The 144179-nt window shown below is 47.0% G+C and overlaps 1 protein-coding gene and 1 non-coding gene across 2 annotated transcripts; both read left to right on the top strand.

Moving 5' to 3' along the window:
- Window positions 1-28038: 28038 nt before the first annotated feature.
- Window positions 28039-90916, top strand: ST8SIA2 (ST8 alpha-N-acetyl-neuraminide alpha-2,8-sialyltransferase 2). Its single transcript, XM_058542387.1, has 6 exons — window positions 28039-28250; window positions 60422-60484; window positions 64289-64417; window positions 68273-68530; window positions 74499-74792; window positions 90472-90916. The coding sequence occupies exons 1-6, from the start codon at window positions 28153-28155 to the stop codon at window positions 90755-90757; spliced, it is 1128 nt and encodes a 375-aa protein (XP_058398370.1). The 5' UTR covers window positions 28039-28152; the 3' UTR covers window positions 90758-90916.
- LOC131406679 (small nucleolar RNA U109) lies at window positions 48745-48883 on the top strand. Its single transcript, XR_009220305.1, has one exon. It is a non-coding gene; the product is annotated as a small nucleolar RNA U109 (small nucleolar RNA).
- Window positions 90917-144179: the final 53263 nt, after the last annotated feature.

The following is a 144179-nucleotide window of genomic DNA, read 5'->3' as shown; positions in this document are numbered from 1 at the left end:
GTTTTAGCATAGAAAGTCCCGCTTTCCAGGAAACGCCTCAGTCTTGGGTAAATGGGAGGGTCTGCCACTCTACTGTCCTAAATATTCACATAGCTGGCTCTTTCATTTCCTTCAGTCTCTGCTCCAGTGTTATATCCTTAGAGAGGCCTTCCCTGACCACCTTTGTAAAATGGCCCACCCCAACTTCTTTTCACTTTTCATCCCTTACCATGTGCTGAACTTGACTGAAATTATTTATTTCCTGTCTCTTCCCTCTATATAGAGGTCAGAGATCTAGCCTTGTTCCCCATTTAGAGGAAAGTCTGGCCCATTGAAGGTATTCTGTAAATATTTTCTGTTGGACTGATTTTACGTAAACTGAATTTGTGTCTTTTGTTCTCTCATCACAGATTGGAGTCCAGAGGCATTGGTTTCAACATCACACTCTCCTGGAATATTTTAGGAGGCCAGCTGGTCCTTGAGTCCCAATAGCTTGGACTTTGCTCACATCATTACTTGTTTAACAACAGCACAAGCTGCCCAGAGATACAACGGCCAAGGCAGCAAACAGAATTCCATTAGCTCTTTAAGCCTGCAGCAAAGTTTCATGGAGAAACATGGGACCTGCTAAACACAGATTTAAAGAGAAGAGGTATAATGTGCCCGAGATTCGGAGAATAGCTCAGGATCACACATCCACTCTTTAATCATAATGAAAACGGCAACCAGATATAGAGTGCCGGCCCTTACGGTACTTTTCCTCATTTAATTCTCATTCCTCTACAAAAGGTAGATAATATTACTTCCCTTTAGAAATGAGGAAACCAAGGCACAGAGAGAGCAAATAAATCACATCAACTGGTAAGTGGGAATAGACATTTGAAGACAAGTCTGTCTGGCTCTAAAGCCTTTAGTCTTCTTGCAATACCAAATTGCCTCCTTATTTCACTAGCTGTGCAGGAATTTAAAAATATAGTAGGACGTTTCCATAATAACATGGAAAATGCTATGTTGTAATGTTTCATAAAAATTAGGATGCAAACATGTGTATACTTTCTTAATATTTACATTTAAAAATTTTTACATAGGAAAAAGTATTAATCTAAACCAAAATGATTTAGTGGTTGCACTGAGTGATAGAATTTTAAATAATTTTTAAAATAATTTCCAAATATGTGGTACTTTTGAACTTTAAAAAAAAATTAATGTGTTTATTCAAAGGGAAAGTTACAACACCTTGTTTACCTTTGCTGAGGTGGGAGGAGAGGTCCCAAGATGTTAGATCTGCAACTTCATTTGGTTCTTCAGTGGCTGGAGGGTGAGAGTGAGGGGGGAGAAGGAAAGAGTCTTTCAAGCAAGAAGTTGGAGATGCAGTGGGGGAAGGTTGATGGGGCTGGACGATGTCTTGGCTGCTATCAAAAACAAGGTGGGGTTTTACTTACAAGGGCCAAAGACCCCTGTGGTCAGACTACCCTGAATTAGCACCCAAGGACAAGACCACTGGCAAGAAGGGCCTCAAGCCAAGATCATTCCAGAGGGAAGGTGGAGAATGCACTTGGTGCTCAGCCCCCTTTCAATTACAGGGAAAAAATCAGGAGCAATTTTCTTTTTTCATAGGTGTTTTGGATCTGATGAGTTCCCTGAGAAGCTCTCAATACGGCTCAGCCTTTAGATGTTTTGACAAAGGTATGATCAACCCTGAATAAGTCTTGTGTGTACTTTCAATCAAGTCTAGTTTTCAAAGGCAAAAATGGGGAATAGTTAAAGATGGACTTCTCTGTAAGAGAAAATTCTGTTGTTTAGGATTTTAAAATCATTTCCATGAAATAGAGTTTTATAGAACCCAGGACCATGAGTGATAAGTGGACTTCTGTGGATGATGGAATTATTGATTATGGACTCCTTTCTTTCAAAGGGAGGGGATTAAATGTCTCTCTTTGAACAGCATCCTTATGACAAGTTTAAACACCAATAACTATCACAAAAAATATTACAGATTTCTCAAGGCAATTTGCATGTGCTTTGTCATGAGTTATTCTACCATTATTGTGTGATATTTTAAGAGAACAGCATAATGGAGTCATAGATCATCCTGGAGAGGTGGCAGGGTATGCTGGAATGAACATGTGTGTTGCAGTCAGATAGACATGCATGAAACCCATAACAAAATACCACGGACTGGGTGGCTTAAGGAATAGAAGTTTATTTTCTCAAAGTTCTGGAGTCTAGAAGTCCAAGATCAAGGTACCAGCACGGTTGGGTTCTGGTGAGAGCTCTCTTTCTGGCTTGCAAAAGGCTGCCTTCTCGCTGTGTCCTCACGTGGAGAAGAGAAAGAGCAAACTCTCTGGTATCTCTTCTGATAAAGGTACTAAGCCCATTATGAGAGCTCTACCCTCATGGCCTCATCTAAACCTAATTACCTCCCAGAGGCCTCATCTCCAAAAACCATTAGATTGGAGGTTGGGATTTCAACATAGGAATTTGGGAGGGACACAAACATTCAGTCCGTAACATCCAGCCTCATCACTCACTAGCTAGGGAGCCTTTGGCAGGCCACATAACCTTTCTGAGTCTCAATTTTGTCATCTGCAAAACTGGGAGACTTGTTGGGCAGCTGTCAAAGTTAAGTAAGCTAAAGTACATGAAAACCTCAACATAGTTCATGGCACATAAGAGGGGCCTTAGAGGCATCCCAGATATGTTATTGGCAGCAGAAGACTTTTCTTCATAGACAAAGCGGGATCTAAAGATAATAAGGGCAGAACTACCTCTGTTAAGGCAGCCCTCCCATTGGGGTCATACTTACCTCTGGAATCACGCACTAGGACCCAGGATTTCACAGAACATCATTTAAAAACCCTTCATCTGGCACAACTCCACCACACCTGCTAGGTGGTGATCCCACCCTCACTTGTAGGGGTCCTAAGTGTAAAATACACATTCATGTGAAGACGCTGCCATAGCTCAGGCAAGCCTGGACTCCTAGGGCCACCTCTACACCCTCAGGACTGGTCTCTACTCTGCACTAGCATCTTATCCCAATACCCCATGTTTTTTCTTCGATGTCAGTACCATGCTGGCATCTCTAAGCAGGGACTTAGAGCAGTTATCAGTCCCCTTTCAAAAGAACCTGTGTATAACCCTCCCCCCACAATAAAAGGAAAAGGAATCCAAAAGATTTATTTCTTTCACGCTCCACATTAAAACTCTGGATCAGCACAGCATATGTATGCACCATGGGTCTCAGTTTAGACAAACTTACCAGATTTAAGAGTCTTATTTTCTCTTAAAGAGTTATACAGCAGGTTAAAAAGTAGATGGTTCATAAGTCTGCATCCACTAGTATCATTTCTATGCTGCCAAATGCATAATTTTGACTCATAGTTCCCACCGAACCTATCAGTAAGAGGATTTATTTTACCATTTCATTTTATGCTTTGCTTTTCCTTCCCTTTCATTGTTTCCCTAAGACTGTGTCATGGGTGAAATTTCCTCTGTAATTAGATATGGGATTACAGTGGTGGGAGTTGGGAATCTGGGTACCAGTCTCTGGTTGGCTGGTACCTACACCTGGATGGGATGAGGATGTTTTTGAAGAAGGTTGTGACCCCAGACAAAATGTTTCTAGCCAGGACAGAGGAAGCCTTACTTTCCAGAAAAAGTCACAAAACTGATGCCAGTGTTTAAACCTTAGCCCCAGAGTATTGAGACCTCCATCTTAATATTCTGTATTTTCACTCAGTAGATTGGACAATGTATTTTCCCTTTAATCTGACTATCCTAAAATTCATAAGCAGTCCCCATAACAAATAGGCAATTCACAGAAAAAGCTAAAACATGTTCACTCTCATATATAATGAAATAATTTGCATTTAAAACAACAAAGTACCAATTTTTTTCCACCTGGCAGATGGCAAAGATCAACAAGTTTTATACAACGCTATATTAGCAGGTGTGGAGAAACATTTTGATGGAAGAGTACACTTGCATTGCTCTTTGGCAATGGCCACCAAAATGTAAACTGTATGTGATCCCTGATCCAGCAATTCCATTCCTGGGACTCTATCCCGAAGCTACAGTGGCCCATGTGAATATTGCTGGAGAAAATCTCATGCCTGTAAAGACTAGGCTCACTTTAAATTTAACTTCAAATCTCAAACTGGCACCCCGACTCTGCTCAGCAATTCCACCGTTCTTCCCTAGTCAAATGACTTCCTGTTCTTGTAGATGACCGTGTCCTATGTGTCCCTTACTTCTTAAACCTCCAACTTCTCTCAGCTGGAGACCCTTCCTCAGTCTTCATGGAGAAAGAGATGCAGATACAAAATTGTTTTCCCAATTAAAAAATTGTGGTAGGTCTGTCATAGAGATGGAACATAGCATAGGATTTGGCAACAGTCAGCCTCAGAGGTAAATGGATTTAAATACCACATATTAGCGTGAGACTGGTCAAGTCTCTGAAATTCAGTTTCCTCTAAATAACCAAGATCCTGGCCATGGCCATGAAGGAAACAGAAGAATCAGGAATGACTCCTACGTTTTTGGCCTAAGCAACTGTACAGATGGTGGTACCGTTAACTGAGATGGCAAAGGTTTATGTCAGTGGTTCTCAAAGTGTGGTCCCTGGGCTGGCAGCACGAGCATCACTTTGCCTCCACCCCAGACCTACCGAATCAAAAACTCTGCGGTAGACCAGTCCGTTTTAACAAGGCTTCCAGGTATTTCTGATACATGTTAACATGTGAGGACCAGTGATTAAGAGGATATATAAGAAATGAAACAATTTGAGATATTTTAAGCAGGAAAGGATTTAAGGTAGTAGGTGCTTACAAAACTCTTGAAACGGAGAAGGAACACAGGTCAGGGAAGAGTGTCTCTGCTAGCTTGGTTTACTTCCAGCTTACAGAGAGTGAGGAAGTTGAAGAAGTTTAGGAAACCTCTTGCAATAATTTCAGCTTCAGGGGTAGTGATTCACAGAAAAATGCTGGGGGCCACTGCAATATCTTTTATTTGCTGAAGTTCAGGTAGAGTAATTATTTGGTTTCTGCTTCTCTTCTTACCTCCAGATCTCATACAAATGCTTCTTATTGGTGGAATCTAAACTGGAAACCCATAGGCAGAAATCTGGGAAAATGGAATTGTCAGATTCTTAGCCCCAGTGATAGGGGTCAGAGTAAAAAGGAGGGAATGATGTTGAGTTCCCCACTGGCATAGTGGGGAAAAACAGGAGTCCATTTGAGGTGCTGATGAGCCATCCAAGTGGAGATGTGAAGTAAGCAGCTGGATATGTAGACTGGAATGCAGGGGTGAGTCAGGGATGGAGATCTAAGTGTGAAAGTCTTCAGCATGTGGATGGTATTTAAAGTCTTGGATCCCCAAGATAACATCATCAGAGACAATGTGTTGCTACAGAAGATATTAAGAGACTCAGAACTGGGCCCTGGTTGGCCAGTGGAGGAAGAAATAGTCAAACACAAGAAAGGGCCACCCAAGAGAGTGCTCTGTCTAGAAGGCTAGAGGTGGAAGTCTTTGAAGAGGAAGGAGGAGCTGACCAAGTCAGATGCTGCTGGGAGGTCAGGTAAAATGGAGACAGAAAACGGACTGTGTGGTTGGCAAAATGGAAGCCATTGGTGAGGCAGATAAGAGCCACTTCAGAGGAATGGTGGGTCAACACACTGTCCGGAATTGGTTGAGGAGGGAACGAGTATTAAGGAAATGGAGCTAGAGAACTGACAGCCCATTCAAGGACATTTTGCTGTGAAAGTGGACAAAATAATGGGTCACTGCCAGAATCTTGGTTATTTACAGGAAAAAACTGAATTTCAGAGAGTTTATATGGCTTGACCAAAGTCTTATACAAATAGGTGGCATTTAAACCCATTTACCTCTGAGGCTGACTGTCACCAAATCCCTTCCCTCCCCCAGACAGACCCTCTACAATTTTTCAGGTTGTTTTTTTCTCTAGGTTTGTTTTCCCATAGATGCTGGAAAGAAACTAAGTTCCCTAGTTACTCCTCAAAGCCTCTTGTTTATTAGAAAAGAGATCTTACTAGACAGAAGCCGGGGTGGGGGGAGGCTTCTGTGATGCCCCAGGCAGGTCTTTGGATCTTCAAAAGCAAAGACCTTCTACCACTTCTCTCCCATAAGCACTCTCAAAGATGGAGAACATGCAGAGAAATCACCAGGACAAGGAAGAGCAACACTCCCCCCCTTTGATCGTTTCAGGTTAATAAACCAGTATTTGCGCAAATGGATTGACTCTGATGGCTAAATAAATCTGAGCCAGCCAAAAAAGATAACTCTAAAAACAAGCACAATGTGGACAAGTCAACGTGACACTGGGATGAGGTCATGATCTGCCTGTCAAGCACTGTCTTCCTAAGGACATCAGATGGCATTACTTCCCAGGGCCTGGGCCATCTGATGTCCATTAAATATGAATTCATTCTGTGTGGATGCAAAATGCACTTGATTTAGTCAACCTAAGAGAGGCTGAGAGCCAGCAGTGGGTTCCACAAGGGTGCTAAAATTATCTACTGATCAACTGGATTGACTGGTTTTACCCCTTTATTACCAGATGTTTAGCATCTTAATCTTACATGCTACTTTACACCCTAGAAATTATAACCAAATTAGCTGAAACAAATAATCAAACTAATGAAACGTAATCAAATAATCACAAAACAAACTAGCAATATGTGATCTGATTAGAATTTCACCCTGAAATAAAAAAGAAACGTTGTCATATTTTCTGTATTAATTCTTAGAAAAATAATACATGAACAGTGTAAGGAAAAATGAGGAATTAGATTTCAGCAGTGTGGTGGACGTGAAGATGCCCCACCCTGATTCCCATTAAAGGAAAGCCTTGTTGCTCCAGCTGCTGGGGGTGTGGTCAGCAGATGGCTCCAGATGTCAGATCCTTCAGCATTTGCCTTGGCTTCTAAGAGCTACCTTGCCCAGGAACATGCCCTTCCCAGGGGTGTCCATGTCCAGTGACTCATCACTGATGCCTGGCCATTTTGGCCCAATAGGGGACAACTTTGATGGGCCATGCATGCTTCAGAGCTCTCCAGCGTGTTGGCTAGGCCTTCATCAAGCCTACATCCTGGTTTTACTCCTTCTTTTGCCCAATCATGCAACCTCTCACAGGTGTTGGACCCCGTAAAAACTTCCATCTCAACTTCTGCTTCCAGAAAGCCCAAACTGAGATAATTGGTACTGGGAGTGGCCCAAGAAAGCAGGCAATAGGATGGAGTTTTGGAGGAGGATCACTTGGTGCCTAGTTGACAATGAGGACCCTATCACTGGTGGCAGGTAGAGTGCAGGCAGTTCAGTTGTTAAAATTCTCACCTTTGATGAAGTGGGATGATGAACCAGCTGAAGGGACTGCATTAGCTGGTGCAATTAATCAGAAGTGTGTACTGGGGTGGAAGTAGGGGGACAGTAACTATAAAGACAATGGATTGGATGACTCTTGTTAAGCACCATTGAAAAAAGTTAATGAAAAGCTAACAATTGGAAGTCAAGTGTGAAATCCAGAGGTCTTTCCTGGTAGTTAATAAAGAGGCCTTCGTCTCCTGCAGTGCCAGGACAAAGAAAACTGTGGCTCAGACTCAGGACTTCATATAACAGCAGACAAGCCCCATAGAAGCAAAACCCCAACCAAGGCAGCTCTGTAACGTCAAGGTTAGAGTCCTGGAGGGGAAAAATGAGACCTTGTTTTTGAGATGAGGAAATCTAGGCAGATGCCTCTGGAATTTTGAATTCTCAGATTCTCCTGGACCCTCTGAACCTGCAGGAAAATCCTAACTCTCTCTATTAAGATCTAGCTCTCCCCAACACAGAAATCGCTTCCCCACAAAGCAACATATACCCCCTTCAGGATATGTCCCTCTCTTTTTTTCTGGCCCTTAGGCCCACAAGTAGGATTAAGTTACAACATAACCCATCCGTGGACCTTCTGGGCCTGATAAAGGAGGAAAAGAACTATATCCCAAAGGAGATGTAAGCCCTAATGAGCAGATACCAGCAGGAGCTGGGGGAGTATTCATGGGTGCTTGATCAAGGAGGTAGAACATAAGATCAGATTGAGCAGAGTTTACTGATTTGAGAGCTCTCTCCCAAGATGCACCCTGGCGAGGACCCCAGGAGACGGTGCAAACTTGCTACTAGGATGGCACCTAGAAGCATGGAACAAATGACGGCTCATGCTAAGTGAAGTTGAAATGCCAGAGCTGCCATGGCAGACACTGGAGAAAGGGATTAAATGGCTCAGAGAAGTGGGCATGCTGGAGTGGATATACCATGTAAAGCCAGAAAATTCAACCGATGTTCTAAGGAAGTCTCGAAGAAGATACCATTTTCTAAAGCCAGTGCTTAGGGGGTGCCAACATCACTAAAAAGTCCAGTGGTGGCTCTCCTCTGTAAGCCAGGCTGGTGGTAGGAGAGGCTGTCACAGAGCTAGGCACACTGAGAGCAAGGGGGATGATAGGACACCTGAACAACAAAGGCCAGGTGGACACAATTATCTTGATGAGTACCAGGGTAGGAGTGGCATCCAAGGAGGCTTGACCCACAGAAAATTCAGAAAGTTATGGAAACAATGTTACCAGAGGTAAATAGATGGGCATCCAAAAAGGGTACTACTAAGCATGCACGACCAGAAGAAATAAAGGATGGATGAAAAGAAGGCTGAAGGTAATCACCCTAATAAAAAATCATACCCCCTTACCCATATTCTTGGTTTGAGCCAGTTTTCAGACTCAGACATATTGACTGAAGAGGTGGCTAAGTCCCAGGTGGAAGGACATACAACACCATGGCAAGTATACACAGTAATGACTCCCACCGTCCTTTCTCTAAAGGACCTACAGCCATTTACTTGGGTAGCTGTATACAGGGGAAAAGGGAATACTCAGACATTTGGAGGACTATTGGACACAGGTCTGAGTTAACACTGATACTCAGAAACCTAAGTATCACTATTTTCCCTCCCTTGCTGTTAGAGTGGGGAGGCACGTGGAGGACAGATAATAAGTGGAGTCCTGGCCAAGTTCTGGCTTACAGCGGATCCACTGAGTCCATGGACCCACCTAGTAGTCACTTCTGGGGGCCCCAAATTTACATTTGGCATTAACATACTTGGTAGTTGGGGCAACCCCCATATTGGGATCTTGATCTGTGGGGTGAGAACTATCATAGTGGGAAAGAGTAAGTGGAAGCCTCTGGAACTGTATCCTTCTTTGGAGGTAATTCTCCGTAATTCTAGCATTTCCGTCCCTCTCCTGAGCCAAGGGCCCTGCAAGGATGTTTCTACAACAGACAGCCTTAGAAGCTAGAAATAGCATCTCCCTAAAGATAGATACCCTCAGAGACGTTCCAGGATAATAAAATCCCCTTCCTTCCAGGAGAAGATTCTCTTATCTTCCAGGGTAATAAGCCTAATCTTTCTTTGGAAAGGAGGATGGGCACATTTGCCAGCAGCCCCTTATAAGATTTAGCGTTTCCTAAGCTCAATGTTTCTTGACTGTGAGACAGACCTGTGTGTGCAGCATCCACTAGGCTCACTCCACATCACTCCGTGGAAATTAGGGGGCAATGGGAATCCATCACCAACAGATTGTCTAAATGCATTTTGCCTCGTTGTTCTCTTACCAAATTTATGGAAATGTGGAAAGCAAATGTTAGGAACTGGTTGATTGCTTGAACTGACACACCCTCCCCTTCCAAGTCAAGATAGTAAATCATCCTGGGGAGGATGGTAGGAATTAGTGACACTCTTAAAGACCTAAAGCAGTGGTTGGCAAATTACAGCCCACAGGCCAAACCCACCCCACTACCTGTTTCTCTAAATAAAGTTTTATTGGAACACAGCTATGCTCATTTGTTTATATATTGTTTATGGCTGTTTTTGCACTACAGCAGAAGCATTAAACAGTCATAACAGAGACTGTATGGCCACAAAGCCCAAAATATTTATTATCTTGCACTTTAAAAGTTTACTAACCTCTGATCTAAAGATTGCAGGTTATGAAATCTCCATCATATCTCAAATTAATTCTTCAGTCTGTCCCCTGGCAGAACCAGACGGATCCTAAAAGATGACAATAAACTATCACAAGCTCAACCACGGTGTCATCCTAACTGCAGTTGTCATGCCTGATGTGTTGACTTGGTTAGCTCAAATTAACATAGCCACAGATACATGGTATGTGGCCGTTGATTTGTTAAATAAAATTTTTTATACCCTATCAGAAAAGAGGATCTGAAACAGTTTGCATTCACATGGAATGGGTAACAATATACATTCATAGTTTGTCCCAGGGAAATATGATCTCTCCTGATAAAAGAGATATGAATAATTTGGACATCCCCAAGAATATTACATCTATCCTCTACATTGATTATATTGTGATCATTGGGCCAGATAAGAAAGAATTGGCTAGCACACTGGATGCTTTGGTATGACACATATGCTCTTGATATTGGAAGGTAGGGCCTGCTACATCAATACAATTTTTCGGAGTACGGTGGTCAGGGGCTTGCCAGGACATCTCCTCCCAGGTAAAAGATAAAATATTGCATCTTGTACCTCCCACCATGAAGAAAGAAGGAAGCACTGTGCCTGGTAGGCTTCATCAAATTCTGAAGGTATCATATTCCATACCTTGCAGTACTGCTCCAGCCCATTGATGAGTGAATTGAAACACTGCATACTTGGAGTGGAGCCCAGAGCCAGAAAGGACTTTGCAGCTAGTCTAGGCTGTAGTGCAAGCAGCTTTGCTACTTTAACCATATGACCCAGCAGAACCTATGATACTGAGTTATTGGTGGTGGAAAAAGATGCTGTGTGATGCAAATGGTAAGTTCCAATGAAACAACCACAATGCAGGCCCCTAGGGTTTGCTATAGGGAAAGCTATAGCATTTGCACTGGAGAATTATATGCCTTTTGAAAACAGCTCCTGGTAGAGATGGAGCACCTGACCACAGAACACCAGGTGACCATGAGTCCAGAACTTTCCATCATGATCTAAGTCTGTCAGACACACCATGTCCTAAAGTTGGGTTGGCCCAGCAGCAGTCCATCACAAAATGGAGTGGGATGAGACTGCACAACAATAGGCCCAGAGGGCACAAGCAAGCTGCATGAACAGATAGCCCAGATCCCCGTGACTTCTCCTTTAGCTCATGCCTATGGCTGTATGACCAGCGGAAGGAGGAAAAAGCCCAAGCTTGCTTTATAGACAGGTCAGTGTTATGGGCTGAATGTTTACATGCCCCCAAAATTCATATGTTGAAGCCTTAATCCCCAATGTGATGGTATTAGGAGGTGGGGCCTTTGGGAGATGATGAGGTTTAGATGAGGTCATGAGAGTAGGGTCCTCATGATAGGATTAGTGCCCTTATAAGAAGAGGAAGAAACACCAAAGCTTCCTCTCTCGGCCTTGTGTGAATACAGAGAGAAGGCAGCCATCTGCAAGCCAGGAAGAGTCCTCACCAAGAACTGAATCTGCCAGCACCTTGATCTTAGACTTCCCTGCCTCCAGAGCTGTGAAAAATAAATGTCTGTTATTTAAGCCACACAGTCACTGGTATTTTGTTACAGTAGCATGAGCTAACTAAGACAGTCAGCTTGGTACGTGAGTGCGAGCCAAAATGGAGGATGGTTGCACTAGAGTCTCATTCAGGGGTGGCCTTGAAAGACAGTGATGAGGAAAACCCTTCCAATGGGCAGTTTTTCAGGCAATGCACCTCATCATTAAATTTATATGGAAAAAGAAGTGGCCCAAAGTAAGAATGTATATGGCTTGTGGGTAATGTGAATAGCCTGGCTGGGTGGTCAGGAATCTGAACACAGAAGGATTTGGAGATTGAGAACAAAGAGCTCTTGGGGAGTGGCATGTGGATGGACATATGGCAGTGCCCACAGATGTGAAGATCTTTGTGTCACATGCTAACATCTACCAGACAGCATCCACCATGGAAGAGACACTAAACAACCAACAGGACAAAATGACTCAGCCAGTTGAATCAGCCACCCTAGGTCACTGGCCACCCCAGTGCTGGTGCAATGGGCACATGAATGAGCTGGCCACAGAGGGAGGGGTAGAGGCTATGCATGGGATCCCACTTACCAAAGCTTACTTAGCTACTGCTGCTACTGAATGTCCACCTCCCAACCACAGAGAAAACCCTGAGTACCTGATATGGCAACATACCTCAAGTAATACAACTTGCCACTTCAATCCTTCCATCCTGGAAGGACTAGAGATTCCCTGTAAGAGAAATAGACATACATTCCAAGTATGGATTTGCCTTTCTTGCCTACATGGCTTTGGCCAGCACCATTATCCAAGAGCTTAAAATATTTTCTCCACCAATGTGGGATCTTATATAACATTGCATCATAGAGGACACACTTTGTAGCAAAGGAGATGTGGAAGTTGGCCCACACGGACCCCACTGGTCATAGCACATAATGCACCACCCAGAAGCTGCCAGCCTCATAGAGCAATAGAATGGCTTGCGGAAGGCTCAGGATGAGGATGGGGTGTCATCCTCCAGGATGCAGAATACACATTGAATTAAAGACCTTTATAGGGCCTTGTGTGCCCAATAGGAGGAATGCATGGGTCTGGGAACCAAGAAGTGGACGCCGGAATGGCCCTACTTAACATATCTCCCAGTGACCCCCTGGAGAACTTTGTGCTTCCCATCCCTATAACTCTGGGTTCTTCAGAGTTAGAGGTCCTGTTTCCCAAAGGAGGAACACTTTTTCCAGGGGCAGAACAATCGTCCCATTGAATTATAAGCTATGGCTGCCAATTGGGCGCTTCAAACTCCTTAGGTCCAGGGACAAACAGGCAAAGCAAGGAATCATTAATTTGACTCCTCCTGAATATGAAAAGAAGCTAGAGCTCCAGGCAATCTACAGGGTCCCTCTGGGTCCTCACTGTCAATTGTGAAGATAGATAGACAAGTGCAGCAACTCTGGCCTGAGAAAGACATGGTGATCAGGGACTTAGATCTCTGGGTCATTTTAGCAGGTGAGCCACTGAGACCAGCAGAGGTGCTGGCTGTGGGTGAGGAGAATCTAGATTGGATGGTGCAGGAGAGAACAAGTTCGAGGTGGGGCCCCAAAACCAGCTGCTGTAGTTCCTTCTACTGGTCTTCTCTTCTAAGTTTCCCACAGGAAGGGAGGAGCTCACTGGGATCTTGGAGAAGCTGCTCAGAAACATAGATGAAGAAGTGGGTCTGAGTAATGCACATAGCGGACTGTGGAGACAGAAATGTCCACCGAGATCTCTACGGAAGAAGAGACTTGTTGCCACGGCTGCAGGGAGTTGTCAGTAGACAACTTCCAGCTGTCAGCTCCTTCAGGGTTTGCCTCGGCTGCAGAGAAGGACCTCACCCAGGGCATGCCTTTCCTAGGGTAACACATCCGTGACTCATTGTGGGAGGTGGGTATAAAAATCTGGCCTTTTCCACCCAGTGAGGGAAAACTCTGGCGGGTCAAATATGGTCAAGAATTCCCTTTGATGTTGACCAAAATTTGTTAGGTCTGCATAGCAGTTCAACTCTTCCCTCAGTCCAGGCTTGCTTCCTTTCCCTCTTCCCACTGTGGTCAATACAGAAATGAGCTGCCCAGAACTCCATTCAAGGAAGGACATGCTCCAGTGCAGGAGGTGCAGTCAACAGATAGCCTCTAGCTGTCAGCTCTTTCCAAGTCTGTCTCAGGGGTAGAGAGCTGCCTAGTCAGAAGTCTCCCTCCCTGGGGGCAGCCTGCATCCAGTGGCTGAGCAAGGACAGCTATAGAGGCCCGGCCATTTTGGCCCCATTTAAGAACCTCTGATGGACAATATTTGCCAGAGTTCCCCTCTGCAGGTCCCCTCTGCACTGAGTTCAACTTCTCCTTCTGACCAAGCCTGCTCCCTCCTCCTGCTTTCACAGATGTTGATCCCTAACAAGTATCTGTAACCTGAACTCTGTTTCAGTGTCTGCTTCCAGAGAACACAAACTGCAACAAAGAGAAGGAAAAAATGTAAAGTAAAGTCACCCCAAATCACAACCACCACCATAAATATAGAGCATGTCTCAGAGATGTGATCGCTCTGTCATAAGTATATGAAATCAGCCAAATAAATTGTAAACTGTTAAGTCACCCTTCTGTTTATTTGGTGTTTATTCAGTGTGTCAAAATCTCAATTTTTTTGTCAGAATAAAATGTAAAAGCTTGCCAGTACTGCATCTAAGTGATCTGTAGCCCCCAAACTTTTTAAAGAATGCTAGATTTATGCCATTCAGACATAGTGATGTCCAATATTTTCCAGTATATACCTCTAGACCTCCTACCCTGGGTATTAGTTATCTATTACTACATAACGAATACTACAAACTTAGCAGCTTAAAACAACACACATATATCATCTCACAGTTTCTGTGGGTCAGGAATCTGGGCACAGCTTGGTTGGATCCTCTTTTTTGGAGTCTCCCAAAGGCTGCAATCAAGATCTTGACTAGGGCTTGGGTCTCATCTGAAGGTTCAACTGGGGAGCTCACTCAATGGTTGTTGACACGGACTATTGGACTGAGGGCCTCAGTTCCCCAGTGGCTGTTGGCTGGAGGCCACCCTCAGTTCCTTGCCACCTGGGCCTTTCCAACTTGGTGGTTGCCTTCATCAAAGCGAGCAAGGCAAAAAGGCAATAGAGTCTGATAGCAAGGTAGAAGTCACAATCTTTTGTAACCTAATCACAGAATTGACATCCCCACAATATTGCTGTATTCTATCAGTTAGAAAAAAGTTACTCACAGGAAGAGGATTACACAAGGCCATGAATACCAAAAGACAGACATCATTGGGCCCCATCTTGGAGGATGCCCACCACACCATGCAAATATGTACATGTTTATGTTTGCAAAAGTGAGATCATATTGTTTTATAATCTTCAACTTACTAAAATGCAAACCAACATCTATGTACATAAATGTCACCTATATATGATTGTTAATGACTGCATAGTATTCCACTGAATAGCTGTCACATGATTTATTCATGAAGCCCTAATGCCAGACATTAGGTTGTTTTTGATTTTTCATTCCTATAAACAACGTTGTTATGAACATCCTTGTATCTAAACATTTCCACTCATTTATATACTTCCTTAGCAAAAGATTTCTGGAGGTGCGTGGAATTGTTAGGTTGAGGGCATGCTCTTTTTTTTTCCCTCCCCGAAGCCCCAGTGCATGGTTGCATATCCTAGTTGTAAGTCCTAGTTCTTCTATGTGGGCCGCCACCACAGCATGGCAACTGACAGTAGGGTGTGTGGTTCTACAACTGGGAAATGAACCCGCGGCCACCGAAGGTGTGAGAGCTCTGACCTTTAACCGCTAGGCCATCAGGCCTGGTGTGAGGGCATGCTCTTTTTAAAGACTTTTGTTGTGTTACGAGATGTTTTTAATTGATCTCCATTTAATGGACTTGTTAGGTTAATGAGAGGCCTCCACCCCTCTTTGTAAATCACACTACTGCTACCAGGGCACGCTGGCTGTGCAGAAGGAGCAGGCTTCCTTCTGGTGGGTCTGCACACTTCTGTTCTCACTGACCATCAATTCGCCCTGTAGAACAGGTGCCCCATATAACAGGGCTTCCATTATATCGCTAAATTGCCCTCCAGAGAAGTTGTTCCAATTTACCCTCCTGTGAACATATATGGGCTTTATCCCCATTTATTGCAAACCTGTTATATGGGAAGGTGCTGACCCACCCTCAATGAAGTACACACATCCTGAGTTCTTTTTCCTAATACTGATGTGGGTTTTGTGTTGATCTGTTTCTTAGACACCCCTGAAGCCAGGCAGAGATCACGAGTGTGTGAATCAGACTAGATGTGAAACAATAGGGAGTGTGGACCCTGTTGAGAGCTGGAAAGTCTGTGGCCCACTAGAGGCCTTCAGACTCAAAAACATTTTTAAACACTTTGCTGGCCCAAGAAAATATTTTGGGGGCTTAGATTAAACGTGGGCTATGAGTTTATGATCTATACTTGAGAGACAGTTGGTGAAAAATGGTTATTGCCTCTGAACATGAGAAAAAAGCATTCCCTAAGCAAAGCCAGCTGCCACACACAGGTGACCCGAAAGCAGTAAGTCTTCACCTCACAAGAAGTCATGTGAAATGGGCCAGCAGGAACTCCAGGATGGACAAAGTCACAAAAATTGATAAGCTTTCTCTTCTTGGGAAGCAAAACTAGGTGTCATAAAAAGCATAAATGAGTGAACGAATGATGACAGCTTCTGGGTACAGTGTTCACTTCTCCTTACCTGCTACAGGAGCAGCGCGCTCTCCCTTTCAGAACCTGGGAGTAACGGGGCATGCTTTTATAAATACACCCACACTTGCCGTGAATCTCAGTAGCTTCAGCTCCACATCCCTGGAGGACTCACTATAGGAATCCGTTCAGTTAATGAGGGGTTGGGTGCAGCTATATCCGTGCAACATGTGACGAGCGTCATCCCATAATTGCATCAGGGATCTTTTGCAAAGACTCTGGGGGAGAAGCTCGGGCTTCTATTTCCTAACTGTCAGAGTGCCGGGCACACAAGGGGAAGCTATTTAATAAGGACCTCACAGCCGGTGCGTGAGCCGTGAGGACACAAATGCTGCATGAGTATCATCCTCTTCTTCCTTCCCCGAGGAAGCGGATGTGCTGTTTTATATACTTTCCTTGGAGGAGGAGAGAGGCGTCAAGAGAAAGACTCTGATTCTTGGTCTAATTATACATAGGATAACTGAGGAAAGTGAGGACATTTAGTATTTTTTTAACTTTTCAATTTAAACAGCTAGAATTGCACATCTACTCTGGTGGGGGCCAGATCAGGGATTTGGGTACAAGGTGTTGATCTATTATTGATTTTCATTGATAGTGCAAGGCGTCAATCTATTATTGACTTTCATTATTGATTATTTGAAGAACTGCTCAAATTTAATTTATTCCCCAAGGCTAGAAGAGGCGTTAAGAAAAGGACCCTTCTGCAGAGATAACTTGGATTTTCCAACCAGTTTTTGGTGATCTGTGTCCATCTCCCCTGTATTTGTTTGCCTTGAATACTGATTCACAGAGACACTGTCTACTTTTGATCTCAATTCCAGTTATGTGGTGGTTGAAACTGGCTTCTGCGAGCCTCACACAGGTCAGTAAGCAAAATGCAAGATTCTTGCCCTCTGGGGGCATTGTGTCCTCTCTCCGGCCTCATTCTCTGGATTTCTCTTTCGACCCTTCCTGCCCAAGACTCACCTGGTACTGGCTCAGCCGAGCAATTCCACTTCATTTCCGGGCCCCTCGTCTCACACAGTGCCACCTGGTGGTTCCTCTTAGCTATTACAGCAGGGCAACAAAAGCAGCAGGGAAAAGCTTATCCAAATGAGTGGAAATGAAAACATCCAAACTGACCGCATAAAAGAAATCAAATGACTGACAGAGAGAGAAAAAAATTCCTCCTTTTGTGGAATGGTCCATAAATTCACAAGTTGTATACGAGCAGAGTAAGGATTGATTCTGCTGCGACTATTTTACAAACATCAAAACTATATTCCCATCCACAACTCCTCTGAAAATATCTTTTATATTGTATTTTGTCAGTGGATGAGGACGACTTTTGAGTGATTAACCACTCCCTACGGAACCCCGTCTTTACTGGCTTTTGAAAGCAAAACTAAAATGGTTTTCTATTATCTAGCGAATTATGATGAATCATCAATAATATTGATACTTAAGAGTTTATTCTTTCCAATGGCTGCAGCAACCTCGGAACGATCATTCCTGCTTCAGACAAAGCGTCTCGCTCTCACTACAGTAGCTGCCGACTGAACCCCCGGGGTCCCAGCTGGTAGTTTGCCATGTGAAGAAAGAAAAGAACAAAGTGGCAGTTACCTTTTCTAGCAATTATCCTTTTTTAAACTATGCTTTGGAAATGACAACAAAAATGTTTGCTGGATGTGATTTTTAAATTTCTCTATTTTTTAAAACGGGTGCTGCTTAGTGATTTCCGCCCCATCGTTATTTGCCGTCAATTCCATCCTAGAAACAGAGAAAAAGAAGTTCTTTTCCTGCCAGCTTCATCTTTCCCATTGATTCCTCGCCCCACGCATGCCCCTAATGGAGCTTGAAATGCGCGCAGCCTGGCTTTTGTTTCTTCCCTTTGTGGGCACTCCTCTGCCAGAGGCCAGCTGTGGTCTGAGCCGCGGGGCACTCATCCTGCAGGAAGGGCATCTACCCTCCCAGCAGCTGGTGAACAGAAATAAGGAAGGGAGGGGAAAACACTTGCCCCTTTGCTAGGCCTGGAACCACGAGAGAATACTATCCTTTGAAATGAGCTGCACTACAGAAAATAAAAGCTTATAAAACACATGAGAACCAGGAAGTTAGCGATCCAGGTGGACTGACAATGCTGGAAATGTGGGAGGCCCTTATAAAAGGCACGATGAAGTCCCTTAGACCTTAAAAATTACAAAGTGAGTATTACAAGACTTGTCCCAAATGGTCCAAATGGGGAGTATTCCCACAGAGGAAGAGTGGAAAGGAAGGACGAGGTAAAGAAAGTCTTCTGAGTCCTGCTGTTCCCGTTCCTTCTGCCTTTCTGACCCTCCCTGCGACTCAAGAACCACCATCCACACAAACAGCTGAATCAGTGGATTTGCGCCAGTGGGTCCCTCTGGAAAAATTGAGAGAGTTTGGCCGAGGATCTCAGGGGCACTTTGAGAGGTATAATAGCCCGTGATGGGGCCTTTCTGGATCTGAGACCCCAGCTTTTCCTTTTGGAAGAAAACCAAAAGATCAAGCCGGCCTTCCTGATCTCTCTGGGACCCATGCATTGCTATACTGGGAAAATCACGTGGCCTTCCTCTGACTCAGTATGAGTAACTCAGATGCTCCCCAGGGGTGCTGTGATGTGCCCAATCTCCCTCCCCGTGATCTCAGATGGCTGGAGGCCTCGACTGCTCCCAGGGCCACTCGGGAAAATTTACTAAACTGCTTTCAGACCAAAAGAGTGACTCAGCACTCATTTGTCATCTCAATGAATTTCCAGAAACCTGCAAAACGGACTGATTTTCTCCATTGGATCAAGGCTATAATTGGTGTTCTGTTACTGACCAAGGACTTGGAAGCAAATAAATCATAGCTATTACCAATAATATGTTGACATAAAGGCAGGTACACAGCTGCAAATCTCTATAATCATTTAGAATTGTCAAAATTATCTCCCTGTTGGTAAACATTTACTCTAAGCTTCAGTTATATGTGGGATTCCAATGTACTATAAAGAATATTTGTAACACAAAACTAGGTCATAAAGATAGTCTTTCAAAAAAAGTTAACTATAATAAATGGTTGCAACACTACTAGGTCATAGAGATAGTCTTTCCAGGAAACGTTAACTATAATAAATGTTAAGTAGTAGTAATATCCTCTTGGAATTTGGAAGAGTTTGAGACAATTTGCATTTTACAAATCTCTGAAAAAAAGCTGTCAAGGGTAACTTAAATTACTGTCTTCTTTCTCATCTCAATAAATTTCCTCCTAGCAAACAAAGAGGATATTCCAAAATACATAGTGATTGCACAGCTGCATTCAAGGTGAGGATTATTCTTCTCAACAAGAGCTGTGCACGGTGGGATGACCTGAAGCCCCAGCCAAGGACTTTATTTGTGAAGGTTTGAAAAGGAAGGATGTCTTGATTACGCTTCTCATGTTCATCTTTCCCCCTCTGCCCCTCACGTTAACATATCCTTGGTATTATTGCTTGCACAAAACCATCAGCAGCAGAGTTTGAGCAGTGGTGAGGCAGTGAGGGGAAGCAGGCCCCCCGCCCCTGGGAGCCGGCAGGATTTGGGGCGCCATGTGTGCGTGAAGCCGCTGCCTCCTCTCCCTGCACACAGCTCCCCGAATCACCCTTTTGCTCCAGAAGCTGGGACTTGGCTGTGATGCAGAGCAATCAACAAAGAAGTCCACATTAGATGATGATCACGCAGCATCAGGTGAGAAGGATGTGAAAGAGAAGCATCTCCAGGGCTTCCAGTGCCAGCGGGGCAAAGTTTTGTAGACTGTGTTTTCCTTTATCAGAAATTGCAGTGTGAGTATTAGGTAGATGCTTGCAAAACATCAAAGAAAGGTTGGAAATTGTTTGCAAAATCAATTTTCTTTACTAAATATGTGTGTTTATATATATACTAAATATGTGTGTTTATATTGGGTTATTGACAAAGAATATCAAACTAGCAGAAAAAAATTCAGTGCAGAGAAAATAGGCACAACAAATTTTAATGACTTTTTTCCTGATAACAGAGTAATTTATGATCATTGTGGAAAATATATAAAATGAAGAAAAGTATGGAGAAAAATAAAGACTAATCCAATTTTCACCATCCAGAGATAACCATTGTTCGTATTTTATATATATCCTTTCTATTTTTGCATTATCCTAAATAATAAATAAAAATCCATATGTAATGAACACTTACTTTATGCTAGGACTCTACTAAGTAGTTGAGATACATTATCTTAGTTCGTTTTTACTGAAACTCATGAGTTAAGTATTACCTTTTCTATTTAATATCAAGAAAACTGAAACTTAGAGAGATCAACATCACAGGAAAGCTAAGTTCTGCAGTGATCTGTATGATCTCAAAATTAACTCTAAACCAGAACTACTCAAAGTGTGGTCCATGGACCAGTTCTGTTGTGTGAACTGTGTGTTACTGGTCCATGCCGAGATAAGTACAGTCATGCACCGCATAATGATGTTTAGGTCAAAGACAGACCACACGTATGAAGATTGTCCCACAAGTTCAGTACCATAGAGCCTAGGTGTGTACTAGGCTATACCATCTAGGTTTGTGTAAGTACACTCTATGATGTTCACACAATGACTAACATGCCTAATGACTCATTTCTCAGAACATACCCCTGTCATTAAGCTATGCATGACTGTACAGAAATTGAAGACAGCATTTAGAAACTTTTATAGCAATTTCACATTTTGCGACATCTATGTGATCAGTGGCTCCCCTTGATGAAGAGTTTAGGGGTGCTCGACACTGGCAGTGAGTGATACATGGTGTGAACTGGACGCTAGTCATGCAGTAGGACACATATTGGTCTGCAATCAATGAGAAATTTAAAAACAAATAACAACCCTTATCCCACACGATGAATAGTTTGAGACGCACTGCTCTAAACCATGTTTTTAAATGTAAGTATTGTTATTATTCAGCTATGGTGAGGCCAACGGATCAGGAGAAAACTGCCATTGATAAGATAGTTTGTTACTCACAGTTCCCAAGAGGGGCACACCATGCCATGCAGGGCCACATGGAGAAGCACCAGGGTGGGTCAGGAGGCAGAGGGAGTGGGAAGAAAATGTGGACAAAAGCCTTTATTATGGCTTCCCTGAAAAGGAACAGGCAAGGCAGGGTAAGCAGCCTTAGGGTAATTTCAGTGGGCTCCGGGGCGTACCGGCTGTCTCTAGTTGTCTGGTACCTAGTCTTAGGGTGATTAAGGCAAAGGGATAGTGACCCAGAGTGTGAGACCCCATAAAGGAGGTGGTGGGGGTGTGGGCTCTGGATTGGTTGGCTTGCATATGAAAAGCACACTCCCAGGCAAATCTTTTACTATCCCCAGGAATTGACTAGCCCTGGGAGGGGTTCTTTCCAGGGTCAGCAAAGTCCCAGATGTCAAAGCATTAGAATAAAAATACCTGCTTAATACAAACCACTAGGCTGCCTCCTCAGAGTGATAACAATGAAATAAATGCAGCAGAGTAGGCTCCTAAGAAACAGAAAGACGCAAGAATCTGGAACTCAGCTACAGAAACAGCTCTGCTGCCCATAGACTCAGTCATTTCTGGTCAGTGACTTTTGGCAAGTCCTCATGTTAATGCAGGGCTAACGAAGATGTGTGCAGAGCTGGAGATGGGAGAGAAAAAACCTGAGATGGTCTTCTCCATTCTCATTGTGGCAGAGCCTGCCAGCTGACTCTCTGTCTGCCCTTCCCTTATTCCATAAAAGACTTCTTGGCTGTGCACACAGAAGGCCACAATAAAGGTTTGGCTCATGCTTCCCTTGCAGCTGGGTGTGTCACATGACTGGACAAAGGGGTGTAAGTGGAAGCATTGTGTGGCAGGTTTCAGGAGCTTTCCTTTCTTCTTCATCTCTTCCTCCATTCTATTGCTTGCAACCTGGATGTGATGGGCCACAAGGAAAGGGCCTCACCGTAAGGATGGTGGAGAGGTAAGCTGGAAGGACCTGAATCCCCAAGGACTTTAGGAAGAACAATGGCCAGACCAGCCCTGGCTGCCTGCTTGGGGACTTGCACATGAGAGAGAAATAAACTTCTGTTTTAAATAAGCCATTGGCGTTTTGGGGTCACTGTTGCTTGTAGCTAAACCCAATCCAAACGAATACACTCATGCAGCCAAAACCAGTGTCTCTTGATCCTCCCGCAGTTTTCCCAGTCTCCTTTGTCAAGTGTGACTGGAGGAACTGGGAAGAGAGGATGCATAACCACGAAGAATTCACTGAGGCAGGGGAGAGGCAGAAGAGGATTCCCAAAGGGACATTTTATAAGAAACCACCTGGGGCCAAGGGCACTCTCCTTTGACCAGTATTTTGTGCTAAGATCCCAGCAGGTCGACATTCTGGTGAATATCGCCATGCCTTTGGGGACCACCACATCTGGAGTTTACTTTATAAATGGTGTTTCACCAAGTATGTTCACCAACTTGATCATGACTGTGGCAACTTCCAGGGCCATTACTAAAAACTAAAGTATAAAAAACTTACAATTCAATAAATTATATTAAAACAAAGGCAATACATACTCAGAATTCATCACTTCCTAATTTTATTTTCTGTCTTTTACTATGATCTACGCTCTTGAGATAATTTCATTTATTGCATATACATGGTGGAAATACTATATCACGGTGTGCCAGTGCAACCTCTTCCCAATGTTGTCTTCAGCAATGTGATGGTGGTGCTTGAAATTGGCCATGGTGGGGACAGGTTTGACTGGATTTCTACCATGCTAGATAACATAGGACCAGAAGGGAATAAAGGTCCCCACCCCTTAGGAGTCTTCAATCTCGAAATAGCGTATGTGTGGGAGAACCAGCACTGAACTCAACTAGGAGACAGGAGAGCTAGAATCTGTTCTCAGCTCTGAAACTAGCCGCGGACCTGTGGGAAGTCTCTTGGTCTCTGGGTCCAGGATTTTCCATCAGTAAAATCCACTGGACTCCAAGCTCCACAAGGGCAGAAACTGTGCCTACAGTTCACCACCACATCCCAGCCCTCTGGCATAATTCCAGACACATGATAGGTTATGTAGCAACCCTGGTTAAGTGAATGAAAGGACAGGAGCACACTATCTCTACCCATCCTTCCAGCTCTGAGAATGCGGAGGTCCGTGGTGCAACAGAGGCTAAGGAAAGTGAGACGACTGAGAGTCAGGGATGATTGACATGGGCCAGCTTCCTCAGATGCCTCATGGGGAGGTGGGTGATGCTGGACTCTGGGCAAAGTTGGGTGAGCTGATTCAGAGAAATCTGATTCAGAGATCACAGTGATAATTTTGCTGAAGCACTGGTAAGAATCGTGAGAGGACACTCCTTTCCATTTATCTCTGTCATCTGGTACCTGACTTTATGCTTTGGCTCAAAACCACCTTTAATCCCAACTGAAGAGTTTGGAAAAATCCCAGCAATATATTGAACCATTGCCCCCCTCCTCTGCTATCACTTCCAACTCACTGGGGAGCTCATGCCCACGTCCCTCCCAAGATCTCTTGCTGATAATCCCAGAAACATTTATAGCAATTTCCTGGGTGTATTTCTTTTCTAACTTTGGCTAATATACAATTTTGCTATTTGCAAAAGCTACAAATGGAATGCAAATGTGCCCGTATACTTTTCCATGTTGTTACTGCTTGGATTCTGATTTTGAAGGGGGAAACGTTGCATTTGTGAGAACATTCCAATTTTAGCGTAAATTTCAAAAAAGAAGGCAGGTTCTCTCAGTTATCAGAGGTGCAGAAACACAATAGCCTATTAGTCTATTCTGACTATGATATCCCACCTCTTTACTCCCCCCCCCATATAGCTGTTCACAGCTCCTCCTTCAGAGATGATGAAAAAGCAAGGCCATTGACACTTTGTAGTTTTATACCATTCTAAACTGCTTTCTGAGCAAGTTCAAGGGTGTTTGGTACTAGGTCAGAACTTTGGATAAGAAAATTATTATTTATTATTGATTTTTTTAAAAAAAGATTGGATTGATTGAAAGGACTAGTCTCTTCCATGTGGAAAGATGAAAATTGAGATTTATGATTACAGTCTCACCAGTGATGAAGGGTGTGCAGTGAGTGAAGATAAATTTGTTCCCTGAATCCTGATATACCAGAACTAAGGGGTTACGTAAGTCTCAGAGGCAGTGCCTGCTCAGAGATCCATTTAGCACTGCACGGAGTGCTAGAGGGACCTTGGCAATCCCACAATCCCAGAAATTGCTGAGGCCCAGGGGAGGCGAGTGAATTAAAATTCCCTCACTGCCAAGTGAGCCATCTTGGGCAATTTAGTCTCTTTTGAGCGTCAGTTTCCTCAATTGTAAAATGAAGATGATGGTACCTATATGAAATCCTATATGAAAGGATTGCCAGGACGATCCTTTATTACTCCCAAGAAGTGGTTCAGGAAAAAACTCTCCACATCTGGGGGTGAGAGGGGGGCATGGGGGAGTTTAGTTAGACGAGTAAATGGTAGATAGTCTTGGAGTTCCCATGAATTTCGGCTCTGAGTAGGGGTTGGCAGCTGGAAGGAGAAGCACGCTCTTAGCCAGCATCAGAGATAAGGAAGGGCTGCCAACTGCTGGGTGTGACTCCACTGGGCCCCTTCAGGGCTCTGCAGAGTGTCCTGCTCCTGTATCCCTCATTACTATGCACTTCCCCAGGCCTATTAGGTGCCAGAATAGCTAATATATTCTATTAATTTGAGTTGAAATGTTAATAACTGGTAATGACTTTTAATTTGCTGTCACTCCCATATAACTCCCGTATTTTAACCCGAACAGTCAATGACTTAGCCTAAACCAAGGCAGGAAAAGGGACTTGCTTAAACAGAGGGATCACAAGGAGGGGAGGCGTCAGAGTGGCTGAGCCAAGCGTGTGCCATGTGGCAGTTTACCAGCATCAGCAGGCATGACACTTGCTGCCGGCCCGATCATTCTTCCTCTTTCCAGATCCCAGGGACAAACTCAGTTTTCGTAGACAGCTGCAAGGGGCAGTGAATGTGCTCAGATCACTGTAAAATAAGCCAGCCCACGCAGATTCAAACCCAAGCGTGTGCAGACAGCATTCCATCGTCAACCATCAGGAGGGTTCCCCATCTCAATGACTCTCAGTGCAAAGACATCCTCTGCATTACAAAGCTAGCTCTATTTCCAGCAGATGTACTTGAGGGATGTTGCTCTGTGGGTCTGGTTACAAGGATTTCTCTGTAACGGATAGAATTGTTCAACAAGTTTCCACTTTTCCTGGCCACTCATCATGACTCTTCTCAAGTGGATCCAAAGAAGGAAGAATCTGAGCCTGGGATGATAACATGGGTCACCTAATAGAAAATGGAAATAGACTCTGTTGTAATAGTGCTTGTAGCAAGGAGGTTTACCTGACCTGGGATGAATTTAGGATCATGGCAATCTCTCTATGATGTTCTGCACAGTAAAAGTGAGTTGGTAGAGATCTTATTGTGTGATCTCATTCATCAATTATAAGCTACGCAGGAGACCATAGCTATATTGCAGCTCACATCCCATACCATAATTACGGAGTTGTATGTCTGTCTTCCACCTGAACCCTGAGCCACTAGAGGGCAGGAAACACGTGTCACTCTCTCGGGTTCTCTAGCCCCTGGCACAGAGTCTGGCACAGTGTAGGTGTTCAATAAATATTGCTGTGTCCTGGAGCGAATGAATGAGTGATTGAAACATTGAGCAGCATAACAGGTGCACCCTGTTCTTACCTCTCCCTATTCAGATATCCCAACCATTCATCTCAAAAAAAACAAGACAAAACATAACAAACACAACTCTATAACTCCTAAACCACCCATCAAGCCAGATGTAGGGAAAGATCTAGGGACTCAGAAAAGTTGGAGCCAGGATGCTTAGACCAAGAGGCCAGCTGAGCTGATGGGAAACACTCTTTTGATGTCTGTTGCCACTGCTAAGAGACAGGGAGAGTGACATCCAATATTGTGCTCAACATTAGAAAGTCTCACCCCGTCCCCCCAAAAATGTGGTATTCTGGTGGAGGTCGCTGTAAAAGGAGCGGAGGTACACACATTTTGCAAAGGGTTGGTAAAGAAATGAAGCTCTGTCATGGGAATTAGTACATTCCTTCTCTGGGGAAGAGGCATCTGCTCCCACACGCAGAGCTTTCCGCATTTCTCTGCTCTGCTTCTCCCTCCTGCTCTCCAGGCAGGGTGACAGGGACTCCTCCTGCAGGGGAGAGCTTATGCTGGCTTCCAGGGTCAACAACCGCTGTCCAGCAGCCCCCTAGCTGGAAGCCTCCTCCCGCCCATCCTTCCTACACACACAGAGACAGAGGACAGTGGGCACAGGCAGTGCTTTGTTGGGGAACCCAAAAAGCCTTCTTACCTCTCCAGGGTCCCCCTGAAAGGACTTAGCCACTGCCAGTCCCTCCCCAAGCTCCTCTGAGGCCTGGCTCTGCATGGGTGGCCCTGGGGGCACAGCCAATCTGCCCCTCCTATTCATTTGCTTTCCAGGAATTTAGGACATTCCATACAGCTTCTCCAACAGGACTCTTTTCCCCAAACTCAAACCCCAAGGACCCCTTCATAAACTAGATGATCATTTCTGGGAATTTACATTTCGTGATTTCAAGATTGTTACAATTAGTGCAAGAAAAAGAAAGTTAAGTAATTATCTAATTCCAGTAAAGCTTAATGGGGCCCTTCCCACCCCAGGCTAATGGTTGGTGCAAGACGTAATTTGAGTTAAACTGTCTAAGGCTGGAGATGCGTGAAATATTCTGCATGGGGGGCATTGCCCCTTGTGGGAGCCACATTTTCTAGCAGGCCTTTAGATCAAAATAGGACTCCCCAGGGTACTGATTTTGCCAGGAAAGGGCAAGAGCTGAGGAGACGATGCCCAGCCTGTAGTTAGCACCGCAGGGGCCAAGGCAGGGCAGGTGCTGAGTCTGCCATTCTGGGCAGCCGAGGGTTCCAGCCACGACTGCGTGACCTCAGGCAACTCTAGGAACCTCTCCGGACCCAGTCTCGGGTCTATCAATGGAGACCCGGGTGACTGCTTGGAGCGGGTGGTTTCTCGCGGGCCGAGCGAGCACCTCGCCCACAAATTGCAATCAGCATCTCCGGCGAAGTTGGCCTATCTTGGATATTTCTTCTCCCCTCCCCTTCTCCCATATCCCCTCCTATTCATCAACTGCTGAAACATCTGCCTGGCTGAAACCGCCTCCTCGCCGCGCGCTGGGGGCTGTCCCCAGATGTTGGTCTTTGTGTCGGGCAAACTTTGCGAGAAAGCGAGGGCGCTGGACAAAGAGCGGGCGAGGGAGGGCGTTTGCCAGCCGGCGGGGTAGCCGGGCAGGGTGCGCTCTTCCCTGGGCTCAGCTCGATATCCGGAAGCACGCGGTGCCCCGAGTTCAGCCCCCCAGGGAGGGAGTGGCAGGCTCTGGCCACATCCCAGCGCCCACCGGAGCTAAAAGAAGCCAGGCGGGAGACGCAAAGGCGGGCGGCTGGACAGTGGAGTTGGTTCGGGTGGGAGGAGGCGAGCAGAGGCGCGCAGCAAAGCTGTCAAACTGCGCGAGGAGCCCCGCGCGGGGCGGGGGAGGAAAGGGGAGGGGAGAGGGGAGGAGGGGAGAGGAGGGGCGGGCGGGAGCCGAGAGGGAGCGAACGGGCTCGCCGCGCCTGAGCAACCCCTGTCTGCCGCTGTCGCCGCCGCCGCCGCTGGCCCGGACTCGCCCGGAGCGCAGGGTGTCTGCCCCGCTGCGCGCCGCGCGCGGAGGCTCCCTGCCGCTGCGTCCTTCAGCCCCCGCTCTTCGCGCCGGCCCGCGCGGGTCCCGGCGGGCGCGAACCCACCATGCAGCTGCAGTTCCGGAGCTGGATGCTGGCTGCGCTCACGCTGCTCGTGGTCTTCCTCATCTTCGCAGACATCTCGGAGATCGAAGAAGAAATCGGGTAAATAGCAGCGCCCGGGCCAGCGCCGAGCCCTCGCAGGATCTCTCCCTCCCCAGTACTCTCCCCCCGCACCCCACACTCGCTTTGTGTGCGCCGCGCCCCCCTATCGCTCCACTGGAGAGACGGGGGACGGTTTTGGCCGGGGGTGGCAGTGCCGGGGACCCCGGACGGTTTGGGAAGCGGAGGGTGGGGACGCGGCTGCCGTAGGGTGTCCCCGGGCGGGGAGCATGGGCACCCTCCAGCTGGCCGGCGTCAGGGACCAGTCTCGCCCACCTTGCCCCCCTTCCCCGGCTTGTCCACGCGCGATGTCGCCGGGGTCGAGGGAGGGCGCCGGGGAGTGTCTAGGGCGGGTGGAGAGGCTGAGAGTGGAGGAGGCAGGAGTTTCTTTGTCTCCGGCTCGGCCGCTTTCTCGCCTTGGCAAAGTGGGCAGGGGGCGCGCGGGGATCTCTGAGCTGGGGGAGGGGATCCCCGGGCCTGAGCGGAGGGCAGAGGCTCTGCACGAGCTCCCAGGAAGGGGAGTGTCCCCAGTATATACAGACACGCATACGCGCCTCCCGCCGGCCCGGGAGCCCGGCGTTGGGGCGCGGGCTGGCACCGCTAGAGGCAGAGCGCGCGGGGCTGGGCTGAGACCCCCGCCCTCGCCTGGCTTTGGACCCTCAGCTAACCCCGCGGCGCCCCCTGCCCCCCCCGGGTTCCCGCGCGCTCTCAACGCGGAGACGCAGACCTTTCGGGAAAGTCTGTACCGCCGCCCGGTGGTCTTCGGGGCCCCCAGGAGCACGGTCTCGCCCTCTCTTTTCTCTCTGATCTCCTGAGGTGGGGCAGGACCGCGAGTCCCTGCCCTGGCGCGGGACTTCAGGAGCGCGCACTTGCCCCGCAGGACGCATCAGCCATAGGTCCCGGAGCCTGAGTCTCGTGCCCCTCCCGGCGGTCTCCAGCACGCCGGGCCCGGCCCTTTTCAGCTTCGGCGCCACAAAGAGCTTCCAACCCGCGGTGGGCAGGTGGGGTGGCAGCCAGGGTTCTAAAGGGCCCCGGGAGAGCTTCCTGGCCCTGGGCAGGGAGAAGGTGAGGACGCAGAGCGAGCAGAAAGTCCTTTCCTCCGCGAGGCTAGTGCCAAGCCAGGCGCCCTTCGCGAGTCCGCGCCGCGTGCGCCCCTCCTTTGTCCCATTTGTTATCCCATTCGTTATCAGCGCCAGTTGAGGGCCCGCTATGCTGGCAAATCCCTTAAAAGGGAAATGCCAGTCCTGGGTCCAGGATGCCAAGGGCCTATGGACCCAAACCTGGGGCAGGCGCCACTTCCTGCTCTCTCCTTTTCTCCCTGCCCCTTCCCATCTCGGCAACCTCAGAAGACCTTCTGTGAACTCCACCGTACTTTAAGAATCCTTCTGTCTGCCTTTTCCTCCTCCTCCTCCCCGGTTTCCTCAAGAGCTCCGAAAACTTTCACAAATACTGTTCAGTTAATACGAGATATGACACCAGCTCCCACGCGGAGATAGAGAAACACGCTACTTTCCGTAGCTGTTCGCCTCAAAAACATGGATCGGAACGGAAATCGGGCAAGCCAAGTCTTGGGGTGATGGAGGACATAGTGGGTAGGGCCTTCCTCTCGGCTCTCTCTCTCTTCTCCCAGAGGTGGGTTCTGCTTGGCCTAGACCACTTGCTGACCTTGACATGTGAGAGGGAAGGACCAGCAGCTGCCCATTGTTCGGCTATAAAAATAGAAGTGCTGCGTTCATTCAGGCATCCCTCGCTTCTCCATCCGCTGAACTTTTACCGAATACCTTCTACAAGCCAGGGACTTTTAGTTTTTAAAATGTAATCAGGAAATTACTTTGCACATAATGCTACACTTTCCAGCCAAACGCATTGTGAAGCCCCCGCTCCCCACATCAGGTTGTTCCAACAGGGATCCAGGCATAAGCTCCAAGGCCTGAACTTAGAAGGAAATGTTCATATATATATATTTAAAATCCAGGGCTCTTCTGCTCTGGGTGTGCCTCCTGGGCCCTATTTCATTGGGGGTCTCTGCCTGCGCTGACCCTGGGAAAAATTGTCAAACAGGTCAAATGTGTTCTCTTTCGTGGCATTGTCCTTCCCTCTGGTGCCCCTGTCCTCTGGCTGACCCCTGGCTTGACCAGTCCTGATCTGAGACACCTGCTGCCCTCAGTACCCATGTTTAACTCATGGGAGTGGAGGCGTATCTGGGATTTGCCATGGCTGGGGGAGGAAGGGGGTGGGGCAGAGGATGGGAATCCAGCAACCCCTGTATCTGTTTACAAGCAAGGTTTCACCGTGGCTTATTTAATGCTTGGAAGCCCCCCAACTTTGAGCAGCCGGCGGGGGCGCAGTGTGATAAGTGCCCTGGCACAGTGAGCAGTGAGGAGCGCCAGGTGTGGGGCTCTGTCTTCCTCACCGTAGGCTCTTCCAGGAGAACTGGAATCAAACTCAAGACCACGATGCCTTTGCCCCAGCCCTGCCCAGACTTCCCTGACTTGATCTCCACCTGTGCTGGGGAAGATGGCAGATTACCTGCGGTGGCAGTCCCTGGGAGAAAACAATAGTTCTGTAAAAGGATGGCCGTTTCTGGAAGGCAATGAACAATGGGACCCTGTGATATGTTAGGAAGGAAGGAAGGAACCTCTTTCTGGAGTAAATTTTCTAAGGATTAAGGAATGAGAAGTGAAAGAGGAAAGAGAATTACACCTGTATTGTCTGGAGGAACAAAACTGAGATACACTTTTCTTAAGCTCCTGATTCCCTTTCTTATAAAATGAGGCTTTTTTATGTGGTAGTCTCAGAGGTCCTGTCCTTCCCAAGGAATCATGTAACGGGTGGTGAGGGGCAGGGCTTTCTTCCAGAGGCTTTTTCTGAGACACGTGTCTCTTTTCCTAAGTGATGATTTTCAAAGTTCTGTTTCTAACTTGCTTGCTTGTGGAGCCTCCCTGGGACTGAATGAGAAAAAGAAATGTAGAAAGGTGAGTTCTCTGCAAACCACCCAAACAGGGGGTGAGTTGAAATTCTAAAGCAGAGGTTGGGTGGGGCTTTGGTAAAACAGCCCCTGATCAGCTCATGCAACCCCCAGGTTATAGAGTCAATTGGACCAAGTTATACGCTAAAATCTTTTTCTGATTTTCCCCTGGGCTTTAGTCTTCAGTGTCACCTCCAAGAAGGGGAGTGTGGGACATGGCGGTCTTGCCCACCATGGTGTCCCAGAACCTGGCATTCAGAAGGCATTCAACAAGCATCTGTTGAATCTGGTCCAGTGACGGGCTCACACAACATCCTTCGGCAGGGCTGACACTCACAGAGCCTTAGGAGAGGAAGGAAGCGTAGGGATCCCCCTAAGAAACCTCTTCTCCTTTTACAGTCAGGGTGAATTTGACCCTGAGAAGCAACATCACTTATCCAAGATCACACCCTGGCTGGTTAAGGACAGGGAAGGCCTGCACAGGTCGCCTCATTTGTAACCTATGCACTGGTCCCCAGATAAGCTCCTCTAATCAGGAAAGAGTTACAGAACTCTGGTCAAAGAGGAGTTAACTAGTCACAATAATAGTAATCATGACGGTGGGGAAGATTTATTGAGCCCTTGCTATGAGCCCAGATCTATTATAGACAGTGCTTTATAGACATTAACACATGGTGTCCCAGTCGTCACCTCCCAGTGGCATCAAGAGCTACTGTGTGTGGGGCAATGTGTGCCAGACCCTGCGCTTACTGCTTTAAAGCACTGGTCCACTCAGTCCTTGAACCTCTCTCAGCTAGGTACTGTGGTAATCTCCAGTTTATCAGTGAGGAAACTGAGGCTCAGAGAGGTTGTGTAACTTGCTAGTGATAAAGCAAATGACACTAGTTCTACGGGAAGCTAAAGTCTGTGCTCTTGACCGCCATGCTCGACTGCCTTGTCATCTGAATTCTTTTCCCCTGCGGTAATATTATGGAGTAAGCCTCAGAACTAGCCTTCCTCACTCATTCTCCAGAGTTCTTTCAAAAGCCCAGCATTTTCCTAAGAGCGTGGGCTGGGCTTAGTTTTTCCCTCGGTAGTTTAGAAAGAGGGAAGATGACTGATGAGGACTGGAGAAAGACTCAAGGATTGTCTCCCTGAAATGTCCCTCTGGTCCAGTCAAGTTCAGGGTAACACTAGAGGACAGAACTGTCTCCTGTCTCTGCACTGTCCCCTGGCTTGCCAGACAAGCTCACCTGCCATGGGCATGGGCATCCCAGACTCACAGGTGGGGCCTTGGGCTAAAGCTTCTTGAAGAAGGAAGACTCCCATTCCATTGTAAGCCCGATTCTGATGGCAACTGAATGGACATTCCTCGCTTCTACGTGCCATGTGATTGGGCATCCGGGGGTCTGGGAGGGGGGTGATAGTAAAGATATTTAACAACTGGTCTCTCTTGGCACTGACTTGTTAAAATGGACGTCCAACTGGTCAGAACTGATGCCATCTAGTGCACCATGGCCAGGGGTCCTGGTTCATCCCAGCCAAACATCAGGCCTGTCTGGGAAAGGAACAGACAACGAGGAGCTAGCTCTGATCATCAGCAGTGACCAGACCCCTGAGCAGGCAGCACTGCTGCCATCAGCTGAGAGTGGGGTGAGGTGCACATTTTAGTGGGTGAGTCCAGGTGATGTGAAAGAAAATGACCTCGAGCAGTTGCAGTCCAGGCACTCTGTAAGGAGCATACATGTTTGCTCAAGATGATGCAACTTTCTTTTTTTGGAAAAAGCTCATTCTTCTCCCCAGTCCTGGTATACCTCACTCAAGTATAAACATAATTGGAGGATAAAACAGGACAGAAAGAAGGTCTGGTTGTTAACTCACTTGCTCCAAGTTCTGGTTGCCAACTGTTCCTAGCATCAAATTTAAATTGTAAATAGATATCCATCTTAGAAACCAATTCACCACTCAGGGCCTCTTTCCCCTTGTAGAGCAGGGTTGCTAGGTTTTAAAATTGTTTAGGTTTTACAAATTGGAGATGTTGTAAGTTGCAAATTATAAATACTTCTTAGAGAGAGTGAAATTCCATAAAAGCTCCCATTGCTTTTAGCACGGCATAGAAGGGAATACATAATCTGGCCCCTGCCTCCCGCTTCAGCCTCCCTGGGCTCCATTCTGTATTGCTCACAGTTCCCTGGAATGTACCATGACTTCATGCCTCCGTGCCTTTGCACATGTTCTTCCTCCTTCCTATAAGAACCTCCTTGCACACACTATCCCTCCTGATTCCCACCCCACCGCATTCTTCCTTCCCCTGACTCCTCCTTCAAGGCTAAGGGCTAGTATCCTTTGCAAAGCATTCTTGGACCCCAGACCCTCTTCAGACAGTCTGGAACGGCTGCCCCTCCTGTGTGTACCCTTAGCATCCTGTCATGCCAGTATCCTATGGAGATGGACTCGACTGTTATGTTTTATTTTTCCCCTTATCCCCAGCTCCAGTGATAAGTATATGGTTTAGTACATGAAGCCTATAAAATATTGTTTGAGGGAATAAACTCAGGCCTAGGATGTGGCAAAAATAAGCATTCAACCTTTCTGCCCTCAAAGGTCTGTACTATTCTAATATCGGTGAAACATCCTACACTTGTTCGGAAAGCCCACAGCTTTTCCCAACATGTGTATCCAACATGGAGGGCACAGCCCAGTTAAGGGCATTGTTCATCATCTTAGAATGTTGTGGGGGCAGGCGAACGGGAATGACAGGCCCTTTCTAGTTTGTAAAAGACGAGGATCCAGTGGCATGTTTCCCACTGCCAGTTCAGATAAAAGACAAAGACGTAGACCCCCACCTCCCAGCCTCTGCCCAGGTCTTTATTCCCCAGAGAGCCCTTTCTGGCCCTGCCACTGCCAATAATGCCACTGCCCCAGCCACCGTCCTTCTGCCTGGAGAAGATGTGCCAGCGCTGTCCATCTTTATCACCTTAACGGCTTCCATACTGACATTAAGAGCAGACAACTTGGGGCCTACTGTTTCCTTCCAAGTTCTGGTCCCTAGAAAGAACGCTGGAAGTTGTGTATTTAAAGCATTTAGGGAGTAAGAAATGTGAGGTCAGATCAATGCGTGTCGTCTCCAAGATTTTCTTTATTAAGCACTTTTAAGTGGTGTTTTGATTTTCAAACACTGGTCAAACCAGGGAATTGTGACGGATCGGTCAAGACTTGTGGCAGCTGCGTGGACCCTAGATAAGCTCTGGAGACTCATATCTCTTGGTTGTCTCTAGCAAAAGCGAGTTAGAGACAGATGGAAAGATACAGTGAAAAGGACTGAGGGAGGGGCAGGAACCGGAACACCACCAGCCAGGTGCGTCAGGCGGCTGTCTGCTGCCAGGGGATGGAGACAGGCTCATCTCCCCAAGAGAAGCCCCGGGGTGAGAGCTTAGGTGCCATCTGTGCCCAGGGAGCCGTCCCCTATGTCTGAATGACTCCCCGTCTGGGACTTGTCTTTAAGTGTTAAGATTAGTCACTCTCCTGGGTGGCAGCTGGGCTGGTTTTAAATTCTCCCCAGTCGCCTGCAATTCGTCACTCGGCTAGGAAGCCGCCCGGTGTCCTGACAGGACCTGTTTGTCCCAGCGTGTTCTCAGCTTCAGCTGTCACAGATTTCGCGATGTCGAAGGGAACAGCTTCAGCTGGGGAGAGAGCAAGCGTAGACAAGTATCCGTATAGATGATAACCCGTACCCAACGTGGGCAGGCAGCGGCTTCTCGGCCCTTCCAGCACTTGGGATCCCGATTCGCTGCTCTTGGAAATCCTGCGTCCGCCTTGCTGTGTGGGTGTGTTTGAGTTCCGAAATCACTCTCCAGAGTGGAGCTCTCGGCTCTGTCAGAGAGTTCCCTGAGCACGTTTTTGTTACTGTTGGAGGGACACAAGGGCACTCGGCTCTGCTCACTGGCCCCTTATAAGGCTCAGGGCGACCATCTCTCCTCTAGACTCTTAGTCGATGACTGGAGGTCGAAATGACCCCCGGGTCAGTGGTTCCCAAATGCTGATCTGCAGATGGGTAGTGATCCAAAAAGAAAAAGCACAACGTAGTCATCGCAATTTTGTTAGTTTCAAGTTGCCAACTGTCATTCCCTGAGAAGAACTCTTCTGTATTCTGAGGTGATGTTCGTTTCTTTTCCTATGGGCCCTCTCTTTCCTGAAAGAGGGTGATGGTGGATAGTGGTTGTGATGGTCTTCCTCAGTCGAGGAGGTTGGTAACCCTATGACTCTCTGACCCCAATTTTCTGGAAACGTTACTGATCCCTGAAATCTAGTAGTCTGTGGTCTGAGTTTACCCTGAAGAGTCAACGGAGGGGATCGCTTCTGGAAACATAGCCTCACTCCTCACACATCTCTTCCCCGTGGAGGCTGATGCCAGCAGAGAATAACAACAGTCATTTTTGCATGTCTGCTGTATGCCATACGACATCCTAAGCACTTTAGCTATATTCACACCTGTAATCTTGCCAACAATCCTATGAGGTCTATGTTATTGTTACGTCCATTTTGCAGATGAGGAAACTGAGGCACAGAGCAGTTAAATAACTCAGCCAAAGTCACACAGCTAGTGAGTTGCAAAGCTGGGATTTGAACCCAGGCTCCAGAGAATGAGGAGAACTATTCAAAAGTGATGTACTCAGTGACATCCAATGGGGAAAATATGCATGCTCATATTTCCAAAGGATGAAGTTGGAAACATGAAGGTCTGTGGAAGAGAGAAACCTGGGAAGCAACAAGGCTGAAAGAGACCTCGGGGACAGCACGCTAGAGCCGAGGCCTCAGTGGACGACCGCAGCCAAAAAGGTCGATAGGATTTAGAGTTGCCAGCTCGGAATCACCTTGTTGTGGATGGCACCCCCCCACTCTGCCCTTTCTCCCTCTCCTCCAGCCACCCCCTTGTTCCACCAAGTCTCATCCGAGTGATTCTGGAGCGGGTCATTTATTTGACCACCTCATTACCAGAGAGAGAGGTACACACTGAAGGAAGAGAAAACAATACAAATTATTCAGGCCTGGAGGATTTTCTTTTGGGGAAAGACAGAGGGCTAGTGCAGTGAGCTTCCTCAGGCTGGCTAGAAAAGAAGCAGGCAGGAGGGGATGGGCTTCTGCAGGGAGACTGTACATGCCCAGGGAGCCCCATTTCCCAGGGGCTGACGCTGTGCCCACCGTTCTGCTGAGAGCCCCACGGGTCACTCACTTAACCCTCACAACCACCCTGATTGCCCATTTGCAGATGAGGAAACAGAGGCTCAGAGAAGTTTCAGGATTCGCTAAGGTCACACAGCTAGGAAACGAGGAACTGGGATCCCAACCCAGGTTTGCCTGACTCTACAGCACACGCTGTTCTTAGCTACTTTCATGTATTAAAATAACCGGGCTGCCTGCTCCTACTCCTTCTGCCTCCCACCTCCTGCCCTGGACCTCCTAAGCTCTGGGTCCCATTTTATGTACCACACAGATAATTTGCAAAGGGAAGCTGAAAACATTTGAGACACTGGAAAGGCTCGTGGCAGGTCGGATGAGCCTCCCAGACACAGTGGCGGCCATCACCCTTGGGTGTGACATTTCAGGGGATGCTGAGGAGGTCCAGCCGCACTGGGACTCTGCCCAGTGATGGGTGGGAGCTTGTTAGCCTTCCCATCTCCAATTTCAAGAACAAGAATATTGGCTGCGCTCGGAGAAGCGATACCCAGGATTAATTCACACCTTCTTTCTCGGTAAATGCCAGCGTAGCTTACATGATGCAGGGAGGAGGCATAAGATACTCTGAGAAAATGAGCTGGTAAATTGATAGGGCGGGTGACTTTCATTTGCTGTTCTCCTATAAGCAGCAAAGCCCCTCCCACTGCACCGCTGAGGTCCCCGAAACTTGGGAATTGGCTTTAAGTGGACTCTGTGGGATGTCTGAACTGTACCCTAATCAATATGCTTAGTTCCCAGGAAACACAAAGAGAAGGGCAAGAGAGAAACCCCCAATGGTATATCCGTCCTGACCTGGGCAGCAGAGCGCTGACATAAGGGAGGTACAGCCTTGGGGGTGGAGCTAGCCAAGGCTCCACAACTCCTTCCCCAGCCTGTCTGGTGCCACCCACCAAAGCTCTAACCCCCAGCAGAGTGTCAGGCCAAGTCACTTAGGTCTTCATTGTACACCCCTCCAACCAGAGGCCTTCCTTTTCTCCTATATGTAAGGACTGAGTAGTCCTCCCTAAGGGCCAGACTCACTGCTTATACCTCCAGACACTGGGCCACACCTTTCTGAGGATTAAATAAAACGCAAATGATGGGAATGTAAAATGATGTAGCCACTGAGGAAAACAGTATGGTTGTTCCTCAAAAAATTAAAAATAGAATTACCATCTGATCAAGCAATTCCACTTCTGCCTAGATACCCCAAAGAATTGAAAGCAGGGACTTGAACAAATATTTGTACACCTATGTTTATAGCAGCATTATTTGCAATAGCCAAAAGATGTCCATCAATGGAGGAGTGGATAAGCAAAATGTGGTATATCCGTGTAATGGAATGTTAGCCTTAAAAAGGAAGGAAATTCTGACACGGGCTACAACATGGATGAACCTTGAGGACATTATGCTAAGTGAAATAAGCCACTCACAAAGGACAAATACTGTACGATTCCACTTATATGAGGGACCTAGAGTATAGTGTTTCAGTTTTGCAAGATGAGAATAATTCTGGAGATTGATTGCACAACAATGTGAATGTATGCAACTACTGAACTGTACAGTTAAAAATGACAAAGATGGTAAATTTTATGTTATGTGTATTTTACCACAATTACACACACACACACACACACACACACACACACACACAAATGAAAGCAGCCAGAAGAGTGCCTGGCAGGTGCTCAAGACACGTTGACTCATTTTAAGAGTGTAGTTGTGGTCTTAACAAAGCAACATCAATGTGAGTATTATTTAATTCAAAAAATAATATGGTACCAAAAAGCATGGTGGGGAGGGAGCAGAGGGAGAAAAAGAGGAAAGGGCATAGACCTAGAACGAGAGAAATACACACCGTTTCCTTGTTATGAGTATATTTGGACACACTGCTGGCGGTGGCCCCAATACCAACCCCTGGGAGTTAGGATTGTGGAAAGTGCAAGCACATACTTTGCTTGTGGGCACTCTGTAAATACTTGTTGGCCTGTCTGCCTGTCTAAATTCGGTAGAGGGGCCCATCAGGTCTCATAAAAGCCTGAACCACAGGGAAGGCATGGAGCAGTGAGGAGGCATTGGGGAGGGAGGAGGGAAGCCAAGGGTGCAGACAGCCCAGACCACCCCCCTCCCAGATCCAGGTTCCTAGCTGCCCTTTCCTTGCCACCTGCATCAGAGTAGCGTCGTTTGGTGTTTTTGGCTCAAGGGTGAACCTGAAAAGAGAAGAGAGTCCCAAATGCTGGTCCCCAGAGATCTGGCTCCTGCCGGGCTGGGAGCTGCTGAGATACAGCCGTGTCTCTTCCCTTTGAGGCTTACACCACACAGTTCCCGCAAGACACCAGGAATGAGCAGGTGCTGTGGATTCCAGGGGCAGGGAGTTAGGATTGTGGCTGTAAAGTAAAGCTGTGGCTCGGTGTGACCTGAGGGTTGTTAAAACAGTGCCGGCCCCACCCGAGTTTCTGACTCAGCAGGTCTGGGATGGGGCCTCAGGATGTGCATCATTTACCAAGTTCCAGGTGTCACCAATGCCTTTGGTTCTTCCAAAGATCGCATTTGGAGAACCACTGGGCTACAGCCTTGTCACCCAAAGTGTGGTCCTTGGACCAGCAACATGGGCATCATCTGAAGTTTTGGGAGAAATGCAAAATCTCAGGCCTCACCCCAGGCTCAGACCTAAAGAAATTGAATCTGCATCGCAGCAAGACCCCAGGTGATTTGCATGCACCCTCCCTCCAGTGGTGGGAATAATTGGCTTCCAGCCTTCTGCAGAGCCCCAGCCCAAGGCAGTGACCTTGGCCTATGAAACCAGGGGAAACTTGTCCCAGGATCGCTGTTGCCCATCACAGAGTTGGCCTAGAGTGGCCTTCAAATGGATGTCGGAAAAATTAGTAATAATTACTATTACGGCCACTTGCTGGATGCTCGTGTGTGCACCAGGAGTTCTTCATATATTTCACACATTTATTATAAAACCCCTGCAAAACCCATTTTATGGACAAGTAAACTGAGACTCAGGTAAAGTAACTGCTTAATAAACACAGAAAAAAGAACTGAGTTTTATCAAGATCTAGCTGGCTGTTTCCCAGGTGCCAGGGGCTTAACCCTGTGGATTAACCTGCTTCTCTCTCTTTGTCCTTTTCCCAGTTGAGACCTAAGGCATGAGGCAAGGCAAGGAGAAGTCTTAACCAAGGGTTGAATTGATTTTTCAAATGTGTGTAAGGAGGCTGCAGTGTGTCTGTACCAGAAACGACCTTGACCCAGGGCTGGAGCACGTGATAGAAATTTCCAGAGAAGCTGGTCAGCAAAGTACTCCTTGGCTGTGTCATTAAGCTCCCTCAAGAGCTTGGCTAGGATACAACCATTCACACAGCCAATGGCACCACTTCACAGTTGGCACACGCAGTAATGGTTCCCTAGAGTTCTTGGGGTTCCTGAGTGGTTTTGGTGGCCTGCCCAGCCTGCAGGCTAATTCCAGACTCCACTCTCAGTTATAGAAAGTGGAGGAATTGAGGGGGGAGGCCTCTAGGGGCAATCAAAGGCAAGTATAGGGGAGCCTTTTAGAACCAATCTGCTCCTCAGATAAGGACAGCCTCCAGGCAAGCTGGAAGCTGAGAATTGAATTGTTTTTATTTTTGCCATTACTTTCTATTTAGGGCAAGGGATATTGGTATTCTATTTATGGTAGTGACATAAAAATTCCTGTTATGATAAATTCATTCAGGTTTTTAAGTGGGTCAATTTAAAGAAACGTATTAAGTCAATAAAATGAAGTTAGCAAAGTACATGAAGGCAGACCTGGAAGATGATTGAAGGCTATGCAGTGATGATGTGCCAGCCTTCTTCTTCCCCTGGCCATCATCTGCACCCGTGGTAGCAAAGCTGTTGCAACTCCTTGCAAAACTTCTCTAGAGAGTGAGGTGATCTTCCAAAAAAGTACCTGGTTACAGATATGATTTCTCCCTGCATCTGGGAAATTGCCCAGTGCACAAAAAATAATCCTCCAATGAGAAAAGCTTGTGGGTGACTCAAAAGGCAAGGATGATTTAGGCCCAAGAGCTCCCGCGACCCTAGCAACACCACTAGATTAGACTCCATCTTACAGTCTCCCGGCACTCCCTACTTCTCTTTTGCACCACTCCTCACACTTGGTGTTTCTTGCATGCTGCCTTTCCTGCCTGCTAGATTGTAGCCCTAGGAGGGCTGGGACCCAGATCTGTGCTCCGGGCACAGTGCCTGACAGAGTGTAAGTGCTGGTTTGGAAAATGAAGGAAGGAAAGGAGGGAGGGAAGGAAGGAGGGAGTTAGTTTCTTGAGGAGGCTCAGAAAGGTCTCTGCTGCCTACATTCTGCAGTCATTTATGTATTTCTTTCTGTGGCCAAAGGAGAGAAAACGTGGTGGGTTATATGAGCTCCCTGCATAATTGTCTGATTTGGAATACATTGAGTTCCATCTTATTTATAGATGAAGCCCACTTTCCTTTTTCCCGATGCCATGAAGAAAGACCAGCCCACTGTTACAGTAAGTATTCCTAGCAGGGTAATTCACAGTTCTTTACAGGCTCCGTGGCCTGGTACACAGAAGCCAGGGGAATGGAGAGATGCGGGCAGAATTGGGAATCAGGCGAGCTGGCTCCTGGCAGGCTGAGATCAACCTGATAAAGAAATTAATAAGGGTCTGCAACCTCCTCCATCCTAAAGCATCAAGAAGGGTTTTTAAAATCAATGCTGGTCTGGCTGGCTTAATGGTACCTAATCTTACCTTTTGAAGCTGGAACATTTGGGAGTTGAGATCAATTGAGATAAAATAAAGTAAAGTGTGTTGACTTTTGGATTTTTAGTCTTCATCAGAGTCCCATTGTGTAGTGTTGTTTTTATTTTCTGTCTTGGAAATAGGCTGAGATTAGCCACTGGAGAGGGTTGTTCTGCCTGGAGTAGGTGGTGGTATATTTACTTTTGTTCTTTTTTTTTTTTGTCTTCCACATGAAGGGAGGATCCATTTCTGTCCTGCTCATCTCTGTATACCCAGTGCATGGCACCTGGTAAATACTCAATAACTATTTCTCAAATGCAGCATTTCAGTGTAACCAGCACATGCTATCTGCCATGGGCCAGTCTGCTGGAAGAGTCAATCTGTTCCCGATTAGGTGCAGAAACAGCAGCCTTACGAGGCACTCACAATGCCCCTGGAGAAAAGCCTCAGGACGGCTCCCTGGGCCCTGGTTTCTGTGACAGTTACCGTGAGCTTGTACGGACATCACAAAGCCATGTGAGCACAATGCATCTGATTCACTGGACACAGCTGCCTGCAAGCCTGTGTGACTTGCAAAGATGAACCCAGCACAGAAAAAGTGCTCATGTGGTCTGCTGGCAGAGAGAATTCTTGTGTGATGATGAGAAATGTGTCTGGAGAGAGTGAGAGTTTGGAGATCTGGGCTTTGGTTGTGGAGCTGACACCAGCAGGCCATTACATTAAGGGCAGGCCCTAAGTTCTCTGGGCCTCAGTTTCCCCCTCTGTGAAATGAGAGTCAGATGAACCCACAGGTCTTCTCTGGCTCCAAAGTGTCACAACTGGACACCTCCCTCCATGAGTTTCCCTGTTGAATGGAGTCCAGACTCACTGGAAATAGCTAATCCTTTTGCTATGCCTCTAAATTCCCTGCCCTGAAATTTTAGAGCAGGGCAATAAATAGGTGCTGATCTATTTTCGCCGACCACCTGTTCTACATTCAAAAGAAAAAAAGGCAAGAGGAAGGCAAACAAACATGCTGAGCATCTGCTCCATCTAGGCATTGCAGGAGACACTTTCCCATCTCAGTGAAACCCCTTGATAAACTTGCACGATAGCTTCAATAGCATCGTTCTTCCCCACCTCTCAGCACCACTTGGAAAACCATCGTATTACAGCAGGATTGGTGTTCCAGATAAATTATGCTCAATATAGAATGTTGTAGAAAAGCCCGTGAGTGTGTATAATAAAATATAGAAAAGCTATTATCAGACACAGCTAAATTGGGGGATTTGGGAAGCCTTCTTCCTTCGGTTATCAGGAACATTTATTATCACCATTTATTATCACATTTATTATTTATTTATTATCACCAACAAATGTCTTGTGTGTGCAGTGTGTCAGCCTAGTGGCAGTCCCTGTCCTCAGTGGTGAGCCCTGCCATGTAATCAAAACAAAAATGACAATATCATGCTAATGGTACTGATGATTCATACTATCGGAGCTCCAAAGAGGGAGTCCCCCCAAAGAGCTAGGGACAAGAGAGACATTTTCTGGAGGAGGCAGGATGAGGGTGGGACTTGAAGGAAGGGTCCAAGGACTTAGCTGGACGAAGAATGAAGTTGGTGATCCAGATGAGGAGAATGGCCGGAGCCAAAGAAGGTCCGCATGCTCAACACGGATCTGTTCCTACCTTTGTGACTTGGCCGGAGTGAGGCTTCCAGAGAACCTGAAAGTCGAGTAAAATAAGGTAGGACAGAGGGCTCAGAGCCAGGCTGTCAGGGGTGAGGAACTCACACTTGACTCCTTGGGGGTTGCTTTGGTTTAACCTGGGGTCCAAAGACCTCTAAAGAGTCTGTGATGGGTTTCAGGAGATCCATGAACCTCTTGAAATGTTAGGCATTTTTCTGGGCAAAGGATCCACACATTTTAAAAGATTCTCAAAGGGACCCACAAAGCTGAAGAGGAGCTGCTATGGACAGGTGGGACCTTGAAGTGTTTTGAACGGGAATGTGTAGATAATTTGTAAGTTGCTCAGAGGGGCCTGGGGCTGGGGAGACCACCCTGGTCATCTACAGGAGCAGCAGAGAGGATCCAGGCTGAAGTGGTATAAATGGAAAGGAAGAGAGAGTTAGAGTCTTGGTTACAAAGAAGAAATGACAACACCCTGGGGACTGTCAGTGATGCCAGGGACAATGGCTGAGCCCACTGTGGGTGTAGGAATCCAGAGGGGAAGCTGTGTCTTATGGTCCAATGGTGAGGTTGGTTTTAAACATGATGATTAAGAGGATGGAGTTCATCTATGTGGGAATTACAACATTTAAAAATCATTGAATCACCAATTTTTAGAGCGTAGGGATATAGGAGGCCAGCCTGTCCATTCCCCTTTATTTTCTAGGTACGGCAGTGAGGGCCCTGAGATGGGAAGGGACTTGTCCGTGGTCACCTACATGGTGTGCAGCCAGGGACCAATTCATACAAGAATGATATTTAGGAGGGAGGTCAGGGCTGGAGATGGAGATTGATGCCATTTGCAGGGAGACAGTAGTAGAAGCCATGAGTGTAGATGAAACCCCTAAAGTAGCAGAGACCTCAGGAGCAAGCCTTGGTTTTTCCCCTCATTTAGAGAGTTGGAAGGAGAAACCAAGGTAGCAAAGGCCATGGAGAAGGAGAGTCGAGGAGGCAAGAGGAGAACAGAGGGACCAAAGCCGTGAGCAAGAGGGGCAAGTGCTCCTGCCGGAGGGACCATAGGGAGGAGGATGCTCAAGGGCTCCTGGGCTTGGGCATCAGCGGGTTCTTGGTGGCACGTTAGAGACCTCTTCCCTTAGAACGGTGAGGTGATGTGAGATCTCAGAGAGATTACTGATAAAAGGGCCCACGATTACAGCCTGGTCTTGCTAGATGTTTGAGAAGGAGGGAAAAGCAGGTCAGGGGTGGAGACCAGGCAGGAGGAGAACATTTTACCAATAAAAAGAATGTATTTGTAAAAATAAGGTAAAGAAAAAATGAGAGGAGAGAAGGAAAGGGGGAGAGGTTATATGAGAAAGCCACAATGCTAAGGTGAAAATGGGACCAATAAACAGAGGTGGGGAGGGGAAGAGGAGCGATGAAGATTCAGGGACCATCTTCTGGGGTGAGGAGGGCCCAGAAACATGAATTTTAAAGGAGGGAAGTTGGGCTCCACTAACCCATCTTCCTGCCTTCAGGGCCTGGCCTGAGCAGACCTCCCTTCCTGAAACTCTCCCCACAGGCCTTTGTGAGGCTGGCCCCACCTATTTTAGGTTCTGGCAGAATGCCATCCCCTAAAACAGCGCCTCCCTGTCCGCCCGCGAGTGTACCCTCAGTCTGTAATCCTCTATCACCGCTTCTCCTCTGCTATCTTCTCGGCGCCTTCCAAGCATGGGTAGGTGTTTATGACCCTGTTCTTTTGCTGGGGCGTTTGTCCGTCTTGTATGCGTATGTGTGTGAGTGTTTCCTGTCTCCAAATTTAGATTTTAAGCACCTTCAGACTGGGGACTGCCTGTCTCCATCCCCACTGTGGCCTCAGAACCCCACTCAAGAGGCGCTCAATAAGTGCATGCTAATTGGAGCAAAATGACGGGAAGGCAGAGGAATGCAGCCATGACCTACTCTCTCTTCTCAGAAGAGTTTTATAACAATAATAAAAATAAAATAAAAATGGCATCTGCCGGCTGTTTCTATGTATGCACGATCCCTTTTGCTCGTCACAGTTCACTCAGTCTAAGGAGTGAGCAAGCTCAGTTTTAGATACTCCGCTCGTGAAGGTGGAACTAGGGATCCCGCCAAAGCCCGTGTTCTTTTTCGCGATCTCATTTTTTGACAGTGTTGGATCAAAGAGGCATTTCTGGCAACAAAACAGGCTAGATCCGTTTCTCCCACCCCCTCGGCCAGGTGGTGGGTGGGTTCCGCGCATCCTCTCCCCACTCCCGGCTGAATTTCCCCGTACTGAACGTGCCTGTCAGAGCCCTTCAGATGCCAGGGTGTTTTACAAGAGCATATGTCTAGATAAAAAGCGATTAAATCTCCCATCCACGTGTCAGTCCACTCTGGTCACATGGAGAAGTCGGCAGGTAAAGAATTCTCTTTGCCTCTGGATTATTCTAAAAGGAGGGGCAGGCTCTCCCCACTTAACCCTAGCCTTCTTTCCTGGCATCTTCTACAGGAACATAATGGCAGGAGAAGTGGGGAGAGTTGAGGCTCTGAGGCGGCCCCTGATACAAAGCCCTCAGTGACACCTTGAGCCATTGTCCCCAGAGCCATCAGCCCAGACCCTGGAGGCAAACAGGCCTGTGACTATGGTGCCCCCTCAGGCCCCAGCCCACCCTGGGGGCCTGGACTGAGGCTCAGAGCAGGAGGAAAAGCAAAGGAGGGGCTGCCTGTTAAGTCCATCTTTACACCTCTCACTGTGCGTGTTTACAGCAGACACCAGGCTCCCAGACTTCTGCAGAGCCAGAACTTCCTGAAAAGCTTTTGGAAACATTCAAAGCGTTCAGGCCAAACCCTCCTGAAATGAGGGAGTAGGAATCAAGTCAGATGGGACAAGACCAGTCCCCTGCGCACATTCCCCTTGCCCTGACTTGGCTTCGTACCTCCTCCTCTTGGCTCTGCCGGGTGACATTTCGGGCATCTGTCTGGAGTCAGGTGTAGTGTGCCAGGTACGATGACCATCTGGCCCTGCTCTTGGCTTCTCTTCTGGGTTTGCTCCTGTTACACAAAGCCCCGGTTTCAGCTCAGCTCAGACTCTGACCCCCACCCCCACCTCGTGCACCAAGTTCCCGATTTGGAGACAATCTGTCAGACAGAGCCTGGGTCAGATCCTGCCTCCAGCCCACTCCTCACCGTAAATTCTTGGATACGATGCTTTATGTCTCTGAGTGAAATGGGAACAATAAAAATGCCCACCTCATAGGGTTGTGATGGAGATGAAAGAGGAAAATACACAGCAAGGGCTTGCCCCGTGACTGCCACGTGGTGAGTAGCCAGGCAGTACTACTCTGGTGACAAGCGCTCCTCTCGGCTCTGTCCATCCCAGCAGAGTCCTTCTCAAGGCCCCATTCAGACGCCTGATTCTAGTATCAACCTGGACACAGCTTTGGAAGCCACCGTCCTCCCTATGCCCATGCCCAGCCTACCCTCCACCTGCTACAAGCTGCAGTGATGTTTGTTGAGTGAAGTCATTTTCCATGCCCTAAATCAACAGGGCTGGAGTTTGTTATTTCCATCCTGAGCACCATGTCTGGACTTTTCTCCAAGGCAATCAGGAATCGGCTCACAGGAGGACCCAAGCCCCTTCCCCACCCCAATTCCTCCCCAGAGCTTTGGACTCCTACAGAACACGGAGTGAGGGGTGGGAATGGAGGCCATGGCTGACACCTGAAGACACTGGGGCTGAGTATCCTTCCAGAGCCAGGGCTGGCTTCCTCCTACTACTCTATCAGTTGGTGATTCAATCAGCAAGCCCCAAAAAGCAGCCCCGCACCATATCACAGGGAGAGCAGAGCTCCCAAATTTCCTTCTCTGGCACTGTCATCTTCTGAACATTGCAGGGGGAAAGGAGTGTGCTCCTGCGTGTTCCCCTTCTCTTATGGTTGGCTTTATCCATAAGCATCTTGTCAGTTGTCACTGAGAAGGAACAAGAAACTAACGCCCCCTGCCACTCCCTGCATACCCTCAGGTCCCACAGGCTTGCTGTACCTGGCATAAGAGGGGCTTCTGAGTCAGGGAAGTTCATGGAGAAGGTGACATGAGCTGAGCTTTGCTACTTGAGTAGGAGTGAGTCTAGTGATCTCAGACTCAAGTACCTTCAGGGTCTGAGCAGGTCACATAAATAAATGAAACAGCTCAGTGTAAGACAATAGGGAGTGGTGTGGACTGTGGGAAAATGTAGTGTATACCACCTCAACCCGAGGCACAGCCACTTCTCAACTCCACCAATTACTATGGTTCAGTGTTTCCAGATCTTCCGACTATTCAAAAGAAGCCAGAAATTAGGATATTTTATAGTGACTCATCCCTTAATTTTTAAAAATTGATCTCTGATTTTAAAAAAGTTTAGCATATGCAAGCCCCCCAAATACATATTTAGGCCAGATATGACCTGGGGCTGGCCGTTCATAAACTCTGAATTAAGTAAATGAAAAATAGAATAAGGGATTCCTGAGAGAGAGCATAATGTTCAAAAACCCAGTCTTGTGATCTGACTCACACATTCCAGAAACCAGCCTTTGCTTGGTGGAGTTAGCAGGTGGATGTGTAGGGAAGTGGAAGAGGACAGAGAGGGTCAGCTCAGAAACGGTCTTCTGTGCTGTGCTGAGGCATCCGAACTTTATTTTGAAAGCTATGGGGATCTGTGAGGGAACCCTGGAGAGTCTCAAAGAGGCAGTGCCACGTTGCACTTGGCATTTCAGAAAGCTGGGTCCCATGTGGGAGGGGTTGGCAGACGGGGAGATAAGGCAGAGGCCACAGCAGGGCTCCAGGGTGAAGGCAGCTGCTCTCCTCGGGTGGTAAAATCTGAAGGCTGGGTGGTCTTGGAAGGGGGAGCCTGCTGGGGAACCAGTGTCCACACTGCCCTATTCTGAATGATGTGGTGGGGCACCATTCCCTGAGAGAACACAGTGAAAGAGCGGGGTGAGGGTGTGAGATCCGGTCAGGTTTGAGGTCTGCGTGGAGGGATCCAGGATGTTCTGTGACTCTGGAGCCAGCAGTGAACTGTGCCTGTCCGTGCATCAGGGAGTGATCGGCAGAGGTGGACAGCGGAAGTTGAGGCATCACAAGGGCTCAGGGTGGGCTCTGAGAAACCCCAACACCTGTAGGGAGGACAGATGAGCAAGGGCTGGGAGGGGGTAGGGGAAAGCTTCCTAGAAAACCTGGAGAAGTGTTGCCACTCAGTGGAAGAGGAGGGAGTCCACGGCCTAAGGGATATTTCGAGGTCTCACTCAGTTCATCAAATCACGGTTCTGCCGCAGTAACATACACCGTTTTCTTCTGTCCACTGCTCCTTACCTCTCCCTAATGGACTGCGCTGTTGAAAGGCAACTTCCCTGAGGACAGCTGTCCCACGGGGGCTCGGCAGTGTCCACTGCAGCAGTGGTTTGTTCTGATCCGGAGGGCGGTAGCCGTCACCCTCACTAACAATGCCGCAGCTGACAGCACGTCTGTCCATGCTTCTCAGTGTAATCCCGCAGCAGGACCCGCTTTACAGAGAAGGACATCGGGACCTGGAGAGGCCTTGGGCTGCACAGCTGGAACCATCAGGAGCCAGAACGCCAGTCCCCTAACTGATGGTCCCGGCCGTCCTCCTTCCAGATGACACTAATGCTCCCCGAGCTGTGACCCCTGGGCAGGGGAGCAGGCGTTCATCCAGGACCAGGCAGGGTGGGGAAGGGAACACATCAACACCCAGAAGAAAAGCAACTTCAAAGTCCTCCTCCACCTGGGTGCCCTCCAGGGGTTTTCTCAGGAAAAGGCTGCAGCTGACGCTAATGGGCGCTGTGTCTGAATGTGGTCCGTCAAGAAGCGAATAAAAGAGAGGGAAGAAAGGCTGGCTTAAGGCAGAGGCCTTTCAAGTCAAGGCGAGGCGGGTTCAAGAGTGGAGCGCGGCCAGTGGATGGGCGTCCCGCTTCTCTTTCAAGAGCACGGATTTATCCAAACCGTGTGACATGAATGAATGAGTTTTCAGGGCTGCCAACCTCTCAGTTAAGGTTTTGCAGTAGTATATTTCTAATACAATAAAAAAGGGAAAAATGACAGCCAAGGTTAACACTGTGTCTGCAGCAGGAGGTCCAGGGACTGTCAAAAATGGACACTAAATAACTGGCCAATGGAGGTGCTATAGTTTGAATGCTTGTGTCCCCCAAATTCACATGTCAGAATCCTAATGCCCAATGTGATGGTATTTGGTGGTGGGGCCTTTGGGAGTTGATCAGGTCTTGAGGGTGGGGCCCTCATGAATGGGATTAGTGCCCTTATAAAAGAGACCCCACAGAAATCCCTAGCCCCCTTGCCCCATGTGAGGACACAATGAAAAGCCTGCAACTCCAAAGAGGGCCCTCACCCAACCGTGCTGACTCCCTTATCTCAGACTTCCAGCCTCCAGAACTGTGAGCAATAGCCACCCAGGCTGTGGTATTGTGTTCCAGCAGCCCGAACAGACTAAGACAGGAGGATCGAATGAATTTTCATATAAAACTGTTCCTAAGTGTAGCTTTTAATGGCTGGATCACATTTATCCTTATTGGTGTGGTGCAAGTGGAGGGTCTAATTTGAATATTTTCCCATTCAGCTCACCAACTATCTCACAACTGCTTGTTGAGTAACCATTGCTTCTTCTTAATTCTATGGTGCCCCCTTGACTGTATATTAAATCCTTACATGCAGCAGGTGAAGGGCGGGGTGCAAGAGGTCAGCTTTCTGCAGGCACACAGGGCTTGGCTACATGCAGACCACGATCCGAATCCCTGCTCTGCCAGTTTACTCTCTGGGCGACCTGGAGCAAATCACTTAACCTTTTTGAGCCTGTGTGTCCTATTTCTAAAACCGAGTAAGAAATACAGAAATTAACACGCCACTGGTGTGGTGCCTGGCACAAGGTGGGGCTCAAGCAAATGAAGTGATGAATATTTTTCATTGGTCTTGCAATCTGCATCCCCTTCCTAGGGATGCATTTTGTTAACATGTCCGCCAGGGACAGGGATTGTCACCTGGGATAGTGAAGGCATCACTCTTAAGGAGTAATTTTTGGTGGGGGGAGGGAGGCTGTTTCATTTGGAAGAAAAAGGTATTCAACAATATTTTGTATTTGGAAATTTTGTAAAACTAATATTTGTAAGAGAAGCTATAGGAAGTATTGCTGGACAAACTCTTTTTGGGTGTAAAATAGAGAAAAATTGAGATTTTTTTAATTGGGGGTACCCTCTGCCAGAAGAACAGTAAGAATGAAGGAGGGATTTGATGTCATTGTAAATGGAACCTTAAAGTGTTGAGAGAAGATGATTTAAAATAATGGATTTTCTGAGCCAGAAGGAATCTTAAAGGTGCCCTGAGGATTCTAACCCATCTCTGCACTTGGAATCATTCATCTTGTCTCTTTCCAGCAGGATATTCCCTCCAGAGGGAGGAAGTCTGTCCAGGGCCAACCTGTGGGCAGACCCAGGAAGCCCAGCTTTACCTATCCAGGAAGGAGGAAGTGGTGCCATCGTCAGACTTTGATGGGGTTGGAATAAGATGGGGACTGAGAAAGGTCCATTGCAAGGTGTTCACACAAGAGCTCTTTTGATAGAATGATGGGGACATAAACAAGAAAGTGGTGCCAGGAGAGGATGCAGTGAAGACACAGAGGCAGTTAGTATAGATGAGACTTCAAAAATGTTTGCCAAGTGCTGGTGAGAGATAGAGAAGTAGCTGAGGGGAATACGGAATTAAGGTTGGGTTGTTTATTTAAGATGAGAAAAGCAAACTTTTTAAATGCTAGTGGATATGAGCTGGCGACGTGGTGGAGTAATCAGGAGCTGGGCTCCTGAGCCAGTCTGCTGGGTTAAAATCCTGGTGTCTCTACTTAGTAGCTGTGCCTCCCCAGGCAAGTTTTTTACCTTCTCTGTGCCTCATTTTCTTATGTAGAAATAGATAACCATTTCTGCCTCAGAGAGCTATTGTCAGACTTAAATGAACTCATATAAAATTTGTAGAACAGAGCTTTGCATACATTAGGTCCAAGATAAGTATGAGAATTATTACACAGCCGAAAGGAAGCTGCTGAATATAGGGAAAAGAGAAGAAATAGTTGATAGAACAAGAGTCTCAAAAGGCAGGAAGGGGTGCAATTCAGAGCACAGGTGGGGGGACTGGGTTTGGGTAAGAGGACAACTGGCTCCTCTGTTGTGACAAAGGACAGGGGGAGGCGGATTCCTTCTATTTACAGATGTTCATTGACCCCTTAGGAGGTTCAGGCGCTGCGCTCAACACTGGGGGTGGAGACGTCAACAAGGCAGACACAACTCTCCCTCAGGGAGCTCACTTCCAGGGCAGAGTCAGGCAGTGCACTTAATGCATGAATATGGTAATAAGAAGATGAAAGGAGATGGGAGTCGGGAGGGTGGGCCGTGGGGAGGGCCACAGCTGGGGGAGTAGGAGAGCAGATGCTGTTTTAAATGGGATGGTCAGGGAAGGCCACTCTGAGAAGATGACATTTGAGCCAAGGAGAGGGGAGTGATCTATGGGGATATCTGCAGGAAAAACATTGCATGGAGAGGGAACAGCCAGTGCAAACGCCCTGGGCCTGGAGGACGCCTGGTGGTTATAGGTAGTAGTGGTGGGAGTGAGGCTGGGGTTTCCCTCTTTCCTCCCCAAGCCATGCTTCCAGGAGGCTGAATCCTCATCTCTGCAGCAGACCAAGGCCTTCAGCTGTTTTGACTCCTCTATTCACTCAGCAATCCTCTCTAGAGCACGTTGATGTGCAGGAGATATGTGCCCCACGGCAATACAGAGATGAGCAGGACCCCCGTCCTGTGCTTGGCTGGTGGTGAAGCTGCAGTGGTAGCTGAGTGAGGGAGCATCTTGCTGCAGGTGTGACCAGGACACCGAGGCAGGACAGGGAGCACTGGCTCACTGTAAAGCAGGGCCTTCAGAATGGGGTGGGGGGACTCAGAAAAGGCTCTATCGCCATAAACACCTTACAGAAGAAGTCTTCTCTACCGACAGCTTTCACCATCTCCAGCTCAGCCAACAGCATAAATATCTATCACCTCTGAGTTTTAACTGCTTTGGTTTCTGGGTTTTTGAGTGGTCGGGATTTTGGAATGCAGCATTCTCTTAGAAGTCTCTGTATTATAAAGTTTGCCTCCTTTAGGAGATGGGTGTGGATTGGAGGACGATTCCTGCACAAATTGGTAAGTGCAGTTCATGGATCCTCTCCGGTCGGTGCCTCGGTTTACTCGGAAGGTGTCTGGTTCGGATGATAAATTGTATGGTCATCCCTGGTTATGGGTGACGGTATCATGGTGAGAAAGGATCAGGAATAAGCATGCTCAGAAATGCTTGGCATCTGAGTGACTTGTTTACTTGCATCGTGATGTGCAGACGCCTAGAAGTCCTTTTCTATAAAGACTGGGGATGTTGGCTGGAACACAATCAAAGCCCTAAGTCCTCACGGATGTTTTCTGAAGTTGAGCAAAGGGAAGAGCCAAGAGTGAGCGAGTTCCTTTTCGTACACGGATGGAATGTGATTAACAAGCAGATGTTTGCTGGAATCAAAGCAAAGGGATAAACCAAATCAAGCTAATACTTAACATGAAGGAAGAGAGAATGGCAGAGAAAGGAGCTGAGCAGTCGTTGAGGAGAGCTCAGGGGCAGAAGAGAGACACCCACGAGCTTGCTGACTTAACCTTCCCCGTTGGCATCCACAGCACCCATGGAAGCCCAATGCTGGAGATCACAATTGTTATGGAAACACCATTGTCAAAGCTGAAACCTGCACTGGTCTCTTCAGAGCTCTGTGCCCAGCAGGGTTTCAGTATCTATGAGGTTCAAGAGCTTTGGTACAATGATAAGACTTGCCGTATAGGAAAAGGTGTCTCAGAGACTATTGAGCACATCAGTAAAGCTATTAGGCCTGAGCTGATGGGCAAGAAGCTAAGTGGGTGGAACAGGAGGAGAGTAATGAACTGGTGACAGGCCTGGGTGGCACTGAGAATAAATCTAAATGTGGTGCAAACACCATACTAGAAGTGCCACTTGGGGCCGGCCCCGTGGCTTAGCGGTTAAGTGCGCACACTCCGCTACTGGTGGCCCGGGTTCGGATCCCGGGCGCGCACTGACCCACTGCTTGTCGGGCCATGCTGAGGCAGCGTCCCACATACAGCAACTAGCAGGATGTGCAACTATAACATACAGCTATCTACTGGTGCTTTGGGGAGAAAAGGGGAAAAAAAAGGAGGAGGATTGGCAATAGATGTTAGCTGAGGGCCGGTCTTCCTCAGCAAAAAAAAAAAAAAGGAGGGAGATTGGCATGGATGTTAGCTCAGGGCTGATCTTCCTCACAAAAAAAATTAAAAAAAAGAAGTGCCACTTGCTGCCTGTAAAGCTGAAGCTGCTGAAAGGGGGCCTTCTGTGCAGTCACGCTGAGTCCTGGCTGCAGTCCAGAGGCCACCAGCCAGTTCTAGTTTTCAGTGTGATCTGCGGAAGTTCTCATACTGGTAGCGAGCTGGCAGTGCAGGAGTTCTTGGTCCTCGCTGTTGGACCTGTGACTTAGGAAAGCTGTGTTCATGGGAGCAGAAGCCTACCTCAACCAGAAGGATGCCCTTGAGAAGAAATATGGCAAATATACCTCCCATGTGGAGGATGAGGGGTGCTTTGCTCCTAACATCCTAGAGTAGGGGTCAGCAGAGTGTGGCTTACAGGTCAAATCCAGCCAGCTATCTGTGCTCATGTAGCCCACAAGCCAAGATGATTTTGCATTTTTAAATGGTTGGGGAGAAAAATCAAAAGAAGTATAACATTAATATCAAGTGCTTTACCATATGTCGTGCGCTGTTCTCAATCTTTGTATTCGTTAGCTCTTGGAATATTTACAACAACCCCATGAAGTAGATACTATTATTCATTTTATAGATGAGGAAACAAATGGAAGCTTCTAGAAAGGTTAAGTAGTAGTCAAAGATCACACAGCTAATGATTAGTTCAGCTAGAATTCAGACCCAGGGAGTGTTATCTCAGAGCTTGTGCTGTTAACTTGCTTCCCCGTATGAAAGTTCTCCAACACTGTTAGGGGGGATGGAGTGTGAATTCAAAAGAGATATTCAGGGAACATATCCCCGTGAGTTCACCAGAGGGAAGATAACAGTGTTTCCGAGAGGGAAGGGAAGGTTTGTAGAAGAATGAGGCCACCTTTCTATCATGATGACAGGAACACTAACTTTGAACCTCAATTAAGTAAAATCTTATCCCCCAAAAGGACTTACACTCTTCTCGTTAATAGATCTATTACCAAAAAATATTCAATCATTATTATTATATTTTTAATTTCATCAATAAGAAATTTGTGGAAATTTGTTTTCTCTCTTCCTTAAGTACCTGCATCTGCATAAGATCTTCATTTTTTCCTCTTGGCCAGAAAAGCCTAAAATATTTGCTGTCTGGTCCTTTAAAGGAACAGTTTGCCCACTCATAGAGAATAGAGAACCTTGGAGTTGCTGTGGAATGTGGTTGGAAAGGCTGGCCACATTATGAGGTGGCGAATGGCATGGATGCAATAGCCTCTAGTACTTAGAGTTTGGAAAGTATGACCTTGAACTTTGGGTCTCCTGATAACCCCAGCCATTATATCACACCTAAGCATCTGGTGAATGGATAGAAGTCATTCATCAAGGATTACCCAGTGGTGTCTACTGAAGATGCCTTAGACCAGGATGACTGGGAAGCTCGGAAGAAGTTCTCCACTAGCGTAGGTGGAATCCAGGTGGTAGGGGATGGTCTCATGGTGGCCAGCCTGAAATGAATTACCAAGCCTATGGACAGTGACTCATGCAACTACCTCCTGCTCAGAGTAAATCAGAAAGACCCTGTGACAGAGTCTCTTGAGGAGTTCAAACTGGCCCAGTTCAAAGGATGGGGCACCATATTTCCCACTGTGCTAGGGTGACTGAAGATACTTTTGTTGCCAGCCTCGTGGGGAGGATCTATCTGCACTGGATCAACCAAGTCTGGAGGCCCCCTTGCCCATCTGAACACTTGGCCATGTACAGCCAGCTCCTCAGATGGAGGAGGAGATGGGTGGCAAATCTCAATTGCCAGCAACAAGTTTGGGAAGTTCCTAGCTAGGTAAGTTCTGGGCAGGATAGCCCCTGAGCCATTCAAGCACGGGTCAGCTGGTGCGGCCTCTGCTCCTGTTCTGATCACAGGTGCTCAAGGCTCCAGACACAAACACCTTGAAGGCTTCTTTCCTTCCCCTGTCTCTGTGATGTTCTGCCTGCTTAGAACTGCCACATCCGAAATCAGTCTTCTTATACACACCTGGATTAACCTTGAAAACATTATACTAAGTGAAAGAAGCCAGACACAAAAGGACAAATATTGTATGATTCCCCTTATATAAAATATCTAGAACAGGCAAATTCATAGACATAGAAAGTAGAATAAATGTTACCAGGGGCTGGAGGGAGAAGGGATTGGAGAGTTGTTTAATGGATATAGAGTTTCTGTTGAGGTGATGAAAAGGTCCTGGAGATAAATAGTGGTGATGGCTATACAACACTGTGAATATACTTGACACCACTGAATTATACACTTAAAAAGGGATAAAATGGAAATTTTATGTATATTTTATCACAAACAAAACAAAACAAAACAAAAATACCCTTGAACTCAGTTGGAAGCCCTAGCTCAGTTCTTGTGACTGACCCCAAATCATCCTTTTCCTTGCTTTTCTCCCCACCATGTGTCTGTGGGGCCATATATTTACAGTGTCAGCAGGCAGGAACCCCAGTGGGTGGCTTTTATGCACAAATTGAAAACAAGCATTCAGTATCCTCCCAAAACTGTGAAGGAAGAGCCATCTGCAAATTCATGAACTGTGCTTCAGTTTAATCTTCTATTCTCAGGACTAATCAACTGTTTAAGTTGGGTCCAGACTCTTAATTAAAGCTGTCAGCTCCTGAAAGTTCATTTATTGAGCCTGACTCTCCAGTGAGGAACTAAGGACGTGGGAGGTTCTAACACAGGTATGAGACCGCAACACATGGATGTTACCTTAGCTATAAACACTTGGGATTGGATGGAAGGGCTAAGCAGAAATGCACTTTTCAGATTTTCTAGTTGCTTTTCACTAAAAACAAATCCAACTCTGCATGGTGTTATTTTTTGACCATACCATTTTTCTTTGTTGTTTTAGTTTACTGTGTGTACTCGACTTGGAGGGAGTATCATGTCAGTGATGGAAAGGAGATTGACATCCTAAAATGTACAGCTTTAAAGTAGTCAACCTCTGTCATCACTGTGGCTGAGAATACTTAGCAGGGTCAAATGCACAGTGGTTATCACTAGTATTATACCTTGTTTTATAGAGTTCTTTATAGTGTGCAAAGTGCTTTCCCATATATTTTCTCATTTGGTTGATGTAAGCATCTATGTTTCTATGATTTCAGCATGTTATGAATTATCTTTAGCAAATATTTCTCACTTGATCATCTTCTTCTGTCACTCAACCAAGCAGGTATCAGCATCCCCCATCACAAGGAATGTAAGCTTATTTTAACAACATTGGAGGAAAAACCTAATTAGAAAAAAAAAAAATCCCTTGTCAATTCATGTGATTCATTTTGAACCAGACATCTGCAGTCTGAGTTTCTTTGAATGATAGTCTGCCCCATTCTATGCATGTCTGAGAGGTGAAACTGTGTCTTGTACAGGTATAAATAATATGCAGGAACATGGTGTGCAAATGGCAGAGAAACTTTGGAAGAAAAGTCCCACATAACATTGAAGTTAGATTTGATTCACTGAGCCCCAGTTGGGCAAGGCACTGTGCAAGGCTAAGAAGGTGAACAGAGAGGGTCTCTCCCCTATTTTAACATAGATTTTATTATTATTTAAGTGTAGTCAGGCCAACAGATCAGGAGACAACTGCTATTGTAAAGATTGTTATACTCCCAGATCCCAAGAGCAGGGAGCATGCCACCCCATGCAGGGCCACATGGAGAAGCACCAGGTCACTCAGGAGGCAGCAGGAGAGGGGGACTCTGTGGGGAAGCGGCTTTATTCTGGTTTCTATAGGAAGGAAGGGTAAGGCAAGGTAAGCAGCCTTAGGATTGGCTAGTTTGAATAATTTCAGCAGGCTCTGGGGCATAGGAACTATCCCTAGTTGTCTGGTACTTGGCCTCAAGCGATAGTGGCCCAGAGTGTGAGACCCCAGTAAAGGAGGTGGCGGACATGTGGGCTCTGGATTGGTTGGTTCACTTTTGAAAAGTGCACTCCCAGGCCAGTTGTTTACTATCTCTAGGAATTGGCTAACCCTGGGAGGGGAAGTCCCTCCAGAGTCAGCAAAGTCCCAAATGTCAAATCATCAGCATTCAGACAATAAAAGGCGTGGTTAATACACACGCTCCAGGGGCTTACATTCTAGGGTGGCAAGCAGCCGAGGAAGCTGAAACCAGGACCAAATCTGCAAACCTTGATTTCTTTAACGATAAGAAGAGGAGTTTACACTATGTAAATGACAAGGTTTCTTTAAAGCTTCCCATCTGTGATCCCAGGAAATAATGAAATATGAAAAGAAAGTGACAAATGCTGTAACAGAATTGAGTGCTCTGGGAGGAGAAGGAAAAGGTGGCGAGACTTGAACATCAGGATGGTTTTGGAGGGAGGCACAGGTGTTGGGCTTGAGGTTTAGCATGGAAAGGTGAAGCACGTGGGCTGGCTGGTGGGGGATTCATCTTCCCGGAGGCACCAGGCAGAAAACAAGAGTTAGAGCAGAGGTTCTGAAATGGAGACATTTTTGCTCCCCTGCCTCAGGGGACATTTGGCAATGTCTCAAGACATTTTTGATTGTCACAACTTGGGGGGTGGGGGTGAGGCTGCCACTGGCATAAAGAGGTAGAGACCAGGGATGCTGCTAAACATCCTACAGTGCACAGACAGCCGCCCACCCCCAACCCCACCAACAGAGAAATATCCTGCCCAAAATGTCAATAGTGCTGAGTCTGGGAAACCCTGAGTTAGAGGAAAGATTGGTATGAAAAAGTGCATGGATTTGTGGTGCCCAAGTCGGCAGGACATGATGCTCCCCAGGACCTGGCCTGAAGGCAGGAGAAGAGAAAGACAGTGGGAGGCAGTTTGTTGCCAGGATTTGGTCTTCTCTGAGCCCCAGGTTACATTAAACCAGATAGATGCATGGACGCAGTGCTCTCCTCACCTGGAGCCCTCTTGGATTTCATGAAAGACGCTGAGCAGAGTTTGTTGAGGTTTGCTTTTTGTATAAGCAGAGTTTTAAATTTTTATGAAGTCTAATCTGTCTACATTTTCTCTTACGATTTCTTCTTACAGTTCTGAATTTAAAAATTTCTTCACATACACTCCTCATACCTCATCACAGATTTGATAAATAGTCTCTTCCATTTTCTTACCAATTTCTCATGAGTTGCCTTCTTTAAATATTTAACTGTTTAATTCAGTCTTTCCCAGAGGGTGCTATAAGTATTTTTGGTGATAATATGATTTTAGTAATTCCATTGATAAATATTTTTGTGTTAATGGTTTTGTGTTCTTTTCAAATGAGTGTATAATGATGATATCAAACCTGTATTTTCACAAGTGGCATTGCTTAGGATAAGAAGTTTTTAAAGATGAGGAAATTTTAAAACTTAAGTAGATAACAGTGTGGGTGGTAAACAAAATATGGCAAGCTGGTGATAGCAATACGAGAATTACTGAAGTTTAGGAAACACTCATTAAATCCACTTGAAATTCACTTTGCTGTCTGGAGTAGGGTCACGCTCAACTGATTTTCCTCCAACTTACTTCCAGATTGTTAACCAACTGCTCCAGACCATGTATTGAATTTCTCATTGATAATGATTTTTAAAAATCAATTCTTACATGCAGCATTTCTGGATGATCTTTTTTGTGCCATTAACCTTTCATTAGTCTTGAGCTATTACTACACTTTTAATTACTGTAGTTCACTTGCTATCTAGCCCCACAGGTCTTCTCTCCCCCCAGGGAGTACTGATTTTGAGGACTGGGGTGGGGTTGGGAGGATGTGAAAGGTCCGTGACATGTGGACAGCAGCACGCCCAGGAAAGCCCTGGGGGTCTGACCGGAGTGGATTATGGTTCTAGGGCCAGGGCTGGCCGGATGTTCCCAGACCCCTGAGTTAGAAGTACAAGAGCTCCGCCATCCCAAGTGGAAATGAGGAGGGAGAAAACAGAAATGTTAGGCGTTGATTTCAACTGTGAAGAACCAATGATACTCTGTGTAATGAAGAACTAGACTGGGAGTGATGAAATTGGAGACCTGAAGGGAGAGCTGGGATGAGGCCTGGGGGAGTCATGGCACTCTTCCTGTTGTCTGCTCAGCTGGCTGTGTGTGGGGAGAATTTTGCCTGTTGCCAAATAATGCTGAAAAGACATTTCAACCTATCAAGAAAAGACATGTATATGTGTTTACACACACACACTCGCACCCACAATTTTATATCTAAAAGCGTGCGAATCCTAAAGAAAGCAGATAGAAAAATCCAGACTTAAAACCAGTATGGAGATAGGCCTTAACTTCCCCCGAAGAGTTCTCACAATATCACAGGATTCCGTTAAATACACAGGTTTCTCGGTGATTTTCAGTGTTTCTTTGGAGTGCACCCACACCTTGATCAAAGGCTAGATGGAACTTAAAAAAGTGAGAAAAGTATGAAGAAATATCTCCTCAAACCACACATCCTATAAATTAGTGGAAAAAACGTTATTTAATAAAGATAACTAGTCTCACATACAACTTTTTAAAAACACACAGGGCACAAAATGAGCTAGGTACTAAGGGCAGAGGGATTCATCTGTCCCCCAGCCCAGTGTGATAGCAAAGCAGGGTGAAGCTTCATGGCCCAGTAGCCCCATCCAGAATGGAATTGACTGAATGGATGGTGGGGCTGGAAAGGCTCTTAGAATGCTTTCACCCTAAAAACTTGTCCTCCAGAGGAAGAAGCAAAAGACCCTATTACTCACCCATCTCCTTCTCCTCCTCCAAAGTGACACCACTTAATAGAATTTTTCCTCCCACCAAAAAGCCAATTATTATCACATTTGGCTGGAGGCAGTGTTGAGTCAATCTTGCTGCCCCTGTTGAACTTCTGGTGTTTCAAGTTTGGAGAAAGCGTGATGGACAACATCTTACCACATGTGAGTGAAAGCAAGAGAAGACCAGGGGCAGATGCTGAGTCATGCTAGAGCAGATGCTGAGTCATGCTGAGGCAAACTATCCTGGGGGATTAACCAGGGGAGATTAACCCCAAAGGAATTTGTCTCAAATGAGGAGTCTTAAGTGGAAACCTTGGTTCAATTGAAACAGTGTTCAAGTGGGAGGCAGGGGAGGATCTGGGAGACCTACTTCCCTGTAAAATGCTTGGGCTTATGGCTGGGCCAGAATGTTGCCCATTCTGGAGAGGCCAAAATGAGATCTCAGCCTCCCTTTGTAGTTCTCCAGGCGGGCCGTGGGATCTCCCAGTGATTGAAAAGGGCTTTGCAAAGAAGAGCTGGGTTTATAATTAATGCATTTCCTTTGTCTTGCAGGAATTCTGGAGGCAGAGGTACAATCAGATCAGCTGTGAACAGCTTACATAGCAAATCTAATAGGTTTGTAAATTAGATTTTGTGTTCATTTGTTTTTGCTGTAAGGCAGCTATTAATCTGCTTCTCCTCTTTGCTGGATGGTGCCCTTCTTACTTAGCAAATAGATCTGTTTCCTTTCACTTTGGCTTTGCATTTCCCTAATCACTTTTGGGGAGGTGCTGTCGATAAAAGAGCCCATGAAATGGCCCAAGGTCTAGAGGCTGCTGAGATGGAAAACTCAGAAGGGCAACAGTGCTTTTTGGAAAAGAGCCCACTCACTTTGAAGCACTTGGGCCACCAATGAGCTTATTCATAACTTGTATTTTTGCTGAGCAGTGGAGACTCTGAAGGGAATCAGGACTTTCACCCAATGTTGTGGTAGATCTAGGCTTGTCCAGGTTAGGATGGAAAATAACTCAGAAACTTTGCTGAGACCTCTTAAAAATATTTAGGGAGTCAACTCAATAATGTTAAACTTGGTTATTGAATGCACACTCTAAATTCCGAAAGAGTGTTTCCTCCGTAACAGTCCTTGGCCAGGGAGAGCTGGATGCAGGGGAGCGAGCAAAAATGCTTTGCAAGCCAACAGACCCAGGCTGGCCACCGGCTATGTTTGGACCATGCCTCCGAGTCCCCATTCTCCACCAGTAACAACTGCCCCATAGCTCTGACCTAGTCTTATCAACCTGAGCTACAGCAATGGAAGGGAGAAGAGAATGCCAAGTTGTTTGACATAAACGAAGGCCACTACTCAAAATGAAGGTCTTGTTTCACTTTATAAATATCCTGTTTTGGTCAGTCTGGGAATGAGAGGTCCAAATTATTCAGAGTAGGGTCTGTTCTTTGCCCTTCCATATTTTTTTTAGGTCTCTTGACCATATGAGAGCTGTCGAGTATGTCCATTCCTGACCCTGCCTGCCTGACTCAGTCATGACTGACTGCCCTGTCTGTCTTTCACATCATTGCTTCTAGATCTCCAATGACCTCTTAACTACCTTGGGACCACAAATGAAGCTTGCACTATGCCTGGTGAAATGCAGATAGATGTGGCAGATATAAAAGAGGAAGTCGTGTGGCCCTAAGCTCCTCTCTCTTCCACTGCAGAAAGGTGCCCCTTTTTGGAGAAAGAAGATCCTGCCCCTTGAGCAGGATCCTTGTGCCCTGTGGTAACTTGGCTGTGGGAGGGCACAGTCTTATTGGGATAGAGTATGAGAAGTGGAAGAACAACCTTGGAAGCCAGGCAGTCCTGGATTCAGTCCCGGTGCTTATTAGCCAGAGCCTTGGCCAAGTTATTTCACCCCTCTGAGCCTCAGTTTCCTCATCCAATTAGAGCAACAATGCAACACCTTTTTTGAGAGGTGTTTCAAAGGTTAAAACTACTGAATATAAGGCTCTAGCCTAGTGCCTGATCTGTTAAAGGCACTCAACTGATGCTCATTGCTATCACTATGGACATGTCCATGGCATCAGGAGATGGCCACTGAGGTAGGCAAAGAAACTTAAGCCTGAAATAAGACTCTAGTGTCCTTAGGGTGGAGGGGGTGCTGGGGACAGGAGGACGCATTCACTGAAGAGGAATATCTCAACTCACCAATCCAGCTGTGTTTGTGGAACACAGAGCATGTAAACCCAGTGCACCGAGGTGGTCCCTGGGGTTATCTATCCATCCGGTTGGTTTTACAGATAAGAAAGTAGAGGCCAGAGACCCAAAGTGACCTTCCCAAGTCCCCCCACTAGACAGAGACAGAGCCAGGGTGAAGTTCAGTAGGACCATGGCTGGCCATGCAGGATCCCGTCCAGGGCTTCACTAGGAAGTGGAGATAGAAATGGAATTTCACCGCTAGCCATGCCAACATTTATCTCCTTCCTTTTCCTAGTTCCACCACCGTGTGTCCCAGAGAAGCCCAGAAACCCCTTCTGGAGGTTTCCTACCAGGTCTCTGCAAGCATCCATGATAGAATACCTCTGCAGACCCTTCTTTCCTGAGAGAGCCTGGGTTCACCCAGTATGCCCCAGGTTCTGAGGGGATCACCCTAGATTGAGTCCACCTTAAGCCATAAGATGCCAGGTCCCAGTCATTGATTACTGATGAGAGTATCAGCTGGCCTCTCAGGAAGACAGCTCCTCATCACAAATGTTAAAGCATTTCTATCACATATAACTACTGACGTAAGCTTCAGGGAAGCTTGGGGTCTTGGGGTATGGCAGCTAAATCCGTGGTCCTCAGGGCCCCTGCTCCTACCTGTGACCTACACAGAAGTAGGGGTACCAAAGAGGTGCAGCCACAGCCAGCTCCTCCTGGAGCCTCATGAGATGGCAGCCAGTGGTAGGTGCAGGAGACATTGGTGGTCCTTATGGAATTCTAGAACCTTAGACCTGGATATCTTCTTCTTCTATACCTTTTCATTATAAATGGGGAAACTGAGGCTCAAAGAGGTAAAGTGATTTACCCAGAGTCACACAGCTTGTAAAATCTTTCTGCTATACCGTGTGCTTCCTTCCATGAAAACAGCAAAAATTACAAAGTGTCAGGTCTTCTGTTTCCTCGCAGAGGCTCCCTTAAGCCTGCATGCTGGAGTCCATCTGCCTTACTAAAGACCCTTTAATTTTCTATCCTCTGCAAAAGTTACATATATTTGAATCCAAGACAAGTGATCTCAGCCAGAGGAGTCAGGAATATTGAGGAATGGAGGTGTGTGGGGAATATGAGGAGACAATGTGCACCCCCAAATGAATTTCTTCTCTACCTACAAAAAGCAAAAGAGAGCATTAGGTTTAAGACCTCATTAAAAGGATTTCATCTTTTTTAACTTGGCTGTTCCAAGATAGATGCAGAGGACGTAGATGTTTGGTTTGAATTCTTTAAAGCTCCAGAATTTGGCATCACAAATCCACTTACCATTCTAACTGGGAGAATCTGCTGCAGCACAGACAAAAGGGACTTCTGGATGCACATACATCTGTGTGCAGCTGGCGGAGGCAGGCTGGCTCCTCCACTGCCTTACGAGATGTAATTGTAACCCAGTTTCTTAGAAACCTGCTAGCATAGATTTCAAGCCTCGGAATTCAAGGGGGTCCTGTAATGTCTAGTGTCCCTAAGTCAGGTGGAAAGACGATGTGCACCAGAACTGTGATTTGTCCCGGGCAGGCAGAGCCAGCCAGCTCCTTCACCCACTCGCGGCTCCCCCAGGGCAAAATTCAAATGCAACAAACATTTATTGAGCACCTGCTATGTTAGACCCTTGGGGAATATAGAAATGAGCGAAGGAGCTCCCCGCTTACAGTCTAGTGGGAGAGAGAGACACGGCCCTGATGACTCTGGCACAAGGCAGATGTTTGAAGTGGCATCTTAGAGTTACAAACAAGAGAGTGATAGCATATGGAGGAGGAGGGAGAAGCCACAGGCTACATCGCTTGCCATGGTGTGACTTTTTGTTTTCTCTTTATTAAGTTTCTCAACCATCTTTTGATAATTGGCTGCTAATGCAACTGCTATTTGGAGTTTTGCACAAGTAGCTTGAAGAAGTCTTACTATTCTGACAGTGACTGCTAGGTTCCACCGGGAGGGAACATTAGGGGTGGGGGTGGAGAGAAGGAGAGTTTTATCACCCCCTTCCTGTCTCCAAGTATGTATGTAGGTTATACCTGAGGGAGAGAGTTTGTGCATTCTAGAAGATAAATAGACTTCCTTCCCTTCTCAGGTAATAACAGCAATTTTGCTCTTCCGAAGTTTACATTCAAGCCCGTGCAAAAACAAAACTATTAGACTTGTCATTGGCATGCTAACAGATCATGTCTACCCTCTTCCTCTTTTTTTTTTCCTTCCAGAGCTGAAGTTGTAATAAATGGCTCCTCATCGCCAGCTGTTGTTGACAGAAGTAATGAAAGCATTAAGCACAACATCCAGCCAGCCTCGGCCAAGTGGAAGCACAACGAGACGCTCTCGCTGAGGATCAGGTAGTGGTAATTACCTACAGGGCAAGAGACAGACCTGGCCTTCCCCAGCGCTAGCCGGGAAATTGCCACTCTCCATCATCTAAGAAGTCAGGATAGAAATAAAATGTTTACTTCCCGCTGAGGCAGGTTTCTTCTGTAAGTGATCAATTGGAAATGAAAACCTGAGGCCTGGCCACCAGTCACATGTGGGCAGTGACTCAGGCCGGCAAGGTGGCAGGGCCACATGGTTGAGTTCCTGGGTTTGGAAGGAGTGAGGCTCTCGGGTCAGCAGCAGCAAGGGCCTGGGGGGTGGCAGCCACAGGTGGCCTCTCTCAGAGGGCCCAGAGGCAGCAGTTCTTCTCCGGCATAAGGGAACATTTCCTGGTTGGGCCTGCCTGGCATCCGTGTCCCCTTTCTGTGGCGACAGTCCTCCCGTTTATCTTTGGAGTGCTGCCCCCTCCCACGGTCCTTGTGGCTTGGGTGGGCTGCCGCTCCCTGACAACGTGAAAGTGAAAAGCCATAGCTGGGCATCGGGTGAGCAGGAGCTGACATGACACCTGACCACAAGGTCTTGTCCTGCTCTTTGCAGGGTGTGTTTTCCGAGCTCTGCAGTCACTGTTGGGTGGTGGAAATGGGGAAGGGGTTACAACATCAGCACTGTGGCCGCTGACTTGGATATAGCTGTGATCAACCCAGGAAAGGTCGGGCAGTAGAATCCAACGATTGGTTTCCAGGCATTGTGCTGGGGGCCAGGGGTGCTGACATGAGTCAGACCTGCTCGTGGGAAGACAGAAATATAAGCAACGAAAGGACGGGGCAGTGCGAGATTGCATCTTATAAGTGGGTGGAAATAGACAGGTCATACTGAAGAGATAGTACTTCATTTTTTAAGGTGACTAAGAGGGCTGGCCAGGAAAGGCTTGCCAGGAGCAATGGGTTTTGGAGGATAAATAGGAGTTTGCCAGACATGCCAAGCTGTGTCCCACATGCACGGAGTCTAAAGTCTGGTGTTTGTGCTCAGGGCTGCTGGACTGTGAAGCCGGGGGTAGGGGATGGGGGGGGTGAGGTTGGTGCAGTAGCCGGGACCAGATGGGGAAAGCCTTGGCTATCACAGCCAACCTTCCCAGGCCAACACCGTGGGGAGGGAGTGGAGAACTGGGGGCTGGGCACAGGGGTCAGCCTTGCCCATAGCTACCAAAAAGTGTCACCACACAGCAGGGAGGCGCCCCTTCCAGGTAGGCTCACTGTCAAAATGGAAATGCCCCCATCCCCTAGTTCTCGAGGCCTTATTTTGGAACATGAGGGGGTGTAGGGAATAGAGTGGCATGAGATCTGGGACATGGCAGCTGAGAATCCATCTGAAGGAGCTGACTCCTGTGGCCACCCCTCACCCAGCACCTCTTCTGAGGCCCTCCCTCCACCCCCTCCCAACGCTGCCCTAACAGCTGCAGGCCTGCGTTACTGACCCTGGGATCAGCAGCCCTGGGCATCAGTGAGAACACCTGCATTAGCGTCCTGGGGCTGCCGGAACAAATTTCCACCAGCTTGGTGGCTTAAAACAGCAGAAATATATTCTCTCCCAGTTCTGGGGGCCAGAATTCTGAGTGCTCGCTCTGAAGGCCCTCGGGGGAATCCTTCCTTGCCTCTTCCAGCTTGGGTGGCCCGAGGCGTCCCTTGTCTTGTGGCCGCATCACTCCCGTCTCTGCCTCCATCTTCACATGGCCTCTCCTCTGTGTGTGTCTTCCCCTCTCCTGTCTCTTATAAGGACACTTGTCATTGGATGTAAGGCCCACCTGGGTATTCCAAGATGATCGCATCTCAAGATCCTTAATTTAATTACATCTGCAAAGATCCAAATAAAGTCACATCACAGGCTCCAAGGGCTAGGAGATTTACATTTTGCGGGGGCCACTATTCACCCCACTACACCACCTGTGAGTGAAATCCTCCCACCAGCACACGCCCACCGGCAGTTCCCACTGGGCCTTTCTCCCACCTTGGGGTGGAGAAATGGACACACACACCCCTTTAGGAGAAGACCAGGCTGTGGCCTTCGTGGGCAGCCTGCAAGCACGCAGCCACCTCGGCAGGAACAATGTGCTTCACCCAGGGGGAGAAAGAATTTCCTTCAACTCCCTTCAATTAATCACCAGAATTATTCATAATCAAAGATTCTGCGAGTGATGTGGAATATATTGATAGTAATTTCTCGTAATTAGTTAGAAATTAATTCCCTCACAGAGGTGTTTATTTTATGGGCTTTTTGGGGGTCTCTCTTTGCTTTTAAATACTTTGGGGTAAGTAAATGCAAAGGTTTTAGCTATTTCCAAACTGTATTAGTTTGTCAAGTTGTATAATCCTTGGTAAAGTGCAGTAAATAAAAATAGTGCCCCGTTTGCCATCAAGAGATACAAATTACTCAGCGAGAGGGATTTCCCATGCAAGATACAAGAGATCCAGGTCATGAACAAGAAAAGACAGTGGAAGAAGAGTGTGGTGCCCTGCCCTGGGCTACACCAGAGGCTCCCAGTCCTGGTCACAGTTAGAGTCAACTGTGGAGCTTTTGAAAGCATACTGAGACCTGGGCCACTCTCAGAATCAGGATTTCTCAGGTGTCAGCCCGGAGCTTCTGAATTCTTTATGGTTCCCCAAGTGATTGAATGTGCATCCTACTGGGATACACCCCAGATCCCGCAGGCTCTCGGGCGTCAGTATTACCATCTGTACAATGGGCAACCATTTTGCAAATTCTCCCACTTGTAAAGTATGTGAAGATCCTGTCCCTCCAGGGCTCTGAGGAGAAGCCAACTGGCATCGTTGTATCTGCCCTAGATAGCAGCTTGCTGCAGGAAATGAAATTCATTTCAGCTGATCTAGGTACCAAATATTTTTCCCTCTATGACTTGAATCATTTCTAAAGATCTTTTGGTGATTTAGACGGTTCCTTAAGTAAAACCCCCAGTTATGATCCTCAAATTCCTGGGGGCAGGCCTGCATGGTTTGACTAAAACTCCCCTGGTGATTCTGAGAGGACATTCATCTTTTTTCTGCCCACACTCCATCCCATCTGTGTACTTTGATAGATGATTGTAGAACTTTCCTCCTAAATCAAAGTCAACCTAGACTCTAGAGAGCTGTTTTTTGATCACTTTTGCTCTGTGGGACCAAAGAGGTATCAATATTTACAAACCCCAAACTAGACAGCAATGAGGGGCCAGGGGCACACACTCTACAACACAGACGGCAGGCTATGTTCTCAGCCTCTCAAAGGCAGAGTGGTTGACACACCTCACAGTATCCACACTCCCATTTACCCCCTGGAGGCCCCTTTGGCCAGAGAAGGTTTCCATGGAAGAAAATAGGCCACTGAGGAATGAGGGGCATGTATCATCCTGGTTTCCCGTCCCTAGTTGAGGACTTCCTGTCAGATGATGGTCCTGAATTCTGCTAAGAGAGGAGATGTGATGTAGGGTGACCACTGTCTGGATTTGCCCAAGACTGAGGGATTCCCTGGAATGCGGCACTTTCGGTGCTAAAACTGGGCTGTCCTGGGCAAGTCAGGACAGTGGGTCACCCTTCCTTCTGGAGCCCTCTGTGATGAGTTCAGACTGTGTCCTAATGGAGTCTTTTCCCAGGGCAGTTATCACATCTCATGGGGAGAGGGCGTAACCACAGCAACCAGATAGGCCACCACCATGGTCGCCTCTGAGCTGTTTCTGACAATCCCTTCCTGGAACCCATTCTCGGAGGGCATCTGAATTCTGAGCTCCTCCTGCGTGCAGGCTGCAGCAGCCCTGCAGGGTGACGGAGGACAGGAAAAGCTGGGTTGGCCAAGGGAAGGAAGACTTTTTCTTCACGTGTGTTTGGTCTTTGTAGGAAGCAAATCTTAAAGTTCTTGGATGCTGAAAAGGACATTTCTGTCCTCAAGGGGACCCTGAAGCCTGGAGACATTATTCATTACATCTTCGACCGAGACAGCACGATGAACGTGTCGCAGAACCTCTACGAGCTCCTCCCCAGAACCTCTCCGCTGAAGAACAAGCACTTCCGGACTTGTGCCATTGTGGGCAACTCTGGGGTCTTGCTGAACAGCGGCTGCGGCCAGGAGATTGACACACACAGCTTTGTCATAAGGTAACCACAGCAGGGGCTCAGGGCCCAAAGTGACAGGCGTACTTAAGTTGAGCACTGCCAGTTGTCCCAAGAGGTAGAAATACGACACACTGGTTGGATAATTCCGCACTCTAAATCTTGACTACGCACGCATTAGAATTGCTTGGGGAGCCTTTAAAAGTCCCAATGTCCAGACTGCACCCCAGATCAATTAAATCAATCTGAAGGGTGGGGGGCATGTGGCCCAGGGAGCCTGGGTGCTTCCGGTGTACAGCCAAGGTTGAGAACCACTGACGTAGCACAGAGGTGGGCAGACTGTGGCCCACAGCCTGCTTTTGTCAATAAAGTTTTATTGGAACAGAGCCACGCCCATTCATTTTGATATCTCAGTGGCTGCTTTCTCACTACAAGGTAGAGTTGAAATAGTGGGCAGAAGTGAAGAGTTGCTGCAGAGAGAGCATGTAGCCCACAAGCCTAAAATATTTATTATCTGGCCGTTTACAGACAATTTACCGACCCCTACATACAGCCTGTTACAAACGGCTGGTTAAAAAATCTGGTCTGTGCTGGCCCGTTCTTGGTCCAAGTTTGCAAAACTCGTTTTAAGTGTTCTGGAAGGTGGTACTCTACTAGTAACTTTACTATCCTGTAGTTCAAAATCTGGCAAGTGAGGAGGCCGCAGAGAAACTTGGATTTTGTACTCGACCATCATTTCTGCTGAAATATCAGCTCTCGTTTTTCAGTCACCTGGGACGCATGTGGACACAATTACCCATGGCCCTGACACTTGACCCCCAACCCAGACAGACTGGGAAACAAGGCCTTGCTGTCTTCTGGTCGAAAGTAGGGCACACAGAGCCTTGGGTTTCATCCCAAACAGCGCCCCAGCCCTGGCAGAGCCGCATACGGTGTCTCATGTTTCCGGGGGACTGTCCCACCACAGAGAGACTTGTCCTGGGGCTTTGGGAAGCGGCCTTATGCTAGAGCTCCTGGAACCTCAGGACGTGGGGGTGGGTGGTGTGTTTACTCCCATATCCCCTGCGATGGGAGAGCTATCGCAGCCCAGCAGCCAAACTGGTTTTAGTTTGTTATGCTTTGACAGGTTCGGTCTGTGCCTGGCGTGTCCAATAGCTCAGCCCCTAGTTCTCAAAGCCCTCCAGTCTAAAGGGTGGCGGGTTTGTCTGATTGGCAGCCAGAGAAGGGTGAGTGTGGGGCAGAATCCTCCTCCAGGTGGAGTCATATCCCCTCCTGGGTGCTGCGTAGCATGGAGGGCAGCCTTTCTGATCTGGTGTCACACACATAAGCCATGCTTCTTCCTTCTTCATGAGTTTCAACAGGGAGCTTTCCATGCTCCACCCAGCCCTGCCTCAGGAATTTCCAGAGGCAATGGCAGATTCTGGCCAACAGTTTCCTTTTTGGACACTTATACGGCGAGGCAAGCAGTGTGGTGTCTGGAGTCCAGTCTTGTTTCTGCTGCCCCCATTTGTCACGTGACTTGGAGTGTGTCACTCCTTTTTCTGGGCCTTAGTTTCATTATCTGTAAAATGGGTGGGTTGGACTGGCGTCTTTGAGGTCTTTCCATTGTGAATACTGCCTATTCTTTAGCCTAGCGCCTCTCAAACTCCAACGAACATATGAAGCACCTGAGCTTATTAAAATGCCGAGTCATTGGGTCTGGGATGGGGCCCAAGACTCTGCATTTCTAATGCCCCGGCTGCTGGTGTGGGGACAGCACTTTAAGAGGCACAACCGTAGCATGCTTTGCCTCTCTCCTGGGAGTCGTGTCCACACCTGTCCATACATACTTAGAAAAGAGAGACCTAAAATGCCAAGGAGAGAGCTACTCAAAGCTATGTGCAATTGCCCTTTGACCTTTAGGTCTGTGCACGTGGCTTGCACAGACCTGTGTGTCTGTGGGTTAGACTGAGAGGTGTTTTAGGACAATATTACGTGACCCTACTGTGTACAGACCCCATGTTTGATGCCGAGTGGCAGCACTGGCTCCTCTGCCCCACGGGGACCTCTGCTCTGGGTTCTTCCCACCTGGAGGATCGCCTGTGCCCCCCACCTGGAGCATCCCGCGCAGAGAGTAGATGGAGTGTGGTGCTGGGAGCACTGCCTGAGCGGACGTGTGGGAGTGTGCTCAGGCCGTGTCTCCCACAACAGGGCACATTGTGTTCATTCCCTCCCCTGCCTTTCCTTGGGATCCGTGAAGGTCACACCACGATTCCTCACCACCTCTCCTGTAGCGTTTGCCTCTCTGAACAGCAGCTCTCTGTAGACCCTGTGTCCCCACCCCATCCACCTCACCCCGACTGTGAGCTCCTTCAAAGCACAGTGGTTGTGTCCATCTCCGGACTCTAGTCCAAGCCTGTGCCTAGCACAGAGGCAGGGCTCCACGCAGTGTCACTGAGATAACGGACACCTCAAAGGTCCTAATGGCACATTCAAGGTCTCTGTCAACCCAAGTCTTCAATCAGTTCGGCTAGCTCTGTGTTTACTGGGCCCCTCCTCTGCGTGGGAGACATGTAAGACCTCGCGCCTCTCGGAGAACTCTGCATGGGAGTCGTGGGAGGACACACTGCACGCAAAATGCGATGAGCTTGCAAAACGTGCAGCCTCCTGGAGGAGTGCAGCGCCGGCTTCAAGAAGCAGCATTTGAGTTGGCTGACTTTGGCAAATGAAGATACCGAGGAGGGGGAAGCAGCGTGAGGAGAGGCATGAAAGCCAGAAAGTAGATTGACAGATCAGGGAGGCCGGCGCTTGACCGAGCTTAGGTTGTATAAGGCGGCGCTGGGAGTTGAGGCTGGACGGGAGGCTGGTGCCCACGAGCCTGCAATGCCAGGGTGAGGAGACTGCCTAACTCAGGGCCATGTGTGTGCAGAGTAAATCCCCAGACGTCAGGGATCAAATCTTCATTGTACACAGACACACACTCACGCACACACACACATACACACACCCCTTTCATAAGAAGAATCCTATGAACAAATGCCCTTTCACAGATAAATCATCGTCATTATCGTCATGGCTTCACATTTATTAGGCATTAGCATGCACCAGGTGGAATTCTTGTTTATTCTTCATGTTTATTAATTAATTCTCACAAAAACCCTGTCTGGAACGTTCTGTTTTGTCCTGGCTTTTCAATGAGGAAATTGAGGTACAGAGAGCCAGAGGCCGAGCGGCTGGTCCAGGCCAGGGTCAGGCTGTGGGCCTGGGCAGGCCGGCTCAGAGCCCACGCAAGCTTCCTTTCTCACCTGCAGGCTTGCTGCTCCCTGTGCCCCTGCGGACGTGCCTGTTTCTGGAAAGGACTGACTCCTTTCCAGCCCAGAGCCACGCCCATCCAAGCAACACAGCCCACTCATAGCCCACCCAGAATTCGCTTTGAGAGGCCTGGCCTACTGTTGGAAAAGAGGGAGCTTAGATGAGGCTCACCCCATCCTGATTCCCCCCGCTGCCCCCCAAATGAAGAAATTCATGCCTGGTGAGGGAGGGGCGTGTCTAGAGCATCCTGTCAGGGCGGAGCTGCCCCCTATCATCCTCACTCAAAGAGTGGCCCTGAGACATGGTCATGGGAAAAGCCTGGCCCTCACAGCCCCTCCCTGCCTGGAACACCTACTGTGTGCTGGGTCCCATGTTGAATGAGGGCGGGGGCCTGCCCGCAGGGAGCTCAGAGCCCCTGAGTTCCCCGAACCCACAGCACTGTACGGTGGACGACACCCCAACTGCCCGATATTGTAGTGGGGCATGGTCTCCCCTGCTTCCTCTCCCCCGACCACCCTGGAAGCCCCGGGGGATGGCTCCACATACGCGTCCTTCTTTGCCTCTCCCGCAGCCCCTACTGGCCCATGATAGACTCGGGAGATCTGCACTGCATTGAGTCCACCTCCCCCTGCTCTCAGTCCTGGAGGCCGGCCTGGAAGAGGCCCCAGATCCTCAGGAAGGTCTTGGAAGCCTGGCTCAGCTGGGCTTCGGGACAATAGGGCTAACTGAGACCTGAGTGGTCCCAAACTGGCCTACATGATGACAATGACACTCTGTTCTTCTGAGGTCTGTGACGGGCTCCCGAGGGTGTCCCAAGACAATTCCACCACCTTGTAATGTTTAGCCGCAGTCAGATAGCAAGGCTGGGATGGGAACAGAAGAGTGGGAATGGGAAGAGGGGCCTGACAGAGCAAACAGGCTTTCAAGTCAGACACGCCTGAGGTTGAGTCCTGGGTTCGCTGACTAGCTCTGGGACTTGGGCAAGTTACTTTGCACACTCTGGGCCTCAGTTTCCTCATCTGTGAAATGAGGGTGATTAAAACTGGGTCAGAATAAGCTGAGCTGAGCTCTGTAAAGGACCGGCCGTGGCTGACACACACCAGGGGCTCCATGATGTTACTTTTCTTTCTGATTATCTTACTTTTTCTCCCTAATTGTTGAAGGAAGAAAGTCCTTGCTTAAAAGGAGGGGTAAGTGGATTCTTTCTGGGTTTCATCATTTGGCAGTGACGTGTGGCCCTGGTCTTCACGTCTCCAGCCTCTGTTCTGTAAACACTTATTCTAATTTCTCAGACTTATTTCCATTGGTCGAAGAGCTTTTCCACCAGGCTGCGGCCAGGCCTCCCCAGAAGTGCCCCTCCTGCCGTCCCAGTCCCATGGGCTTTCAGCATGGGCAGGAAGCCGAGGTGCGCACACCCAGGCTGGACCCATGAAGGTCCCCCACAAAGCAGACCTCTAGTGAGATAACAAAGGTTGCCCACCCAGGATCCCTAGCTGGTTCAGCAAGAGAATGCAATGACCTTTTAGTTTGCCCTTCCAAACCCAATTCCATCCACTCCATTATCTATTACAACTTCATCTTATTGTTGTCTAGCTGTTGCCTAAAATGCAAATCTGTCCACGTTACTCTCCTGCTCAAGAACCTTCAATGGCTCCCTATTGCCCTTGGAAATAAGTCCTTGACATACAGACCCTTTGAGAGCTCACCCTGCTTGCCTCTCCAGCTCTATCTCCTCCACACAATATGCCCCAGTCAATTCATTTGCCCTCCCCTAAATACCCACACTGTTTCACACCTGTATGCCCTTGGATACATTTCTTATGATTTTTCCTAAAGTGCCTGGTTATAAGATTGACCTGAAGAGTTTGTGAAAATAAATATCAATTCCTAGGCTCACCTGCTGAATTTGGATATCCAGGCGAGGGACCAGGAGACTGTATTTTTAACTGCTGCCTGAGATGATTCTTCTGCTGGCAAGCTGGAGAAACACTCTCCTAATATGACTTATCCACAAATGAACTTCTGCTCATCTGTCCTTCTAGACTTCCCTCAATGGCCACCACCTCCAGGAAGACCACCTGCTGCTCCTCCTTCCCATATCAGTGATGACAACAGTTAACCTTTATCGAGCTTTTATGTGGTCCAGCAGTGTTCTAAGTACTGGGTGTGTAGTGACCCCTTTAATCCCTGGGAGGAGGCGGTGTTCCATGATAGCTAAAGAAACTGTTGTAGATATTCCTCAGCCATGAGGAAGCTCTCAGGCAGCACAGCAAGGTTGAGCAGGTTGTCCAGAATCACACAGGTAGAAAGCATCAGAGCATCCATTCTGAATTCTGAACCCAGGAGTGTGCCTTCGGAGCCCTCACTCTGTCACCTAATGTGGCCAGGTCACACCTGCCTATATAGCACAGTCATCCTGTGGGCCGAGGGCTGGCTGGCTTGCTTCCTTCCTCCTCTACTAGATCCCGAACTCCAGAAGACAGGCATCTTACACCCCAGGGCCCAGCGAAGTTCTCTGTATGTGCTAAGAGCCTAGTAAATGTGTGCAGCAGGAGACAAAGGAGCAGGGGTGGCAGGAGGGACTGGAGAGTGCAGCAGATGCCCTGGGTTTTTGTTTCGGGATGAGGGGGAAGTGAGGAGAGGCAAAGGACGGGTAAAGTGAAATATAGCAAGCAGTGTGTCAGCTTTCTCAAAAGGATCGTGTTGCCTTTTTCTCCGGCAGGTGCAACCTGGCCCCAGTGCAGGAGTATGCCCGGGATGTGGGGCTCAAGACAGACCTGGTGACCATGAACCCCTCCGTCATCCAGCGGGCCTTCGAGGACTTGGTCAACGCCACGTGGCGGGAGAAGCTACTGCAGCGGCTGCACAGCCTCAATGGCAGCATCCTGTGGATCCCCGCCTTCATGGCCAGGGGCGGCAAGGAGCGCGTTGAGTGGGTCAACGAGCTCATCCTGAAGCACCGCGTCAACGTGCGTACTGCATACCCCTCTCTGCGCCTGCTGCACGCCGTCCGCGGGTGAGCGGCCTCTCCACGGGAACGGGGGGGCCATCACTGAGGGTGGGAGGCACTTGGTAGGCGATACTCCTTTCTCGGATGCATTTCCATCCCAGCTCTACCCTCACGAGCTGTGTGACCTCAGCAAGTCACCGACCTTTCTGAGCCTCCCTTCCTGGAGAATTGAGGGGGGTTGGAAAATGGGTTTTGTCTGGGAATTGGTGGTGCTGGCTGGAGAGCTATGTTGAGAACGATCCTCCTCCTGCTGCTGCGTGGAGAATAATCCATAAGGGGGCAAGCATGGGAGCAGGGACACTTGTTGGGAAGCTGTTGCAATAGTCCAGGTCGGGAATAATTGTGGCGTAGACTAGGGCGGTGGTAGTGGATAGGCAGCAGTTTGGTCAGAGTTGCTGTAAAATTTGGAGTAGAGGCAGCAGGATTTGCTGATGGATTCTATTTAAGGACCACAAGGGGTGAGAGCAAGAGAAATCGAGGATGACTATTGGGATTAGAGCTGGGGCAGATGGGGGACAGTGGTGTCAGTTTCTGTGATAGCAGAGCCTGGGAGAAGCCCATGTGTGTTTGGGGTGTTGAGGAAGAGAGTTCTTTCTTGGGCACATTAAGCTTCAGATGCCTGTTACAAATATACTCCCCTCACTCCTGACCTCCCAGCTTGGTCAGGCCCTGCGTCCTGTTGCCTATCCACCCATGTGGCAGTTCACAGTCCTGTTCTGTTGACACAAGAGACCTCTTTGTACAGACCCCTACTGACCAGGGGACATTGGAATGCTCTTCACTGGGGCCTTAGCATAACTCAGTGTGACCCCAGGAAGCCCTCTCAGCCACCCACAAAGGACTCTTGCTGTCATAAAGGTGACCCCCAAGGCACCCAAGCCTGTGACCAGCGCTGGTCTCATTAGGGTGGGTATCAACACAGAAACCCATAGTCCCCAAGAAAGACCTAGAAAGACATTCAATAAGAGGCGGCCACATCCGTGGCTGGTGGAGCAGAGTGATGCCTGTATGGACACAGGGCTCTGTGGGGCCGCATCCCTTATCCTGGCGGTTGACCTGTCTTCAGCGTCCGCTTCACCCCGGTCACAGAGTGGGTCTGCCACAGCAACCCCCATCTCACGGATTTAGGCTCCATGCCTTGAATGTTGTTTCTTCCTGGAAGGAGGAAAGTGGTTTGGGGGTCAGCGGGGATAAGGGAAGGAGGACTGCCCTTTGGTAAAGAGAAAAAGTCCCTTTGATGGGGAATGGGCAACCACCTGGAAGAAATGTATGCAGCCAGAGTTATTTCCAGTTATAATTGACTCACTTTCATCTGTCAAAATAGCATTAAGCACCAGTAATAAGCCCTTTAAACAAACAGGCTATTAATCCTGAGATCACATCATCCTCCTTTGCAGGAACTCCTGAGAGGAAATACTGCAGGAGAGACAGATGGGGCGGGCCTCTGCTTTTAGCTAGGGGTGAAGGCGGGGGTAAGAGGGCTTCAGAGGCCTTGTAATGGATTTCTGCCAATGGCTGTCTCCCTCTGTGGGGCCACTGGGCTTTGTAGGGTGCGGGGTCCAGTAGGGCATTACTGAAAAGGTGGGCAGTGTCTGTAGTGAGAGGAAGGGCTTGTTTCTGTCTTGGTGGAAACTTACCTGGTGTTTACTGCAAGAGGAAGAATGATCTGGTGAGGGATGCAGAACAAAGCCACATGAGAAAAGATGAAGGGATCTTAGAGAAGAAGGCTAGGGAGGAACCTGGCCAAGAGGCAGTCTGGCCTAGCGTCGAAAACATGCCGTTTGGAGGTAGGAATATCTGGGTTCAGATCCCAGCTCGGTTACTCAGTCGGTTGTGTGACAACCTTGAACAGGTTGCTTGTCTCCCTGAGCCCTGCTTTCTCTGTCTCTACACTGGGGAACACTACCTATATCCTGTGCTGACATAGGGGAGACATGCAATTGGTCAGCCGTAGCTACTGTGATCATGGCAGCTGCCACCAACCACCAACCAAGAGATTAGACTGGTCCGGTAGACTCAAGAGGTAGGAGTAGGACCAGAGGGTGAAACCACAGGGAGGAGAGTACATTTAGCCTCAATTTTGTAAAGGATTCTGCAGGCGTCAGGGCAATGGACTAAGTCAAATTCACCTGTCAGGAGTTCGTCACCTCAAAGTTCCAATATGGACCATAGTTTGCAGAATAATCTTGTTTCCTTGTTTAAAAATCTATTGTCCAATAAACACCCTGTTTATGGGGTGGGAGGGGATGAACTTTTTTTATTGTGGTAAAATATACAAACATAAAATTTACCATTTTAATGCTTTTTATATAGTTCAGTAGTGTTAAGTATATTCACATTGTTGTGAAACAGATCTCCAGAAATTTTTCATCTTGCAAATCTGAAACTCTATATCCATTAAACAACAAATCCCCTTTTCCCCATCCCTCCAGCCCCTGGTAAGCACCATTCTACTTCTGTTTCTATGAATTTGGCTACTTTAGATAGCTCATATAAGTAGAGTCATACAGTATTTGCCTTTTTGCTTATTTCACTTAAGATAATGTCCTCTAGGTTCATCCGTGTTGTAGCATGTGTCAGACTTTCCTTCCTTTTGAAGGCTAAAGAATATTCTATTATATGTATGTATATGCCACATTTTGTTTGTGCATTCATCTATACATGTACATTTGGGTTGCTTTCACCTCTTGACTACTGTGAATAGTGCTCTTATGAACATGGGTGTGCAAATATCTCTTTGAGACCCTGCTTTCAATTCTTCTGGATATATACTCAGAAGTAGAATTACTGGATCATATGGTAGTTCTAGTTTTAATTTTTTAAGGAACCCCGATACCGTTTTCCATAATGGCTGCATTTACAATCTACCAACAATGCACAAAAGTTCCAATTTCTCCACATTCTCACCAACACTTGTTATTCAGTTTCTTCACATCCTTGCCAACACTTATTTTGTTTTTTCTTATAGTAAACCACTTTAACCAGTTTAAGTGTGAAATTCACTTAGAAGAAATTCACTCTTAGATGAAAACATAGGGGAAAATCTTTACGACCTGGGTTTGGCAATGGTTTATTAAAGTATGACACCAAAAGCACAGGCAACAAAAGAAAAAATAGATAAAATGGGCTTCATCAATATTAAAACTTTTTGTGCACCAAAAAGATAATATACCAAGAAAGTGAAAAAACCATGCATAGAATGGAAGAAAATATTTGCAAATCATATATCTGTCAAGAGACTAATATCCAGAATATATAAAGAACTCCAACTCAACAACAAAAAAATCAAACAACCCAATTCAAAAATGGGCAAAGCAGGGCTGGCCGGGGGAGTAGTGGTTAAGTTCATACCCTCCACTTCGGTGGCCCAGGGTCTGCTGGTCTGGATCCTGGGCATGGACCTACTCAACACTCATCAAGCCACACTGAGGCGGCGACCCACATAGAAGAGCTATAACTCTACAACTATGATATACAACTATGTACTGGGGCTTTGGAGAGAAAAAAGAAAAAAAAGAGGAAGATTGGCAACAGATGTTAGTTTAGGGCCAATCTTCCTCAAAAAAAAAAAAAACATAAAGGGAAACAAAGAAAAAACGAGCAAAGGACTTGAATAGACATTTCTCCAAAAAGACATACAAATGGCCAATAAGCACATGAAAAGATGCTCAACATCACTAATCATTAGGGAAATGCAAATCAAAACCACAATGAGATACCACTTCATACCCACTGAGATGGCTATTATCAAAATTAAAAATGGGAAATAGCAAGTGTTGGTGAGGATGTGGAGAAATTGGAATCCTTGTGCTTGCTGGTGGGAATGTCAAGTGGGAATCACCTTTGAGGCACCCTAGTGTCTTTATTTTGCAAATGAGGAACTTGATGCCCAGACAAGATGGGTGATATATATGACGTCACCCAGCCAGTAAGTGACACAGCCAGGAGCTGAACCACATCATCTCACTTTGATGCAATGCACCAGATGCAGCAGAAATTCGCACCCATCCATTTCTGGATTTGGGGGCCCAATGAGCTCAGTGGGCTGGGAGTTGCCACACTGGACAAGTGGTGTCAGGAGACCAGTGTTAGCAGCACACCAGGACTCCGTGTACACACACAGTTGTTCTGAACACAGGGCAGCTGTCCCATCAGGCTGAAACAAGCTGAAAGGTCAGAACACCTCAGGGTCCCACCAGACACCTGCTGACACCTGGGGCTTGAGACAGTCCTGCTGAAACTCCAGTTGAGCTTCTCAATGTCGTTTGCCCCTTGACCGCGCCTTTGCCCTCCCTGATTTTCCTGAGTGCTCCTTCACATCCAAGCCATCTTTCAGAAGAAAAGCAGCCATCCTCAGATAGCAACTGTGCATTCACCCATCCTGAATGCTGCCATGGGTGGCTTGAAACACCCTAGACACGTCCATATACAAGTCAGTGTGCTCCTAGGGCTGGTTTAGTGTCCCCAAGCCATCCATTCATGGGGGAAAAATCTGAGATACTCTAGTACGGCAAATAGGATGGTCGTGAAGACGAAATGAAATTGTCTGTATAAATCACCTCTCCTAGAGCCCAATGCTGGTGATATCAAGTCCATCTAGCATGAAAACCTGGCACACGGCAGAGCCAGGCTTCATGTCATGAGACCTAGGTGACCATGATGTCAGTCTCCCTGGTAAACAATCCCCCAGCACACAGTTGTGATTATTAACCCACTTCTTAGTATTAATTGTTGAAGTCCTAAGTGCCATGTGGCAGGAATGATGCCACTTCATGCTGCATCCCGTCCCTTGTATAGTGACCGAGAGAATCTGATGACTGGTTGGGGCTCTCCAGTGAACTCAGATTTAAAAAGACATGTAGGAAAAGAGAGAAGGGACACAAATAACGTAGCTAACACTCCTGTGCCAGACATCATGCTAAGCATTAGCTCATGTAAAGAGAGAACTACCACCATTATCCCATTTTAAAGATAAGCAAATTGAGCCTCAGGGAGTAAGTAGCTTGTACGAGTCCCGTGGCTGGTCAGGGACAGATCCAGGATTCCCCCCTCGCTCCTGATCACCACCCACTTGCCTCTATTACACATCATCAGGAATAGTACAGAGGTCCTTGAACAACGTCAGGAAGGCCAAAGCCAGAACGAGTTTGAGCTTATGAAAATATTAAGAAAAACAGAGTGATTTTTATGACTCAAGTAAAAAGAACCAAAAGGATAAGGGCAGGTAGTGTACAGGCTACAAAAGATAGATGGAAAATGGACTCCTTGATTCCCATTCTACATCTGTCCTCTCACCAAAGGATGTCAGTCTTTTAGCTGGATAGAGTAAAGAGGCCTTTGGTGTCTTTACCTAAATCTTGCTTCACTGCTCTAAACCAGCAGTTCTCAACATGGTCCCTGGATCAGCAGCATTAGCATCGCCTGGGTACTTGTTATAAATGCAGATTCTCAGGACCAACCCAGACCTACTAAATCAGAAACTCTGGGGGTGGGGCCCAGCACTCTGTTTTTTTTATTTATTTATTTATTTATTTATTTAGTGTGCGCGTGTGTGCGCGCACGCGAGGAAGATCAGCCCTGAGCTAACGTCCATGCCAATCCTCCTCTTTTTGCTGAGGAAGACTGGCCCTGAGCTAACATCTGTGCCGATCTTCCTCCACTTTATATGGGATGCCGCCACAGCATGGCTGGAGAAGCGGTGCATCGGTGCGCGCCCGGGATCTGAACCCGGGCCTCCAGCAGCGGAGCGCGCGCACCCAACCACTACGCCACGGGGCCGGCCCCCCAGCACTCTCTTTTAACAAGCTTTCCGGGTGATTCAGATGCACGGCATAAGTTTGAGAACGTCTGCTCTCAACAAAATCAAGAACAATTAACATCCCTGGGGAAAACGTGCAGCAAGATCACTGAGCAGATGGCCAGGATCTTCTCCAAATCACGCAAAATTGGGGCAGGGCAATCTGGAACAGGCATCTTTGCCCCGATTTTCTAAATATGGGAAAAAGATGGACACCAGTGAGCTTGATGTCAACCCCAAGCCAGCCAGCCAAAAGATGATTAATACAATGGCTTATGAACACCTAAGGATGGAGAAGTGAACATCAAGCGTGTGTTCACTGGAAAATAGCAGGGCACATTGTCCTGGTTTGCTGTTGTGAGGAAGGCAACAGACAGGTAGACCTGGGATCAGCGTACTCATTTCGCGTCTTGATTTGTCAGCTACTTTGACAATGTATTTCTTGAACAACGTGGAGAGCTGTGATCTGATTGACAATTCGGGGAGTGAAGGGGAAAAAATGTCACCTTTCTTCTCAGAACAAACTTATAAGATAGAGACTGTTTTACTCATAAAGAAACTGAGGCTCAGAAATCTTAAGTGAACTGCCCAAGACCACTCAGATGAGGAGAAGGGGGATTAGAATCCACGTGCATAGCCTTCAAAGGTCTCTGCTCTTCCCACTGCCACCCCTCTTCTCACATCCTTGACAGATAGACTGACCACGGTCTGTTGACTACTGACACCCAAAGGACGATAGTTAATTACATTAATGTTGACTTGATGGAGATCTCTAAGAACCTGCCACCAGCCTCCTATCCTGCCAACTGTCCCTATTTTTACCAATGCCTTAAATGAGGGTGTCAGTTGTCTGCTTAGCAAATTCACAGGCAACATGACTATTGGGGGATTCCCAGTATTTAGGGCTTCAGAGTTGAATCCAAATTTCTTTTGACAGGCTGACACATTGAGCCAATCTAAGAGGAAGAAATTTAATATGGACAAAAATGCAAGATTCTGTACTTAGGTTCTAAACAATTGTACGGTAGAGAGGGATGAACAGTACCAACCGTCAGCGGGTGCGTGGTTGCTCAAAGGGAAAATGTGATCTTAGGTCACAGCAGTGGACGTATAACATCTTTGAGAGTCAAGGAGGTCAGAATGACCTTGGTCAAATCCCACTTGGAGAATCACTTTCAGTTTTGGCTACCAAACTGGAGAGGGGCCACAGTAGCAGAGAAATCCAAAAGTTGAAAGGTTTGGGGAAGAAGACTCCAAGGAGCATGAGAGGAATCTTTCTTCATCCAGCAAACACAGACACCTAGAGGGCTCCGGGCCTATGCTGGGGTAATATAAAAATCAATAAAACAAGGCTCCTGCTCTTGAGGGGCTCACAGATTTGGCCTATGAGTCTCCAGATGTAGAACTAGGGTTGGGAGAGGATCTACAGTGAGTCAGGTTTCATCCGGTCCCTGGGAAGAACATTCCAACAAATAAAGGTCATCTGAAATGAGCTTGGTTGCCTCTTAGGAGGTGGTGAATTCAGCATCCTTGGAGATGTTCAGACAGCAGCGAATGCCCCTTACTGGGCTGTGGAGAGGGAAACTGCATCACACAGAGTTGGTGTGTGAGTTTGCTAGGGCTGCTGTAAAAAAGTACCACAGGCTGGGTAGTCTACATGACAGAAATTTATCGTCTCTCAGTTCTGGAGTCTAGACGTCCAAGATCAAAGTATCAGCAGGGCTGGTTCCTTCTGTTCTGTGAGGGAAGAATCTGTTCCAGGCCTCTCTCTTTGGCTTGTAGACGGCTGTCTTCATGTTCACATGGCATTCTCCCTGTATGCCTGTCTGTCATCAAATTCCCCCATTTTTAAGGACATCATATTGGATTAGGGGCCACCCTAATGACCTAACTATAACTTGACTGCCTCTGTAAAGACCCTGATCTCCAAGTAAGGTCACATTCTGAGGTACTGGAGGTTATGACTTCAAAATGTGAATTTGAGGGGACACAATTCAACCCATAACATTTCAGCTAGATACTGTCTTTCCCACTCAGAGATTCTTTGATTCAGCACACCTGTGCCAGGAGCATCTCTAACTACTGTGTACTCTCAAGATACTTGCCCACCTGAGACAGTCATTGGGCTGGGCATCGCAGAGAGGGGGCAGCACAGTGCAGAGACCCTGAGCGGAAGGCCTGCAACTCGGCTCTCACTGCCCCCTATCCTAGCCTGAGCAGCTCTGCCAAGAGGCCTCTGGCCCGGCCTGCCTGCCGAGTGGCACAGCGCCCGGGCTGGCTGTTGGCAAGGGAGGTGAGCAACCCAGAGGAAGGAAACCCAGGCAACTGAATATGGCCGTGGGAAGTGGCAAACTGGTCGGCATCTGGTAATGAATGGTTCTAATTCAATTACAATGAGGAAGGCTGTGACCCACAGAGAGGGCGGCCCTCGGGCAGGAAAGCAGCCACTGGCCCATTCAGCCACCCAGCCCACAGGCCTGGTGCTGAGGAGGCCTGTGAATTGCTGCTTAATTAGTCACCAGGAGTGCTGAGCCTCGGCCCTAGGACGGCGCTGATCCAGCGGGCATCCCTGCCAGGGCTGGAGCAGCAGATCGGCAAAGCAGGCCCTGCTGCCTGTCAGTGGGGAGCCGAAACCTGAGGGCCAGAGGGCAGGCCCAGGAGTGAGAGAGTAAGCATGGTACAGAGAATAATGCGAGAGGCCAGCGCAGGTTGGAGGCGCCCCCTCCCGGACATGCCCATCGCAGTGCCGAGAACATGTCCGTAGGGCCAGTCGCGGGAGCTGGGTCCCAGTCTCCTCCAGTGGACACTGTGCGAGGAAGTGTGTTCCATGGTGGTGTTACATGGAGAAGAAAAGGAGGGAGGCTGTGGTATTGAGGCACGGATGGCATTGGGTCATTTTTAATGGATTGTCTCTCTATTTTTTTTAATAGCAATGCACATAGTAAAAAGAAAACTCCAAATAGTATAAAAGGATTTAAAATGAAAAGCAAGCCCTCCTCCACAGAGGCAGCCTGTTAAACTGGTTTTCTGTGTGTATCCTTCCAGAAATATTTCCTTTTACACATAAGGGAGCATGTGTTAAGCACTGCACCTTGCTAAATTCTAGAAATTATTCCATATCGATACACACCACCTTGTTCTCCTTCACAGCTGCCTGGCGTTCCACTGTGTCTGGACCATAATTAATGTAAGCAGAAGCCATCGTGGGCATCGCAGGTGTTCCCAATCTTTTGCTAGAGTAATGAGTGATGCAGTGCCCATCTTGTACTGACACCTGTACACATATGTGCATCTATATCCTTGCTTTTTAGAAGTGTCATTGCTACAAAGAGAGAGATATGTGCATTGTTAATTTTTATAGATGTTGCCAAGTTGCCCTCCCTAGAGGTAGGTACCAATTTACTCCCACCTACAATTATTGAAAACGCCTGTTTTCCCATAACCTCACCAACATGATGTTATCAACATTTGTTATCTTTGCCAATCCAGTGGAAAACGGCATCTGATTGTTGTTTGAAATTGGATTTCTTTAATTATGAATGAGGCTGAATATCATTTTTTTTTTCTGGATGGAGTAGCATCAGTTTAAATTTCAGAATCCAGCCAGAAGGTTTAAGCCTCCAAGAAATGGTCTTACTGGGTCCCTGTTGGGCCTCTAGGGACAGAGGTGATAGCTGTGCGTGAGCAGCAGTCTCTTGACCCCCTGAAGGGCCCACCTGTAGCAGGAGGAGCTCCTCAAGTAACCAGCATCAGGTTTTTTCCTCCTTTCTTTGGCAACATGCTGTCTAGGATGCTGTTAGTCTGCCTTTCACGTGTGAGGACCTGGTGGCTGCCTGGGAGGGTTTCAAGTGAGGCCGGGCTCCTTCCCCTCTCCTGCCAGTGCCCCCAAAGGGAGCCACTAGCCTCTGCTTGCTCATTTTCATTCATTGCTTAATTAAATAAAGGTTTGTGGAGCAGTCACTTTCTGCATGCACTATGCGAGAATTTGGGGCTATCTAGAGGCAAGAAGTCAATCCATTTACTCACAATTTAAAATTGTAGGGGATGAGACAGATAAGTAAACAAGTAAGTATAATGTAGCATAAGTGCTATGATAGGAAAGGGACAACATACGGGACACTAAACCGTCCAGGGAGGTCCAGGAAGACTTCCTACAGGAAGTGACACGGAAGCTAAGACTGTAAGAAGGGGTTGTCAGCCAGGAGACATGGAGGTGGTGGTGTCCTGGAAGAAACCAAGAAGTTCTTCATGGCAGTGTGGCTGTGCACTCCAGGTGGTAGGAGGGATTTTAGTCCAGATCTCAAGGGCTTCACAAGCCCGGCTAAGGCCCCTGGCTGTTATCCTGTGGACCCCAGGAGTCACTGGGGAGGTTTTCGGTGGCATGGTCATACTTGAGGTTAGCCTGACTTACTTGAGTGAGAGCACTGGCTTGGAAGCCTGGGCACCAGAAATCAGCCTGGAGCATCCCCAGGGCTTGATCAGCTTTGCACTTCAGCCCCCATTTCTGAGACAAAACCCCCAGCACTCCATTACCGCAAAGCTGGAGAGCCTTGTGCTGAGGTGTCGCCTAGGACGCCAGAGCCCTCAACAGAGCTCCCAAGAAAGGGCAGCGATGGGCTGTGGGGCCCCCAGGTCAGGGCCCAAGCTGCTGATGTGGATGACGAGACCAGGAGTCTGAGAGTCCTATCCCGGGCTTTACTGCTGATCTTTGCACAAAGTGTCACCAAGTGTCCCTTGACAACCACCTGTGAGGCATTCCTGCTCCTTAAGAACAGTATGAGCTTTATCCCACAAAATGCTTTTAGCTTCCTGGAGAAAGGCCTTCTGGTCCCTTTTTCCAACAGTGGCAGCCACTATTCTTGCCACATACCGAGCCCAGGAATCCAGGAAGAAGGATGAGTGTGCTTTCGAGAAGATTTTGGCTATCCTCATTTATTGCTGTCCGTGCTCATAAAATACAGCGCTTAATCGTCTTGGCAATTGGGGTAACCAATTTGAAAAATAATTACTGCCTTCTTTGAGATTACTTTGCCTTCTAATTAAAATCTTAAGACTGGGATATTAAAGGTGCATTGTCACTACAACATCCCGGATGCACCCAGCTAACCTCATTTGGGAAGGCAAAATTAATTAGTTTGTGTTTTAACATCCAGCTGTTATCCTAAGGAAAGAAACAGTCTACAAGTCAGCCACGCACACAGTCTCTAAATTGGCCAGAGCGACTGAGGCGATATAAAGGAAATCGAGAGTGATTTGTTCCTGCATAACTCAGTCAGCTTCTATTACAAGCTGCTCATTAAATGGCGCCCCGGTGTCCCTGTCAGACATCGCTCAGGAGTTCTTGTTTACCCGTGGAGACAGAAGAAGAAATAAGTGGGTCCCTCCGTGCCACTGAGCTCTCAATTCATTCTGGGGCCTCATTTGCTGCTAACACCTTTCCCAGTGAGCGATTCTTGGTGAAAAGCCTGGCACCAGATCTGAGAGGCTGGGCGTTTCTGGTCCTGCTTCAGCGGCCACAGTTACAAAGCTGTGTGCGCTGCTAGCTTCCTCCTTTCTTTTCTACTTCTTCCCATTTTTCAATCCCATTTGAGTCAAACATTTGCTGAGCGCAATAGAAGCCAGGATAATCAATTCTAGTCTACACTACGCTAACAAACCCAAAACCCTCGTGGATTAGCACAACAGAAGTTTATTTCTGATTCTTGCAAAGTGTGATGTAGGTTGGCAGGGCCTCTCTTCCAATGAGTGACTCAGGGATCTAGGATTCTTCCCTCCTAGGCTGACACCATCTTTACAGGAGGCTTTGAAGTTCTCCAGGGCAGAGGAAGAGAAAGGCAGAGGACCTGCTCTTGAGGAACATTGGCCCAGGAGAGACACATTTCTGTCACAGCCTATTGGCCAGAACTGGTCACATGACCCCAGTCCAATTACAGAAGATGCTGGGAGATGTAGGAGAGCAGATAGAGTATTAGTTGAGCTCTGCTGTCTCTGCTGCAGTGCCTTGGCTGCACCGCACATCGATCCAGGTGCCTTTGAACCCCCTACAAAGGAGTGTAAGGCACGGCCCCTGCCCTTGGGGAGATCACAGTGCAGATTACCGACCCATACAATAATGAATTATCAGCCTGGTTGATAAGCACAATAGGAGAAGCAGAAACAAAGCTCATGCTGATAAAGTGGAAGTGATTAACTCAGTTTAAGCTGGGGAGAAGAGGGTGGAACAAAGGGAACATTTCCAGGAAGATGTGATTCATGAGCTTAGTTTGAGGGATAAAAAGAGAGTTCACCAAGGGGACATGTGGGGAAAAGACACATCTACAAGGAGGGCACAGCGTGTGTCTGTAACCTGAGACCCACCTGTGAGCTACTTGGACATTTCACCACTGATTAAATTCTTCCCTCCCCATCTCTTGGCCTAGCATTGATGGCCTGAAGAGAAATTCGTTTCTGAAAGCCTTCCCCTGCTAGAGTCTTACTATCACAACATAAACAAACCACAAATCCCTAAGATGGAGTGTGGCCGGTGTTAGGGCTTACATTTGCTCAGGGAGTGAACGGTCAGTGAGATGCTCTCATCTGGGGACACTGCCAGGGTCTCACGTGTCCCTGGATAGTGTCAACAGCAGCTGTAGCCAGTTCACTCCCAACCCCGACCCTCCCAGAATCACCCTGGGGTGAAAAAGGCCCAAGAGCCAGCAGTGGGGAGGCTGCATCTTCCCCAAGCTCTATCTAACCAGCTGCATGAGAAGTTTGCCTCTTCTTAGGTAAATCACCCTGGACTCCCATATTTTCCTCTGTAAACTGAAAAAGGACTAGTTCAATTCAGGAGACCTGTGGATTACCAACAGACATGGTCTGTTTGACTCAGGGCCTCACATGGTGTTTTAAAAAATTTTTTTAATTAGTTGCCAACATTTAAAAATTTGGAGAATTTGCATAAAAATCCAGATTTCTGATACTCTTGAAAAAAATCAGAAAATTTGGCATCACCATAATGGACAACAATAAAACGGGCTACTCTTTTAGATGCTGCAGTCCCCACCACTCCCTATTGCCTTGCAACACTGAGGCCAGGTGTTGGTGTTCCTTACACATGTCCCAACTTGCTCAGTTATAGCTCCTGCCAGGCCGCTGGACTAGATGAGTTCTCCAGGCTTAATCATCTTTAAAACTCTATGATTATTCTTTATGCTTATTCTTTGTCCCTCTTTTTCTCTAAATATGTCTCATTCTTGGCTTCTTTTGGCAGAACTACCTACCAGTTAGAGCAGCCTTGTCTGCACATTTGACTTACTGGTGGGGGGGATTAAAAATCCCGGTGTCCAGGCTGCACCTGGAGGTGGGCCCCAGGATCCGTCCTCTTAAAGCTCCAGGCGACTCCAGTGTGCAGCCTGGGTGAGAACCATTGAGTTAGAGCCGAAAATGCAGTGAACTAGCTCAGGAGGGGGTGAGCTCCCCGTGATTGGAGGTGGTTAAGCCAAGGTGGATGAGCACTTTGCCAGGATGTGTGGGAGCATCCAAACATCAGCTGCTGCTCTTCTGAGATTCTTCGCCTCCTTGCACTCTCCCTGCCTTTGCCCCCCAGGGTCCTCCCAAGCTCAGCTCAACTTTGTTGAGCATACGAGTGTTGAGGTGGTCTAAGGAAGGGCTCTTTATCTGCTAAGCCCCAACCTCAGCATCAAGCATTCCCCCGAGCCAGCACCATGCCTCCTACGTATTAGCTGCGATTAAGCTTCTCAACGGTGCGGAGAAGAAAAGATGAAGGTCTGCAGTGTGTCCACAAATGCTTTGTCCTATTGTTTTTCCATTGTGTTTGCCATCACTGGAGCCACTGTCCTCTTCTCTGCCTTTGGCCCCTCTATCTGATTCCGAGTTGGAAAATTCAGCTGCAGGGGAGTTTCTTGGCCCAGACAGGATGAAATAGGAGGAGGTGCAAGGAAAAGTGTCTTCAACCAACAGGCTTACGAGACGACGGTTGTCTAGGGGCCATCCCAGAGGGAGTTCACGTTCACTCTGATTCTGGCCATCTGGGATGAAGGCCACCATCGGCAATGTCAAAAGGGAGATTCAGATCACCCCAGCCTGACAGACGGGTTGCGGTGGGAGGGATCCTTGAAATAAGTTTTATTATATCAAGTATTACATGATTTACTGAAATTATATGGGTTATTAGGAATCTGTAACCTTGTCTGATGCAAAGGCTAATGCCGCCTCCAAAAAATAAAGGATTTAAGGTTGACTCTGAAATGTTTTGGGGTTCTCTTTTTTGGAACTACAGAAGGACCCTCTTGCAAAAGGAAGGACTTACTTGAGCTTCTAGAAAATCTGCCCCCCCCCGAAACTTTGAGCTAAAAGCAGTGTGAATAATGTGAAACAGTTTAAGCTTTCGGCAATATACGTACATGTTCTGTCTGGCGTACTTTTACTTCTGGCATGAACTTAATTGATGTGTTTGACTATAAAGTCACACACATCGCTGTGCTAGGGGGTCATCAGGAACTGTGCTGGCCTGCGCTTCAGGTGGAGAGTGGATGTCTTTCACAGTGGCAAATGGGAGCACATGGGATGGAAGCCGATAGGGTTTGAGAACAGAAAAATGTGGACAGTGTCTGGTGTAGACACACAGTAGTAAGGAGTTGTGATAAGGAATTACATCTTTCCACAAAGCGTATGCATTGCATTTAAAGGGATTCAGCATAGGGTAAGTAGAAGCTGTTGCTAGAAACAAAGAGGTTGGACCACACATCCCAGTGAGCTCTAAATCCAAGCAGGATAAGAACCACAATGGAAAGCAGGAATGATAGCAAATAGAATGGATGTTTTCTCACTTCTGGAGAAACTTCTAGATCGTGTTGGAATGTGGAGGATATCTTGGAGGTCCCCTGGTCTGTGGCCCATCATTGCATCAATGTGAAAAACTAAGTCCCCCCATGTACAGAGGTAGCGCAGCACCTCACTCAGCACAGGGACCCCTTAGCCTAATGCTACGCTCTTTCCACTTCTCTGTGTCTCCTCTCATTACCTCTTCAGATTCCTTGAGGCAGGAAGCAGGGACTCCCATTTCAGAGGTGGATACGCCAAACACAGTGACAGGCCTTGAGAAGACAGAATGTGGCAGAACCCAGCCTCGCAGGGCAGACCACTGTCTGGTGCCCCCTCAGCTCTTCAGGGAAGCCCCATGTGGTCAGAGATGAGCAACCTGCATCAGAGGGTGGGGGTCCTGTGGGCAGGGATGGGAAGGAAATTCATTGATGCTCAAGAGGCAAGGAAGTCAGTCCCTGCTGGAGTTGGGGTACAGACGCAAAGGGAAGCACCCCTCTGCAAAGGGAAGGCAGTGGGCATCGTGCAAGAGTCGACCCTTTATCGGAGGGGGAGAGAGGGGCGGCAGACTGTAGCCTGAGCGCCAAGCCTGGCACACGCATGGATGTTGTCTGTGACTCTTTTATGCTACAACAGCAGAAACCATTTGGCCACAAAGCAAACGATATTTACCATCTGGCACTTTACAGAAAAAGTTTGCCAGCCCCAGCTTTAGATTTCAACAGGCCTGAGCTCAAGTCGAGGTCCTGCCCTTTCTACCTAGGTGACCTTGGCCAAGCCACTTTCATCTCTGGGCCTATGTCTGCATCTGTACCTATTTTGTTTCCATAAAATCATGTATGTGAAAGCACACAGCATAAGGAGCCATTCCGTTGCTTAATAAATGGTGGTCGCCAGTCCTCCGTGAAGGGCCCTGGGAATCAGTTGCTCAGTTGGTCTCTACGGTTCCTGGAGTGGGAGGAGGCAGGCTGTGGGGCAAGAGAATTTCCAGAAATTTTCCTCTTCCTGGAAAGGATAATTCACAAACTCATGTTTCTTTTTTGTTTCTTTCTTCACTTTTTTTTTCAGTTACTGGCTGACCAACAAAGTCCACATCAAAAGACCCACGACTGGCCTCTTGATGTATACCCTAGCCACACGTTTCTGCAACCAGATCTACCTCTATGGCTTCTGGCCCTTCCCGTTGGATCAGAACCAGAACCCCGTCAAGTACCACTATTATGACAGCCTCAAGTATGGCTATACCTCCCAGGCCAGCCCCCACACCATGCCCTTGGAGTTCAAGGCCCTCAAAAGCCTGCATGAGCAGGGGGCTTTGAAACTGACTGTGGGCCAGTGTGATGGGGCCACGTAAGGTGGGCGGCCCGTGGGACTCAGTGGCTCACATTTCCTGCCAGCTACACCACAGGCGGATGGGAGTCGGGGTGGCACAAACTATAGAACAAGCAGGCTAGTGGTTTTCTTTGTTCAAGTGTAAAACAGTGACCAGAATATATATATCTATACCTGCATATATATATTGACCTGAGTATTTATAACTGTGTGGTGTTCATCTAGCATTAGGCAGATAAGCCACAGGAAGAAGGTGTGGAGAACCCACTCGAACTGGATTGAAACTCAGTCCATCTTTGGGGGCAGAAGGACTAGACATGAACAGAAGCCAGTCTTGTGACTTTGGATGACAAACTGGCTCCTGGGTTGGAGGGATCTTTGGGCTCATGGATGAATGGAGAGCCACCTATTGGCAGCTGCCCCGAGCCTCTGAGAAATGTGGATTCTGGGTGAGCCAAGACCCAGAAGGGACAAGCTAACCCAACTCTAAAATGGTGCTGTTCACGGAGGAGAGGGAGGTTGGAGCATTCAGCCCAGCAAAGGAGCACAGGTACACGAGAAGCAGAGACCACATCACAGCTGAGGACCTTGTTCCACGAACTTTAACTGCCCAAGGGATGAATCACAGTTGACCCACTTGCCCCAGCTGGGCCTCCACAGCTATGGAGAGAAGGCTAGAGAAGGCAAGATGGATAGTTCATCTTCTAGCTTAGCAAGAACCACCAAGAACCTGGGATGGAGCAGACAGATGACACTAAAGAGCTGGGGTGTTCCAATCGTGTTTTTGAAACATCGCGACCTCCTGCTAAGGGTTGGCGCTCCACCCCAGAATAAGGCAGAAGAGTGTCCAAAGTGTGGTGGTTGCGGTGGGCGTTCTTTAAAGCAACTTGAGTCTGCTAAGGAAGAAGGGACCCTGAGATTTCATCTTCAGGGTTAGCCTCCTTCCTGCCTTGTTAGAATGTCACATGAGGGACTGTACTGTCCACTTCTGCCACCAGGGAAACCACAGCAAAAGCTTGAAAGGGCACTGCAAAGATAAATGTCATCCTTTTTAAAATATACATGATTGCCTTTCTGGGTACCTCCAGAGCCCCAGAGTGTGAGACTTGAAACAATGTTAAGCATCTAGCTCCGTTTCTCTGCAACCACTCTGTTTGCTTTCTGCATTGTGCACTCCACGGGGCCTCTGCAGCCAGACTGCTGTGTCAATGTCACTTTCTTGTCACTTTTCTATCCTAATGGTCACACTAGCTGGCACTGAGTTCCAATATTGAGATTTTCAGCTCTGCAGGGAGAGGTTCCGGTGTCCACTCCTTCCTCCCTCTCCCCACGGAGGCAATGATTTTAGAATTTTGCAAAATCTTTTTTTTCCCCTAATAAGATTAGTAGTTACGGCTTTTTCCTTTTAACCCAAAGCCAAATGCAGTATCCAAATACTGGACATAACCTCCCTGGGGCAATCTGGGCTCAGAGCCAATAACTTAGGGGCTGGAATCACAGGTCACATATAGACAAGCATTAGCCAGCTTGATTTGTTAGATGCATTCCCTCGCCCGATAAATAACAGTGTTTTAAAACATATTTGAAAGTTAAGTAAAAAAACATTATCTTGAAGGTGAAGGGAGTTAAGAAAAGTAATCAAGATCTGCTCCCAAGCATATGAGACTGGACATAATTAATCAACGGCAATTCAGAACGGGACATTTGCTCTAAATTAATGGCTGATGGGAAGCAAAGGGAGGTGGTGGAAGGATCTTCAGAACCATTAACCCCGTACCCGGAAGCTCCAGCTCCAAACCAGATTATACAGCTCCGTGTTTCTTTCCTTGTTGTTCTTTTTGTGGATGCTTGAAGTTTGAGATTTGAGACTTGCATTATAAAATGAATATTTAAAAAAGCAACAGCCCTAACAGCCTCTGTGGGAACTGAGTGGTTTGGACTCCTCACAGAAGTGGAAATAATTAGTATCATATTTTACAGTTCTCCAGAGCCTTTCATCTTGAGGATCTCAAAGGCCCTGGAAGATGTTTAATTTCTGAAGCTTGCAGTGCTCTGGGTAACAGGCAGAATTGCCAAAAGGGCCTTGGTGGATTAGCCAAGGCCTTGGATTCCAGAACATTCCAGTGGTGTGTCCTGAGGGGAGCCCTGAGGTCAGGTCCTGCAGTTGGCTCTGCCCTCTGTCTACCTGCCAGCACCCCTCCCTGGGGAGTTTAAGGGCCAGAGCTCTTTGGAAAACATGGTTTTCTTTCTGTCCCATCTTGGTTCCTTGAACTGAAACTGATGGGAGTTGAAGTGGAAGGACCCCTTACAACCTGCCTTCGAGTTCCCTCCGGAGAAATGTTGGAGATCCAGGACAATCCACACGTCATCATCCCCCAACTCGCGGGTGCTGTGCTGCCAGAATGCTTTGGCTGTGTGATGGCGGGAGCTCCAGCGGCCTTGGCTTCGCTCATGCTTCGTCCTTCTCCATCTGGGCACGCGCAGTCAGGAGGCAGCCTGTCCTTCCCTCCTATTTAGACCTCAGTTTGAGTAAGGTTCCACTGCAGCCTCTGGCATAGGCCAGCTAGCCCGGGGCGGCCCTGAGGAGTCCCGGCCAGTACCTGGTACCCTGATCAGCTGCCTTGTAATTACAGTTGTCACAGGCATCCCAGGAGCAGGGGGTCAGTCAGTCTCAGCCAGGCCACCCTTTCAGTCACCTGTTAACCATCAGCCAGTCCCCAATCACCCCGCCATCACCCACCACAAAGCCCCTCAGATGTTCTCCATTCGCCTTAAGCCGCAAATGACCCCCACCATCAACTTCCTCCTTTGCTGAAGAGGCGGAGCTTCTGAAATGAGTCCTCTCCTCAAAACCTCTTGATCTCTTCCCTCCTCTCTCCCCTTCTTCCTCCCATTTCTGAGAAAGCAACGTCCGTCCTCTTGCCAGTGACATTTTCTCTTACCCCCTCAGCCACTCTGCCGCCTCTCTCCTCTCTATCCACACACTCACTCCACCATCCTGACTCCTGCGGCCTCTTCCCTCACCTTTCCTTCACCCAGACCTGGGAGGGGGCTTGCTCTGCCTTTCCTCCTGACCCCCACTCAGACTCCGTGCTCCCAGGACCAGCCACTTGGGGTCCTCTGTGTGGCCACGTCCAAGGTCCCCTTCTCATCACCGAGCTCTCTGCATCGCCTGGCCCTACAGTGACCCCTCCTGGACACTACCTGTCCCCTTGGCGCCCAGGATGCCATGTTGTCGTGGTCTTTCTCCTCTCTTCCCAATGCCTATTTGTCATTTATTTATATGTTTATTTATTTATTTATTTATTTATTTATGATTTATTTATTGACACTCTTACCTTGATCTAAAAAGGAGCCAAGGTAGATCTGACCCCCTCTCCTCCTGCCCCACAACATAGACATTCCCCTCATTGGCATCCTCTCCTCAGCCCCCTTTCGTTACATCTCTACATTCTCCTTCAGCAACCTCACACCTTCCTGGGGGTCCACGCTCTACACTTCCTGCAGTCCAGCCCGTCTCCCGAGTTCCAGGCTCAGACTGCACACTGCTCGTTGGATGTTCGCCCCACGTGCTCTGGCAGTGTCACAGATTCAACACATGTGAAGCCAGGTTTATCATCTCTGCCTCCCCTTCCTCCACGATCCCTCCTTTGTCTGTTAGAAGACCCGTGATCCTCTCAACCACCCAATTCTGGGACTCCTCCGTGTATTCCTGCTAGCACTGCCCTTGCCTCCTTGCGGCGTGGGCAAGTTCAGCGCAGTCTCCTCTCCCAGCTTTCCTCAGGGCACGCTTGCTCATTCTCCAGACCACCCTCAACGTACAGAGCAATTTTTATCTCCAGCATCCACAAACGTTTAAAACTCCCCTGACCCACAAAATAATATACGTCTTCATTCTGGCATTACAGACCACCCAATAAGGCCCCATTCTTCCTTTATCTCCTGCACTGGTCCACCTAGACTAGTGTCATTCCTGGAAGGAAGGGGTGACCGGCTTTCCTGCCTCTGTGCCTTTGGTCTTGCTCTTCTCATCTCCTGGAACACTCTCTTCTACTTCCTTTAAGGCCCTGCAGAAACCATATCTTTCATGATGCCCTGTCTGCCCTACCAACCACTAGGATCTCTCCCTCCGCTGAACCACCATAGCACTTTATTTGTCCCTTTCTCATGGCGCTTACCATGTTCTGCCTTGTATTATAGTTATTGTGCACTTGTCCTATGACTGTTTTTAGACTGTAAGCTCACCAAGGGCAGGGACTGTGTTTTATTCATCTGTGTCCATCACAGCACCAGGGGTGGTGCATAGCACACAGCAGTTGCTCAATAAATGTTTGTTGGATTAAATCCTTAATGCCTGTTATGGGCTGTATAATTAATGAAGACAGTTTGCATCCACAATGTCACAAGAACCTCCAAAAAAATCATGTGAGTTGGGCAGATGCAGAAATCATTATCCCCATTGTATAGGTCAAAAAATTGAGGCAAAAAACCACATGAAGCCACAGACCTCTTTGGCAGAATTTGCACGCACGTCTTCTCATCCCCACTCCAGGGCTTTTTCTGTTAATCCTTGTGGTTGGCTCACTGTTAACTGAAAACTGACCCTGAGCAGCGTCCTGGCTGCCACGGTCTGGGCATCGCCTTCACAGAATCAGGCGAACCTCAGCATGAACCCCAGCTCATGTGCCCATCAACACAGGCAAAATCGCACTCCTTTTTGGGAAGGATAAAAGCCATTCAGGTTTTGCCAGGCCCAGGGTGTGGAGCTGCGGGACCTCATAAATCATTCCCGCCGCTGTTGTTGCAGGGTAGGAAACCATCTGTCCAGATGGCAAAGAGACCAACAGCTCCAAGGGGCTGCTGTTTGATAAATCTCTTCATGCCTAATTAAGGTTCCCCTTCCAGAATGTATGGAACAGGGACGTTTGTTGATGCCAGTCAGATGGGACTCCAGACGTGTGTGCTGCCTCATGAATGCCCTTAATAGCATCCCCAATGACACCGGCAGCCTGCCCCAGCCCTCCTGTCTCTCACCAGCATTGCTGGATGTCATCATCTCTTCCTGTCTTCATCCCCACCCTTTTGCCTTCCCTCTCCAGGGCTCTTCCCCTTGGTATCCACCAAGAGCAGGGTGAGCCCAGAGAGATAACTGCCAGCAGCTCCTGGATACCTGAGCCCTGACCTGGGGCAATGCGGCGAGATGGCAGGAAGGGAGGAGGATGGGGAGTACTCTATGCCATCCCTCAGGGAAGCAAAAAAACAAGGGGCTCTATTCTGGTGATGGCCCATCCGCCACAATGGGAGGTTTCCATGGTTACTGTCTAGAAGCAGTGTTTTTGTCACCTTTGGGCTTCATGATGAGGGTAGGAGTTTCATTTCCATCCCTAGTAATACACGTGGTAGGGCCACTTTCCACACACAATGCATTGAGCCATCCAGCTCCAGATCACCCAGTTTGTCTAGAATCACCCCAGTTGTCTGTAGCTAAAGCCCAATAGAACCACCCAACAAGGACACTCAAGGTCCCTTGTGGCCTTTCTCAGTCTTCCTCACCACTTCCTCAGCCATCCCACCTCCCCCTAGAACCTGAGGTGGAAATGGGGCTCCCAATAGGTTCCAAAAACTGTGCCAAGAAAGACCCCAAATGCTCCAGCCATGACAACATGTTCAAATATTAAAGAGGCTTCTCTAAAACTGACACAGTGCCAGCTCTGAGCAGCCAGCCCTTGGGGAATTAATAGAAAATGAGGAACTGACAGCCAAGCAGTGGGGACACTGCCCTGGGCCACGTGGTCCCTAGCACGGCAGGCCCAGCCGATGAGGAGGAATGCAGACTCCAGTGCCAAACGCTGAGGTGAGTCAAGTCGGGGTTGGCTCTGCAAAACACCCCTTCCATTTAGTTCAAAGCATCTTCATTTTCTAAAATGAGGTTGTCACAGTGGAGATGCTTGACAGAGTCTGTGAAGGGATGACTGGCTCACCAGAATAATTACCACTTCATGGAAGCCAAATGTTGCAAAGAAGACTACTCTGGGGTGAGCTGTTTTGCTCAAGGAAAGGCAAGATTGTGCTTTCCCATTCCAAAGGCCAAGGCTGGCAAGAGTGTAACTTGCTGAAATCACAACTGTGGCTGCTTCTTGTGCTCACGAGCATCTCTGGGCAAGAGCTCTGGGACTGGTAACAGATGATCCAGAAGTCTGCCACTCAAATGCCCAGGAGACACGGACGAGGCCACTTCCTCATTTGTAAAGTGGAGAAGACACCTAAGTAGGCTACCTCCCTCATGGAGTTACTGTGAAAATGCCAGTAACAGATGGGGTGGAGAGAGAAGCTGGGTAGAGGGAAGGGGAGAGGTTCAGGGCTGTAGAGCAAATGCAACGCGTGCAGCTGTGAGGTTTCCAGATTCTGCTCATGGAATTGCCCTGCTTAAACCTGTCAGTGGCTTTCCTTCACCCTTGGAAGAAAATTCCAAGCATCTTACCATGGCTTACAAGGTCTTAAAACCTCCTCCTCTCTGGATCACTACATTCTAGCCACGCAGGCCTTTTTGCATCTCCTAGAACTTTTCAGACTCATTCCAGTCTCAGGGCCTTTGCACTTGCTGTCCCCTCTGCCTGGAAAGCTCTTCCCCAGCTCCTTGCAAGCTGCCTCCTCCTCATCTTTCAAGTCTCAAATTGAATGTCACCCCCTGGGGAGTCCGTCCCTGGTCTCCCTCAGCTAATTACTCTCTAGTACATATCACATTATCCTGCTAGGTGGTCTTTTTATATAAACTCTCTGAAATACCTCATTTATTTTTTAGTTCTCAACCCTAAGAAACTTCATAAAGATCCCAATGCCCAGGCCACACTCTGGATAAGTTTAATCAATAGCTCTGGAAACTGTTAACAGCTCCTTCTAGAGCACAGCCAGAATTGAGAAACACTGACATATTTGCTCCCTTGTTTATTGTCTGCCCGCCCTTCTAGAATGTTCAGTGGGGGCCTGTTTTCCATAGTGGTGTCCTGTGCCCTGGGCAGTGGAAGGGGCCACCCTCCAAGGTTATTGTTAATGTCTCTGCTCTGGGCGCTGACAACAGGCTGGCAATGTGACCACTTTCCTGGCACTCTCAGGAGGCACAGACCAGCTTTGAATTCTCACGGGTGACACTTTGTCCACTGAAGCCCCAGGTAGACGGCCAGTGTTTTACCCCTTTAGTCTAGCTCGGGGTGGAGTTTCTCCGGTCCCCTTTCATGACTTCATGACTTCATGACTCCGACCCTGCATGGGAAGCTCATCTCCGACCCAAGTAGGCATTAGAACCCCAGCCACACCCCCAAAGACCCTGGCCAGCTCAGCTGCACACTGGACTCACTGGGGGATCTTTAAAATCCACTGGTGCCTGGGCGCCGCCCCACGGACTCGGACGCGATTGGTCTGGGGTGTGGCCTGCGCATCTCTAGAAGCCCTCCAGGTGGCGCCGAGGTGCAGCCCCAGCTGGGAACCCTGACCTGGGCCCCGTTTTTGAACACCTGCACCTCTTCCGTGGCAGCCCGGCTCAGGCTTCTGGTTGGAGGTCGTTCTTTTATTTATGGCTTCTGAGGGTTTCCTTCCTTGATTTCAAGCTTGGATCTATTTTGTCCGGTGGGTTTTGTTGTTCCTCCTGTTGCATCTGTCACCTCCAGGACAAGGACTGCTGTGCGCTTGCAGCAGGAGAGGCCTGACCGCCATATTGCCTGCCTCCCTTTCCAAAACGTAAGCTCCGTGAGGACGGGGGCCCTGCCGGCGTGTTCACTGAGGCTTCCCCAGCCGCTGGGACCGTGCCTGGCACAGAGTGGGCATTTAATAAACTCCTGTCGCACGAATGAAAGAACGAGCCTGGGCTGTATGGACGTGCGAGTGCTTCAAGGGAAGACTTTACCCCCAGAGTGGGAGGGAGTGCCATCTAGTGGAAAGAACACCAGGGCCCCTCGAAAGAAGCAGGGATAGCTCGCATTTTCTCTGCCCGTCTCTGCATCCTGGGCCCTGTGCAAGGGGCTTCCTAGACCTCCTACCCTTACAACAGCCCTGCAGGTTTTATTGCACCCATTTCACAGATTAGGTAACCAAGGTTCTCAGCAGTTAAAAACTCGTTCAAGATGCCAAGGCTCTATGAGTGAATGGTTTGATGCCAAAGCCAACACGGTTAGCACCAGCCCACACTTCTAGCCCCTCAAGGCCACTTAATTCTCTCCACCCTCTGTCATGTGAGCATAGAGAGAGGAGAACAGGACTCGCCTTCCCTCCACCCAGCCTCCTCACAGACTGCTGCTCTGCACTGGCTCTTCCCATCGGCAGAGCTGCTATAGACCCAGACATGTCTGTGCAGCAATGTCAATTGTTAGAGTACTTCCTTGCCAGTTGGTCAGGAGCTGCCACCCTCCGCTCCCCAAATGCCCCGTACTCCAGCACTGTGGCCGGGGTCCATTCTGGTTGGTCAGGGTGCCTCTGAGTTGTCAAATATTTCACCCTCCAGGCAAGAAACCCAGGATCAGGAGGGCTATTTGGTCCACCAAGCAGGACACCGGAGCCTCATCTTATTGGTGCTTCCGTGGTAGCCCAGCCTGGAGCAATGGCTGGCTTTGCTCTTTCTTGTTTTCCATCCTTAACCCAGAGCACATGTTCTGTGTAGCTCATGTGAGTACAGATTGCAAACTCAATCGTGGAAGCGTCGAGAGGCACAAGAAGGGTAAGCATCTTAGGACAGTCAGTGCGGGCTGGTAATGGGAAACGAATGCCTTGAGTAGTAGGTGTGAGGCGCAAGTGAAGGGCAGGAGGGAGGTGGGGAATGGAGGGAGTGGCAGAGGACCAGAAAAGAGCAGGTAACGTTTACCGAGCACTAACTAAATGCTTTACAAGGACTAGTTCATTTAATCCTGACGGCCATCCACTTTGAGGTGGATGCTATTGTTTTCCCCATTTCACAGATGAGGAAATAGAGACAAAGAGGTTGATTAACCTGCCCAAGTTCAAAAAGCTAGGAAGTGTTTGAGCTGGGATTTGAACCCAAGTCCTCGGGTTCCAAAGTGGTGCAGGAAGCCCCTAAGCTTCACCGTGATCAGATACCTCGGTGCCCTGGGGGCCGCGTTAGCCTTGGTGGTGAGCGATCCAGCCGGTTCCCACGGATGCTGTTCCCACACCAGTCTCAGACACCAGCCCCTCCCCACCCCAGCTGTCACCCCCAGGCCCACAGAGTGGAAATGCCCATTAGTGCAGCAACAGTGACAGGCTCTGGCTGCACTGCCTCAGGCCCTGTGGATGCAGCTGCTGGCTTTTGAACTTGGCAGGGAAGCTGGGACTAGACGTTCCCCTGCACATGCTGGGCCTCTTGGCCCAATGTCCGGGGATGAGATGGGGGGCGGCCAAACCACAGGCTGCTAGAAAAATGTGGTATCGCCCTCTGGCAGAGGCCAGCCTGGAAATGAGAAGTGAAACCAACAAAGCAGAGGACGGAAGCAAATGAAGAAAGAGCAAGGATGCAACAGATCCAGGGTAGGAAAAGTCACAGTGCTTTCCTGCAAACTCTGCAAGATGGCACCAGCTGTCCTAGTCGGGACCCGTCCTCCAACACGCCAGGCTGGGTTACAGCTGAGAAGTGGCCTCCAGCCCTCCTTGGCAGCCTTGGGGAAACCTCAAACGACCCAGGCCCTAACCTTTCCTCCCCCGCGTCCTGACCGAGCTGTGAGGGTCCGATCACTTCACTTCCCGTCTCTGTTTCCTCATCAGTAAGCTGAGAAAAGAAAACCTGCCTGGCTCAGAGGCTCTTGTGATTCAGTCTGATCAGGAGCCTTGAGTCCCTCACCCACAGAAGGCATTTGATGCTTGGCAACTCACTGCCGCCTTCTCCGGGCCGCTCTCTCAGGCCAAGGGTGCAAAGACTAGTTTGTGATGAGTTCTGCTCAGTTGCCACCCGGCTCAGCCCGCCTCCCTGGCTGTTGTAGAAGTGAGTGGGCAGGGCCTGGCATGCAGTCGGTGCCCAGTGATGAATGAATGCCAGTTGAATGAATGAAGGAATGCTTCTCAGTTTCCTGAAGCCATTTCTCTCTGGTTACTCAACAGACGGGCTCCCCAGGCCTCAGTCTCCAGAGCTGAACAAAATAGGTACGTTTCTCTGCCTCCCTCTACCTGAGAGCTGCACTTGTGATCATAGTAATGTAGCAGATAGCTACGGGTTTTGGATGCCAGTTGGCACCCCCGATTTACTGTCAGCACCCCTAAATTCCCTCCCCATTGCATACCAGCAGAGGCTTGGGGTCCCTGCAGCACCTGAGTGAAGCAGCCTCATACCTTCCCTTTGTTGAGTGTCTATCAAGTGACAGTCACCGCATCAGGCAGCAGTGTCCCTCTCCTCCAGCAGGCCCCTAACGTCAGTGTTATTTACCCCGTTCTATGGACGAGGGAGTCAGGGTCCGTGGCTGGTCAGACGGCTGGTAAGTGGCGGAGCTGGAATCTAACCCAGATCAAGAACTCCTTCTGTGAATCTCTGCCTCCCTATTCTTCACAGCAATTGAAGCTCATTCATTCATTCACTCATTCGTTCATCTCTTCACCCATTTAAGAAATATCAGGGAGTTCCCACCGGGTGTCATGACACATGAAGACCCTGTCCTTGCTCCTGAGGGGCTCACAGTGCAGTGATGGGAGTAGGGGAGAGAGGGCGGAGACGTGGTACAGCGCTGGAAGGGCTGAGGTAAGAGGAATGAGCAGATTGCTGCAGAGGGAAAGGAGCAAGGAACTCCCCTTGCAGGAGGACACTGGGGAGGGGTGGGAGGGTGCTTCACAGAGGAGGGGCATTTGAATTCCTACAGTAAATGAGTGTTCCCTTTGCTGCTAGTTCTCCAACTCACCCATGCCAGCTCCATCCTCTTCGATGTGTCCATTCTCTCTCTGGCGACCTTTACTATGGAGGGGAAGCAGAACTTTGAAACAAGCCCTAGACACTGAGGCCACGTGCCTGTGAAGATAGGTCCACTTTCCTCTACAGACACATGGACCACAAGGACAAAGGAGGCTGGGACACTCTGGCTCCTACCCCCCACACCCCTAAAGCCTAGTGACCCCCCAGCTCTGGGCTGTGAGGTGTGGTCCACGAGCACCATATACAACCCACACCAATGAGCCGTCCGACAAATCTCACCAACAAGAACAGGGCAAGGAGAGGGCTCCACGTGTGTGCCTAAGCGTGTCAGCCTCCGGTCACTCATTCAGTGTCACAGCCACACTGAGAGCCTGCGATGAACTAGCCCTGCTCCGGGCACTGTGGGAGACCCAGTCCCTGCCCCTGGGCGCTGAAGTCTAACAAGGGGAGCAATTATGCACAACCAACGGTGGAATGAATTAAAAGAGAAATGCCAATCCAAGTAACTGGGGGGATTCAGAGCAGGCTTCACAGAGGAGATGACAGATGAGCTGGGCCGTGAAGAGTGAGTGGGATTTTGATAGTTGGATGTTGACTCTCTCGACTACCCACTCTGGGAGGGTTCTACCCTCCTCAGTGTCAGCAAGGGTCAGCAAGGGACAGGGGATAGCTCAAGCAGCTGACTGCTACACTGCTCCCAATTTACAAAAGTCACCAAGGGAATAAGCCCCGCCACCACCTGTCCAGCCTCCCTCCTGGGTCACAATGCTGCCCCCAGTGAGGCCATCTGGATTCATGAGACCCTTGATTTGTGGATAATGGTCTCTGCCATGCCAGGGGAGGCGGGACAGGCAGGTGCCCACCCTGTATGTGCCAAGGCCTGCTGTGTCAGTTTGTTTCCTTCTGTCCAAGTCTGTCCCTCATGTCGTCATCTTCTATCCACTGTGTCTTCCCCGAGGTGTGGCTAGCAAGACCTCAGTGCTCCACTTCTAATCACAGTTTCCTTAGTTTGTTTAGAGCTTTTCTTGCAATACAGGCATCAGTCCAGTCCTTGAGGTAGTGCTACAGAGTTTCCCAGGACTGCTGTTAACTACACAGTTCATTCAGGCACACATCTGCTTTCTCTTAATCTTTCCTGGGGAGGAAAGAAGTCTCTTGCTGCTCAGCAATGGGAGTCAACTGGGATAGAGAGGAAGACCTAAGGATGAAAGTAGTGGTAGCTGCATAGATCACTGAGCTGGCGGAGCAAGACTCTGCACTTTTTCTTACAGGAGACCTTCTAACCAACTGGGGTGGGGTGGGGGTTGCTGAGTGTGTTCTTGGCAGCACCTTCTGCTCCCTTAGTCAACAGCCAGCTGTGCTCTTGGACCTCCTCACTGTGGCCGTACTCTGGGGCTCCCTCCTCCTAATCTCATCTCTTTCTCCCAGTCCTTACTGTACGGAACCTGCTCTCTTGATTTAATTGACACTTTTTTGTGTGTGAGGAAGATCAGCCCTGAGCTAACATCCGTGCTAATCCTCCTCTTTTTGCTGAGGAAGACCGGCTCTGAGCTAACATCTATTGCCAATCCTCCTCCTTTTTTTCCCCAAAGCCCCAGTAGATAGTTGTATGTCATAGTTGCACATCCTTCTATTTGCTGCATGTGGGACGCGGCCTCAGCATGGCCGGAGAAGCGGTGCATTGGTGCGCGCCCGGGATCCGAACCCAGGCCGCCAGCAGCGGAGCGCACGCACTTAACCGCTAAGCCACGGGGCCAGCCCTAATTGACACTTTTAATTCTACCAGTGGAACAGACAGAATATGTCCACACATATATAAGGACAACATTATGCCTTTACAAACCCCCTAAATAGTTTCTAAACAAATACAGTATCAATATGTTCATTACCCATCCTAATTTATGTGCTTCCTCCAAAACAATCGATTGTCTGATCAAATCTACCCAAAGGTAGAAGAAGTTGGAGGAAGCCAGACACCGTAATTCATCACCCGCAGTTTGGCATGGGAATTCAGATTATACATGAAAGATGCCCAACCTAGCAACCACAGACTCCTCTGACTACATCCAAGATGAGATGGCTCTGAGTCTGCTCGCTCTCCAGTCCTGAGCCACAGAGGTCCCATCTTCAGTCTTTAGATGTAGCGTGTTCATTTGCCTGCTCCTCATGGGCTCAACCTGCCATGTCCTCCCTAGCTCATGTCCACTCATTACTGCTGTCTTCCATCTGACACAGCACACTGAGTCGATCCAGAGTGACTCACCCCTGGCTTGTCTCAAGATCTCTCCAAAGAAACCTCCCTCGGGCAGCCCAGGTGGGCAAAGACAGAAATTTCCTGGACCCCACCCCCTAGACACTCCAACCCAAGCCAGTCAGCTATTAGGCACAGGAGGGAACTGCATTCAAGCCTGAGAGGAAAACGGAAGCTCAGATAGGAGAAACCATCTGGACAGCAGATAACATTGAAATTGCTTCTCTCAACCCCAGTCTGGTGTGGGTAGCCAAGAACTGCTCAGTGGAAGAGACACATCCCTGTTACTTGATGAAGTCTCTCTTCATATTCGCTCTCTTATCTGGATTGATTTTGTTGTGGAAAATAAGGTAACAGACTCCGAGTTTAAAACAAGGCTTTGTTTTTTAACAAAAACCTGCATGGAAGAAGGTAGTGAAGGGAACACTTAACAGGAGAAGGAGACTGACAACCACACCTCCATTGCCGGATGCATCAAAATTACAGGCTTCCTGTTATACCAAGATAGAACCTGAGATCCTCTCTAAGAAGTGCCTTGTGGGCTGCAGGGGAGGGGGGCTTCATGCTTCTCCTCAGATAAAAGGAAGACAAATCTTATCACTTAGCCAATTCCAAAAAGGCTATTTGAATAGGGTACAGATGATATTCATTTAACAGAGGTCAGGAGGTTTGTCCAATAGAACATTAAAGAGATATCATTTCATTTCAATTATTGGTGTCTTCCTTTCACCAGGGGCTATGTGGGTGCACCTCTGTCTATTATGGAGTAAATCTCTTTATTTCAGTCGTCTCTTCTTCACCTACAGTCTCATGTGCATCAGTATTAGGAAGATTATTTTTCCATTTGGGTTACATTTTTCTTTGTTCAATTTATTCTTCTTGAGATCATTCTGCTGTCAAGAATTCCTTGTCCAGTGGCAGGGAAAGAGAAATAATTTTGAAATCTCACTTCTTACCCAGATGCCTATGACTTTCCATTCTTTCTTCTTCAAGCTCTCCTGGATAAACCTAAATCAAGTTTTCCCAATTCTCAGATCAACCCCAGTTGTTACAATTGAAGGCCCCGAAGTCTGTCTTTCAGATTTGCAGATGTTCCTCTTTCTTACTAAGAAAACATAAGACCATTCATTCTCACCAATTTTCTGTATTTTTAAAACTCAGATATGTTAGTAAGATTCAGCCAAGAAAACAGAAACCTCTCGAAGTATTTCAAACAGGAAGAGATTTAATGCAGGAAATTAGAGGTTTACAGCACTATTGGATGAATTGAGAGGATAAAGTCAGGAAAAGCAACAACTGACTTTCAGGAAATGAGAAAGTACAGGGATGCCAGAAATTGCCACTGGTGATCTGTGCCACCCATTGCCCCAAAGTGGGTAAACTTTAGGAGGAGGCCCCAGAAGCCGTTGGCAAAACCTCATGTCTACTGTCTCCTGAAGCTCACATGATTGTCCACCAAGTTTCAGGAGCAATAGTGACTTCTGTTTTTCTTCTACTTCCAAATCGTACCTGAGTGCCTCCCGTTGATGGAATCTAAATCAAAATCATGCTGGGAAATGTAGTTCCCAGAATTCCAACCCACAAATACAGCACAGAGTTTAGAAAGGAGTAGAGATGAATGTTAGTTTCCCAAATCCAACACATCGACTGTCCACAATTCTCTAAGCACTATATTAGCAGCTTTATATGTAGATATTATCCACAACTTCCACGTGAGGAAATGGAGTTCAGACTTATTAGGTAATTGGTCCAAGGGCGTTCAACCAACTAGTGATGTTTGATCTCATTTCTGAGCCCATGCTCTTTCCACAGCACTCTGCTGCTTCATACAATGCTTAGGGCATAAACTTTTATAGCCTATATTGTCCTTCCTGCAGTGCATTTCCAGAAACTTGCCAGGAAAAAATTTCTTCCAGTCCAGGGGCAACCAGTTTGGGTGTCCTTATTTCATAGCACTTCCCAGCAGCTTTGTCTCCCTCTCTCCAGTGGTATTCTGCCCCAGATGGTCCTGATGCTGGCTGTCCATGTCTCCTCTACCAGCTTCAACTGATCCCTAGTTGTCTGGAGATTGTCCACTTTCAAGTTGATGGTATTAACTGCCATCGTGGTATTAAGCTGGTACACAGAGGAGGAGTCCCAGCAAGCCTCCACTGCAGTTTCCTAGGTGCCTCTTCAGAAGGTCTGTGATGGCCTCTGAAGGTCTGCTAGTCTCCAGTCCAGTCTTTTGGGAAATACTACAGAGTTTCCCAGGATTACTGTGAACTGCATAGGCCATTCAGGAGCAGGTCAGCTTCCCCTGGTCTTTTGCAAGGACAATGGAAGTCTCTTGCCACTTTCTGATGGGAGTCAAACTGGACAGAGAAGGGGAGTTGAGAAGGAAGGCAGTGGCAGCTCCATAAATCACACAGCTGGGTTAGCAGGACCCTGTACTTTTTCTTCTGCTCTGGTGAGAATAAGACCTTTCTTGGATATGAGGAGTAGAGTCTCATCACCTAATGATGGCATCAGTCAGGATCCCACTAAAGTTACCATAATCTCGAGGGGACTCAATTTCTTATCCTGAACAAGGGCTTTATTCTTACCCTGTCCATGGGTGTAAAGGATGTGTGACGGGGTCCTAAATCAGATCCCCCCCACCACCACTTACAAGAGGAAGAGATGAATGGCAAGAATACATACCGCATGGTAAATAGTGGGGTGCCTCACAATTTGCTTCCTCAGTTAAAAAGAAAGGAGGAAAAAAACTAACAGGTGGATCTACCCTGAATCATATCTAGAGGTGAGGGTAGAAGACTGAGGAGAAGCCCATTCTACAAAATGGTGCCTTTTCAAAAATAGTTAAGGTAACAGGTTGACATGACAATCATTAAGACTGATGAGAAGACGTTAGAGGAAGCAAGGTGAAATCAAGACATAGAGACGCACAGTGAAGTGGTGGTGCTCATAACCTCACACCCCACAAACTAGATGCCAACAGAGTTCATCCCTGAGCCACTCCCAAAGGGAGACACTAGCTACACTTCTGTCTATGCCAGATGGTGACTTTGAACTCAGCCGATTTAAAAACAGCTTGCACAATGTTGGGGTCTAGCCTTTCTCAAGAGCGGGAGCACAAAGAGGAGTCCTGCCTGCTTTTGACTCAGGCGTTGTCCTTGCTGATCCCGAGAGAGAATTTTAGGAACAATATGACTTCCATTATGGAATTGAAATGAAGTTTCCCAAGGAAACACTAAATGACAGGCTAGATTCAAACCAAACTTTTTCTCCTGCATGCGCTAGAGGCAGGAAGCTGGCAAACAGCCTCGATGGCATGGAGGAGATTGTTCTGGCTCCGTCATTCAAACTGTGGTTTCTGTGCATGACACTAGGCAGCTGCCCCCATAGTTTAACCCAGAGGGGACTTAGCTCTATACCAGGCGACCATAATGTCAAATGTTCACATGTAAATCTGTATACAGGGGCTAGGACCAAGATGATTCTCATCTAACCAGAGTAGGTTTAAAAGCAGTGTTGATTAACTGAGTCCCAATAATCTTCTAAACACTATACTAGGGTTCTGAAGCCAAACTCCAAGCACAAAGAGTCTGTTTGTCCTCCCTTTGGAAAGCCCAAACAATGGCCCATTTCTACTGGAGACAAAATAAAGCCTGTGAGAGCCTATTCCAGGCTGTGACTTCCACATACGGTCCCTGTGTCCCACATAACCACCCCCCCTGAAGTCTCCCTTCATTCTGCCATATTCTCCAAGGGAAAAAAAAGATAAATTACAATGTATTTCTGGAAATCAGGTCTTGTACGACTCCCTATAAAGAGAACAAAGTGGACTCTCATCAAGCTTTAAAGAAACCATTAAATAAACTCTTAAAACATTAAGAGACACTATGCTTCTTCTAAGTTGAAAAAGTCCACGATAAAACCACAATATGCTACCCCTTCACACTCTGAAGCTTTATGGTCCCAGAGTCACAGCACAACAGTTTTAGGCCTTGAGGGTATACTAGGTGGGTGAATTTGTGCTCTGGATGATGAGAAAGAAAACTCCCTTTCCACATTCAGTGGTCCTATGCTACCAAGCTTCCTTGAATTAACCATGGTCTGTCATCTACGAAAATGCTCCAAAGCTAAGAAATCTACTTATCACCCTTGCTAAAAAGGAGGAAAACAGAGTGAGTAAAAATGCCCTTTTTGGCTTCCTGAAAGGCAGTGGGACAGAGCTGTCCCAAGTTCCAATGAAAACAATTTGAAATGATAAGATGTATGCAAGATTCCAGGCATAGTCATCCAACAAGAAAGGGAATTTTCTAAAAATTGTGAGAACAGGTCTTCTGCATAAAGATGGGGATTGAAAGCATCCATTTACCTCTACTTCCTTCAGAAACCCCATTAAAACAATAAAAAGGAGTAGAAATCCACTGGGACATAAAGAATGGGAGAGAAAACAAGGGAAATTTGGAGGATGAAAAGCAGATGGATGAATGGGAACTGACTTGGCTACATTGCAAGCTGGCAGCAGGAAAGGTGGCACCAGGTGCCCATGAATGTGGGGAAGAAGATGAGGCGAAAAACAAGAAAATTGGTTAAAAGATTTTAAAAATGTGATTAGACCCTCTGATTTCCTCTCTTCTCTGGAAAATTGGATGATGTCTCCTCACACACGCAACCCTGGAGAGGGTAAAACCAAAGAACTGTGAACACCAGGCACAGGGACAGGACAGAGGGACTGAGTGACTTGATGCATACTGAATGCTGAGATACCCTGCCCCCCATTCCAGCCTTCTTCCTTCCAGAGCATTGACTACCATAACTCACCCTCTATGTAAGAGATTAGGAGAGACTTCTTTTGGAATCTGACCAGCTCAAGAGAAAAGAGTTAAAGATACCGATGCCAGGGGCCAGCGGAATCACTGTACACTGAAGCCCCTAGTCAAAAGGCTTGTGGCAAAGGCAGCAATGGTCAACAACCCACTTCTCAACCCACTTTCAGTTAGGCAAGGACTAACTACAACTAGATCTGGCCAATTGGCTATAGGCAGAAGTGGCACAGTACTTCCAGAATAAAACACATAAGAACCGGCACACAACCATCTGGCTGTCTATTCCCCGACTGAGGTGCCCAAAGAGACTGCATGATCCAGATGAAACAACTACAGAATGATGGAACCTCCAGCAGCCTGGCTCCCTGAGTGTGGAGGAGAGTTCTACAGCAACTTTCACTGCATATGTTGTGTGAGAAATTAACCTTCATTGTGTTAAGCCACTGAGAACCGGAGATTGTTTGTTTCAAAACATAAGTCATCTCTCTCTCAACTAACACAAAGCCACACACACAATTTTCAAACACCATTTTGGTGCACGGTACTAAAATATGAGCTCTCAAGGATCACCAGACATCAGTCCTTCACCCTTCCGATTGCATCTCTTGGGCAAAGTCTCTTTCAAGGAGTCTCCAGGCACAATCTCCTCCTCACATCCATTTGACTCATGGGAAATTCACTACATTGCCTCCCAGCAGCCTGGTCTTCCCAGCTCTGGTGCCTTACTCTCTAACTCAGACATATGTCAGGCCACAGTCCACTGTGTCCCCTAGTTCTAGGGAAGAATAGCTTTCCAGGTGGTCCTCCAGATGGCTTCTCTCACTTCTTCTGCCTCCTCTCCCCTACAGTGTGTGGATTGGGGTGTGGAGAGGGTCACATCACATACCAACAACTGTCCCCTAAAATGTCCTCTCTTTTCAATGGCCAGTTTCAATGGTTTTATCCCCTTGAGACAGGTGATGGGCTAAGGGTCAGGACACTGGTTTTAGGGCACTCTTTTTGCAAGTCCTGCATACTTGTCTAGCACCTAGCTTTGGAATGTGAGGGTGCCTGGCTGCTTTTGTTTTGTTCTTGGCCTTCAGCATCTCAGCTAAAAGAGAGGCTGGAGGTCCCATTTTAATATGCTGTTATGGTTCAGGCAGCTTGCTTGAAAGCTCATCCCACAGGGCAGGCAATGTCAGAGGCCTAGATTTCTAAAGGTTCAATTTCTAAGGACCCAGAAAATAGACATTTGGTAACTCAAGGGCCATGATTATGGCTGACTGAAACTTAAAGAACTGCGAGAAGATGTGGGCCACACCTTGGCAATCTGAAGCAAGATGAAATCCCATCGTCTTCCCCTTCCTTCTGATTTACAATCTCATTAAAATCAGAATTCAGATTAGCTGTATCTGTGTTTCCATGACATCAAATGGTCTGTTGCTAGAACTGTTCCCCAGCTAGGAAATAAAACTTCACAGCAATGGGCAGCTGGACAGAGGAGTTTGTACAGTGGCTCTCCTGGAGTTAGAGAATGATTTGGAAGCTGAAGTGGCCTTCTTTAGGCACTAAATGGTTTCCAAATGGTGCCCAGGCTTCTGAAGGTCAATTATTGAACAAACTGAATCATAATTACGAAATGTTATTGCTGGAAGGGACCTTGGAGACCTTTGAGTCTGAATCAAATAAATGGTAAGCACGCTCACTCTCAGATCTCAGGCTCATGGCAAACATCTAATTTATCTCACTGTGCTGCCCACTAAGCCCAGCCTCAGACGGTAACCAATGCAAGATGGCATGAGAGATGAGCTCTGTTTGCTATCTCCAGTTCTACCTAATTCCCTTATTTTATAGTGAAGAACCTCGTCCTAGCCCTTGCTCAAGGTCACAGAGATAGTCAACAGCAAAGATCAGACTCCCAGTTCGGTGTTCTGTCAACCACCCTACCCTGGATAAATGGGAAAAAGAGCTCTTCCCATTTACTTACCTTTGGTCCATCCCTCCCATCAAGTCTCCCCCAAACACTCCAGGCTTATTCTAGTTGTAGATCGGATCCAGGTGCCGTATTTACCAGTCTCTCTTGAGGCACAGTGCTGCTGCTCTTCAACCCTGAGAGACCCCCAAGAAGCATCAAATGAAGTTCAAATGCTTTTCACCTAACTCATTCTATCTGGAGACTCCTGACCTTAACAAAAAGTCAAATGTTATGCTTTCAAGTTAAAAGGCCTAACATATTCCTGGAAAAGTGAAAATGGAATACTTCCAAGTGCCATACTATGTATGCACTAAACTCTTGGAACAGATTGCATTTGAGGTCTGGAGTCTAGGAGGGGCCAGAGAAAACAAAACCATCCCTCCAGACTCTCAGCATCTTTCTGAATCTTTTCCAGATGAACTTGCCTACCTCTGTCCAGAATGAAAAGTGCTTGTGGGTTAGGGGTGACCGGAAATGCAGACGTAGAGGAATAGTGCATTCTATTCTTGGATTGCATGTTGCTGTTCCATATGAGGGGGTAAGCCAAAACATATGGCGTTCCATCTGCAAGATGGGGCTGGCTGGGTCCCATGAATGGCTTTTAATGCAAGTAGATTCAGCCTGATTTGGTCTGCCTCCAAAGGAGAAGAAAAGCCAGTGATTCAAATATTGTGTAAAACCATTGAAATTAATGGCACAAAACAAGACTCATTTGTATTCTGCCTGATTTAAAATATGTCTGCTCAGTGTAAAGTAATGAATTAGTTACAGGGGTGTTTGGACTGAGTGTTCGACATTCTCCTTGAAGGAACAAAATGCCGTTTTTCCTTCCTTCAAGCCACTCTCTGTTGTTATTTTGTGCTATTTCCCCCCAGGAAATCCACTAAGCATTTTGGCTTCTATAATGGGCCAGATTTCATGAAGTTCACGACACTAGGCACAGCCAATCCTACTTCAACTCCCCAAGACAAGGTTGAGATGGAGAATTCAAGAAGACGCTCTTTTAAAAACTGCCTAATGGAGTCATCTTGTTCATGCCCCTCCAGTAAATCTCCAAGGACAACTTGTTGTCAGCAGACCCAGCGAGTGGAGACCTTGCCCTTCCTGAATGCAGTGGGAGAGAACTTGGACTTCATCTTTGAGTGATTGCACTGTGCCTCCATGTCACACATTTCACTGGAGTGTCCCAAAGGGCTCACATGCAGCCCCAGCTCTGCTCAGTCACTGAACTACAGGCCATCGACTCCTGGATAATCGTGATGTTGATGATGATGATGATGATGATGATGATGATGATGATGATGATGATGATGATGGGACTAATGCAGTGAGACCCTGCTCTGTGCCAGGCATCATGCTATACATTACATGTGAATTATCTGATTCTATTCTTATAATAACTTCATGAGGTAGGCTCTGACCTCCCCAGTTTTCAGAAGAAGAGGCTGAAGTTCAAAGAGAGAGTTGCCAAGGTCACAGACCTAGTGAATGGCAGACCAAGAACACTGGTCCTCCTGCCCCAAAGCCAATGCTGAGATTAAATAGGAAAAGGTGGCACTGCTGACCCTATGAACACCCACCTGAACTGCTGCATCTCTCAGTGGGACAGCCCAGTCCCACTTAGTCAGGGCAGAAGCCTGCATGCAACCTCAATGGCATCATTCCCACCTGGATGGGACTGGCTTCCTCAAAACTCAGATCAAGATACTCTTGATCAAGGCCAAAGTTCACCAAAAGCCCCACAAAGCCCATCTATCCCTATAGGGCAAAGGCTTTGTGCTTTATGGCCCATTCTCTGCTGTTTTAGCCACGTGGTTTTCAAACTTATTTCAGCAACATAGACCTTTTTCCCTCCAAATGAAATCGACAAACAGAACCCCTCCATCTGAAGAGAGAGTAGGAGGCTCATGGCTTCCTTCTCCTCCAAAGGACAAACCCTGAAGATTCTAAGGAATTTAAAGGTTCCAAGCATCACTGTTGAAAATCCACGGTTTTAGACCCATTTTTCACCTTCTACCTGTAAGGGTCCTGGCAGACTCAGAGTCATGGACACATTCCTCGGCTTCTCGCTAGGAAGCAGAGTTGTTGTGGAAAGCAACCTGGCTTATTGTTAGCAAGAGCCATTTTCATAATTGCACAGATTAAACGAACTCTACCATCCTAGATGACCGCAGGAGGTGGAGTCAAGGTAGCCCCCGCCTGAATCATTTCCGAGAGACAGTGTTATTAGAGCCCTGTGGTCACGAGCAGCCTCTCTGTTTTGCAGCATGCCACACGGTGCGTGCAAGGCGGTCATACCTTGTTTACGGCTTGATTTGAAGGAGGTCACGGAAGCCACTGCATGTGTTTGTTATGTGCCTTCTGGTCCTTTCAAGATGCGGGTGAAAGGTATAAGGAAATTAAAAGAAAATAGTTTTAGCTCTCCAGGATCCATTCTAAAAGAATTTACTCTAAAACGAGAAAATGTGGATTTCTTAAAAAGGTGGATCAGGGACTTGCTTTGTTGGAAAATTATAGAAGTTCATTTTTTTTTCCTTCTCCCTCTTCATTTTGACACCCAGTATGAGGCTTAGCACAATTTATTTCAGGTCCCCCTATCACAGAGCACATTCATCAGAGTTCTTCACCGAGAAGCTATTTGTCAGCGCTGACCCAGCAAGTGCCGATGTAGGTGAATTTCGTGGAGGTGGTTATAAGAGTAAAGAAGTGAAGTGAAGTAGGAGATGCTGAGCTGAGCTGAGCTCGGGCCCAGGAAGTGGGCCTGGCTGCCCAGGCTAGGAGCCATCTCTTGCTTCTAAAAGAAAATTCACCACAGAGCCCGTGTCCTGGATAATTTCTGTTATGCTGAGACACTGGCCCCTGCCGCCTCACCCCTTCCCTGGGACAAAGAAGCGAAATACATCTCACCGCCACGTGCCCCCTCCCGCCCCCACTCTGCCCCTGCCTATGCAAGCCTGTGTCCCCCTCCTCCGTAATTCAGGGCTGCGCCACCCTCCATCTCTAACGTCCAATCTGTAAAAAAGCCCGGACTTCTGCCACCTGAAGAAAGGGCCTCTAAATCTTGTAACATGGGTTGCAGACATGAACTGTAGTCCCCAGTTCGGTGTACAAGTAATAAAACTTGCCTCATCTTTCTATAATTCAAGTTTATTTCCATTTTAAGCCATCACTCCACAGGACCAGGGGAAACTCACAGGCAATTCAGAATTTCCTCACCACCTGTGAGTGCGCCTAAATCCTGGGGACTCGGGTGGTGCCACAGCATGGGGGCAGGGGTGCCATCTGGTTCTTGATGTCAACTGTCAACTCAGGCATCTACCAGCACCCCCTTCATTCCTTTCCTCGATGCCCTTGGGGCCAGCTCTCCACTGCTTCAATGCCTGTTGGAAGGTCCAGGAACAACTCTGCTCTTCTGGGCCTCGAGGTGGGACTGGTGGGGAGGAGGGTAGTCACCCAGCTTCCAGGTTCTACCCTTAATGTCTCCCTAAACACGGTCACTGCCTGGGGTTCTTGCCTTCCCTAAAGCGCAGTTGCCTGTGGGACCCCACAGGCAGCGGGTCCAGGCGGGCTTCGCTGCTCATTGGTTTTGTTGAGTTTGACGTGGCTTGTTGCTATGGGAGGCAGGATAATGGTAGCAGAGTAGGGGAGGCAAAGACCAGAATTATCAAGGAACAAAAACAGTTAACATCTTTTAAAAATATGACACAACCCTCCAGGTGACCACATATGACACCACCCTCCAGGCGACCACAGAGCAGCAGCCCAGGACGTGGTTGGTTTTCCACCCTCTTTAGAAGGACATCCAGGCTTGAAACGGTTGGAGGTAAGGCAGCCTGTGGTCATGGTGGGGACAACCCGGGACTTGCTCCCTGGAAAGCAGGGTATGAGCTGGAATGGGCAGTGGGGTATTTTTAGAAAAATGTCCCCCCTGCAGTGGGGACTGGGCTCTTGGCCATTTGTGTGATGAGCTGCCGAGGAACTTGGAATCTTTGCAGCTGGCACCTTCCTTCTTCTGATGCTAAACACACCATGTGCTTAGGATGGGTGCCCTAAGACTCCTGGGGGCCTTCCAGCGACTCAGGGAGCTGAGGTCGTGGCTGCTGTTGCAAGGAAGCCTTTTTTATTTTTCAGTGTTCATGTCTCAGGTGTGAGCTTTTCAAAACCACACAGGAGAGCTCTCTCCCTGCCTGCTAAAGAAGAGAGTGGTGAGGCCGTGGGCCGGAGTCCTCGAGAAAACAAGTTCTGGAGTCAGGCAATCTAGAGTCAAGCTCTTGCCATGATTCAACCTAGCAGCTTGATCTGGGTCTCCCGGAAGCTCCCAGTTATCTATTTGTAAACTCAAAGGTGCCCGTAAGAGCTGGATGAGAACATTTGGGTGCAATCCTTAGCACAGTGTTGGCCACATGGGGAGAGCTGACGACACAGAGAATTCAGCTAATTCCATCGTCACAATCCCCAGCCCATTTCCTCACCCCTCTTCCTGGGCAGGCAGACCTAGGGGAGGGGTTCTCCAAGATTCTCTCCCCTCCTCCGAGGAGGGGGCATAGGCCTCGGCTGCCCCTGTCCCCAGGAAGGCCCTGTCTTTATGACCTGACCCAGTGGGCACTGATTTTGTCCTGTGTTTGTGGAGTGAAAGGAGGAGGTGGGAAGAGTAACGGCCACCTGGGGCCGGCTCTGGGCCCCTCTCTTCCTCCCCACTCCACTTCACCTTAACAGGCTACACTCTGCGCGGGGGACATGTTCTGAGTCACCCACGTAAGCATCAGCGGCCTGAGACTGTGCCATTTCTGTGCCAGCCACTCCTCACTGTGCAATCTCACTGCCCTTTGCTATAAGCTGAGCCTTTCCAGGCCAACCCACTGTCCCTTAATGTCTTAGAGTGTCACCTTGGCTCTAGTTTATGGGTAAAGGGATCTGCAAAACAAGGGTCTCTGACACTGAACCCCAATATTTCTGAGGCTCGGAGAGATAGAAGCCAAAGCCTGGACCATTCATTTCTAGTGGCTTTGGGGCAGAAGCTGCGGGTTTATTTTGGGGCAGGCTCTCCCTGGTGCTGGGAAAGACCACTGTGGTGACTCTTTTACAGGTGCAGACACAAGTCCCAGTGCAAAGATCCTGACAAAGGGCGTCCTGAGCCTGATGAATAAGCCAGAGGCAAATGCTGCACTTGGGATGTTGATCTGCAAGTTTGATAACATAAGAGGAGATCTTGCAGGAGTTGGGGGATGTCTCTCCAAAGATGATTCTGACACTAGCTTCTTTCACTAGCTCCAACCTGGCCAGACATAGGGGGTCAGGGACTCTAGAACTGAGGTGGGAGTGGGGTAAGGGGATGAGAACACCAGACTGGTTCAGCTCTGGAAGGAGAGGCCTCAGAACAGCAAAAAGATTGCTGTGGGGAGGGGAGAGGGGCAGAGGCAGGAGCTCTGCGAGACCTCAGCGGTGATGCGCTTGGAAGGAATTAAAACCACAGGGCCGGTTTTAAGGTTTTATTTTCTTTAATGTAATTCCTTCAAGCCTCCGTGAAGTTTTTAAAACAGATGAATGTTTGTGTTCGTCCCTCAGAAAATAAAGGGAAGAACCAGTGTTTAACTCTGGGGCCAGGGCAGACTGCTGGAGGAGGGGTACCCTCTCTAGTGAAGAGCTCCCCTTCAGCCCTTGTGGGTGGATTTTCAAGATGTGGAAAGTGTGTGATAGTTGGAACTGACTTACCAGAAAAGCATCTGATACAGTGGCCATTCATTTTCCAATAGAGGGAGAAATGAAAATGCATGTAAATTCATTTACTCATCGTTTATTTTTAAGCACACACCATGTACTAGGCCTTGTGCAAGGAGAAAAATACAGTGGTGGCTCTTGCCCGGAGGGAGCTTCCATCACCAGGAATGAATAAATGATAAACTAATAATTCTACAAGCAATATATTAATGAGGGCTCCGCAGAGTACAGCAGAAGAGAAGAACAGAGAGCCATGAGAGACTCTAACGAGCGACCTAACACACAATTTTAATTACTTTATTGGAACATTATATTTCATTATATTTTAACAACAAATTATTGTATTATTTAAACATCAAATTTTATTAGCATTCCATCATAACAACTGACATCTAGTAAAAATGAAGTTCCAGACCCTGTTCTGCAGTGTCTGCTTCTGAGACATGCTTCCAGAACAGAATTCTGGCTGTTCCCCCCAAACACAGCATGGGGGCAAGAGTGGCCCAGAAGGGAGGGCTGGTCAGGAGGAGGTGGCTGTTATGGGCTGGATTGTGTCCCACCAAAATTCATATGTTGAAGTCATAAGCCCCAGGACCTCAGAATGTGACTGTATTTTGGGACAGGGCCTATAAAGAGGTGATTAGGTTAAAAATGGGGTGATGAGGGGAGCGCTAATCCAACATGACTAGTTTCCTTATAAGAAGAGGACATTAGGACATAGATACTCACAGAGGGGCGAGCATGTGAGGACACAGGGAGAAGACAGCCATCTGCAAGCCAAGGAAGGAGGCCTCAAAAGAAATTGACTCTGCCGACATCTTGATCTCAGACATCCAGCCTCCAGAACTGGGAGAAAATAAATATCTGTTTAAGCCACCTGGTCTGTGGTATGTTTTTATGGCAACCCGAGCAAACTAAAACAGTGGGAAAGACCTTCTGGAAGGAGGTGAGGACCCCGATCCCACCCAGCAGAGCCCTCTCTTCGGCCTGCCCAGCATCCCCACCCCTCTTCTCTGTGTGCTGGCCAGAGGGTCAGGCCTCCCCTCCTCTCAGAGCAGACATGGGACCTCTGCTTGGAAAGGCGGGGAGACCCAGGGACTGAAGGCAGCACCTACCCTTTCCAAGAGGGGCCTTTTTCTTCCTTGATGCCCAATCCTCCCTTTTCCAGACTGACTGTTAGCAAAGGCCTGAGAGCCTGATCCATCCTCCCCAGACTCTGTGAGTGTCACATATTTCTTGCCTTCTCCCCTCTTCTTTTAACCATGGGGTGAATACAAAACAACCTCTTGAAAGTCCCTAGCAGCAATTGTGTATTCCAGATCCTCTCCCAGAACAAGGAGCACCGAGCTGGTAGTTTAAAGGAGATTATCTCCTCAGATTTAATGAGAGTCACTGTGAAAACAGAGTCCCCGGGAAAACAGAGTACCCACTATAAAAAAAAAAAGAAAGAAAGAAAAAGAAAAAAGAAGAATATCCATCCAATTAGTGTCTCTAACACGGCCTCATTATACATCCACTTCTGACATTTGCCAGTAGTGTTAGATTTGAGCTGCAAAAATGTCTTTTGAAAGGCAAATTGACATTTGCCATAACCATCCCCCACCCCTTCACCCCCTAAAATGTAACCATTTACCACTTGACAGCTGGAATTAGGAAAAGGAGAAGGGCCATGACTGAACTCATGGCATGGGCGGAGGGGCTGGCAAACGGGGAGGGGGAGGGGGCAAGAGAACGTTCTATCTACATGTGAATGACCCTCATCTTCTGCATCTCTGTGTGCTTTCCTTTTTAGGGAACATTTAATAATTTACAGAAGCCAGATTTGGTTGAGCTGAATGCAAGATCGCCATGGCAACCTTCCTTTGGAGGTTATCCAAGTCAGGTAGTGACAGCAAAGCTGAGTTAAAGGTCACCCCTGCCGAGAAAGATGGGCATTGATAAAGTATTTTAACGAGACCCAGAGGAGCTGGTATTTGAAAGCTACCTACAGAGGATCAGCTAGGTGTGAGGAATGGGAGGCAGACAACAGCAGGGAGAGGGGGCATCCTGTGGGGGATTCCACCAGAGCCCTACAGCCTGGAGCTGCAAACACCTCGTCCTACAGACAGAGAGCTCCGGTCTCCACCCAAAGGTCAGACTTGACACGATTCCTAATTGTTCAATGGAAGGGTTAACAACCATTGTGACCAGGCATCGGGGTGGTAAAGAAACACACCTGAGCCACTCTGTGTCCAAGACATGCATTCCTGAAAAGTTCCGAACAAGCCAAAGTTTTGCAAATGGAATAGCATTGACCTACTTTATCACTCCAGAGATGCTTTATTTAATCTCTTTTCTATTAGAACATCACTTTAAAATCTTGGCATTGAGAAAACCTTTCTTTGCTGAAGCCAGAAACCTTTGAGGAAACCACATAAATATGAATGTCTGTGGGTCTGTCCCCTTGAAAAAGAGGTACGGGCCTCTTTTAAACGAAATGAATTTTAAACACAAGAAAATATGAAAAAGTAACCCAATCTTTCTCAGAAATAAGTAAATGCCAATTTAAATGATAACAAATAAAAAGATGTACATTAAAATAATAATATTTTTGCTTATCAGATAAACATCTAGAAGTGTGGTAATACCCAGAGTTGGTGGGGTAGGGGTCTCGTACACTGTCAGTAAGAGTGTAAATTGGTGCCACTCCTGTGAGGGGCAATTTGCAAATACCTATCAGAATTTAAAATGGACCTCCCTTTGAGCTGGAAATTCCACTTGTACATATCCACTCTCATGCAAAGTTACGTGGACAAAGATGTTCATTGCATCATTGTTTATATTAGCAAAAGATGAGCAACAACTTAAAGGTCCATCAGTAGGAGACTGACGGAATAAATTGTGGAAGATTCATGAAACAAAATGCTATACAGCTTTTAGAAGAATGAAGGAGATTTATTGGTGTTGACATAAAACAATCTTCCTGAAATACTGAAAGAAAAAAGCAAGTATAGAATCCTGAGCATCGTATGCTCACCTATAGCTTTCCACAATTAGAAAATTTTACTATGTGCATATGTTAATTTTCTAATTTAAAAAATTAGGTCTAAAGGGTCATCTGGACTTTGAATTATGTGCCATTTGTCCCATGTAGTGGACATTGTTGGTACCTCCTCAGCATCCATTTCTCCCTTCCTCCCTCACAGACCCTCAGCTTTGTTCAGGAGTCCGTCCCTCCTTTAACCACCTCATGCGAGTCAAGGGGTATGAACCAGCTCAGCTCCAGTGGTGGGGCCTGAGCCAGTGGGTCTCAGACTTGAGGGGGCATCAGCACCAGCTGGAGGGCTTATTAAATCAGAAAGTTTCTGACTCAATAGATCTAGAGTGGGACCCTGAGAATTTTCATTTCAAAGAGGGGCTGATACTGCTGGTTTGGAAACTATACTTTGAGAACCCCTGTTTAAGCCAAGAGCATAAAATGCCTCCTTTTTGCCAATGATGGCTTCAGAGATAGGGTGCCTACACTTTCTGAGATATGGTGAGATGTTTGATGGGAGTTTTTTGGAAGAAAACTTCCTTCTCGTAAGAGAGAGCCACAGGGCAAGCCAGACTTTCCCTCCTTCTCTTTCCCCTCTAAACATGAGCAAGGGGAGAAGAAGCCTTGACTGGTACTGGCAGGTGTCCTAAAACAAGAGAAATCAGCCTTACAATTAACAAGACAAGAAATAACAAATGTTGGAGAGGTTGTGGAGAAAAGGGAACCCTCATACACTGCTGGTAGGAATGCAAACTGGTGCAGCCTCTATAGACAAGAGTATGGAGATTTCTCAAAAAATTAAAAATTGAAATCCCCTATTTCTATGATAAGATCCAGCTGTCTCACTACTGGATATTTATCCAAGGAACATGAAATCAACAATTCGAAGAGATTTATGCATCCCTGTGTTAATCGCAGCATTATTCACAACAGCTAAGACATGGAAGCAACCCAAATGCCCATTGATGGATGAATAGATAAAGAAGGTGTAGTATATATATACAATGGAATACTACTCAGCCATTATAAAAGACAGAATCGTGCCATTTACAACAACACAGGTAGACCTTGAGGCTATTATGTTAAGTGAAACAAGCCAGACAGAGAATGACAAACACCATATGAATTTACTTATATGTGGAAGAAAAACAAACACATGGTTAAGAAGAACAGATTCGTGGTTACCAGAGGGGAAAGGTGTGGGGAGGTGTGCAAAAGAGGTAAAGGGGCACATAAGTATGGTGAGGGATAAAAACTAGACTATTGGTGGTGAACACAATGCAGTCTATACAGAAACTGATATGTAACCGAAATTTACACAATGTTATAAGCCAATACGATCTCAATAAAATAATTTTTTAAAAAAGAGAGAAATCAGCCTTAAAATGTCGCTGATACTCTGAAAGTTGGAGCAGAAAGATGGAAAGATCTGAGTGCTTGATCTGAGACCCACCCCACTGCTAGACTTCCTTTTCTATGAGCCAATACATTTGATTACAGCTTAAGCTGCTCTGCGTTGTGTCTTCTGTTACCTGCAGACAAATACATCACCACTGACACAAGCCTAGGAGATATTATTTTAAAATATTTAAAGTTAAAACAATCTTTTCCTTTATGGCAAAATGTCATAAACTTAGTACAAAGACTAACAACAGATTAGGGAAAATATTTGCAAAATGCACCTCATGTGCCCTAGCTCAGTTAATACCCTGGCCAAGTAAGCCTTCTTGCTTTCTCTAAATCCAGGGCCACACAGAGGTAAATACTAAAGAAATACAGTTCTGAATCAAAGCTCAGAAAAGGAATTTTATTTAATAAATAGCTTGGGGGGAAGGGGATCAGAGTCTACAAACGAAAGGTTACAACACTCAGAAAAACTTCCTTTAAAAAAAATGTTTAGCCCGTCCATCTTCCCCGATCCCACAGACTGGAACAGCTGCCCTCAACCATCTCTCTCTACATTTGTCCTCCAAAAGGTTGCCTGGTTCTTGTCTTGATGATTCCTGCCTTCTCTGGATATGTCACTATTATGTAAAGGTGTCCAATCTTCTTGGTTGCCACCAACACCGCCTCTCCCAGTTATCCCTGGAGGGATATAGTTGAGGTAGGGGGTGTGAGAGGAAAAGAGTAATATTGCATATCTGTGAAATATGAACTAACTGAGAGATGAAGGAGTGACAACAGAGTTTAAGTAGCTTAGCCTAAATTCACATCTGGAAAACCCAAGCTCTCAACCGCTACTCTAACCTGCCATCAACAAAGGATTAAGATCTCTAACACAAAAATAACTCCTACAAATCAGAGAAGAGGGCAAAAAACACCCTAATGGAAAAATTTGCAAAAAACATGCACAAGAAGATTAAAGAAGAAAAACAAATTGAAAAAGATGTTCAAGTTCACTAGTAATAAAACCAGTGGAAATTAAAACAATATTTCAGCTAGCAGATGAGCAAATATTTTTTTAAAAATTAATTATAGCCAGTGCTGGCTGGAAGGTATGGAGGAAAAGGAACTCCCACACTCTGCTGATAAGAGAGGAACTGAAAAAAAAATCAGATAATACCTCTCCCAATTTAAAGTCGGCATACATTTGACCCTGCGATCCTGCTTCTAATAATATATCATAACGAGGTCATCAGACAAGCAGGAAAGAAATATGAGCAAGAATGTTTACAAAGCCTATGTTTTAACAGTAAAACATGGAAATAACTTAATGACCATCCGTAGGGGATTAAACAATGTACGAGAGAGAGGGAGAACGAGAGAAAGAAAGAGAAATACTACAGGCTTCCCAATACAGAATCCCACAGCTGACTGCCTTGCCTGCTTGATCACAGGGAACATTGGACATATGCAGGGTCCCCCAACATGACCAGATCCTATCCCTGTAAAAGTCACAGCAGGGAGCCCCAAGGTAGAATGGGGGCTCTCTGCATACCTCGGGAAGGTTGAGACGCTGAGCTTCTCAAGTCCAGCTTCTCCTCCAAGTCCCCCTCTTCAGAGGGTTAGTGAGGCATTAGAGAAAGGCTAGAGTGTTACGCTAATGGAGGTCCTACCACTTGGACACATGCAGAGAGGAGAAAGAAGGTTCCCCCTACCCCAACCCTAACATATACAGATATTCACAGAAGAGAGTCTGGAGGTAGATAGCTATCAGAATGAGAGGAGTGGTTATCTCTGAGCAGTGGAACTATTTCCTTTTCTTCTTTAATCCACTCTTCTAGCATCGGGTTAGTGAGAGGATCAGAGCTAGACATGTAGCTGTCTACTGCAGAAAGAGAAAGGAAGGAAAACTGATATCTTTTGTACACCTATTATGTGCTGAGCTGGGCAGTTTATCTGCCTTGCCTGAGCGTATTTAGTTGGGACACTTTTTGTGTGTGTGTGTGTGTATGAGGAAGATTAGCCCTGAGCTAACATCTGTTGCCAATCCTCCTCTTTCTGCTGAGGAAGATTGGCCCTGGGCTAACATCTGTGCCCATCTTCCTCTACTTTATATGGGATGCCACCACAGCACGGCTTGACAAGCAGTGCGTTGGTGCACGCCCAGGATCCAAACCTGTGAACCCCAGGCCGCCGAAGCAGATGGTGCGCATTTAACCACTACACCACTGGGCCGGCCTAGTTGGGACACTTAAATAGTGGTTAAGTTCTCATGCTCTGCTTCGGAGGCCCAGGTCTCACAAGTTTGGATCCCAGGCGCGAACCTATGCACCGCCCATCAAGCCATGCTGTGGTGGCGTCCCACATGCAAAATAGAGGAAGATGGGCACAGATGTTAGCTCAGGGGAAATCTTCCTCAAGCAAAAACAGGAAGATTGGCAATGGATGTTAGCTCAGGGTGAATCTTCCTCAGCAAAAAACAAGTTGGGACACTTTGAGGATGTTTGCCTAGTGAGAAAGCAGTCAGAATCCTCACACCGGCTTACCATTCAGGAATGCAGCAAGTAGTAGAATGTTGGGACTCAGCAGGCCTGCAGTGAGACCACCATGTGAGGGGCAAAGTGAGCCCATGGAAAGTAGAAGTTGCAGAAGGGATGGCCCAAGCCAGTGGCCAGATGGAAAGTATGGCGACACTCAAGATCTGCAAGGCCAACGAGACCCTAGGTGGGGCCTAGCCAATGCGGGTAGGGGTAGAACTGGGCCCCACCTTCAACAGATGTAAGCAGCAGATGCCAGTCAGATACCCACTGAGCAGACAGGACAAAGATCCTCTCCAGGGAAGTCATCAAGAATCCAGAGGATGGCATGAACCAGCCACACTTCTCATTGCCATGAAATCACATACACCTATACCTATATCCAACACCATCTTGAAAAGATGGAGAGAATAGAGAAAGCATCTGAAAGAAGAAAAACTGGCCCAGTGGAGGTTGGAACATTAAATTTGATTGGCTATTTATAGATGAGAGTTAGAACTAACTTAGGAGAACTGTTATAAGACTCCAAAAGACAGTGTAAAAATTTTTAAAATTATATCCAGTGTTGACTAGAGTGTGGAGGAAAAAGAACTCTTGCATTCTGCTAATAAGAGACTAACTGAAGAATAATTAGGTAATACCTCTCCAAATTTAAAATTAACACACATTTGACCCTACAATTCTGCTTCTAGTAATTTATCATAACAAGATCATCAGAAAACAAGAAAAAAAAAAAACACAAGAATGCTTATGGAGCATTGTTATAGTGAAAGAGTCCTCAACCTCTGCCAATATTGGCAATAACTGACACTCCCAGATGTTTTTTCACATCTGAGTGGGAGAATGTTAATTTCTACCATGTTATTTCTACCATACGCTAGTGATATTTAAAAAAAAAAAAAAAGGAAAAGAATTAAATGCTTTGCTAGTTGACCTCTACCAACACACTGCAAAGAATCAAGGAACATTTGTAGAATGAGAAAATGATATGTGAATCTTAATGCAGGAAGAAATGTGTAAGGCCTAGAGTCAACTCACATCGTGTCTTCAAGCAAACCTATAAGGATTTTGTTCCTACTCCTTTGTCCTCGCTTTTCCTCACTTTGAGCTGTGTTTACATTCATTACCTTAATGTGATTTTCATTTAAGATAGTGTTCACAGTAGAGAGGGTTGGTTGCCTGCCCTCTTCCATTTCCTTCCTGGCTTTCCTGCAGGCAAAGCAAAGCCCAGAGCCCCCTCCAAGTCGAGGATGTAATTGGAGACCACCAATAAAAAGCTAAGACCCTAAACATTATCCCTCAGTGTAAGAGTGATCTAGAAATAAACCCACTCCTTCAAGGACTGCAAGGAAAATGACCTGTCTCAAACTTTTGTGGTGAGTAGAGGAGAAAAAAACATCACCCCTGAGAATTTGTAATCTCAAATCAGACTCATGCAAGTTCACAGGCTGAATTCAAACTACCTGGTTGATTTGAAAAACTCCAAGGTGAGAATTTAGCTCAAATAGTCCTGAGCTGGTAATTCCCCAGACACTTGACAGCAAGCAACACCTTCCCTATCTGAAGAAAGTCATCTTCAGCCCTCAAAGTATTTCCGCAGATAAAGTTCCAAGTAACATAAGCTCACCATCAACAGCAAGAGATCATAAACTAGGGCCAGCTGAAAAAACAGATAGCAGAATGAGACCAGAAAACATGGTCGATACTGGGATTATCAGACACAGAATATAAAATAAGTTTAATATGTTTTTTAAAAGTAAAGGAGAGTTGAGTAAAGGAGCAAGTGTATCTATAAGTGACTAAGTAGACTTGAAAAAAAATGAATAGAGGGGCCAGCCCAGTGGCACAGGGTTAAGTTCGCACACTCCACTTCGGCGGCCCAGGGTTCACAAGTTCGGATCCCAGGTGCAGACCTACACACTGTTTATCAAACCATGCTGTGGCAGGCATCCCACATGTGAAGTAGAGGAAGATGGGCATGGATGTTAGCCCAGGGCCAATCTTCCTCAGCAAAAAGAGGAGGATTGGCAATAGATGTTAGCTCAGGGCTAATCTTCCTCACCAAAAAAGAAAAAAAAAAAAGACTAGAACTTCTAGAAATGAAAAACATAATCAATGAAATTGAAAATATACTGCAGAAACACTACATACCCACTACAATGGCTAAACTTAAAAAGACTGACAATATCAAGTTCTGGCAAGGATGTGGAGCAGTTGGAATGTTCATACGTTGCTAGCAGGAATGCAAAACGTAAACTTTGGAAAAAATTCTAGCAGTGTTCTATAAAGTTAAACATACATTTACTATATGATCCAGAAAGCCTACTCCTAGGTATTTACTCATAATAAATAAAATGTATGTCCACACAAAGACCTGTAAGCAAATGTTCATAGCATTTTTATTTATAATATCCCCAAACTGGAAACAACCCAAATTCTATGAGCTGGTGAATGGATAAGTAACTTGTGGTTTATTCATACAACGGGATACTCTTCAGCAATAAAATGGAATGAACTACTGATATATGAACTACATGATACATGGCTGAATCTCAAAAGCATTATGCTAAGTGAAAGAAGCCAAATACAAAAGTCTACACACTATATGATTCCATTTAGATGACATTCTGAAAAAAGCAAAACTTTAAAGATAGCAAATACATCAGTGGTTTCCGGGACCTGGGAGAGGATGGAGGAAATTGATTATGAAGGATCACGAGGAAAATTTTTGAGGGGTTGGAAATGCTCTCTATATTGATTGTGGTGATGGTTACATTTATTGTATAATTTTTTCAAAACTGATCAAACTGAATAATTAAAAATGGTGAATTTTATTGGCTATAAATTATATCTCAATAAATCTACCTTTAAAAAGAAAGATAACAAGGGGAATTTTTTTCCTCTAAAAATATACTGGAGAGGTGGAGTACTTTAGACACAGCTGAAGAGAGAATTAATTAACTGGAAGTTACAGGTGAATAAATTATCCAAAAATCAGCACATGGAAAAACAGATGGTAAGTATGAAAGAAAGAGTAACAAACATAGAGACTAGAGTGGTCTCACATACATCTAATCAGAGCCCAGAAGAGAGCTTTAACCTACAAGACTCGTCAGCTTGTCTCTATGTGACCCTTCTTAACCATAAAGAAAATATAATAGAATATAAGATATAATTCTCCAAACCAACACAACTACAAAGTATCTAAGAAAATCTTCACCGAGGATATGCAAGACATCTATGGAGAAACTTTAAAACTCAATAAAGAATACTTTAAAGTATCTAAATAAATGCAGAGAGATTTTGTTTCATTTTCTTGACTGGTATCACTTAATATTATAAACATATACATTCTGCCCAAATTAATGTATAAATCCTATGTGATTAAAATTCTGTTTGGATTTTTTGAGGAACTCAATAAATTTACTTTAAAACATACATACAAGAATAAAAATTCACGAATAGGTAAGTCACCTTTTAATAGTAGAATGAAAAAAGATTCTTTCCTTAACATACAGTAAGACAGTCTACAAAGCCATATCAACATGTAAATAAAAATGTTTTGGCAGTAGAGAAAGAGTAGATAAGTGGACCAATGAAAGAGAATGGAGAGCTCAGGGTCAAACCTAAAGGTTTAAGCTAAACCAGTGTATACACACACATGCACATACACACACATAAATGCATTCACAAACACAAACAATTGTGTGTGTATAGCAATTAAATATGTGACAAAGGTGACACCAAGAATCAATTGGAAAAGAATGGATCATTAAACCTGAATTTAAATCTGCTACTACATACAAAGGTGGACTTTTGATAGACCAAAGACCTAAATATGAAAGGTAATATGAATATAAAATTAATCAAAGAAAATGCATCAGGGGGTCAGCCTGATGGTGTAGTGGTTAGGTTCACATGCTCTGCTTCAGTGGCCTGGGGTTTGCAGGTTAAGATCCTGAGTGTGGACCTACACACCACTCATCGAGCCATGCTGTGGTGGCATCCCATATACAAAATAGAGGAAGATGGGCACAGCTGTTAGCTCAGGGCTAATCTTCCTCAGCAAAAAGAGGAAGATTGGCAACAGATGTTAGCTCAGGGCCGATTTTCCTCATCAAAAAAAAAAAAAATGCAGGAGAACATTTTTGTGATCCAGGGGCAAGGAAGGACTTTGTAAACAAATTTTCAAAAACATAAATCATGAGGCAAAAAAATAGATAAAAAGTTATTATGTCAAAATGAAAGATTTCTGTTCTATGTACATAGAATATATCATGGACAAACTTAATAGAAAGTGGACAGACTAGGAAACGATATTTGCAATGACTAAAATCAACAAGGGAATAATATCTGGAATATAAAAGAAATATCTGCAAATCAACAAGAAAAAAACAGAAACCCAATAGAAAAATGAGGAAAAAAATAAACAAAGCATTTTACAAAAGAGAAACCAAAACACTAACAAGTATATGAAGAGATGCTCAAACTCATTAGGAATCAAAGAAATTAAAATTAAAATTAAAATAAAACATCCATTTACACTTATATTAGATTGGCAAAAAGTAGGAAGATGGCTAACGCCAAGTGTTGGAGGCGAATGTAGACACACAGAAACACCAGGTACTGTTGGCAAGAGCTGTTATGAAGTACCATGGGGACTCTTTCATCAAATTAAGAATATGCATTCCGTATGAGCCCACAATTCCACTCCCAATGATAGATTCCAAATATATTCTTATGCAGGTCTATAAGGGGATATAAAAGGAGATGTTTCTTATAGCTCTATTTGTGTGGCAAAGAGATTTTCTCAGTATCTATTACTGAGAGACTGAAGAGGCAAAATATGATAGATTTACTATGAAGCAGTTAAAAACTATAGATGAAGTATTCATATATTGTTGACTATAAGAAGAAAGAAAATGATCTATATAACACAACATATTTGTGTACGTAAAAGTATATTCCTACAGAACAATAATATCTATCTTCCAAGAATACATACAAAGGAAAATATACACATTAAACATATTGGAGTGGTTGCCTGTGGGGTAGGGGGAGGGCAGTGGGTGAGGAGAGTGTTAGAAATGGGAATAAATAAATGATGAGAGAGAGGTACCTTGCATGAATCAATTATGATAATGCACCGTGAACTGAGAAGCATAATTAACTTGACCCTCTGCTCTTGAGGCCTAAAGAAGAAAAAATCACAATAATAAAAAGAACAAAATTTTCCATCAAGAAAATTTTCTTCAAGGAAGAAAATAAATAAGGATTGGAAAGGAAGAAACAAAGCTATCGTTGTTTATGTGGATTATATGATTAAGTACATAGAAAACCCAAAAGCATCTACAGATAATTAGAAGTGATACGAGAGTTGAAGAAGGTTGCCAGATTTGAAATCAAAATATAAAAATATTTTTCATTTCCATATTCTAGCAAAAAGCTGTTCAAAATGTAATTTTAAAAGATGCAACTTAGAACAGTACACAATTTATAACTGCATGTATCACCATATAGACAGTATCTAAGAGTAAATTTAATTAAAATTGTGCAAGACCTATATCGAAATTTATTAAAGAATACCTAAATAGGGGGCCAGCCCAGTGGCATAGCAGTTAAGTTCACATATTCCACTTCAGCAGCCCAGGGTTCAGCAGTTCGGATCCTGGGTGCAGACCTACTCACCGCTCATCAAGCCATGCTGTGGAGGCGTACCACATAGAAGAACTAGAAGGACCTACAACTAAGGGTATACAACCACGTACTGGGGCTTTGGGGAGAAAAAAAAAAAAAGAGGAAGATTGGCAACAGGTGTTAGCTCAGGGCCAATCTTCCTCAAAAAAAAAAAAAAGAATACCTAAATAGATGGAAAGGCATACCTTATGAATGGATCAAGAGACATAATATCATATAATGGTCAACTGTCCACAAATTAACCTTTAGATTTAATAAAATTCTAATCAAAATTCCAAGAGTTTTTATTTTAATAGAACTTGCTAAGTTGATTCCAGTATGTACATATATGGAAGAACAAAGGGCCAAGAATACCCAAGACACTAGAATGAGTTGGAGTAATTTGTCTCAGCAGACACCAAAAAGAGCAATGAAGGCAGCATAGTATTGGCACAATGTGAGCAAACAGACCGGTGAAATGTTATAGAGGGTAAGAAATAAACCCTCTCTTATATGGAAAACTGATTTATAGTAGAGCTGGCATCTCAGTAGCAAAGGAGGACTAGTCAATACCTGGTACTGAGAGAATTGGTTATTTATGTAGAAAAAAATGAAATTGGGACCTTCCCTCACATCATATACAAAATAAATTCCAAGTAGATTAAATACTTCAATGTGAAAATCAAAATTTTAAACTAAGAACACAATATGACAGGAAAAGATCTCTAAGACTTTAAGAGTAAAGATTTACTTCTTATACAAGACCTAGAAAACACAAACCACAAAGAAAAAGATTAATAAATACTACTATATCAAAATTCTTCAAAAGACATCAAAATTAAAGTAGAAAGTCAAGACAGAAAATAATATCATATATACATAATCAATAAAAAAAGTAATAGATTTTATTCTATCGATTTCAACAGAAAAAAATGAGCAAAACAGAAAAATAGGCACTTTATAAAAGAGGAACACTGAATGGCCAATAACTATATGAAAAGATGTTCAATCACTTTGGGGGAAAAGGGAAATCCAAATTAAAACCTCAGAAAGAAAGCTATGGCACCCACCAAACGCATAAATTAGAAAGCCCACCATGTGTCCAGCGTGAGGATTAACCAACGTACCGTGTAACTAGAACACTTATATAGTACTGATGGTCGTGTGAATTGGTCAAACACTTTGGAAAACAACTTAGCAGCAATTCCACTCATAGGTGTATACTCCTGTGCTGTTTCACCCCCAAACAGGGTGTACTGCAACACAATTCCGACACTAACCACCCAGAGTTAGTGTTGACCCCACAGACCAAGGGCAAGGTCTGGGAGGGTCCCAGACTCAGAGCTTCTGTGCCACTCCCCATGGAGTTAGGGCATGTGACCCTCATCGATTCAATGTGTTCCACAACCGGGAAGCTCCACTGAGCTTCCGTGTCCAGAGTTTTTACTGGAGTTTCAATATGTAGGCATGATCGATTAAATCATGGCCACGTGATGAATTCCATCTCCAGAGGTCAGGGTCTGAAAGTCCCATCTCTCTAATGCTGCTCCTTCCGGTGCAAGTTTACAGGTTTTCTCAGCCCCCACCATGAAGCTATCTGGGAACCACCATGAGTCGCCTTATTAACATAACAAAGATACTCCTATCACTCAGGAATTTCCAAGGATTTTTGAAGCTGTGTGCCAGGAACTAGGGACAAAGACCAGACAAATTCTTTATTATACAGCAACCCTAGAGAAACTCTTGCATCTGTGCCCGGGGAGACATGTACAAGAATGTTCAAGAAGCATTGTTTGTATTAGGAAAAAAAAAAGGGAACAACTTACATGTCCTTGAATATATTGTGATAAATTCACACAGTGCAATATTGTATATATGGTGAGAATGGAGGAGGGTGAGGGACAGGGAGTCACTGATTGGAAAAAGAAGGGTAAGAACCATGTGCCCCTCTCCCTGCCGGAGAGATGGATCAGAAGACTCTCCCTTGAGATTAGGGGTGACTGAATATAGGGGATTGTGCCTTCCCCTTGATTTCAGATTTCTGAAGGCAAAACGCTGATCTAAGTGGCCCCCTCACCAATAAGAATGAGAGGGTAGATTACTCCATCTCTAGCATCATCAATAACCATCAATCCCCTGAGGGGCAAGGGCCATGGACAGGGACCCAGCATCTCTCGGTCACCCCCAACGGGTCAATGGTTAGCTAGGGGATGGAAGCCAGCTACTAGTGCCACATACAGCACTGTTACAGGCCAAATGGAGCCAAGGCTGCAGCTCTGAGAGGCACCTACAACAGGAAACCAGCATGAAGCCAATGTGGCCCAAGGAAACCTTTGTGCTCTGCCCAGAGAGACCACTGCACAGGGACAGACACCATCACCAGGCCCATCTGGACCAAGAGGGTGGGCACCTCCCCTCCCAGCCCCACAGCAGGAGGCCCAGGACAGAGCTAGCAGAGAAACTCCTTGACCAGACATGCAGCCTGCCCTGTCCCACCAGGAAGTTCCACAGGCCACCTCACGCAAAGAGTGTCGAGGTGACAACTCTCAATTAACTGACATTTCCCCCAAAAGATCAAAGTTCAGGACAGAAATGAATAAGTGCCCTGTGGTGGCAAGTTTACAGGTTTTCCACCCTCATAGAAATGCGGGGTCCTGTTGTAAATTGAGTTTGGATATAGAGATGAAAGAAAAATCATTTTTGTAAACTGAAAAACTGAGTTTCACGAACTGCCTTACCTCCAAAACATTATACCCAATACGTTTACATATGTATGAATACATACATGCATGCGTATGTGTGTATCTTTGTTGGCATTTTAAACAAAATATGAGACTACACTAACCATACTGTTCATCAACGTGCTTCTTTCAATGCACAGTGCGTCTCTTTCTCCAGTTATTTACATAGTATTTAACTGTATGAATTATATATAACATTGATTTGAAGACAATTACCTTCGTCCCCTGAGCCTTCTCTTCAGAGCAAACATCTCCAGCTCCTTCTACGGTGCATGTCCAGATCCCTGTTTGCCTTACTCCTGAAATCTCCGGCTTGTCATTGTCTCTCTTAGAGTGTCGTGACCAGGGATCTACCCATCAGACCCGGGGAGTGAGCAGAGGCAGCTAAGGAGGTGATTTTCCTGGCATAGCCCTCAGCAAGAGAGCCCTGGCAAGGATTTGGCCCTCGTCACGACCCTTTCTGAACCCCAACTTAAAAGTCTCTTTGCAAGGAGCTGACAAGTCACAGGCACTGTCTTGTGACCTCACGTTCTGACCAACTCCACTCATCCACTCGCCCAGAACTGGCCTCCCAACCAAGATTTAACTCTTTCTCAACCAAAACCAAACTCCCGGGCCTTAGCTGCTCAGGTCTGGTCTGACCTCCAGAATTCCTTGGGTGTAGCTTGTATTAAAGAGCTCCACCTCAAGTGTTAGCATCCCCTTCTTGATAAAAAGAAGAGTTAAGAGAGGCCGGCCCGGTGGCGCAAGCGGTTAAGTGCGCGCGCTCCGCTGCAGTGGCCTGGGGTTCGCCAGGTCGGATCCCTGGCGCACACCGTCGCACAGCTTGTCAAGCCATGCTGTGGCAGCGTCCCATATAAAGTGGAGGAAGATGGGCATGGATGTTAGCTCAGGGCCAGTCTTCCTCAGCAAAAAGAGGAGGATTGGCATTGGATGTTAGCTCAGGGCTGGTCCTCCTCACAAGAAAAAAAAAAAAAAAGAGTTAAGAAGGTACATTTTATGGTATGTGTTTTTCACCATAATAAAAAAAAAAAAGAATAAGAAAAGGAAGCACAGTGGCAGCTGCAGGCCATGTGCAGTATTTGTAGCGCCCAGGAGAGGGGTGCTCCCAGTCCCAGCTTACACTTTTTCTGTTCCCATCCTAGCTTCATGGGCCACACAAAGGCCTCCCATGCACACTGGTGTCCAACTCAGTCCATAAGTGTAAGTTCACATGACACTCCTCTCCTTAAAAGTGGCCTCCCCTTGGCCGTCCCTCTGACCCCTGGGAGCAGGCTGGGGCCCTCTGGGCAGAATATTCCCAGGTCCCGATATACCGAGGGTCTAGATGAGGGGCACAGGCACTGGGTGGGCAGGGCCCAGCTGGAGGAGGGACCTCTACAGCGCTGAACCCAGGGCAGGGGCCCGGCTGCCCTGCTGTAAGGGGCCCTGGACAGAATGCGCCAGGGCAGCTGGCTTCCCAGAGGAGTGACTCCTCAGCTGAATCTCCGAGGATGGGCAAAAACTTGCTCATTTTAAGTGGGAGAGAAGATCATGGGCAAAGAAGTGATGGTAGAAGAGAGTCTGGGGAATTCTAGGTGCTGCCAACCATTCTGTGCAGAGCACTAGGGGTGAGCATAATTGGCGGGTGGGAGAGAAGCAGAGAACGCAACGGCGGGAGAGTGAAGGCCAGATCAGGCTTTGCTTGGATTCTGTCCAGAAAGCAATGGAGAACCATGAGGAATTTTGTGCTAAGAGGGAATGTGATGGGATTTGTATTGTAAAGAGGCGGCATTCTGCCACCGAGGAAAATGATGGAATAGAAAATGAATAAGAACAAAAGAGAATGGCTAGGAAAATATAGCCTGATGTAGGCAGATGTGGTAGGGGCAGGAGGAGAAAACAGGGGTGGGGGTGGGGTGGGAGGCAGCCTGTGGGAGGACACTCCGCAGACCCGACTTCAGACCTGAGCCGAATGCGAGTTCTTGTCTTGGAGGAGACTAGCAACGTTATTGACCTCCCCGAGCCTCAGTTTCCCTCATCTTCGAAATAGCCCAGCGATTTACTGAGAGAATCAAAATGAGTGTTAACAGAAGATAAATTGCCCCGGCAGGCCTGATTCCTTGGAGGAGCTCAGCAATAGGAACCTCGCCACGGAAGACGTTTGGAGAGTTTGCACAGAGAGCAATAGGTTATGGCAAGAAAGGCTGGGAAGAAGAGCATCTGTGATTTCACAATTTTGCCAAGATCCTTGAGCAGAAAGGAGCCAAAGGAGGAAACAGAAAGACAGACAGACAGGTTGGCGTTTTATAAAAATGTAGAGGCCCGGGCAAGCCCTGGGGAGGTGCTGTGTGCTTCTTTGACAAGTAGTCTGGAACTTGCTGGTTGCAAAATGGGAACAGCCATAATTCATTAGGAGCATAATTTTGTGTGGCTTGGGAGAACCACCAACCTCAGGGGCCAGCAGCGACCCCACTCCAGCCGCCCCAGTCGCAAAGCACAATGCCAGGGCACTGAAGGGGGCCACATTCTTGGAGTTTCCCCAAACTAGCTTCTCAAGGAGCTGTTCCTACAGGGATAACCAGAGCCAGAGCCTCAGCTTACTGGTGAGTATAGGAGCCAGTAACCCAATGACCAGGACACGTAATATGGGACAGTTTCAGGGAAGGTGCTGCTAGGAACTAGGAGCAATGACACAGGCAGGAGAGGAGAGGATATAGAAATCTGACAGCTGGGCTAAGCTATTTATCAGTTTTTCTTTTAAACCTCTACATACAGAATGACTTCATCAAGAAATAACATTTGTAGAGATAGATAATAGTAAAATCCCATTAAATCAAAATCAGTTAATCATCAGTCTGCAGCCCTCTAATTTGGGCTGAGTTATAAAGCTGACCCTCAACCTATGGCTGCCTCACCTCACTGTAATCAGGATGGTGAGAGACATGGAAAACCATCTCACATGGGTGCTCCCTCCTTGCCATTTATATCACACCTACCAAACACACAGTCTCTTTTTTACCTCATGGGGTGACATCCAAGGCAAAATTAACTTAAAAGTAGCACCCTCCACCACCACCCAATCTAGCAATAAAGTCCTTTTCTATACTGGATTCAATGTCTTGTTATTCACCATGACAGGAATGACAAACTCATAGCACACATACTACCTCTCATCCTGCCCAAGGCCTCTGCAGACATGACTAGCCGATCAGAGCTTAAGGATCCTTCTCAACCCAGTGCTCCAAAAGATGCAAGGCATTCTAAATGTTCCTTCTTTCCAAATAACAAACTTGTCATCCTTCTTCCAAAGAGAAAATATCTGTTCTGTGCCCAAGATCCTAAGAGCTGAGGGTACTTACCCAGTGGAATTACCCTTTCCATTTCAGGAAGAAATGGCAAAGCAGGAGATAGAATAGGGTTTTCTAGGGGGAAAGAGGAAGGATTCCCAGATGCCACTTCAACTGAGAGTCAGCCTAGCATAGGGATTAAGCTCACGGCTCCCAGATCAAATCTTACCTCTGTTATATTGACCGTGTGCTGTTGGATATGTTACTTAACCTCTCTGTACCTTGGTTTCCTCACCTATAAAATGGAAATAATAACAATACCTGCCTCATAGCATTGTTGTAGAATTAAATGAGATGGTCTATGAAAAGTTCCCAGCGCGTACTACCAGGTATAACAAATGTTATTGGGCAGTGTGCTGTTGGTGTAGGTAGCACAAGATTCAGATAAAGGCACTGCTTGCCTTGCAGGAGTCCAGAGGTAGGATGTTCCAGGCACCGCTGGTTACTTCACAGCTGCTTTCCGTCATTCTGTTCTGAATCCCCAGGAGTCAACAATTGTTTCCCCACTATTACAAGGCAACCCTGCATCTCCAGATGTCACGTGGCCTCCAGCAAAAAAAGGGAGGGGACATTTTTGGGTACCCAGGCTGACAGGGGCTGTTCCTTCTTAAGATGCTGATCTGATCTCTGCACAAGGCTGCTGGGTTTCCCTCTGCAGGGAATGGAGGCCTGACTATCAGCGTTTAAATGCTTATGCCCGTCAAGTTGCTTCTGCTCCATTACAACGACTTGAAGCCCTGACGTGGGAAATGTCAATGCTCAGTGAACCAGAATTAGGAGGGAAGTACATATTGGGGAATGTTAGAAACATCTACTGCAGATATGGAGTCAGTGATCTCTTTGCCTCTGCATTTTAATAACTACAGAGAACCCCAGTATGAATCGACGGTGGGGAGAACTACCGCAGGCCTGGGTGTTGTCCATCTATTTATTACCATCCAAATGTTGGCCCTGACCCTCCAGACTCCACGATGAGGCAGCTATGGATAATAAGCACTGCACATGGCTGTCATTTTATTTTTCTTCCTCTAGACAACCACTCACCCTCACCAACAAGATTCATAGGAACTCAGTCCCCAAGAGCCTATTAACCTTAGATGCTCCACAGGGTCCAGTGTAAAGAGCCTGGAAGGATGAGATCAAGCAAACGTTTTCTCAGAAGTCTATAACAAAAAGAAGATGACTGGCAGCCAGCAGGAGACACCAAGACTCGCATTTGTGGGCGTCTGGCAGGGGCCTGGGGAAGCTGTCATTTTTCTAACGGGCCTCAGAGTGGAAATGGATATTTTACCTGCTAAAGGAGCCAGCAGTTAGCAAACAATGCTGTTCCAGGAAAACAAACACACAGGTGGGATGCTCATTTTCCTTCCATTATTAAATATTGTTGGCTCACTTAAAAAAGATTTCAAATACAGCAGCTCTTTAAAATTCCCTGCCTCCCTCCCTTTCCTCCTCTCTTTCCTCCTCCTCCCCGCCCTTTGCTGGAGTTTCAGCACCTGCGTGCTTCAGTAACAATATTTCATCTTAAATTTCTATAGCAGGAAATGTAGGTCACTGCTCTTAGAAGTGGCCTAGTTTCCCAACTCTAAATAGTAAATCTTTCCCCAGGTTGACATTTTTTTTCTAGGTTTGTGTCTAATAAAAGTGTCACCTGCTTAGCCAGGCCAAAGAGACTGAGCTCTGGCCTCCTCCTCTCCACCCAGCTGCGGACATGGGAGGTTGGAAGGACGGCCCAGTCTGTAGGGCTTCCAGCCTTAGGCAAGTCCAAGGCCACAGCTCTCTGTGCAAGCAACTCGAGGGCCAGAACGTGCCTCTGTGGGCACAGATGACAGGGCCTACCAAGGAGATCATGGCATCCTCAACCATGTAGATAATACAAGGCTAGAACGGCTAGAATTGGCCAGATGCCCCCTTGTGCTGGACGCTTCCATTCTTCCTCACACCTCATCCCCATCAGGTGGGCTCGGGGTTCTTCTCTTGCTTGTTTGCTTTCTGTTCCTTCCTTCCTTCCTACTCCTTTTCTCCCTCCCCACCCCTCAACCTCTCTCTTTCTCTTCCTTCATTCCTTCCTATCTTTCTTTTTTTATTTTTAATCCAAGTTCATTGTAGATAATTGGAAAACACAGGTAAGCTAAAAGAGAAACAAAAATTATCCATAATACTACTAGAGAAAAACCCTGCTATCATTTCTTTGCGTATCTTTCCAGTTATTTTTCTATGCATATATACTGATATAGACATTTTTTAAAAAACTAGGATCATAATATTCTGTGGCCTGGTTTTCTCCCTTAACCTACGTTGTAAATGTAAATGCTTTTGCTGGTCAATTCACATACGTGTATGTGTGTCTGTGTGTATGTTTACATACATGATGTTGGGTTATTTTTTTTCTAAAATTACTCACAGAATTTTATAGAAATAAATTCTAACCTGAAAGAGATAGCTTATCCTTTTTAAAAAAATTATCTTATTTAGGGTGTAAAAAGAAAAGAGTAAAAATCGTCCCTAATTCCATCATTTAAGTCTGCTTCCCCTCCCAACACACTGCCACTCCAATCCTGATATCCACAGGTAACCACTGTTAGTAATTTAATGGACTAATGGACTCTGGACAGATATTGTTTTCCTGCATTCATACAGAACTAAAGATATATATATGTGTGTACATTTTTTTAATGGGAACATGTCATCTTTTTTGTTTGGCAACTCACCTTTTTCACTGAACGATATAGTGTGGACATCTCCATGTCAGCACATGTGCAAGATCTAGAGCATTGTTTCTAATGGATGCATGGCACTCCACAGGGGATATACAATAATGTGCTTCATCACTCCCTCCTGAAGGGAATTTAGGACTTTTTGTGTTTCTATTTTAAATTATGCTTGTAGATACTCACAAACATATCCTTGTAGGAGGGGTTCCTGTTAGAAGTGCTGGGTCATGGAGAAGAGACATGTCACATTCTGACCAACTCTGCCGAATAACCTGCCCAAAGCTACCATTTTACTCTCACACCAACACGCACTAAAATTTCCATTTCCTCACATCTCATCAACCTACAAAATTTTTTAATTTTGTCGATAAGATCAAAAAGTATACATCATTTATAATAGCTATGTTGTACTTCACTTTATGACGGTACCATAATTTATCTTATCAACTCTCTCTTTTGGGCCACTGAGCTTGTTTGCGATTTTTATTTTGTACAATATTGGAATAAACATCTTTGCACATCTATCATTTCACTTCCCTGATTTTCTTTATATATTACGTATCCAAACATAAATTTCTCAATTAAGGAGTATTCTTAAGGCCTGAGATATACTGCCAACATTTTTTTAGGTTTTCACTAAGTGATGTGTACAGCAGCGCGTCACAAGCCCCATGTGTACAATGTGTACAGAGTGGAATTTAATTTACCCCAGATGCATCTGATGCATTCCCCCTCCAAGTCTTGCTGCCTCCCCACGGGGAGGGAAGGCACAGGGGTAGGGCCTCCCAAGCAGTCTATACTCCCTTCATCTCTCCTCTTCCTCCCAGACCAAGTAAACATGCTCTAGACGAAGCAGGAGAAGCCCTGCTCTCCCTTCCTCACGTTCCTCCCAGACATTTTGTCTACCATTTCCCTAGAGGCTTAAGCTTTGGAGGCTAAAGTCCAGGAAATTCCTCTTTGTTTGGCTTTAAACCCTGCCTGTGCCTTCCCTGAAAGGCCTGGTCACCCCAATGGGGGAGAGAGTAAAGAAGAGATATAAGGAGGGAAAAGAATCCCCAGACTGAGAGTACTGAAATATGACTGCACCACACAATTTTCCGAAACTAACCACACAGCAGAAGGGTAGGCTGTATCTCCTGACATGGTGGCAGGACAGTGCAAGGGCTCTTGTCTCCAGTGCCAGCAGTGACATCCAAGTGCCAGCTGCTGGACCTCGTGGTCAGTCCAAAGTCTCATTCGGAATGATGTTAAGCGTCTTGGTCAGTCCATATGAACTCAGTAGCCTGAGACAGCCTCCTGACCTCTGCAATCGAAAGGACACTTCACATAGTGAATGATTTTTTTTTCCTGAGCCTCAGACATGAGCAAGACTCCACGCTCACGGAGGGACTGAGGAAGAGTTTGAGAATCCAAGCAAAAACCCCAGGGCAATGTATCAGGAACTGAGACATGGAGCCAAAGAAGAGACTGAAAAACCTGCTGCTTGAATGTCCTGTCAACTTTGCTCAAGTCACATCCCCCGTCCACAGCTGTCCCCACCACCACCAGAAAGGAAGAAAAAAACTGACTTTAGCCGACACCGTGCTCAATGGATGCATTAGCGCTTAGACGCAGGCTGCCCTAAAATTGTTCCCTGATCAGTGAAAGTCAAATGTTGGGGGTAATGGAGGTTTCAGAGATAGCTCCAAATGCAAAGCTGCCCAGTGGAGGCTGCTTTGGGCAAATCAAAGGCAAAATTGCTACCCTAAAGCCCAGGAGACCTCAAATCTCCAAGACTAAGACTCCAGGTTAAACAGAGCTAGTGTTCCATGAAGACCCTGCCCACGAGGCCTGCTGCTCCCCAAGGAAGTGCCAGCACACCTCTCTGCTCTCTCCCCATCAGACCTTGGTCTGCTCCAGAGAAAATGCACAGTAACCCAGACCAGGAAGGAGAGGGAAATGCTCATGCCTACTATTCGGAGAGAACTGAAGGTAAATCCAAATGGCCCCCCGCAAACTACCGTAGACGGATGACAGAAACAGTAGCTCTCTGCAGTGGTCCAGCCTGGGCAGTGTGAAGCAGTGAATTCTAACCCACATCCTCTACTCCCACTAGCAGGCAAGCCTTAGGGGACCAGAGGGAGCAGGGAAGGGGCGCTCTCGACTCCCCTGCCCCCGCTGACCTCTGAAGACAGGACTCGGGCTGATGGATTCTCCTATTTCAAGATCAGTCTGCAGAAACCAAAGGACTCCTATCCTGCCTATCCTGCTGAAAACCAGCAGAGGAAAGAAGCTTCGAAATGGTTAAACCCAAATGCCTTCCCTCGCCTTGCACTGAGCCTAGTGGTTTACACCGGAATTATAGGCCCCATTAGCTCCCTTGGGAGGAGGGAGTCATTTCAACAGTCTTTTCTTTTTAGGAAATTCAGACCAGACATTCTTGTCAATAGATTTAACATCTAAGCATTGCCCCTTAGTAAATGAGGCAATTTCTTACTCTATTAAAGTTCTGAGCAATTGATTTTCCCCCTAAAGAGAGCATGACGACACTGTGGCAGCGACCCCTTTTCTACTTGCTTTGGCCCCCGTTTTGCCCCCAACGTAGAGCTCTGACTCTCCACGCTCGGTGGTTAGCCTGCCTGCAGCTCTTCGGAAGGCCCTCACTTCACCAAGTGCGCCCCTGCTCCTTCTCCCGGCTCCAAACCAGGGTGAGTCGTGGAGCTGCTGCAGAAGCATCTCACGCTCTCAGCTTGGCCTCCAGAGGCCTCGGTGACCCAGCATGTTCCACACTTCATGCAGTCCTCGTGTTCATCTTTAGTGGGAAAATGGAAGGTGTGGGGCTGTGGGGGAGTCGCTAGTGTTTCTCAAGCTTGAATATTGTGTGTACCTCCATTAACACAATTTTTTTCTTTTGGACTCCCAATGTTGACCTAAATTATTGTCATTATTGTATTAGTTGCAACAGAAAACCCAATTAAAACTGGCTTGAACAAGAAAGGGGACTAATCTGGTTCAAACAAAAGGGGGCCCCGGGGTATAATGACTACTAGGATTGTGCAGTAAGTCTCTGGCTCTGCTTTTGTGCATGTGTGTGTGTGTGTGTGTGTGTGTGACTCAGCACTGTGCCTCTCCCTTCAAGCTTGTCCTGACCCTGACACAGATGGCTGCTAGGAGCACCTGGGGGTTATGGGCTTTCTTTGTTCCTATCCAGGAGACAGAGCCTGTTGCCTAGCCCCAAACCAGTCACTGGCCCTGAGGAATGTCTTGAGCTGCTCATCAGAGGCCATCTCTTATGTAACCAATCACTATAGTAAAGAGAGAGCTGTTAGCCTGCTTGGTTTAGACATGGAAAGTAATCAGAGCCCACCCTGGAGCTGGAGGTGTGCCAAACCCACCCAGTCAACCTAGCAGCCACTCAAGGTGGAAAGGAAGAATGTGGTTGGAGGGAAGCAAGCACATGTCTGTTTCATTACAATGTGTTGGTCTTTGCTGAGTTTGCCCTTAGATAATTTCTTCACCCTTCCCCTGCTCTGCTCTGTATTGCAGGTGCCGTGTGTGCGCATGCCACAGTGGAAAGGTGCTGATCCCTGCAGGATGCGTTTCCCAGTCTCCCAAGTCAGCAGGCTTCTGCTGGATTCAGCCAATGGGAAGCATTAGTGAAGAAGTGGAGAGGAGAGAAAGGGAGGAGCCAGAGTATTTCTTCCCATCTCTGTCAGCCTCCGCCTAGGGCAGCTTCTCCAGAAACAGCTGCCTCTCCTTCCAGGCGTCAGCTCCCCAGACAGGCCCTTTGCCGTCTCAGCTTGCACCTGGTGGCCCCCGCCCCCGGAGTCCGAAACCCTCCAGCCTAGGGGTGGGGTCTTCCTGCAGTGGCCAGTTTCCAGAGCACATCATAATCCCATTTGGGTCTCAGCAGCTCCACCCCTGAGTAACCGCCTCCCTGCGGTAAGTCCTCTTTGTTTCAAATGCTTAGAGTGGTTTCTATTTTCCTGGTGGAACTCAGCTACACTCTTAAATAGGTGCAAACAGAAAACCAGGTATAAACTCGATAAGCATAGGGCTCTTATATAACTATAAAAACAAAATTCAAAATAACATGAACTCGACATGACACACCACATAGACTATATTATTTGGCTGAACTAAATTCCCTCTTGGAATGTGAATCTAAGCCTATCCACTACGGCACAGGTTCTTTCTGAGTTCAGCAGGCCTTGTGTCACCACATTACACAACATGACTCGATTGTCCCACTGCTTTTCTCTATTTGAATTTCTGTGAAACTTCCATTCATAGAATGTCAACATCAATTGCTGGCTTTCGCATCTCAAAACCATTGTAAAGAAAAACTCTGAAATCTCATAGCCAAACTCAGTTATAAGACCATCATCCAGATTTTCCAAAAATTATATGTATAATGTTTCTATTATTAAAATAAAAGCATGACATTTTGAAATGTACAGTGAAGGAAAGACTAGCATGGTTTTCACATAGGTACTAGTAGATGAGGAAGAGCCCTGGGCCAAATTTCACGGCCCCTGGAATAGCATCATTGTGCTCAGGTTCCGGGCTAGGACACCCTAGTTAATCCTAAGGACAATCCTTCCCGGCAGGAATTATAATTTCCATCTTACAGATGAGGAAACAAACTAAAGAAAAACACTTGCCTCAAGTCTCACGTCTAGAATGAGGCAGACTCGCTCATTCTACAACCCACACCTCTCCACCTACCTCATTCGTCCAGTGGGCACTTGAATTGGAAAGCGCACTCACTGATTCCATAAGTATTTGTTGAACAGCTGCTCTGTGCCAGGCCTGGTTCTAAGCACCGGGGTACAGTAGTGAACAAAACAGAGCAAAACCTGCCCAACGAGCTTACGTTCTAGTGGAGGAATCAGAAAATAAACAGCACTAATAAGTATGTTGGTACATGGGTAGTGACAAGTGTCAGGAAAGCAGGGAAGGGAATATGAAATGTTCTCAGGGGAAGGGTAGGCAGGGAAGACTTTTGAGCAAAGACCTGGAGGAAGTGAAGGAGCAAGACCTGCAGCGAGCCGGGAGAAGAGTATTTGAGGCAGAGGGAACAGCCATTGCAGCCATTGCAGGCCTGCGTACCTGGAGGCCAGTGTGCTGGAGCAGAGAAACCAGGGGAGAGTAGCAAGAGATGTGTTTGAGGGACGATGAAGAGTCAGACATGAGGCCTTGGAGGTCATTGTGAGGCCGCTGGCTTTTACTCTGAGTGAGACACAAAGCCCCTGGAAGGTTCCGAGCAGGATCACTCTAGCTGTTACGTGGAGAAGAGATCATGGGAGTCCAGGAGGGACACAGGAGAGGACTTGGAAGGCCGGTACAGTAATCCAGACGAGAGTTGACAGTAATGAGACCCGGTTGTAGGTGGTAAGAGTAATTGACTTCTGGATATATTCAGGAGTTGAAATATGACTAGGCATGCCTTAACCCCTCAGCCTTGCTGGCCAATCAGTTTATGAAAACCAAATTTTATCAATCCAGGGAGCCGCAAAAGGACCCCAGCACCAACACAGTCCAGAGCAGCACTGTCCAGTAGAATTTCCTGCGATGATGGAAATGTTCTGCACTCCCCAACATGGCGGCCACTGGACACCTGTGGCTGCTGAGTAATTGAGATGTGGCTGGTGTGACCGAGGAACTGGTTTTTTAATTTTGTTTAACTTTAATTAATTTAAATTTTACAAAGCCATATTAGACAGCGCAGCTTTCAAGAACTAGTCTGATAAATTGTGTCCCAGCAGCTCCCTCCCCTCGTTGGGATTTCCTGAGAAGATAGTCACCTGTGCTTTCATCATGCACACTCAAATCTCAATTCCTCAGACATGAGTCAGAGTGTCTTTGAGAAACGGCTGTGATGTGAATAAAGTGCTAATTTTATCTCCGAAATGGCCCATTAATAAATAACAAAGCATTTATAAATATGCAAGACACACAATTTAGCCAATTCCACCAAGACTCTGTGATGGGAACATTACAGCATGTCCTAGAGTGAAGGGTGGGGGAATCAAAATAAATTTAATTTCTCTTTAAACCCTACAAGCAATGAATACTGAATAATTCACTTCTGAGTGTTGTAACACAAAAGCAAGTCATTTATCGGTTCCTCTGAGCATGAGCAGCACATTCTAACTTAATTCCTATATGTGGAAACCCATTATAAGAAGTAAATGAGTTACCAATGAGAGCAATGGCAGACAGCAGCTGTTTTTGCGCTACTTCATAGACCCTGAATTACTCTAATCATCATTTTATTTAAGCCCAGAAGGCCATAAGAAATAAGTCACTGACTCCACTGAAATATGTCTCCCTTAAACATATGAACTAGAAACTGAAATAGGTACATTATTCAATTTCTCGCAGTGACAGGCACCAGCCTGCAGGCCAAAGGCAGCCAAGAAACCCTGCAGTACTTCCTAGGATTTGGTGAGG

The sequence above is a fragment of the Diceros bicornis genome, chromosome 5 (genome assembly GCF_020826845.1).
Source record: "Diceros bicornis minor isolate mBicDic1 chromosome 5, mDicBic1.mat.cur, whole genome shotgun sequence".
Taxonomy (NCBI): domain Eukaryota; kingdom Metazoa; phylum Chordata; class Mammalia; order Perissodactyla; family Rhinocerotidae; genus Diceros; species Diceros bicornis.
This window is presented reverse-complemented; position numbering and strand designations above follow the sequence as displayed.

Excerpts from the sequence above, each read along its gene's own strand:
- ST8SIA2 (XM_058542387.1), top strand. The coding sequence starts at position 28,153 with ATGCAGCTGCAGTTCCGGAGCTGGATGCTGGCTGCGCTCACGCTGCTC. Across the intron at positions 28,251-60,421 it reads GAGATCGAAGAAGAAATCGG|GAATTCTGGAGGCAGAGGTA; the intron begins GTAAATAGCAGC and ends TTTGTCTTGCAG. Across the intron at positions 74,793-90,471 it reads CTGCTGCACGCCGTCCGCGG|TTACTGGCTGACCAACAAAG; the intron begins GTGAGCGGCCTC and ends TTTTTTTTTCAG.